At 41.9% G+C, this 139,025-nt stretch overlaps 2 protein-coding genes and 1 non-coding gene across 9 annotated transcripts; 2 read left to right on the forward strand and 1 right to left on the reverse strand.

Annotated features, from left to right (window-relative positions):
* Positions 1-25,137: 25,137 nt before the first annotated feature.
* Positions 25,138-40,381, reverse strand: LOC115653170 (activated RNA polymerase II transcriptional coactivator p15). 5 transcript variants are annotated; one of them, XR_004000868.1, is made up of 7 exons: positions 40,294-40,381; positions 37,192-37,264; positions 35,434-35,553; positions 34,257-34,365; positions 33,172-33,438; positions 31,910-32,020; positions 28,779-28,863 (listed from the first exon to the last, which is right to left on the reverse strand). XR_004000868.1 is itself a non-coding variant. In XM_030566022.1 (6 exons), the coding sequence occupies exons 3-6, from the start codon at positions 37,261-37,263 to the stop codon at positions 28,784-28,786; spliced, it is 381 nt and encodes a 126-aa protein (XP_030421882.1). In that variant the 5' UTR covers position 37,264; positions 40,053-40,194; positions 40,294-40,360; the 3' UTR covers positions 25,138-28,783. The 5 variants fall into 5 exon arrangements, 3 of the variants coding, with proteins under 3 accessions (XP_030421882.1, XP_030421881.1, XP_030421883.1); XM_030566022.1 differs by lacking the exons at positions 31,910-32,020; positions 33,172-33,438 and adding an exon at positions 40,053-40,194 and having other exon boundaries at positions 25,138-28,863; positions 40,294-40,360; XR_004000869.1 differs by lacking the exon at positions 31,910-32,020 and having other exon boundaries at positions 28,776-28,863.
* Positions 40,382-54,175: 13,794 nt separating this feature from the next.
* Positions 54,176-105,854, forward strand: ZFR (zinc finger RNA binding protein). 3 transcript variants are annotated; one of them, XM_030567539.1, is made up of 20 exons: positions 54,178-54,414; positions 54,589-54,673; positions 72,933-73,215; positions 74,491-74,635; positions 78,409-78,627; positions 79,993-80,240; positions 81,265-81,456; positions 82,652-82,952; positions 84,228-84,424; positions 84,978-85,097; positions 85,720-85,865; positions 86,946-87,108; positions 88,316-88,521; positions 88,774-88,924; positions 91,587-91,728; positions 96,759-96,856; positions 97,677-97,772; positions 102,304-102,415; positions 102,553-102,650; positions 103,362-105,854. In XM_030567539.1, the coding sequence occupies exons 1-20, from the start codon at positions 54,378-54,380 to the stop codon at positions 103,539-103,541; spliced, it is 3,219 nt and encodes a 1,072-aa protein (XP_030423399.1). In that variant the 5' UTR covers positions 54,178-54,377; the 3' UTR covers positions 103,542-105,854. The 3 variants fall into 3 exon arrangements, with proteins under 3 accessions (XP_030423401.1, XP_030423399.1, XP_030423400.1); XM_030567540.1 differs by having other exon boundaries at positions 82,652-82,940; XM_030567541.1 differs by lacking the exons at positions 96,759-96,856; positions 102,304-102,415; positions 102,553-102,650; positions 103,362-105,854 and having other exon boundaries at positions 54,176-54,414; positions 97,677-97,763.
* Positions 69,402-69,538, forward strand: LOC115654129. Its single transcript, XR_004001112.1, has one exon. It is a non-coding gene; the product is annotated as a small nucleolar RNA SNORA66 (small nucleolar RNA).
* Positions 105,855-139,025: the final 33,171 nt, after the last annotated feature.

Genomic DNA, 139,025 nt, shown 5'->3' on the forward strand with positions numbered 1-139,025 from the left:
GGCTCTGTCTGTATTTATCTTTTCCAAGACCTTGCTGATCAGTGGGATCGGGGGGAAGGCATAGAGAAGCTGGCCTGTCCAGGATAGGAAGAAGGAATCTGAGATAGCAACCCCTCCCAACCCCCCTGGAGCAGAACCACGGACACCGGCAGTTCTGCTGAGTAGTGAACAGGTCCACCTGTGGAGTTCCCCATTCTTGGAAAAGTCTGAGCACCACCTCTAGGTGTAGAGACCACTCACGCTGAGAGATCTCGGCTCAGGAAATCCATCCGCGAGTTCTGGGCACGCAGTAGGTGGTAGCCCTGTAGGCAAATGTCGTGGGCTGTTCAGAAGTCCCACAGCCTGAGAGCTTCCTAGCAGAGAAGCAGTCCCTGCCTTGCCTGTTGATGTAAAACATCAAGGTCATGTTATCCATGAGAACCCTGACCACCCTGCCTTCCAGATGAAAGCAGAAGGCCACCAGCCTGAGTTCCTTGACATTTCTATATAGGGCAAGGTCCTGCACGGACCACAGATATTGGGTCTGAATGTCCCCCACATGGACTCCCCACTCCAGGTCTGATGCATAGTACACCTGCTCCATCAACGGGGGCCTGCCCCTAAATGGGACCCCCCTGAGCATGTTTCTCAGGGAGGACCACGATTGTAGGGAGGCGATCACTGGCTTGGGCACAGTGAGGACCTTGTCCATCCTATCTCTGGCCTGCAAGAACTCCAAAACCAACCAGAGCTGGAGGGGCCTTATCCTGAGTCTGGCATGGTGAATCACATATGTGCACGCCAACATGTGACCCAGGAGCTGGAGACACGCTCTGGCTGTCATCACAGGGAACTTTGTGACTGTGTCATTGAGCCCTTTCAGGGTCTCGAATCTGTCCAGTGGGAGGGAGGCTATGGCTGATGTCATGTCCAGGACTGCCCCGATAAACTCTATGTGCTGTATCAGGATTAACATGGACTTGGTGTTGTTCACCAACAGGCCCAGGGTGGCGAACATGGACAGGAATAGCACCACGTGATCCTGCACCTGTGACCGGGAGCTGCCCTTCACCAGCCAGTTTTCCCAATAGAGGAAGATCCAAACCCCATGACAGCTGAGGTAGGCCACCACCACAGACAGGCATTTTGTGAATACCCTGGGAGCAGTGGACAGGGAGGCCCGTAAACTCATGGTTGCTCCTGCTCAACCATGAAATGGAGAAAGCGGCTGTGCCCCTCGAATATATGAATGCGGAAGTATGCATTCTGCAGATTGAGGGTGGCATACGAGACCCCGGGATCCAGGGAGGGGTTGATGGATGCCAGAGAGACCATGTGAAACTTGAGCTTTACCATGTACTGGTTCAGACCTCGAAGGTCTAGGATGGGCCTGAGTCCCCTTGGCTATTGGGATAAGAAAATAGCAGGAGCAGTATCCCCTGCGGTTGAACTCTGCTGGCACCACTTCCACTCCTCCTAGGCCAAGGAGCCACCCCACCTCCTGCTAGAGCAGGGCCTCATGAGAGGGGTCCCCCAGGAGCGACAGGGCCAGAGGGTGGTTGGGAGGGGTAGAGGTAAACTGGAGGGTGTAGCCCCGGGAGATGGTGCTGAGGACCCAACGGTCCGAAGTCAGTAGCAACCACTCTGGGAGAAAAGCACAAAACCAGTTGGAGAAGGGAAGCTTTATTACGGGTGGATACCTTGTTTGAACTGGTAGGTTGCCTCTGGGCAGCCCATCAAAACTGACATTTACCTGCCTGTTTACCCTTGGAGGACCCAGGATGGGAGGGCAGACCAGGACTGCCTCTGCAGGCATTATAGTCCTGTGACTTTTTATAAGGGGGCTCATATTTAGAGTGGGTGGCCTGAGTGGGAGCCTGCTGAGGCTTAAACTTGGTCCTGGCCAGAGCTGGGACATAGAGGCCAAATGTCTTAAGTGTAGTGCGGGAATCTTTCAGGCCATGCAATGTCACATCCATCTGTTCCGCAAACAGAGCCTTGCCATCGAATGGGAGGTCCTGCAAGGAGCTCTGCGCCTTACTGGACAGCTCAGACAGCAGGAGCCACGACACCCTCCCCATGGAGGCCCTGGACCTTGCAGCTGTATCTACAGAAGCCGACGCTGCCTGCAGAGTTGCCCTGGCAGCCGCTGTACCCTCCTCCACCAGAGCTTGTCCTTCTTGTCACACTCCTGGAGGGATTCCTCAAATGTGGGTAGCGAGCCCCACAAATTGAACTCATACGACCTACGAGAGCCTGATGGTTCGCCACCTTTAACTGGAAACTAGAGGACAAATAAACCTTCCTCCCAAATAAGTCCAGCCTTCTTGAGTCTTTATATTTCAGAGTAGGGGCTGGTTGGCCCTGCCTCTCCCTGTAGTTGAGCGACTCGACCACCAGGGAGTTGGGGGCTGGGTGGGTGTAGATATTCATGCCCCTGGACGGGTACAAAGTACTTCCATTCTGCCCTTTTAGAGATGCGGGGTAAGGAAGCTCAGGCTTACCACAAGGCATTTGAAATTTTTGCCACCCCTTTGTGAAGTGAAAGGGCCACCCTGCCCGGTATCGAGGCCGATAGGACATTGAAGAGGGAGTTCGAGGGTTCCTCCACCTCCTCGGCCTAAAGGCTGAGGCTTGATGCCATCCTTTTCAATAGTTCCTGGTGGGCTGTAGAGTCCTCATCAGGGGAGGATGAGAATGTGGGCATGGTACTCTGAGTACCCACTGGTACTGGAGGTCCCACACTTGGTTGCCTTCCAGGCGCAGAACCAAAGATGCACGCCCCACCAAAAGGGAGGCTGACTGTCTTTCCGAGGCTCCGGCCACCAAGCGAGCCCCCATAGGGGGCTGAATCGGGGGCCACAGGACCCACTGGTACCACGGTGCCGGGCAAGAAGCCCAGCGCCACTGCACCTGCTGTGGCACTGGCAGAGCAGGCTGTTCAGCCTGACTAGCCTGTCCCATCGACTGACAACTACGAAGGGAGGCTGGGCTGGTGTACAACCTGCCGCTGTCCCTGGACCAGAAGGAGCCGTAGCGTCAGGAACGGTGCTGACCACAAGACCGTGAACCTGACGTGGAGGGGAACGATACTGCTGGCAGCAGCTGCTCTGCGATTGGCTCTGGCGGGCGGATCTGTGACGGTGAGGTGTCAGCAATCAACACCCAGCACTGCGGGAACGGTGTTGTGGTAGGGTCTTGGAGCGAGACGATGAATAGAAACAGCATAGACACCCATAGCCTCTCGGAGATGAGGAACTCAGGTGCCATCCGTCTCGGTCTTGCTGGGGCCCACTCCCGTCGTGAGGTATACAGTCCTTCGAGGCGAAGGAGTGCCTGGAAGCCCTGTGAGTCGGAACCCAGCCAGACAACCTGGTGGGGGGGTCAATGGTGATCAGCATAGAGGATTGGGCAAAAAGAAACCTGATGAGGTTCAACAAGGACAAGTGCAGAGTCCTGCACTTAGGACGGAAGAATCCCATGCACTGCTACAGACTAGGGACCGAATGGCTAGGCAGCACTGCTGTAGAAAAGGACCTAGGGGTTACAGTGGATGAGAAGCTGGATATGAGTTGACAGTGTGCCCTTGTTGCCGAGAAGGCTAACGGCATTTTGGGTTGTATAAGTAGGGGCATTTCCAGCAGATCAAGGGAAGTGATCATTCCCCTCTATTAGACATTGGTGAGGCCTCATCTGGAGTACTGTGTCCAGTTTTGGGCCCCACACCACAAGAAGGATGTGGAAAAATTGGAAAGAGTCCAGCGGAGGGCAACAGAAATGATTAAGGGACTGGAGCACATGATTTATGAGGAGAGGCTGTGGGAACTGGGATTGTTTAGTCTGCAGAAGAGAAGAATGGGGTGGGATTTGATAGCTGCTTTCAACTACCTGAAAGAGGGTTCCAAAAAGGATGGATCTAGACTGTTCTCTGTGGTACTAGATGACAGAACAAGGAGTAATGGTCTCAAGTTGCAGTGGGGGAGGTTTAGGTTGGATATTAGTGAAAAAGTTTTTCCTAGGAGGGTGGTGAAGCACTGGAATGGGTTACCTAGGGAGATGGTGGAATCTCCTTCCTTAGAGGTTAAGTTCAGGCTTGACAAAGCCCTGGCTAGGATGATTTAGTTGGGGATTGGTCCTGCTTTGAGCAGAGAGTTGGACTAGATGACCTGCTGAGGTCTCTTCCAACCCTGATATTCTATGATTCTATAGACTACGCATGGGACAGTCGCTGAGCGGCGAACGGCATCGGGAACCTTCCCTCAATCATGAACAGTACCAATCAGGAGGTGACTGAGAAGATAAAAGAAGTGGCTTGCCTCTGGATCGGGGAGCCAACGGTGGTGGTGCCCCTTGTACCAGCAGAAACATAACTTCCCAGGCCATTTGCAGGGCCTCCAGCGTGGAGGGCAGCCGAACATCTGGGGAAGCCTGCGCTGAATGGGCTGGGCTACTCTGCTCAACCTGAGTTGGAAGCCTGGAGGATCTAGTATCTCCCATCTTGCTCCAGTGCCTCAGCGAAGACCTCTTCTTAGCCTTCTTGGTGTGCCCTGACGATGGGGAGCGGTGCCAAGTGGTAGAAGGCACCGAAGGGTCACCGCACACCAACACTGCTGTACCCAGTGCCAACTTGGGCATACCGGAGTTATGGTCAACACCAACTCCATCAGAATGGCTCGGAGCCTTATGTCCCTTTCCTTCTTGGTCTGAGCCTTGAAAGATGTGCAAATCTTGCAGCGATCGCCGAGATGGGTTTCCCCCAGACAGCATAAACAGTCCATGTGCAGGTTACTCAGTGGCATCAGCTGCCTGCGTCGCATGATTTAAAGCCAGAGGCACAGAGCATGCCCCAACCAGGGCACACTAGCCTAAATTAACACTAATCTAAACTACTCAACTACAGGTACTAACTATGAATGAACAAGAGTTCAAGAGGAAAGCTGCAGACAAACTGGAGCAGAGCAGTTCCAATGCACTTTCACTGGCGGTAAGAAGGAACTGAGAGTGGGGGGAGCGCACAGCACCCCTTATACCATGCCATAGAGGCGCCATTCCAGGGATTGCTAGGGCCAGTCCCCTATGGGTACTGCTGGGGAAAAAACTTCCTGCGCTGGTGCATGTGGCGAGCATGCACACCAATTGTGCAACACACATGAGCAATCACTCGAAGAACTAGATAAGTTCATGAGGGATAGGTCCATCAATGGCTATTAGCCAAGATGGTCAAGGGGAATGCAACTCTATGTTTGGGGTGACCCTAAAGCTCTGGCTACCAGAAGCCAGGAAGGGATCACTCCAGCTGCCTCATTCTGAGAAAACACACACACACACACACCATAATGTCTACTGTCAGAAACAGGATATTGGGCTAGATGGACCATTGGGCTGATGATGTAGAGCAGTTCTTATTCTACAGGTTGCCAATGTAGTGAGTGGAGACCTGTTCTGAATTGCTTGCTGAGAAGGTGCTCTGCTGCATTGTGTACTCTTGTACATTTTGTAGTTTTCTATGGCAGACAGTTTCATTCCCATATAGACTGTTGCTATAATCCAGCTGGGACATGTATTACCAAAGCCAAGTTATTGTACCAGAGTGGCACCCAAAGATTGGTACAAAGCATCACAACTTGAGCAAGGGGTTGGACTAGATGACCTCCTGAGGTCTCTTCCAACCCTGATTTTCTGTGGACTATGCATGGGACAGACCCTCTCTCTTCTTTTTCTGCCTGAGAACTAGAGCCCCATAAAGGATCTGCCAGTCAACAGTCTCTGAGCCACATCAAGTGTTCCCTGTCTGCTTGGGATGCATGGGAAGGCACTTTCTCAAACACGAGCTAGGAACATTTTTTGTAGCTGTATGAGGGTTTACACTGATGCATGACAGGAGAAGGATCCCACTAAACACCATGTAACTCCCCAAAGCTGCAGAGCCCAGAAGAATTACAAATCACCTGCAGGCTCTGCAGTGAAGGAGAGCACTTGATCTGGATAGGGTCATAAGTGCTGATATGAGACTATAAGAGAGTGACCCTAGTTACCTGAGAGGGGGCTGAACATGGGGAAATCAGCCCAAGTCCCCTCTTCCCCAGTCCTGCTGGCAGGTGGAAGGAAGTTTGGTGGTAAACTGTTCCCTCCCCTCCCTGCTGCTCAAGCTGGAAAGTCCAGCCCATGGGCTGCTAAACTTTCATGGGATGCACTCCTGGCAAAAGAGTATGATACCAATCACACAAGCTGAGAGATAGTTTAGTGCAGCGTTTTTCAAATTTCAGGTCACACTGCAGTACGTGGTTGCGGCATGTAAGGCACTGGGTCGCTCTGATCAGTGTCATTGACCAGGACACTAAAAATTCCATTAGCAGTGCTGCCCAGCTGAGTCAGGCTAGTGCCTACCTGTTCCGACACTGTGCTGGGCCCCAGAAGAAGCCAGCAGCCGCTCTGGCTTTTAAGCGGCAGGGCCATGGGCATCCACACGTGGCGGCCCTAGCACCAACTCCACACTCTCATTGGCTGGGAACTGGTCAATGAGAGCTGGGGCTAGCAGTGCCTGCAAAGCCACACACACCCCTCCACCTAGGAGTCGGACCTGCTGCTGCCCGCTTCAGGCTCAGCACAGTCCACAGTGCCAAGAGAGGCAGAAAGCCTACCTTAGCACCCCCACTGCACCACTGACTGGGAGCTACCCAACATAAGCCCTCACCCCATCCCCTTCCTGAGCTCTGAGCCACCCCTCCAATCCAGAGCCCCTTATCCACAGTCCCATCCCCCTGCCTACACCCTGAACCCCTCATTCCTGGCCCCAACATGCAGCCCTCATCCCCACACCCAAACCAAGCCCCTCCCCCCCCCCAAGTCCCTCATCCCCAGCTCTGTTGTGTCATGGGCATCTGCAATTTTCTCTAACTGGGACCCTAGGAAAAAAAGTTTGAAAGGCACTGGTCTGCTTAAGTCTACTCATGGACTTGAGATAGCTGGTTTCAAGTGTCTGCTCAGCCACAGGCTTCCTTTGTGGACCTTAGGCAAGTCATTTAAGTACTTTGTCTCTCAGTTCTACATCTGTAAAATGAGGATAATATTTCAGCCCTAGCCCACAGAGTGGTGTGAGGAGAAATACATTGAAGATTGTGACACAGTCACAGATACTATGGTAACAGGAGACACATCTGTAACTTTAATAGATAGATAGATACATGGTCTCCTTGGTTGGCTGGCACTGGGATGTGGGAGTTTTATAAAAACTTCTAAAGATTTATTTCTCTTACAATCTCCTTCAGGAAGGGACAGCACATACCTCCTCCTCTGCTTCACGCTGTGACAGACACACTACCAGCACCTAAAAAATAGTAAATGAACAAAAATCTGGATCTGTGGGGTTAAAACATTATCTTTCTCTCTGCCTGATATTTAATATGAGAACCCAAATAAAGTTTTAAGGATTAACTGACATGTTTTTGAGTTTGCCATTACTAATTAAAAGTAGCTAGTGCATATGCACAGTTTCCACTTTAAAGTATTCAGTGTCTCAAATTTTAAATTTCTTCCACCCTCCAAATTGGCCACATGAATTTTATATAAAATCCATTTTTGTTTTTCTTAATTGCTCCTGGGCTGAGACCAAGTTTCCAAGTTGAAGTAAAATTTTACAGCCAAGTTACAAATGCCTGAAAAACAAGAGTTTATAATGAGAATGCTGACACAACCTTAACTATAGCAATGTGAAAGGCGCTACTATAATGTAGTCAAACCATGTGGGAAAAAGTATTTTGTTCCAGTAATGGACAAGAGAATATGAAATTCCCAACTCAAAATAAAGGCTATTTGCTGGTATTTACTGGATTTTACCAAACAATTTTTCAAAACATGAAAGGGGGCTTGAGGGAATATAGAATTCAATCATTATTGAACAAACACCACTCTTCATCACATTTGAGACAAAGATTCACGATCCGTGATAGCCAACTTCTCTTCTTCCTTAAAGCCGAAGAGGAATCTTTCTGAAATGAGAAAACATTGACAGTGTGACAAAGTTCCTCCTCTACCTTAGTGGGTCCTGCGCTTATTGGCAGATTTGCTCACCTCACAGATTCACCCTGTAGGTCAGAAACAGCCCAGAGACCTTCCCCTCTGGTAGAAGCCACAGTCCAGATCAATTCCTCCTATGTTTGATCATGAGTTGGGAGGTTTAGGGGGAACCCGGGCCCACCCTCCACTCCGGGTTCCAGCCCAGGGCTCTGTGGACTGCAGCCTCCTGGTACAGTTGTGCAACAGTTATAACTCCCTGGGCTACTTCCCAATGGCCTCCTAACACTTTCTTTGTCTTCACCCCCAGACCTTCCTCCTGATGTCTGATAACGCTTGTACTTCTCAGTCCTCCAGCAGTATGCCTACTCGCTCTCAGCTTCTTGCATGCCTCTTGCTCCCAGTTCCTCACATGCACTTCCTCGCCCCTGGCTCCCTTTGGCCTGACTGCAGCGAGCCCTTTTATAGCACCAGAGGGGCCTTAGAGTCAGGAGCTTAACAGCCTCCCCTGACTCTTAGCAGGTTAATTGGAGTCAGGTGTTCTCATTAGCCTGGAGCAGCCCCTGCTCTGGTCACTCAGGGAACAGAAAACTGCTTATCCAGTGGCCAGTATATCTCCCTTCTACTACTCTGCTGTTTCCAAGTGGCGTGAGTCCATCACAACAGGTAAAATGAGTTCAACAAAAGGACCAATAAGTGGAGGCAAATGATAGAAGACCCACACAAAAAGTGATAAAACATTTTAATAGACAAACTAATCACTATACAGCATGGGAACAATAGCATACAAGAAAGAAAGACTATATAACCCTGAAGTTTACAGGGATTGTTTCATATACTCAATATGGACATCAAGAATGATCTCATATCAGCTATCACTTCATTCTTTATTAGTTGTAAGCACTGTGTGTTCGGCCCTGTAGGAGAAACAAAATAAAGATGGCCCCTGCCCCAGAAAATTTACAATCACAGGCCTTAATCCTGCAATCAGATTTGCACAGGCCAATCCTTATGCCAACTCAAAGTTCTTTTGTTGTTAATGGACCTCCCAATGGATGCAAAACTCTGCCAACATGCATCCAATTGCAAGATCTAGAAGTTCTAACCAAGGTGTGAGGCAATGGGAAGCCCGGTGAAAGGGTTAATTTTGAACATTTGTTTAAAAATCACTCCTTGCAGGCACTGTAGAAAAGTGAGCTTTTAGAAGAGACACATGAATGTGGAGAGATGATTTAGTGAATCAGGATAGGGAGGGCATTCCATGCCTAATGATGGCATGAAAAAATGGTAGAGAGGGGAGAGAGAGAAAATACAAAGAGGGCAGTAAGGATGGCATTACTGATGAGGCAGAAGTGAACGTGAAAAACAACAGGATCAGAGAATTCTCAAGAGGCATGAAGGTCGACTATAAGAAATGTGACATTTGACTGTTGGAATTATTTACAAATGAATACAAATATTACATCAAGCAAAACTTGTCAAAAGTCACATTACTGAAGACTACTTTGTTTCGGGCCATTTTAACAGGTGGCTGCTTAACTTGCATAGGAACTGAGATTTCACTGGACATTAGGAGAATTCACCATGGTTATCTTGGCTTCACTGCATATTTCTTTAACAAAAAAGTCCTTAATAATTATAATTTCAGTACTGAAGTGAGTCTCTGAAGACTTGTGTCTGGTACTATAACATGATGATTACCCACAAACACCACACTTATATTTTACCAAAGGTACTTTTAGCTTAGAAATGCAGTGACTCTCCCAATACCTCCACAGGCAAAATGTCAATTTCACATCAAACTATTCTTTCCAAGAACTATTGTACCAGTGCTCCTTGAGTTGAGAATATTTAGGATAATGCTGACATCTACTGGCTGACTGTTACTTACAGCTATGTAATCCCTAAAACTATAAAAATGGATATTTATCATCACTTACTATTCTGAATTTCTACTGTAATAATGCCTAGCAGCCCCATCTAAGACTGAGAACCCATTGTGCTAGATACTGTACAAATTTGGAGACTGTCTTCTCCAATAGCATTTACGATTAAGCAAGATAGATAAGGGAGAAAGGCAGTATTGTCACCCCCATTTTACAAATGGGGAACTGAAGCAGAGAGATCAAAACCTGGTCAAAAAAATCACACAGGAATTCCGTGGCAAAGTTGGAAATTGAATACAGGTCTCCTTTGTCCCAAGCCAGTGCCTTAAATCACAAGACTATCCTTCCTATCCAAACAAAAAGCACGCAAATATAACCACTTCCATTATAAAAAAATACCAAGAAGAAATTAAAATCAACAGTCCTGCTACCGAAGACAAGAAAACCTGTAATACACAGATAGACTTTTGTTAATCAGTTTGCGTCCACGGTACTTTTGACTTTTAGAAACCAAAACTACATCCCAGGTGTTTCCCGCAAGATGCATGTCTGTTTGCTATCTATGTTCTTTAATTGCCGTCTACTGTTGAGATTAGTTTAAGGACCGTAGTTCTCACACTTTCAGTGTGAGCAATGGACCTTCTGTTGGGAAACTGGTAAAAGCATAGGCTAGTCCAGGGTTTTCAAAAAAAATTCAGAGCCAGTAATCGCTTTCCATTGTAAGAAATGTTTTGTTCCCTCCTTCAATCCCTGTAAGCCTTACTCTCAGCAGGCAAAATGTTTTGTAACTGTAAAAGCTAAGCATGAAACTTCAAAAATTGAACTCCATTAAAAGATACAACCCAATCTTGTGGAAGAGCCTGTCATGGTGACAAAATATGTTCCACACAAGATTGAACAATCATAAGCCACTTGTGATCAACAGGCGATTACCATACTTGATTTCTACATGCCAAAAATCGTTGAGAAATCTGACTTAGCGATATGGGAATGGAGCTGTCACGGGTTCTGCTAATCAAGCAGAGTGGTGCTCCTTTCGAAGTGGCCAAGATCTGCTGAGTTCTAAAGGAAGTCAGTTGCATGGTCTCATCACGTAAGAGGTCTGTCAGTTCTGCTTGCAACAGCCTAATCAGTGCTGCCAAATCAACAGTATCCTGAATGACAGAGTTGGTAGTCCACCTTGTTCCCCTCTGTGCAGAAAACCGCCCTGCAGCTATATCCAAACATTCCTTACTCGGTGCTTTGAGTTCATGTTGGGCCCTGACCATCTCCTCAGTTCCCTCCATACAATCTGAAAACAAGAGAATGACAAAGTTTCCTCTTCACTGCAGGAAGACCAATACCAAGTATTCTGATGAAAGCTTCTATCCTGTTGTGCATGAACAAATTCCTTGCTGGAGAGGAAAGTGGTCCGCTTGATGCAAGTGATACACTTGATGTAGACTTAGTGTGCTACTCAAGATGAATTATGGAAGACACCTTCAGGAGGAGACTGCTGATCATTCAGGAAAACCTGTACTTTTGGTTCATAGAGCTGATGAGCACTTTATCCTAGAAAGCCACCTCATTTCAGTGCAAAAAGTTGCTGGTGATGAGAACTCATGTAATCAGAGCACAATGCAAAAAGTCATCTGAAGCAGCTCCCTACTTCCACAGCTTCATGAAAGACTTGTTTCAGATTTTTCAAGTGTGATCTTAGCAACAAGTGCTTGGTTGGTTTATGAAACAGTGAAGATATGAGGCATTATATGCAATATATTTGATTAGGCTGTCAACTAATTGCAATTAACTCATGCATTTAACAAAAAATTAATTGCAATTAAAAATTAATCAATTAAACAGAATACCAATTGAAATTTATAAAATATTTTGGATATTTTTCTACATTTTCATATATATTGTATTCTGTGTTGTAATTGAAATCAAAGTGTATACTGCAAATATGTGCACTGTAAAAATGGTAAACGAAAGTGTTTTTCAATTCACCTCATACAAGTACCATAAAGCAAATCTCTTTATTGCGAAAGTGCAACTTACAAACGTAGATTTTTCTTGCTTAACTGCTCTCAAAAACAAAACAATGCAAAAAACTTTAGCGCCTACAAGTCCACTCAGTCCTACTTCTTGTTTGGCCAACACTAAGCCCTGGTCTACATGGTGGTGGGAGGGGGGGAAGGGGAGGAGAGATATGGATCTAAGTTACGCAACTTCAGCTATGTGAACATAGCTGAAGCCGGCATACTTAGATCGCCTTACCATGGTGTCTTCACCGCGGTGAGTCGACTGTTGCCGCTCCCCTATCAACTCTGCCTGTGCCTCTTGTTGAGCTGGAGTACATGAGTCGACAGGAGAGCACTCGGGGGTCAATTTATCGCATCTAGACTAGACGCGATAAATAAATCCCCACTGGATCAATTGCTGCCTGCCAATCCAGCAGCTAATGAAGACATACCCTTAAATAAGTTTGTTTACATTTATGGGAGATGATGTTGCCCACTTATTTAAAAGGTCACCAGAAAGTGAGAACAGGCATTCGTGTGGGACTTTTGTAGACTGCACTGCATTTACGTGCCAAATATGCTAAAATATTCATATGCCCCTTCGTGCTTTGGCCACCATTCCAGGGAACATGCTTCCATGCTGACGACTCATTAAAAAAATGCATTACTTAAATTTGTGACTGAACCCTTTGGGGGAGAATTGTATACCCGACTTCAGCAAAGCTTTTCATACAGCCTCCCACAGTATTCTTGACAGCAAGTTAAAGTAGTACGGATTGGATGAATGGATAGAAAGCTGGCTAGATTGTCGGGCTTAACAGCTCGATGTCTAGTTGGCAGCCAGTATGAAGCGGAATGCCTCAGAGGTTGGTGCCTGATAGATATGCTGGAGGGTAGAGATAGGGTCCAGAGTGACCTAGACAAATTGGAGGATTGGGCCAAAAGAAATCTGATAAGTTTAACAAGGACAAGTGCAGAGTCCTGCACTTAGGTCGGAAGAATCCCATGCACTGCTAGACTGGAGACGGACTGGCTAAGCAGCAGTTCTGCAGAAAAAGGACCTGGGGATTACAGTGGACGAGAAGCTGGATATGAGTGTGTCCTTTTTGCCAAGAAGGACAACGGCATATTGGGCTGCAAATGTAGGAGCATTGCCAGCAGATTGAGGGAAGTGATTATTCCCCTCTGTTCAGCACTGGTGAGGCCACATCTGGAGTACTGCGTCCAGTTTTGGGCCCCCAGTACAGAAAGGATATAGACAAATTGGAGAGAGTGTCCAGTGGAGGGCAATGAAAATGATTAGGGAGCTCGGGCACATGACTTAGGAGGAGAAGCAGCTAAAGGAACTGGCCTTATTTAGTCACAGAAGAGAAAAGAGTAAGGGGGAATTTGATAGCAGCCTTCAACTACCTGAAGAGCGGTTCCAAAGAGGATGGAGGTAGGCTATTTTCAGTAGTGGTACATGAGTTATGAGGAGAAGCTGACGGAACTGGGCTTATTTAGTCTTAGAAGAAAAGAGTGAAGACAGATTTGATAGCAGCCTTCAATTACCTGAAGGAGGGTTCCAATGAGAATGGACCTTGGCTGTTCGCAGTGGTGGCAAATGAGAGAACAAGGAGTAATGGTCTCAAGTTGCAGTGTGGAAGGTCTAGGCTGGATATTAGTGAAAACTATTTTACTAGGAAATAGGTGAAGCACTGGAATGGGTTTCCTAGGGAGGTGGTGGAATCTCCATCCTAAGTGGGTTTTAAGGCCCGGCTTGCAAAGCCCTCGCCGGAATAGTTTATTTGGGGTTGGTCCTGCTTTGAGCAAGGGGTTGGACTAGATGACCTCCTGAGGTCTCTTCCAACCCTAATCTAGGTCTCCGACTCATTTGTACCTGCATTTGCCATATATTCCATGTTATAGCCATTTCAGATGATGACCCAGCATATTGTTCATTTTAAGAACACTTTCACTGCAGATGTGACAAAAATCACAAAGAAGGTACCAATGTGAGATTTCTAAAGATAGATAAAGCACTCAACCCAAGGTTTAAGAATCTGAAGTGCCTTCCAAAATCTGAGATGGATGAGGTGTGGAGCATGCTTTCAGAAGTCTTAAAAGAGCGACACTCTGATGTGGAAACTACAGAACCTGAATCACCAAGAAAGAAAATCAATCATCTGCTGGTAGCATCTGACTCAGATGATGAAAATGAACATGCGTTGGTCCACACTGCTTTGGATTGTTATTGAGTAGAACCCGTCAGCATGGACGCATATCCCCTGAAATGGTGGTTGAAGCATGAAGTGACATATGAATCTTTAGCACATCTGGTACATAAATGCCTGTTCTCACTTTCAGGTGATATTGTAAACAAGAAGCAGGCACCATTATCTCCTGCAAATGTAAACAAACGTGTTTGTCTCAGCAATTGGCTGAACAAGAAGTAGGACTGAGTAGATTGTAGGTTTTAAAATTTTACATTGTTTTATTTTTGAATTCAGGGTGTTTTTTAGATAATTCTACATTTGTAAGTTCAACTTTCATGTTAAAGAGACTGCACTACAGTACTTGTATTAGTATTTTTCAGTTCATCTATTTCTTTTGTAGGTTTTTTCCACAGTGCAAATACTTGTAATAAAAAATAAATATAAGTAAGCACTGTAAAAACTTTGTATTCTATGTTGTAATTGAAATAAATTTGAAAATGTAGAAAACATCCAAAAATATGAAAAAATTGTATTCTATTAACAGCACCATTAATCGTGATTATTCTTTTTTAACTGCTTGACAGCTCTATTTTGGATCTGTGTGATCAAATCATTTTTACCTATCACTGCCTTGGAATCATCCATGCAGATTGTACGCAATTGTTTTTAATGACTGTACAAATCCTTGCCTGCTTTTCAAAATTTCTTGAATAAGCGTTCTTCTATTGCGCATTCTGGCACAGTTTTACAACAGAGCATATTTTACAACAGACCCAAAGATATTTCACAAAATGTATATGTGCAGCACCAGAGAGACATCTGACTCATTAAAACAGAATTGCTACATGATCACTTTTCCTGAGATTTGAAAGCAATTGCTCTGTCATCCCCAGTCATGTCACTAACACAGCAGGACAGTGTTATCTGATGAAATTGCTGTGTCAGGTCCTGTAACTTTTGAAATCATGGGTCAAATCCTGAACCCATTCAAATCAACAGAAGTTTTGCCATTGACTTCAATCTGGATTTCAAAACAAGTCGCTATAAAGAGAAGGAAAAGGTTTTCTACAGTGGGAAATGCCTTACGCTGCTGTGATTTATAGAAATAGCATACAAAATCCCTAGAGGGCATCAATTTGGGTAATCAAGATATTGATTTGATGGATCAAGTTTTGCTAAGAATAATCCTCCAGATTGAACATCTGTCACAAGGATAGTTTCTAAATCTTGCAACTGCTTCAAAGGCTCCACTCTTGGCAACCAGCATCTCAGAAAACATTGTGGCTTCAAATTAGTTAATATAAGCCCATCCATCAAATATTTGCCTCCATAGTTCTAATTTTTTTTCCCTTTCTCAGCTGTCTGTGGAACAACTTGCCACCCTCCTTTTCATGACATATCTTTCTGAATATTGCCTTAGCCAAAGTAAGCTTCAGCAAAGACCTAACAAGATATACAATGTTGTCATGATACTTATAAGTACCTTCAGGCCCTATCAATTATAGCTGGCATATCCAGCATTCCAGTTCAGTGACTCAAAGTTGTCATGGCCTGTATGCATGGATACTTTCATTTTATGTCATCTATAATAAATGTTTGTAATGGGGGGGTTGTTTTTCTTTAATTTTATATATATAAAACACACAGTTTAGCGTCAAGTAAATCCAAGTGCACGGAGATTCTGGTTTAGTACTGCTTTAGTCGAGGACACTATTGGTTGCAGCACTACCTAGGTTTCTAGTTATACCACCATTACAGGGCTTACGTTGCAGATCCATTTTTTCTTATTTATAGTTATTTTTATGCAATATTTTTTACAAGACCTCTCCTCCATCCGCAAAATTGTGTCCAATTCTATTGGAAGTCACTACCTCCAGAGTAGGAAACTCGGATGTAGTCTAATCTGCAGAGAAATCATTTTAAATGGTTATTATCTGGGAAAACTGCCATCACATGCCAAAAATAACTCAAAAGTAATTAACTGATGTATCCAGAAAAACATTTAATCTTTCAAAAGTGTTCAGAGATTTCCTACTGAAGTTTTACCCACTTTGACTAAGCAGTCAAAATGTTTGATCCAAAATGAGCTTTTTCTGCCTTTCAATTCAGAAAAGGAATACATTTTTCACAAGCGAGAATACAATTTGAAATCTTGCTTTATTCAGCGTCAGACTATCCCAAAGCCAGCAAAATTCATAGGGCTGTTTCATCTTACATATGAATGTTTTATCACATGAAATAAGATTTGTTTTACTAAGTAATATTACCTTACATTACATAGTAACTTCAGCCCCAAATGCTGTACAAACCATTCATATATATATGCACACCTATAGGAAACGCTTTGCCAATCACTGAAATACAACCAGTACTAAGGTAGAATTAGGAAGCTGCCTAAGCAGCATATCCAACAGAAAACTGTACAAATACACAGTTGTTAATTGCATATGATGGGTCTTTATTTTCTTTAGGATAGGAAAATAGTGTACACAATTAAAAATTATGGATGTAATCTAAATTGTCCCTCAATTTGACTCCAAATAGACATAGTAACACCCCTTACCTTGTGAAAAATGCCCTACATTCACATTTAAAAGTGTCATGGAATCTTTAATTACAAATGGTCAGAACCTTGATTGTGTCTCTCACTTGAACAGCACCACCTCCAGTGACAGTTCCCCGATGACAACTGTGGGGCATTGATGCAACACTGACTCAAACAGAACACCAACTTCATGCCATGCAGCACAAGCTTTTGCCTAAAACCTTTCATTCACGTTGTTACCAAGCCTGACCCTGCTTCATTGATCAAAGTTGTCTGGCTGTGGTAGACACAAAAACTTCACCACAAATGACTGTCTAGTCTTACCTGCTCAGACAAGATCAGAGAGCTTCAGGAAATATCATCTCATGTAATACACCTTTTAACGAGATGACATTCAGTGCTCCAAACAGTACAAAAATAGTAATATAGCACATCAAAAGAAAAAAACTTTAAATGAATATTTATAGAAATCAACTAGCAGAAACACTTACAGTGTATCTAAAGATAAAATATAGCAACAATTTTCACCTATTAAAAAAGCTACTCAGATATTGTAATATAGTGCAAATTAAATTTGTAAAATGAACAGATTTTTCTGTCGTGTATGTTTAACAGGAAATAAACTAAAAATTTGTTCCAAATTAGAATTTTATCTAAGCATTATCAGAGTTTGGGTTCAAAATGTAAGAGTAGCAATATTTTTGGGAGACGTTTCACACACAGAAGCAAAAGTCATCTTATTTGCAGCTACATTTTTTAAAAAACAAAGGTTTACCAAACTATCCATTTGATGGGCTTCATGCAAGAACTACAAGGTTCAATAGCCTGTTACGCAGTTCCGACTATATTGATCATAATGGTCCCTTCTGGACTTAAAGACTAGGAACCTAACATTTCTTATGAAATAAGTGCATGAATCTAGGCTGCATATATTTCTGACTAGAGTCTATTGCCACTCTAATTGCACACTTAAGTACACTACATAAGTTTGGTATAAAATTTGCAAAATGCCATCTAGTGATCCCAGAAAAAAAACAAAACACTGTTACTCACCTTTGTAACTGTTGTTCTTCGAGATGTGTTGCTCATATCCATTCCAAATTAGGTGCGCGCGAGCCGCGTGCACGTTTGTCAGAAGATTTTTACCCTAGCAACATTTGGTGGGTCGGCTGAGTCGCCCCCTGGAGTGGCGCCGGATATATACCCCTGCTGACACAATGGCCCTTCAGTTCCTTCTCGCCGGCTACTCTGACAGAGGGGAAGAAGGGGGGGGGGGTTTGGAATGGATACGAGCAACACATCTCGAAGAACAACAGTTACAAAGGTGAGTAACTGTCTTTTCTTCTTTGAGTGCTTGCTCATATCGATTCCAATTAGGTGATTCCCAAGCCTTACCTAGGCGGTGGGGTCAGAGTGAGATGTTGCAGAATGCAAAACTGCTAAGCCAAAGGCTGCATCATCTCGAGCCAGAGCATAATGTGAGGGAAAAGTGTGGACCGAGGACCAGGTAGCTGTGCAACATATTTCCTGGATTGGTACATGAGCCAGGAAGGCAGCAGATGAAGCCTGAGCCCTGGTAGAACGTGCAGTGAGATGGCTCGAGGGAACGTGACCCAAGTCATAAGTGTGGATGCACGCCGTCACCCAAGAGGAGATCCTCTGGGAGGAGACAGGTAGGCCCTTCATTCGGTCTGCCACTGCAACGAAGAGTTGGGGTGATTTATGAAAGGGCTTGTCCGTTCAATATAAAATGCGAGCGCCCTATGGACATCTAGGGAGTGCAATTGTTGCTCCCGTCGTGATAAGTGCGGCTTCGGGAAGAAGACCGGAAGGAAGATGTCCTGATTGATATAGAAGGCCAATACCACTTTAGGGAGGAACGCTGGGTGTGGTCGCAATTGCACCTTGTCCTTGTGAAACACAGTATACGGTGAGTCCACCGTGAGCGCCCAAAGCTCGGAGACTCATCTGGCCGATGTAATGGCTACGAGGAAAACTGTCTTCCAGGACAGGTATAGCAGCGAGCAAGTTGCTAATGGCTCAAATGGGGGAGACATAAGTCTGGTTAAGACCAGGTTGAGGTCCCAGGTGGGGCAGGGCGGCGTACTTGTGGGTATAGGTGCTCCAAGCCCTTGAGGAACCTGGAAACTATAGGGTGTGAAAACACAGATCGGCCACTCTCTCCTGGGTGGAAGGTAGAAATGGCCGCCAAGTGTACCCTCAATGATGATACCACTAGGCCCTGCTGTTTGAGAGACCAGAGGTAGTCCAGGATGGTGGGGATCGAGACCTCGGTGGGAGTAACATTTTGCGTTTCACACCAGCAGGAGAAATGCTTCCACTTGGCCAGATACGTAGACCGAGTGGAAGGTTTCCTGCAATCCAGGAGTATTTGTTGTACTGAGGCAGAGCACTGTAACTCTGACTGGCTTAACCATGCAGCAGCCATGCCGTGAGGTGAAGGGACTGCAGGTCTGGGTGGTGAAGTCTGCCGTGGTCCTGAGTTATGAGGTCTGAGTGAAGAGGCATGTTAATTGGGCTGGCTAGACAGGTCGAGCAACATGGTGTACCAGTGCTGCCTGGGCCACGCTGGGGCGATCATGATCAAGCGAGCTCCGTCCCTGTGGAGCTTTAGCAGGACCCTGTGAACCAGCGGAAACGGTGGAAAGGCGTAAAGCAGTTGGATGCTTTCTTGATACCGTGGACAAGCTAAGATCGAGCCCAGGGAGAGACCTTTGAAGGAGCAGAACATCTGGCATTTCCTGTTCTCATGGGAAGTGAAGACGTCTATGTGGGTAAATCGCTACTTCCAGAAAACAGAATGAATAATGTCCGGACGGATTGACCACTCGTGAGAGCGGAAGGATCTGCTGAGTCGATCCTCCACAGTGTTCCGAACCCCTGGGAGAAAAGGACACTACCAGGTCTATCGAGTGGGCTATACAAAAGTCCCAGAGTTGAATGGCTTCCTGACAAAGGGAGGAGGACCTTGTCCCTCCCTGTCTGTTTATGTAATACATGGCCATTGTGTTGTCTGTGATCACTGAGACACAACGGCCTTGCAGATGCTGTTGAAACGCCTGGCACTCAAGGCGGAATGCTCTTACCTCTCGGACACTGACGTGCAAGGCCAGCTCCTGAGATGACCAAAGGCCTTGAGTGCGAAGATGTCCGAGGTGAATACCCCAGCCGAGAGAAGACGTGTCCGTCGTCAGGGCCATAGAAGGCTGGGGCGGATGGAACGGCATCCCTGCACACACCAGGGAGGATGTCAGCCACCAGTCGAGGGAGCCTAGGAGTCTTGGGGGAACCGTGAGGATCCTGTCTATATTGCGTCTCCCCGGGTGGTATACTGAGGAGAGCCAAGTTTGAAGGGGACGTAGGCGTAGCCTGGCGTGCTTGGTCACGAACGTGCAGGCAGCCATGTGACCCAGGAGGCCGAGACAAGTTTGAGCTGAAGTGGTTGGGAAATTTTGTAGGCCTTGTATAACAGATGTCATTGCGTGAAACCGCGGCGGCTGTGGTAAGCAGGCCCTGGCGAGATTGGAGTCCAGAATGGCCCCCAGTGAACTCTATTCTTTGTGTGGGAACCAGAGTAGATTTCTCTAGGTTGATCATCAGGCCTAGTTGGATGAATAGATCCTTGACAATGCCCACGTGCCGCGTTACTGGGTCTCGGAGGCCCCGTGAATGAGCCAATCGTCAAGATACGGGAAGACGTATATGCGTCGACGACGGAGGGAGGCGGCGACTACCGCCATACATTTTGTGAACACTCTTGGGGCTGTGGAGAGGCCAAATGGAAGGACCGTAAATTGGAAATGTTGACAGTTGACCACTAACCTGAGGTACTGTCTGTGTGGAGGATAAGTGGCAAATGTGAAAATACACGTCCTTCATATTGAGGGCAGCATATCAGTCTCCACGATCCAAGGATGGGATGATGGTCCCCAGGGATACCATGCGGAACTTCAACTTTATCAAGAACTTGTTGAGTCCCCGCAGGTCTAGAATTGGTCTGAGACCAATTGAGATCAGGAAATGAGGGGCAAGGGGTTCTACTCCCGCTAAGTCCTCCGGTACTTCCTCTCTAGCTCCCATGGCAAAGAGGGACCGTACCACCTGCAAGATGATTTGCTCGTGAGAGGGGTCCCTGGAGAGGGACGAGGATGGAGGGGGGAGGCGAAATAAACTGAAGGCGCTATCCAAATTCTACCGTGCGTAAGACCCAACGATCTGAAGTTAGTTGGGTCCACGCAGGGAGGAAAGAGGACAGGCAGTTGCAAAAGGGAGGGAAAGGATCCTGTTGAACAACTGGTACATCGCCCTCGGGCGCACCTTCAAAAGTTTGGTTTAGGTCCCGCGGGTGGTTTGGCGGGCCCGTGATTCTGATCCCCTTGGGGTCCGGACTGCCATCTACGATTGCCTTGGCCACACTTCCTGCTGAAGTCCTGCCGCTGTCTAGGCAGGGGGGTAAGGGCACTGAGGCTGGGACCGGAAGTGTCTGTGCTGAGTCTGCGGTGTGTACATCCTGAGCGAGCACATGATCACCCTATTGTCCTTCAGACTCTGCAGCCTAGGGTCAGTCTTTTCCGAAAATAGGCCCTGACCTTTGAAGGGCAAGTCCAGTATCGTATGCTGCAATTCAGGTGGAAGGCCTGACACCTGAAGCCATGATATTCGCATCATGGCAATTCCTGAAGCCAGAGTTCTGGCTGCAGAGTCGGCTGCGTATAACGAGGCCTGGAGAGTTGTTCTCGCCACCGTCTTTCCTTCCTCCAAAAGGGCTGCAAACTCTTGATGCGAGTCTTGGGGGACTAGCTCTGAATTTCTCAACCGCCGCCCAGGTGTTTAGTTATAGCAGCTAAGCAGGGCTTGTTGGTTTGCCACCCTGAGTTGGAGGCCCCCCCCACAGAGTACATTTTACATCCCAATAAATCCATGCGCCTAGCCCCCTTTGCTTTTGGGACAGGGGCTTGCTGGCCATGGCACTCCCTTTCATTAACGGATTGGACGACAAGGGAGCAGGGTGTACGTACAGGTACTCGTACCCCTTAGAGGGCACCATGTACTTCCTCTCAACTCCCCTAGCCGTGGGCGGGATAGGTCTTGGAGACTGCCAGATGGTATCAGCCTTCGCTTGGATTGTCCGAATAAACGGTAAGGCCACCCTTGTGGGAGTGTCAGCCGACAAAATATCTACCACTGGGTCCTCTATCTCCGGAACTTCCTCCACCTGGAGGTTCATATTCGGGGCCACCCGTCTCAGGAGGTCTTGATGTGACCTTAGGCCAATTGGAGGAAGGCCTGAGGAGTATGTCCCTGCCACCGCTTCATCTGGAGAATAGGAAGAGTAAAGTAAAGTAAAGGCCAGGGACAATCGGGTCCTCTGTTGTCTCGTGGACTTGAGCGACATCCAGCTCCGGTGGGACCTAAGAGTCTGGTGCCTGAATGGGAGCGTCCTCTGTACCCGCAGGAGGGGGGCGGCTAACAGTAGCCTCCGGCACCCAGTGCTCCGACGGTACGGAGCGTGATAGCACTGGAGGTCCACCTTGGGTTTGGTGATATGCCCAAGGCGTCCAGAAGGACCACTGATGAGGTCCTTGGTCTTGAGCCTGGGTCTCTTGGAAGACACGGCTGGGTACGTCTAAGTCACGGTCCTGTGCATAGGAAGCACTATCCGCATGGGATGACATAGATGCATGGCGAGACGGCCGAGGAGCTGAAAACCCCTGAGAATGGTCTCTATCCCTGGGTAGTCTGTACGCTGCACTGGAGAGCGGTACCGGGAACAAGACTGGGACCTGCGACCGGCACCTCGAAGCTTGACACCAGGAGCGGCTGCGAGAGGTGCGGTTCCGTGAGCGGTGCTGGGAGCGTGATCGGTATGAGAGTACCGGGCCGGCGAACGGGGCCCCGAATAGTGCCACGAGTGCAACCGGTAACAAGATAGAGAACAGTACCAGGACTGCGAGCAGCGTCGGGATCGTGATCGGTGCCTCTCAGCAGTGCCGACGGAGGATGGTCTCAGTAGGGCAGGCTTGCCTATGGACTGTATAACCCGCACCGGCGGTGCTGGGGGTTCAGGTAGCACAGACTCCGTCAGTGCAATCAGTTCCCTTGCCGTAGAGAATGTCTCCAGCGTGGAGGGAATAGTAACCTCAACCACAGCGCGTGCCGGGGAGCTGTCAGGCACCGGACTCGACAGTGCTGAAATTGTCGGTGGCAGGCGGTCCGACTTAGGCAGGTGCTCTGACTGCAACGTGGACACAGAAGCCGCAAGAGTCTTATGTTTTTTTGACCCACGGGGAGAGGGAGCGGTGCTGAGCAGACATCTGGGCCGGCGACGGTTGGTGCCGAAGGGCTTTAGCGGTACCAGGTGCGTTCCGGTGCCGAAGATGCGCTTCTCCCCCGTGCGGACTGTCCGGCGCTCAGTGCCGAGGGTGGAGGAGTAAGAGCTGCCTCCATCAGGAGCTGTTTGAAACGGAAGTCCCGCTCCTTTCTGGTCCGCAGCTTGAAGGCCTTGCAAATGCAGCACTTATCTGCGAGGTGAGATTCCCCGAGGCACTTAAGGCAGGAGTCGTGAGAATCTCCTGTAGGCATCGGCTTGTGACAGGCCGAGCACCATTTGAAATCTGCTGAACTGGGCATGGGTCTCGGCACCGGGTGAGGGGAAGGAGCTAATCCCCGCACCCCTCTTAACTATATACACTAACTACATTAAAGAAAATAAACTAACTGCAAGTATAGAAATTTGAACTATATACACAATAATGAGAAAACTACGAGTAGCTAGGGAGGTGGAGATCAGCTAAGTCGCACTCCACTGTTCCAACGAACGAGACAGGCGGTAAGAATGAACTGAAGGGCCGTTGGTTCAGCAAGGGTATATATTCAGCACCATAATGGCACCACTCCAGGGGGCAACCCACCAAGTGTTGCTAGGGTAATGGGGATGCGGAGAGACATTTAACTAGTGACTCAGCATTTGTCTTTTCAAATATAAGCATGGCAACCCTTCTAAGTGTACTGAATAAAACTTAAGCTTTCATATGAAAGCTTATAGAAGGGTACTGTGATAGCTAAACCGACCACATGTTCTTTGTTTACAAGTTTTTCCACAGTTTCCCAGTGCCCTAGGAACTTTTTCGGGACAAAGACAAGTCCTGAGTTTCCATTTAATCAAAATATTTGGGTGGGGAAGAGGGGGAGAGAACAGGGATTTGTGTAACAGCTACAAAATTCTTGTTCAAAGCATCTCACTATACAGAGGAAGAGCCACCAAGTCGTCTAAGTCTACAAAAGTCACCTAGAACAGTGCTACGACCCTCTGCTCACTCAACGAACAAGCATGGGTAGTTCTTACTTTTCTGTAGAAGACACTCCTTCCACAAAGGACAATTTACTGCAGAAAATATTTTCCATTGATTGAGAGAAACAGAGGTCCCCTGGTATGAGACCAAAGTACATCTCTGCCCTTTCAGTGCTGCTTGCATTGAAACAAGAGACACAGCAAGGATTGCTCTGCAAGAAAGCTAATTCAAGAAAGGACAACGCAACCAGAAAATCCATTCTCTACAGACCACTCCAGAAACCATGAGAAAAACAGGAGTCTTCTTTCTAAGGAGTCCTATACTGCACTAACTACTCCTGATCATAACAAAAGGTTAGAAGAGTGGGGATTGGGATTTTTTGGTGCTTTTTCAGGGGAGGAAGAGTCATGGGGAAAGAATAAGGTAATTAAAAAAGCAATCACCTCAAGAATAGACACTTAAGAAAAAAGTTTAGATTTTGTCAAACAAAATAATTCATAGGGAAGTTTTCTATTCACCAAGCATAAGTGGATTTTTCAAACCTGGAAGCAACACTCAAAGTACTTAAAGGCAGGGACCTGCATATCTTGTGATTCTGCATCCACATCTTGCTGCAAAATTGTATTTCACATTATAGTCTTATAAATTTGGTCGTGAGGAAAACCTTCCAAACATGAACCAAAGGTAAAAGAATGCAGCATTCTCTGCCTGAGACTGCAAATTAAACCAAAAGTTGTAAGAGATATCAACTGTTCCATTCATAATGGTTAAGGCTAAGACTGAGTCACAGATATTACTGGGTAAATATTCACAGGCCTTTTACCAAAAATACCCGACTAAATCTCTACTTCTGGGGCCCTGCTACTCTGGGTGGTCCCTGCTTTTTTTCTGGGGTGGGGGGGAGGAGGCGGGGTGTTTGCCTGCCCCAGGCCACCACTCTCTGGATGGCCTCTGAGTGCCCCAGGACCCCTGCTGCTGCTGGGGCAGACCCCAGGACCATTACCCAGGTGGTCGGACCAGCTGCACGGGCAGCCAGCCCCAGCTGCACCAGCCACTGTGGAAGTCACAGAATCCGTGACTTCCATGAGCGCCATGAGAGAATAGCCACCTCAATAATGGTGCAAATCAAAATCTAAAGATTTAAACTGTCATTAATTTCCTATCTTTTGAATCACATTCATTCATTTTCAGATCTTGAAACTGATATCATGCATATAATTTTTCATTTTTATTTGAACATTTACGATAATTACAATTGGATGGTTCATATTTCCAGTGGTATCTCCATGGTAGATACCACCAAAACATACATACATTCCGCACGGTTAACAAAATGCATTTTAGTTACTAGAATTACAACTATTGTTTTGTACATTTTTTTGCTTACAGATAACACAAAGTATTGTTGCTGGGGTATTTCTGTTAACAGTCAATATCAGATTACTACTACATCTGTTTAATTTCAATAGGAATAAAATGAATACCTGTACATAAGGATAATGTACATTATAAGGTATTCATTTAGCACTGAGACTATATTTTGGCAAAACTTTCAATGCACTTAGAGATCTTATGAATTAGAACAGATTTAATATTTAGCAGTTATGCACTATATAAATACTGATCAAACTTGTACAAACCTTTGTACATCTCTTCTTACTGGTTCATATTTAACTGTATGATATGAAGTCAATACTATGTAACATCTTTCTCTCTTGTGCACTTTAATTTCACAAGTACACTTATAAACCACCAATTTTTATTTAATTCGCAAGTCAAATTATCCAAATTTTAGATGTGACATACAATCCTTCCAAACATTTGTTTTTAAAACCAGAATGATACAGCATTGGGTAACAGTCATATGATGTAAATTGATGCAGTTTAAATACTTTTGTAATTCTTGATGCAGAATTCTTAAAATGGAACACTTATTCACCACTGTTAAATAAATACCTCCACATCAGCCATTCAGCACTCCAACTTTCTTCATGTTCTGAAGCATTCTATTTTGCAGACCATGTTGAGTTAAATCATGAAATTAACTGGCTGATGAGAGAACTACTACTTATTTTTGGAGGAGCATTTTATTGCTGTAGATGGGTTGGGGAATGGAAGGCTCTGAAGTAAAATATACAAAGCTTTATGAAAATATTTCATAAGGAAATATGGCTGGCAGGTTAAAAATTCTTTTGTAATGTAGTAAGTTTTAAGTAAAATGAATCTGTACCAAACTTTTAATGTAAAAGTAAAAAATGCCAACAAAACCAATGATTAAGTAAAATCAAGCAGCTTCAGTGAATTCAAATTATCCCTGCTAAAACTGTAATTTGTCTGTAAAAAGAGCCAATACTCCTTAGTTTAAAATAGCTGTTTCTATAAATCTGCCAGTATTGGTTTCCACAATAAAACTAACACCAACCATATTAAGCCTTCTCATTCATTCCCAACCCCCGAGAACTCAACTTCCGATCTCCCCTTAACCCACACCGTTACCTAATCCCCACAGTTACCATGAAAGAACGTCAAGGCCCAGTGCTGTGACAACCACTAATCCGTCTGAGAAATTACATTGCTCCCTCCGTTGTTACAATTATGTTCTTCAAAACAACCAGATGAAACAACTCAGGTAAGGCAGGTGAAGTCTGAAGTTACAAAGTTTCTGATTTAATGGTGAGATTTCTAGTTAGGTTTTGCATACTATAAAATCTATGATATAAATATTGCAAAAGCCTCTTCCAACGAGAGAATACGTTATGTTAACGAGAACAATAAAGGTCTGTAAGCAATTAATTATTTTCCTTCATTTCTCTGTGGAATTTTGGCAGCTACTTATTAACTATTCTTTCTGGTGCAGATATATTGCAAGCAACAGGAAATTATTCAAAAAGGACAGCGGAGCTAAAGATGAGATTGCTGCCCTCAGACATGCCTCGTCCTCCCCTTCACTCCATAAACAGCACTTTAAGAACTCAACGTTCCTCAAAGTAACAAGGACTAAATCACCTCTTTGATTAGTCGCACTTGAAATCATTCATTGCTGACTGGGTTAAGGGGAAAATGAGGAAAATATGATACTGCATATGTAAGTTAAACAGTATGTTTAATTAGATCCCTTTTTCCTCAGGCTTCAAGTATCATTTATCATGTAAATTCTTCAGGGAAGAGACAGTCAGTGTATGACACTTAACAAAACAAGGCCTCTGCACATCTGCAATATCAATAAATTCCTCATGCCTTAGACAGCAAACAATATTAAGATATTCTGAAATTAAATGAATAGCAAAAACCAGTTATCTAAACAAGTTGAAAAATACAATAGTTTAACATTAAATGGGAAAAATACAGTAGATTCAGTACTTGTACATTCAGTGATATAAAGTCCCAAAACTGCAATTTTCATGAAGTTACTATCTTCTTCCTTGGATTAAAGCAATTTGAAAATCAGATACACACACCCCGCCCCCCCCAACATACAATTCTTCAATATAGTGTTAATTTGCTCACTAACTGATCTCACACCTTATTTTTGTTAACTTTTAATATAGGAGTGCCCTTTATAAGCTCACACCCAACTGTAATAAGAATATTGAAAGGGAAAACATAAGCGTATCTTAAGTCATCTATCAAAATTCTCTTCAGTTATGTTGCATGTACACTACATTACCTCCTACTGAAAAGGAAGCATCACTCTGCTACAGATCAGGATGCAGATAGCCAAGTGAAGTTCACTAAAATCATGAGCTGCTGTATGCCAGCACCAAACATGCCCTTCCTAAAAGGCTAAACTGTGCACATGTAAGCCACACAAATGTGTGTCCTGATCAAGCAATATGGACAGAGCAGAACTGTTTTAGCCCACACTGAAACTTTGGCTAGGCTAGTTTTAATCCTGCTTGGTTCAATCTACACCAACTGTACTATAGCCTACTGGTAGTTTTAGCCACGCTTAAACAGGATTGTTGAGCATGACTAAAAGCTCTATCAAGGCAAGGTAAGGGTTCTTGCCCATTAGAATCAGATAGCATGTTCAAAAGACTATTTTAATCTAATGCAAAGCTTGAGAACAGTAGGTAAGTAAGGTTATTAGTTCATCTGTTTAAGCTGGGACCTTTAAAATAGGATCTTAGTAAGTCCTATTCTGAGGTAAAAATCTTACCATAATATATATGTATACCATACTAAAAATCTAGTGTCTAAGAATAAAGGCTAATTATCTTTTTTAAGTCAAATGATCTGCAGAAGAATGAAAAGAAAGAATGTGGCTTGTGTCCAAGTGTTGTGTGATAATCACATACGCTTGTTTAGTGTAATACTTCATGCAAGCAATGCCAAATACCTATGTACTTATCTACATCAGAATAATGTGGTGAATTTTCAAAGACAGTATTTAAGATTATCTACAAAAAATATTTTAATTATTCATTATTTGGACTGAGTTGAAATCACGAATATAAAAGTTACGAACATCTGCAATAAGGTCAAGGTTTTTTTAATGTCTCCTGATTAACAATTAGTATGAACAAGTTTTAATTGAACTGAAACCAAAATTAAAAGGAGGAGCCTAAAAACTGTTGGCGGGAAGGCCACAGCTATGCGTTATATAGTATTACTGGATTGATTATTACTTTACACTGTGTTGAAAGCAAATCATTCCTTTTTAATAAAGTATACACAAATAGCCTCACTTAGAATACACTTTTAATGCACATAAAAAAAGTATTCATCTTACAAATTGTTTTGCAATCCAAATATACAATAGCTTGGAAAACAAGTATTTTAGAAAACAAAAGCCAATGTGTAAAAAGACTGCTTAAAACAACTAAAACAGTAAGTTTCTGTATGGCTGTCTTTACAGTTTTCTTACTGCATCATCAATATCGGAAATCTGTTCCTTCAGCTGATTCCACTGTTCTGGATTTAAAGAAATACCTGAAATGCATTAAAAACAAATCCTTAGTGCAGCAAGATCAAGATTTTGTACAACTTTAACAATCTTATTATGTCATCAATATTTTCCTAACTAACAATGTTAGCTGTAGTGAGTGTTAAATGAATAATTACATTAACTAAAATATGACTATACACCGGAATATTTACATTTAACTTCAGGCTAAACAAGAAGTTAGTCTGTTTATGGATTCTGTTTGGATATGAGAAGATACAAACTGTAGTGCAGCATCTTTGTAGAAACCCATCCACAGGTGTTATGTGAATCACAAGAAGCTACAAATGGCAGGCTGCACTAAAACTCTGGATGAGCTGGAGATGCCCAGGCTTCTCTCTTTGGTGCGATAAAAGCCATTTGTGGATTGAGTTTGCACACACATGTTCTTAGATTCATAGATTCCATGGCCAGACAGGACTATAATGCTCAACTAGCCTGACCTGTTGTCCAACTTGACACAGTGAACTTTTGCAAAATTCCTAGAGCATAGATGTTTTCTAAAAAGATAATCTTGATTTCAAAATGGTCAGTGATGGAGAATCCACTATGACCATTGATAAACTGTTTCAATGGTTAATTACCTCTGCTGTTAAAAAATTTAAGACTTATTTCCAGTCTGATTTTGGCTAGCTTCAACTTCTAGCCATTGGATTGCGTTACACCCTTCTCGGCTAGACTAAGGAATGGGGAACAAGTATTTAATAATTGGCTCCTCAGAGTCACCCCTTAATCTTCTTTGTTAAAACTAAACTCTGTACATTAAAGCATGTAAACATTTTTGAAGCAGCACTGTGCTGCACCTCGTTCTTCGCTCCCACCACACAGAATAGTATGTATGACATCTATCTATATCTTCTCCTGCACCAATCTTACTCATGCCTCTACGCATGTTTCTTATACTTTTAACCCATTGTTTATTTAAGGATTTATTCAATTTTGTCTCCATTCATTCAAGGAGCAGTCTAGACGCACTCTGGGAAAACCTGTGACAGGACCCAAGGGAAACAGGATCAGGACTTTTTTGGTAACAAGTATTTTTTTTATTTGAGTATATTAAACATAAGTACTGCTGATGTCAGCCACCTGTGAACTTTAATCTAGAGAAAAAAAAACAAAAAACTTTTCCTACATTCTCCCATGTTTTGGACACCAGCTAGTCTGAACATGCTGTCACACAGTTTTATCAAGTTTTCAGAGAAGACAGGTTTGTTTAAGAAATCTTTAACACCTGACTGAAACTGACTATTTAATTTTGCACTGGAAAATATCAAACAGCATTAAGCCCTTTCAGTCAGAAAATAAACAATCTCAAAATTCTTACCATAGTAACTAACTTCATTTCTAGATGAACAGACCAACAAAATATCAAGATTCTAATCTAACGTAGGTTTTCAAAGTGTGCTGATTTCAGTCAAAGCAATACTGATTTTAAGATTAGATTTTAGTTTCGTTTCCAAAAGGAAGCATCAGTTTATAACAGAGAAAACTGTCATCTATTGATGTAATATTAGTGTTAGCTACATAGCCTAAATCACTTAATTTTTTTAGTTATGTCTACACTACATCCTATACTAGCAAAACTTATGCCACCCAGGGGTATGAATATTCCACCCCTGAGCAACGCAAGTTACACCAACATAAGCATTCATGTGGACAGCGCTATGTCGGCAGAAGAGCTTCTCCTGTCAACACAGCTTATGCCACTTCGGGAGGTGGGTTTTTTTATGGTGACAGGAAAGCTCCCTCCCTTTGGCAGAGCATCTTCATCGGAGGCATGGCAGCTGTATTGATACAGCTCCGTTGCTGCAGCACATATAGACATGGCCTTAGTAACATGCACGGCTTGTTCCAGCATCAACTTACTTTACCAAAACAAACTTCTTCAGAGAGTTTGTGATAGTCAAATTTTAGTGATGTAACATTTCTGATTTAGTCAACATTTGTTTAGTCATGCTGGATTTACAAAAGGGCTTATGGAGTTAGACACTTAATTTCCACAGAATTTAAATGGGATTTGCATGTTTAAGTCATTAGGCTCCACTGAAAATCCTAGCCTGAAACGACAGTACAAGTAAATTTTGTTGGGATTACACCAAAACCAACATGTTAGAATGTTACTGCTTGGGCTCTGCTTTCCCAATTGCTGAAGTAACAAAACTTCAATTGAAACCAAGTTCTAGTGTGATATGTACTAAATCAACAGTAGGTAATGGCAAAACAAGTTTCTTTTTTCAGTTTTAGTAAACTGTGACTAAATAAATGAGAGAAACTGCACTGAGACATTTTCTAGGATACAGTGTCTTCAATTGCCACCTGGATTAATTGTTCAAGATGGTTACCTACTTCCCTTACACACTATCAGTTTCTGAAATTAGAACAAACTAGTCAAGATTTAGATAATGTCATTTGTACACCTGCAGTAGCTTCAACCCTAGAAGAGAAGGGAGGAAAAAAAAACAAAAAAACCACTTATTTACTGAGCTCTACATCCGAGAGACTGGCCAGACATTTGCACCAGTCCACGGGTTTAACTTCACTGAGTTCAGCAGCAAACACATTTTTGGGTGGTTCTCTTCCAGCTCTGAAAATGTATTATAATGTACATGTCATAGCAGCATTAATTTCATGTTTACTTTTAACATCTGTACTGGTTCTTCAGATTGAGAATGCAGGAAAAAAGGTTGAATCAAGGAAGTGCTTTATATATCTACAATTTAATTTTGGATACCATTGACATTTTTCTTGATCCTTGTTAAAGCTTGAACCATCTCCAACTCTTCAGAAAAAGTTATAAGCAGCTAATTTTTCTTATATGAACCAAGCAATCTTCAACTATGAACTCAACACTGAGAACACCAATACTGACTACAAAGTAGTCCGTGGTTGTTTTGGATGATGAAAATGGATATTTCTTTGACTGTGCACCAAACAAGCATTCTAACAAGTTTAGTTGTACTGCTTCTGCCGGATGCATCAGATAGTGGTAATGATGAAGCTAACAACAATGCAGAAAGTGGTCATTCATCTCACCTGTATAATTCTAAAATTAACTGCCTGAAAAACTTCGTTGACACACAGATAAAGTTGCCCAGTTCTGCCTCGTGCCCTTCCAGAATGTGGAGAGTGGCTAAACTTAAATCTCTGAAAACCAGGAAATACAAAGTTAAGGTTGTGTTGCAGGGATGGTGTATACCTTAACTCTGTCCCTCTCCAGCTGGCAACAGACACTAGGGGTATGGCTACATTTGGAATTTCGGAGCGCTGCCCCGGCAGCGCTTTGAAGTGTGAGTGTAGTCAGAGCAGCAGCGCTGGGAGAGAGCTCTCCCAGCGCTGCATGTAAACCACATCCCTTACGGGTGTAGCGTGCAGCGCTGGGAGCCGCGCTCCCAGCGCTGCTGCCCTGATTACACTGACGCTTTACAGCACTGTATCTTGCAGCGCTCAGGGGTGTGTTTTTTCACACCCCAGTTGCAGCGCTGTAAAGTGTGAGTGTAGCCAAGGCCTAGGAAAAATGGTGCCATAAGACAACACGAGGAAGGACTATGAGAAAGTGCCATTGTTTGTGTTGTGTTCCAGATCTGAATTGCACCACCACTATAAAATATAAATTGGAATAGCCATTGCATTCCAAACTCCTATTTTCACCTCAACTAAAATTTTGGAATTAAAATTTCTCATGGCTAGACACTCCCAACCTAAGAGGGTTAACAGACATTGATAGTTTATCTGTACTCAGATAATTCAAAAGTTAGCTTTTAAAACTTCCAACTTTCAATTGATTTAGTTTGAATTGAGGATTAATAATTGGACATGAAGAAATTTAGTTCAAAAAACTGAAAAATTACATATGGTGTTTTGCTCACATTATGTTTATACCAGCAGTATAGTAGTTCAACCTGCTTGTGGTTAGTTTTTAATCCATTGCCTAAACTAGTTCATACAGAATGTCTGGGTCAAGTTCAAAACTCAGCAGTACAAGGCTGTCAAATCAATATGGACACCTGGACATCTCCATTATATTATGATGCCCCACTGCACTGCCACCTTTGATATTCTTTCATGGTCCAGTCCTATGCCCACTGTAGTCAATGGGAGCCTTTCCCTAAACATGAACAGGCACTGAATGGAGCGTTTAATGACAAACTAACCTTCAAACACTTAAAATTCTCATTCAGATGAAACTAAATTTCTCTGCTTCTTGTTATAACCCCCACAGGAAAATAACCCAGCAATATTTAACTTTGTTTTTAAATATTTTTCTAAAATGTAATAAAAACACTAACATTACTCACCAAGAGATCCAGAATATTCAGACTGACAGAGATACAGTATCTTCAATGTCATCCTTGGCATGGGTAGCACACTTTTCAAAATGTTGTTTCATTCCTGCTACCAAGCCCTGCATTGTCTTTGTTACGCTTATACAGCATGTGATCCTTTAATACTTCCAAATGATACAGGAATCTCTTCAAAAATATTCCCATATGGGACTTTTGCATCTTGGAGACACGGTAGGTTTCCCCAAAAAATGTTTAGTACTATAACTTACTGGTATAACACTGTAAAAATTAAACAAAATTTTTCTGCAAAATTTGTATTAAAGCAGTTGTGTTTCCACTTTAGTGTTCTCAACTGAACCCTGATCAGCTCCAAAACTAGTAATAGGTTATCATGCAGTTTATCTCCTCATGCAATGGTAACTTAAAACTATCTGGGGGGAAATAAGAAGTGCTAAGATATTAGAGAAAACACAACAGTTATTCAGTAGTCCAGGTTACAGAATTTAATACCTTTCCCAACTATAGTTTCTAAAGAGATAAAATCCAGACTTGTTTTGATGAATCCTATTTAGAGATATAGTGCCTAACTTCAATCCACTGCAACACAAACCTTTTTCATTTTAAATGTTCAAAATTTAAAGCATAACTTTCAGGCAGATAGTTGTAAATTCCGGTTTAAATTTGCTTTGTTTAAAAATGGTCTTTTTATTTTTAAGTTATGGGGTTTTATACCCTGTTCTCAAACTGTGGACCATATCCTCATTGCCAAGGAACCAAAATACTTTTAGGAGTAGGAGAAGAGAAGGAAAAGGACCAGAACTCCAGCATGTGCCTAGATTTCCCCCCTCCCGCCCCCCAATATTAATGCTTTCCCATTACGACATCTTCTAAGTAACTAAAATATTTTATTGAGTAAGTATCAAGGCACATTAAAATTTTGCATTAGAATCAAGAATGGCTTCATTATTTACCTGTGAACCATATGAATCAAGTACTTACAGAATTCTTCAAGTTAGATGATTTTCCACTTTCCTCAATAAAGCTAAGCTAAATATACTTTAATGCTATGCAACCAATGACACAAAATAGAAGTTCACCTTTTCTGCCAGGTTTCATTTCACCTTCTTGATCCATCCAGTATTCTCTAATATCAATTAGGACTTTCCCTTTAAAGTCACGAACACTGACATACCTCATTTTGCCAATCTGCCAACAAAAACAAATCAGAATTTAATACATTTTACACAGTACAAGATTATTCATGTTTCTAATCAGTAATACTTTGACATGAGGCACTGCATACTGCTACAGCTTATTTCAGATTTAAATAGAAATGATTGGATTAAGTATTTTCCTGAAAAAGTATATTAGGACTAATAAGTGGTGACAGCTTTAACAGATGAAGGACTTAACACATTAGGAGAATTCAGCATTATTTCCTGGAAAAATGGGTGTCCTCAAAAGAAAATTCATGTGTATCTAAAAGTTGAATTCCTAATAAATACTGACAACTTAAATTGCTGATTATTTCAGAAAAAAACTCCTGCTTCCTTGTGCAAAATTTGTTAATGAAACTAGAAAATGCTAAGAGAACAATCCATTCAAATTTGTTTTCAAGTTCTGAGACTAATGAAGATGATAGAAGAACCATCACCTCCTCCTGCTCTAAACTGGAGTTCATTTCAATGTTTCCAGAAACAAAAGAGATCTGCATAGGTTAAACAAACAAAAATCCTTGAAGTTCTGAATTTACTGGAAAAATCTGTGGTGGAGGCCACAAGCTCCAAACACACAGATTGTCTGATGCTTAGCTCAAGGCTAAATCCTCACAGAATTAGAGAATTGGATATCACAACCAAACTAAATCCTAGGTGGCACAAGAAAGCAGATTTCACATCTATATATGGCAAGCAACTGTCTGGTTTTCTCAGATTAACTGCACCTGACAGCACCATTGGAACTTTCAAAATGATACTATAAACCAAGACGAAATACTGGGAACAAGTGATACAATCAATGAAACAAAGTTAGAATTGAATGGCATAGCATGGATTATTTTACTCTGCCAAATCTCATCACTGTTTTTTCTGGGTATCTCACTTTCACTTTAACACTGTAACCATATTTAGCCAAAAGATTGAATGCTATGCTGTAGCTGGATAAAAAAACCAAAGCGTTTGTATTCTGTAATCTTTATGAAAACTTTAAACTGTAACATGCTTCCTCAGGAACCCTTCAACCAACAGCCTCTAGAAGTAGCATTATCAATATTACCTGGAACATATTCTCATCTCGGTTGCTGCTTTGCTTAGAGGAAGCTGCACCTTTAGAACTTTCACCAGTCTTTTGTTTCTTTACAGGCTTTTCTGGAGCTACTTGCTTTTTCCTCTTTGCCTTTAACCAAAAGTATAAAAAACAAACAAAAATACAAAGCACATCCCATTTTATTATAGGCTGCAAAGAACTATTAATACAGTAAATTTTGCATGGGATTTTCAAAAGTGCGCTAAGATATCCTAATTCTGCTCCTACTGAAGTCAATGGTAAAACTCTCATTGGACTTCAAGAGGAACAGATTTAGGAGAATAAAGCATTTTTGTAACCCAAAGAAGATCTAAATAAAATTGAGGTGGACATTAAATTTTTTTACACACACTCACCTTGCACTTTTTACATCTCCCCAATTCAAGGGAGACAGAAGGAGAGAAAGAATGTTCCTCTCTCTTTTATTCTGACTTTACCATTTTGTTACTAATTTACATACAGCACTCCAAGATCTTCATGCTTCCATACCTTATCTGCAGTGAACTACAGAATATACATAAAAAATAATACTGTTTTGTCCTATCCACAGAAAACTCAGCCAGCACTTCAAATGCAGAATGCTCACTACAATCATTGTAGCCCAGCATGTACAGGTCTCTCGCAACTTACGTGCATTTAACATGGGTGATTTCAGCTTTACACTGAAAGGCCTGGAGTCTGGGAGGGGGCATGGCCTCAAGTAGAAGAGGCGAAGCCTCAAGATTTAAAGATCCTAGCACACCAGCTGTGGCTGGGAGTCCCAGGGTCTTTAAATCACCCAGGGGGCTCCCAGCTGCAGAGGTGGCTGGTAACCCCTGGGGCAAACTAAAGGGCCCGAGGCTCCAGCCACGGTGAAGCTTCAGGCCCTTTAAATGCCAGCCCCAGCCCAGCTGCCAAAGCTGCAGGTAGGATTTAAAGGGCTCCTCCGGGCTCCCCACCACAGCGGGAAGCCTGGTGGAGCCCTTTAAATCCTGCCTGCAGCTTTGGCAGCTGGACGAGGGAGAGGGGGGAAGCCCTTTAAATCCCACCCACAGCTCCGGCCGCGGGACTGGGAGGCATTTAAAGGGCTCCACTGGGCTCTCCACCGCAGCGGGAAGCCTGGAAGAGCCCTTTAAATTCCACCCACAGCTCCGGCGGCTGGGCAGGGGGGGCATTTAAAGGGCTCCATCAGCCCTTTAAATGCCCTCCCCCTGCCTCCAGAGCTGCAAGCAGGATTTAAAGGGCTTGGGGTTTTGACTATACGTGGTTTTCGCTTTACGCAATAACCGCGGAACGGAACCCCCACCTAAGATGCCACAGACCTGTATATCAACTCTGTTTAGCTTCTCAAGCCCATCAAATCATGTTTCTCAACATCAGCTTTCACAGTTGTTTAGGAGGAAAAGAAATGTTAACAGAGCAAGGGAACTAAAATGGTTTAGTATTTTTGCTCTCACCACAGAGATCCATAGAACTCCAAGAACCTTGTGATTAGATGCCACAAGTGAAATAACAAATGATACAAAACCAATCAATCTTTAAAAAAAAGTTTCATTCCATTTTTAGAAGGATCTCACCTACCAACCACTGATCCCAGTTTTAACAAAAGGCTAGGTAACACAAATAGCATGGCGTACACATTCCATCAGAATTGAATTGCCTCCTAATTCAATCCAGAAGAAGTTTGTTTGGTGTTTTGTTTTTTTAATTACCAGACTAAAATGCAGTAAACAATTGTCCAATATTCACCTTTTTGTCAACTTCACTATCTGAATCACTGGCAGATGAGCTTGAAGATACAAGTTCTTTTGATTTAGGCATTCTGGAGAGAAGAATGATAGTGAAAATATCATACATGAAACATTGCCCTTTATGACTGGAATGCACTCCCCAAACCGCTTTGCTAAGCCTCTTCTCTCATCTTATTCAAATATCTCATATTTGAAGTCAACATGAAGCAGCAGGAAACTTCAATATATGTCTATCTGAGACATGTGTGATCTCATCATCATCTTAGTCCTCTAGCTTCTTTTCTTTTGATCCATTCCCTTCATTTGTGTACTGTCTCACTTATTTTGAAACTTCTTCAGGACAAGGACTCAGGGTAGGTGTATACTTAAACCGCTGCATAAGTAGCAGCTGCACCACTGTAGCACTTCAGTGAAAACACTACTACACTGAAGGGAGAGCTTCTCCTGTCAGTGTAGTTAATCCAATTCTGCAAGAGGCAGTAGCTACGACAATGGAAGAAGCCCTCCCATTGACATAGTGCTGTCTACACCAGAGATTAGGTCGGTATAACTACATTGCTCAGGGGTGTGGATTGTTCAGACCCTTGAGACACGTAGTTATACTGATGTATGTTTATAGTGTAGATCTGGCCTTTGTTTTTACTTAATTTGTGATACATTTAACACATTTTGGGGTACACAAAATAGTAATAAACAGCTCAGTCTAAGTTACTATGGATTTAATTTATTATCCAAACAAACTAATTAAACATTTCTACATACATTTCAATAGAAGTTTTCAATGAATGTCACAAAATATACAGGTATATTATCAGGCAATTGACTCCCTTCACTCTTATGTATTGTTATTGTCTATTTTGATTTCCAGGTGACAGAATGACAAGTACTGGTTAAGAGATATAAACCCATCACCATAAACTTTTCTACCTGTTTCAAGACATTAAAAGAAAATATGGTGTGTGGTTAAGCCACACTGAGGTGAGACTATCTAAAACTGTATTCTCAGTTCTGCCACATATTTCCTAGGTCAGGGGTTCTCAAACTGGGGGTTGGGACCCCTCAAGGGGTCATGAAGTTGTTACATGGGGGGTCATGAGCTGTCAGCCTGCACTCCAAACCCCGCTTTCCCTTCAGCATTTATAATGGTGTTAAATATATACAAAAGTATTTTTAATGTATAAGGGAGGGGGTCGCACTCAGAGGCTTGCTATGTGAAAGGGGTCACCAGTTCAAAAGTCTGAGAACCCCTGTCCTAGGTGATCTCAGCCAAACCAATATTTTCATTAGTTAGGCATGCATGGAAATCCATATCTTTTGAAGGCATACTGACAGATGTGTCTACTATGCAAACCTATCGATATAGTATATAAACATCTAGTATTACATGTAGAGAAAAGGCACAGGAAGGATTTTAATTGCTTTTAATACCTTTCCAGCTTTTGAAAGAACAAAGCAGAAAAGCAGGTTATAAAAAGGGAACAGTTTGTAAGGAAGGAACTATAGTAAGAGATTGGGGAGTATGTGGACTACTGGTTTATGTCAAGTAAGGGGGAGGATGACTATCAGGGCAATAACATAGTGCAAGGTAGTGTGTTAGGATGAAAGGCACAATAATATATGGCATGGGTAGCCAAACTGACTCATGAGCTGCATGTGGCTCTTTTACAGTTAAAAAGTGGGTCATGGAGCCCCCCCCACTCACCACCTACCAGACTTGGTGGGCAGCAAGGAGGCTCAGGACCTCTGTAGGGTAGGCTGGGGTAGGGGCTTCTATCCAATGGGGAGGTGGCCTCAGGGCATCAACCCCAGGGGGCAGGCCTGTCCTGGCTTTCGAACTTCTGAAGACTGTCTTCTGTGGCTCAGAAGGTCAATAAGTTTGGCCACCCCTGACATATGGAATGAATACATGTGGGGAAAAGAACAGTGTCAGGTGAAAAAGCAGCCACCATGAGGGGAAATGGAACACAGGAGAGGAAGAGGGAGAATAGGAAATTGGAATATGCTGGGGGTTACAAAAGGGATGAGAAAGGAAAAAAAAACGAACAGTCTGCCATGTTACAAGATTGTTAATGTGCTGAAGAGGGGCAGGAACCACTAGGTGGGTGGGGAACAAAATGAAATAAGGTAGGCCAGTGAGTCTGATACAGCCCGCAGGCAACAGTACAGAATTTTTAAAAAGAGGAAAAAATGAAAGAGAAGGGGGGGCAGCAAGAAGTGCATAAGGAAAAATGGGCACCAAAAATGAGAATAGGATGAGGGGATTGAGAACCAATGGGGAATAATATAGGGGAAATTAGGGAAAGACATCATGGAGGAACATGGCAATGGGGATCGAATGGGTCTCTCAGAGGCAAGGTTTTCTAGTATATAGGGTTGGGAAGACACTGCACCACGCAGAGGGATATGGGGCGTTCAGAAGAAAATGAGGTGGAGAGGAGTCACTGAAAGAGGAATGGAGGAAGATGAGACTGGACAGGTCACTGAGTAGAGAATGGGGGACAGCCTACAAACACAGGAGAGAAAGGGGGGGAGGCGGTTCCCAGCCGCCATTTTCTCCCTCGTTCAGACGCTCCCCTCCCCCTAATGAAGAGAGAATGGGGCAAAGCCGGGACGGGTTAAGAAAGGGAGACACGACACAGAATCACTAAGGGTCCACGGCGGGGGGGGGGGGGGGGCGACCGTCATGTCATGTCCTGGAGAATGGGAGTGGGTCGCGCAGTGGGGGATGGGGGTAGGCGGTTCCCCGCCGCCATTTTCTCCCTCATTCGGATGAGCTTTCTTTGCCCCCGAAACATGGCAGCATCTCCTGACGCAGCGCTCCCCCGCCCCCAAACGGTGAACGGGAGAAAGTCTTCCTACCCCACGGCACTGGGCAGAACAGGAGCGCGGCGGGAATCCCGCGGGCCGAGCCTTCCCCAGCGTTCGAGACGCGGCGGCTCATCCTCCCGCCTGGTCCGAGCGCAGAGCTGCCCGACCACTCCTCCCCTGGCTCCGACAGGCCCTGAGCGGGGAGGGAGACATAAGATGGCGGCGGGTGCCAGGCTCGCAGCCCCCCGGGGAGGGGGGAGAAGAGGGGGCGCGAGAGCGATGCGATACTCACGTCCCGCTGGCTCTGCGTGCTGCTCTCTTCTCCGAAGCACACCACCACTAAGAGAAACGGAAATGTCGCAACCGGCAAGACCCACCCGCCTGCCCGCGTCATTACGTCCCGCAGCGCGTCACTTAGGGTGCTCCAGAGGCGGTGGTGTTTAAAGAGGAAAGAAGCGTCTCTTTATTCTAAGCCACGAGGCGCGATCCCATGCTTCCCTCCGCGGCCTACAAGGGAACAAGCCCAGAAAACGGGCATCGTCCCCCTCTCCTCGCCCCTCACCCATGGGCTGGATAGGAAGCTGAGCCCTATTTACTCCCTTCGGCGGGAGGCGAAGATTAATAGCCCCTTTGTGCATGGCCTGTGTCTTGGTCTCCCCTGCACCCTAAATTGAAGGGAGACCAGACACGTCAAGAGCAGGGACTCTGGGGCCCGATCCACTCGCACAGCAGGTGGATCTCAGCCCCCATGGCAGCTGGAGGACTACTTACACCAGGCCACCCTACTGATAATCTCAGCACAGATGAGTTTCACAGCCTTCAGCAGTGGCCTTTCCAACCTGTACCACAACTATCACAGAGCAGTAGCTTGCAGCTGCATGGCTCTTGGGGCCTTATCATTTACTCTTGAGACTTTGTCCTTGTCTAAGAAGTCTCTAGGTTTTAGACTTGCAAATGGAACCTTCCAAAGGTGAACAGATGCAGTGCCATCCTGCAGTCAACATCTAAACATACAGTAGCTCTAAGCCCTCGTCCAGACTAACCCACGGCATCGGCAGGTTAAAATCGATTGCTCGGGGATCGATATATCGCGTCTAGTCTGGACGCGGTGCATCGATCCCCGAGCGCGCTTACATCGATTCCGGAACTCCATCAATCCGAACGGAGTTCCGGAATCGACACGGAGAGCCGCGGACATCGATGCAGCGCCGTCCAGACTGGTGAGTACCTCGATTTTAGAAATTCGACTTCAGCTACGTTATTCTCGTAGCTGAAGTTGCGTATCTAAAATAGATTTTAATTCCTAGTCTGGACGTGGCCTAAGAGATTGCCTCATTCATCCCAGTGGGTGTTAAATTGTCACTAGCATTCAGAATTAAGTGCTAGTTTAGTGATGAAATAGAGCTGTGCTGAGTTTCAGGGAAACATATAGTATCATCAGTTGCAGAGTTGTACCAACTGCCCTACAGAGAGAAGACAATGTTCGAAGGCTGTCACCTTCCACAAGCACTAAATTCACACTATTACTATTTCACACTATTTCTTTATGAAGCTTCGGCATCAGTCTTGGGTAGGGTGATCAGATAGCAAGTGTGAAAAAATTGGGATGGGAGTGAGGGGTAATAGGTGCCTATATAAGTAAAAGCCCCCCAAAATCAGGACTGTTCCTATAAAATCAGGAAATCTGGTCACCCTAGTCTTGGGTGGCAGGGTTCAGGCTTCAAACCCATGTGGCAGGGCTTTGGCTTTCTGCCATGGGCCCCAGCAAGTCTTATTGCTGGCCCTGCTTGGCAGCCCCCCAGCTGACCTCAGACCCCCGTTGAGAACCACTAACTTAGAATCTCATCTGTACAATAATACAGCATGCACATCATTATGGGAATGTCTACATTCAGACAGAAGCAAGGTACCCAGCCTAAGCAGACAGACTAATGCGAGCTCTGCTTAAACTAGTACACTGAAAACAGCAACATGGTGTGGTCATTGCAGTTCAGGTTCTCAAGGGTCAATCTCCTCAGAAGTGGTAACATCCGCACTACTGTTTTTAGCATGCTAGCTCATGCCAAGTTAGTGAGAGCAGGCTTACCCAGCTGGGCCTGGGACATTCATTTCCAGCTGCAGTGTAGACATACTCCCTGCTAATAGATGGTAACCATGCAAATGAGATGATGTAATGCTAGTACAGCAGTGACTTTGCTATGTATTTGTTAAATGTCAGAGAATGCTCAGTATGAAGAAAGCATTTTCCAGAAACCTGAAGAATCTCATTCTGAGTTCTTCCACTGACCTGCCTCCCAAGTTTTTAGTACATGTTGCACATAAGGGTCTTTGACACTGCTGGACAATCCACTTCATTTGGTGTCCCATGCCTGCCATACAAGATACTGTACCTGAAAGAGCTAGTTCTTTTCTCTTAACTCTCGTGAAGGAGTTTAATACATGCACCTTATCATTTGGTCATTTGTATTAGCTAGAAGGTTCTATATCTTCATTGATAGCTCGGGCCAGACTAAAGGTGTAGGCACTAGAGGCTCATGCCTAGAGCCCTAGAAGTCATGTTATTACATAAGAATCTGTTTTTATCTGTTTTTTTTTTAAGAGAAGTTTCTAGCCCTTCTAGTTGGAAAGAATAGGTTGAAAAGATGACCTGAGTGTACCCAATGCACTAATGTCTGAATACGTCTACAGAGTCTAGAGGCTAAGACGACAGCTCTAAGATGGATGTACTACCCCATTTATCTCAATCAGGTATTAACACCAAGACTCACTGCTTTGGAGTGCCATGCCAAGGCCAGCCCAGCAAAGAACGCTCAGTAGCAGGAGAGCAAGAATGCAGCACCCATCCAAGCAGATGCACTCTAGCTGCTGAGATAAACAAAGCTCCTAGCAGCTCTCCCAGTAGACAAAGGGCCCCAGTGTCCTTGCCTTTCTGTGAGAGGAGAAGGGGGCTACCATTTTCAAGTGGTGCTTTAAAGTGGCTAATTTCACAAAGTTGGAAACAATTGAGCTAAATCAGTTCAGAGGAAGAATTTTCTCAGAAAAATATGTATGATAATTGGGAATTGTTTAAGAACATTTTACTAGATGCTTAAAAAGACACAATCAAGGAAAAAGGCTGCATTGTTGTTTTTTTAAAAGCTGGTTTAGAAAGGAAGTGAAGGCAGATCTAGAAAATAAAATATATTAATAAATGCAAGAAGTGGGAAGTTGATAGTCATTATTTAAATCAGAAGCTAGGAATTCTAGAAAAATTAATAAGGGAAACAAAGAGATATGGTGAAATAAGAAACATCAGAGATGAGTATATCATCTACACTCTTCCCATTCTACCCTCTCAGAAGGATGTTAAACAGCAGCTACTAAAAGTAGTCACTCTTAAGTCAGGAGATCCAGATAGCCCTTTAACTTTCATCCAAGACTTTAGAAGGGCTGGCTAACTGGACCATTAATGTTTATTTTCAATAAGGTCTTGGAACACCAGGAAAATTCCAGAAGATTGGAAGAAAGCTATTGTTGCACCAGTATTTAAAAAAAAAAAAAAAAAAAAAAAAAAAAGTGTAAATGATGACCCAGATAATTATAAGCCTGTCAGTCTGACATGGATTGCAGGCAAGAAAATGGAATAGCTGATTCAGGACTCCGTTTATTTAATAATTAAAGGAGAGGGAATATAATTCTGTAAACCCATATTGATGGGCATTAAAGTAGAGCCTGTCAAACTAAGTTGATATATTTTTAGGAGATTCTAAGTTTAATTGATTAAGGTAATAGTCTTGATGTAATAACCTGAACTTCTGTAAGGCTTTTGACTTGGTACATGACATTTTGATTAAAAAATTAGAAAGATATAAAATTAACATGGAATGCATCAAATGAATTCAAAGTTGTAAACAGGGAATGGGTACCTGGAGTCCTGCAGGGTTGGCCCTATGCTATTTAGCATTTTTTAATTAATGACATGGAAGAAAGTATAAAATCATCTCTGATCAAGTTTACTAATGACACATAAAGTGGGGGGGGGGGAGTAAATAATGAAAAGGACAGGTAACTGATCTAGAGTGACCTGGACCACTTGGAAACCTGGGCTCAAGCAAACAGTATGCATTTGTTATGGCTAAATGTATATATCTAGGCACCAAGAATGTAGGCCATACTTACTGCTTCCCAGGGTGGTCCTGCATTGTGAGTCTGAAAAAGACTGAGGATTTTGGTGAATAATCATCTGAACATGAGCTTCCACTGCAATGCTGTGGCCAAAAGGGCAAGTGCAATCCTGAGTGCAGAAACAAAAGTATCCTGAGTAGGGCAAGGGGGAGAGAGACTGTTTTACCTCTGTATTTGGCAGTAGAGCAACCATTGCTGGAATACTGTTGTCCAGTTTTGGTGTCCTCACTTCAAGAAGATTGTTGGTACATTGGAGAGGGTTCAGAGAAGAGCCATGAGAATTATTAAAGGATTAGAAAATGTGTTTATAGTGACAGATTTAAGGTGCGTGATTTAGTTCTACAAAAAAGAAGGTTAAGGAGTGAGTTGATTACCTATAAATACCTATGAAGGGAACAAATATTGAACAGTGGTCTTGCGTAACCCTTCTGCCCCTCTGAGTTGGCAGCAACAAGGGCCGGGTTCAGTATCCAGAGGTTCCGTTTCAATAACTCAATGCAAAACCGGCTCGAGCCCCCAACCAGTGACCTGGAACAATTACATACCACCCCCCCCGGGCACCTCTAGGAGGCAATACTTCTCCACTCGCAAGCACGGAGTGTAGCAAAATCCTTTTAATAAAGGAGGGAAACAATGTGGCATCACATTGGAAAACCACCACAAACAGGATTATAACACAAACCATAAGCAAAAAACCCACCTCCAAATAAGTTTGGCAATGTCCTTTCCCCCCTTGGGTCTTAAGTCCAATCACCCCAAAGTCCAACAACCTGAAAGTCTCTGGTCACTGCCACCCCAGAGTTCAAAAGTTTATCTGCAGAGTTTTACCCACCCAGGCTGGGTGGAAATGGGAGGGAGCACACACAGGCTGTTAAGGGGCACCTTACGTGGGCCAGGGCCAACTGCTCCGTCTCTCCGTGGAGTTCTGCTGCAGCCTTCACCACGACCAGCTCCACTACACAGCTGTGCCGCTCCTCCAGCTGTCCCTGCAAACAGCTTCACTCCGCTCACTGTTCCATGGGCTACTCCAACATGCTGCAAACTGCCCCGCTCTGCCAGCCACTTAACGATAGATCTTCAGGCTCCCCCACTAGTTAACACAGCAGTCAGTGATCTCAGCTCAGTAAGCTTAGCTCTTTTGGTGATTTCAGCTTGTAGTAGGGGAGCCTTGGTGCTCGTGCACCATTGGCCCAATGTGAATTCAGCTCAGCAGCCTCTAGACAGACTCCTAATGGAATCAAAATTAGCTCTACTTTTCAACAGTGGAGAGAGGAGGATGTGCAATTGGTGTTCCAGGCCCTCAAAAGGGGCCCATATCATCAGGTACATACACCAATCCCCAACCTCTCTCCTTTCAATGGGTTTTGGCACCCATGTCCCTTGTCTAGCAAGTGTTACTTAATTGATATTGAGACATCTGTCATAAAGCAGTCTCATAGTTCCTCATTCAGATAATCAGGGTGACAACACTTTATTCCTCCTGCTCCAACAACAAAGAAATTGGGGATCCCAGAGCTGTCAAAATAACCATCCCAGGCTGCCATGGGCTATGCTAGGTGGGGTGGGTGTGCCAATGCAAATACCTAAAATTTCTTTCCACACTCCCCATAATTCACCGCCAGATGTCAGGGTAGAGCTCATCCTGACTCTGCTTACACTTGTAATGGGTTCCCCCCAGAATGCCACTTGGGTCAGAGGGCTCAGTGGTATCCCAGTTCCAACACTCTAGGCTCCCTCTCTCACTGAGCTGTTGTGACAAGTTGCAGACCCACTCCCAGTCCTAAACATCCACCAGCATTCATATAGGTAGCGACATACCTAGCTGCAGTTACCTGCAGGCTCTCTGACCAGCCCCTGCATGAACCAACAATAGAGAGGCTACAGCCAATGTAACCACCAGGTTCCCAGCCTATGGCCCAGAGCTGTACCATCCTGCCCTTCTCTAAATCACAACTACTATGAATTTATTATCCAGATGCCCCGCCCCCCGCAATGTGGAAAGAAATATGCAACAGTCTTTGTCCCTTGACCTATGATTTTCCACGCTCTTCATTCCAACTTGTTGGTCTAGATGAAAACATAAAACAAGTTTATTCATTACAAAAAGATAGATTTTAAGTGATAGCAAACAGATCAAAGCAGATTACCTAGTAAATAAACAAAAATGCAAACTAAGTCTAAGATACTAAACAAATAGGATATGAATTAACAAATTCTCACCTTGGCTGATGATACAAGCAAGCTGCAGGTTCTTAAGGGACAAGCTGCACTTGCTTTGCAGCTTGGAATCCCCCAGGTCTTTCATACAAAGGCTAGAAATCCTTTCAGCCTAGATCCAGCACTTCCCCCAATTTAGTCTTTTCTGGGAACACCTGAAGAACAATCTTCTTGTGTGGGGAGTGAAGAACCACTGACAATGTCACTCCCTGCCTTATATAGCTTTAGCATATGGTAGAAACCCTTTGCCCCAAATTCAGTTTGTGGAAAAACACTGACATCCCAAGATGGAGTCCAGAGTCATGTGGCCTGGTCACAGGCCCTTTCATACTTTGTCATAGAATCCATTACTTACAGGCTGTCTGGAGCATTCTCAGGAAGGCTCACCAGGCTTGTCCTAAGGCCTACTGTTTTCCCTAATGGATTATTAATCTGAATAAGCCCTTCCCCACCCACAATCTAGACTGAAAGCATCTTGCCTAGTGGGCATCACCCAGGTGTAACTACATTTGAAGTACAAATACAGTCAATATTCATAACTTCAGATACAAAAGTGATAAATGCATAAATAGGATAATCATATTCAGCAAATTATAACTTTCCCAATTACCTCTTACATGACCCATTTTGCATAAAATGCATTATAATGATGTTATAATCATAATATCACCATGAAGAATATGGGGTGCAGTGTCACAGTGCTCTTCAATCAAGCAGAGGTATAACGCAAAGTTGAAGCTAGCTAAATTCAGATGGGATATAGCTTTTTTTTTTTTTTTAAATCAGTGAGTAATTAACCATTGAACAATTTACCAAGCGTGGATTCCTCATCACTGAGAATTTTTACATGAAGAAGATTGGATGTTTTTCTAAAAGATATATGTCATATGAATTATTCTGGGAAGTCTTACACAAACAAGGCTAGGTGACTCAGAAGTTAAAATACCCAGGATCACTCTACACTAATTCTCCGACCATGGTTATTACTAGCACAGCTGCACTAGTGTTACACCAACAAGAGGAGATTTTTCATAATACACTCAGCATAGACAAGGTATAGGAGAGGAAGTGGGAATAGTCTCAATATTACTATCCAAATAAAGTTGTTTGTTGAGGAGAGATACAACTGATGAGATGTTAGGTCATCAGCCTCAGCAGTTTATTCTAAAGGACAAACATATACAATAATGTATTAGAAAGCAGGGTTACAAATGTCTCCACTCCCCAAAATTTCACAAACTTATCAGCTAGGTAGGCCAGCAAGATGTATTATCAACTACATGTCAAAGCAAGGATAATCTCAAAAGAGTCAGAGTAAATACCAACAAACCCCTAAGAGCGTTCTTGGGAAAAAATACTTACTTATAGGGATGAAAAGGAAACCGTTTCCTTAGGGAGACAAGCATTTTCTGTAGATAAACCCATTCTGTACTAAAAGCCAGCAATACATCAAAAGTCTTCTCCATTTTGTTTAACATGAACACAGTCAGTCATATTTCTTTGTTCATCCCTAATCCACCACATTCCATACAAATGGAAGTCACAAAATATGAGGTAATCCCGCTCTTCTACTCCTCCTGCCCCCTCCCAGAGCCTTTTAAAAACCTTTTTAATGTTCATAGAATAACTATAGTAGAAGGAACAAATAGAAAGACCACCATCCAGAAAAAAGTTAGTTCATTTTTACAGATAACCCATTCCATACTTATTCAACAGTTATTACACTGTTCTGTATCATGCAGGGAAAAGAAACCCCTGTTATTTGAAAGAATAAAAAAAATTAGTTCAATCATCACTAGAGCTAGTTAGATAGCCTCTGCTCAAATTTAACTCAAAACTTTTAGCATCAGTTGTATATGTATTATATATAAACACACAAACACACTGTAGTTGTAGAGAAAACAAAGTGAATCCATCCTAAGGCTCAGATACTAGAAGAAAAATGAAAATAGCCCAGCATTATTGTAAAACAAACATACACACAATTTTTGAGCCAGTCTCATGACTTTTAAGGGCCTAACTCATGATTTTTGAATGCTTAAAGTTAGTAATACTGTGCCAGTATACACTTGAAATTAGAGTCACACACAGCTGGTCAGGTTCTAACTTAGAATGGTGAAGTGGGGGGGGGGGGGAAAAGAGAAGCTCCAAATTAAGAGGAAGAGGAAAAATGAAGGTAATGTTTAGCATAGCCACAAATACATTCAGCAGGCATTTTTTGACTATTATAAATTACAATAAGGAAGACTCCATACATATAGAACAGACCTAGGTTTCAAGAGGTGAGAGTTTCTTTAGGAATATTAAAAACATTCTTAAATACAGAAGATGTTCTTTTTCAGGCCCTTATCTAATGAACAAACCCTCATCCTAGAATAAAAATACCTGCACAGTCCTTTATAATTTGCAAGTATTCCAACACTTAAAGGGCTAACAGCTTTTATTCCTTAGACCTAATACAAAAAACTTTTATGGACATTAAACACAATCAAAATAGAGAATAACAGACACATTCTAAGTTATTTTTATATTTTAAATCAAGGATTTGGGCTCTAAAAGAAATCAAAATAAATAAAGGAAACAAGGATTTTCCCTTATGGTTCTTAATTAGTTAATCCATCCCACCTGGCCTATTTTCCTAAAACGGCACCAAATCTGTTCTAATGTCCATAATTCCAATCAGCAGAGTAACCTTAGGAAGGAAATGTTTGGTTAAAATGAGAGATCTAATGTTAAACTTCCCTGTGATGAGGGGTTCCTTTGAATAGTGTTTTGCTACTTAAGCCTGTTTCAAAAGAAAGAAACAGATTCTGGCCATTTTAGGAAAAGAGTGAAGACTTACTCTCCCAAGGTAAACCCTTCTTTCACATGCTGACCCAGGTGGTTCAGTTCTACTTTCAGAACCCTTAAAATACCTTCCATATTGGGTGTATTCTCTGTCTAAACTCTCTTCCTCATGAATTTCCTTAAAAGGATGTAAATCCTTCTCCTAATTCAATAATTGCATGAAAACTTCATTTAATTTCACATACAAGTTTGGCTGGAAATAATATTGCAGTGCTAGCTCTTTGCTCTTCATTCAGAGAGAGAAATTTTAGCCAACATGCTTAGGTAGTTGGATGAGAATGAGGAAAAATATGATACTGTCACTTTTCTAATAAATCTGCTTTAGCCGTATAGCACTAATTAACTGCATGGTTCTTGACTCCTAAAGCTATAAATGGTACAATCAATATTTGACAAGGTATATTTTTATTATTATTTTGTCTATAGTACTTACCTTTTTCAGTAATTTTGAGCTTCAATACATTTTAATGGATGTGAAAAAAAACTTGTCAGTTACAAATGAATGCTCTAATTTTACTCTTCTACCCCACCACACCCCAAAATAGGTTCTAGACCTATACAATGTGTGATGAGAACAAACTGGGCTGAGGGGAGAAAGTGTGAAGGATACAGTTAGGCTATGCAGTTACTTGTGTGCCATGATTGGTTCTCTGTGTGTCGCACATGTATTATGAATTCTAATTAACTAGCTTTATAATTTTATTATGAATTCTATAAAACTCAAGATAATTGCATGATTTTTTTCTTTTTTCATGACTCTTGTTGCACTGAAACAACAGGGAGTCCAGTGGTGCTTTAGGGCATAAACTATCTAAAGAAGTGGGTTTTTTACCCACAAAAGCTTATGCCCAAATAAATCTGTTAGTCTTTAAGGTGCCACTGGATTCCCTGTTGTTTTTGTAGATACAGACTAACATAGCTACTCTCTGATACTTGTTGCACTGAGGCTTTGTAAATGCTTGTAACCTATTATCGTTGGTTTAATGAATGGTTTAATTCATTTTATTTACTTGCATCTTAGCCTGGAACATCCACCACCTAGGCCTGTTGCCAAGAGGTAACACATTTTCTTTAATCACCAGTCTCTGTGACAAGAGTGTTAGCACTGCTCATCTTAGGCTTTTCCTTCACTGCTTAAAAAGGAGTGTGTAGAGGAGCGGGGTTATTTTACAGAATGATAACTAACTCTCTGCAAAAGGTCACATTTTGGGGAAGTGAAGACAGGCTTAGTGTGGATGTCCTCCATCCCGTGTGTGAAAAACTGTAAATTCATCTTCTTTTGTAGAAAATAGTGCCCTGCCCTCTGGTGGCCAAACAGGGCCATTTAAATTTGAGGTTTTTAATAGCCTGCAGAATATCCTTTAAAGAAACCTTTTCCACTCTTGGTACAAAAACGTCCAGGTCTACTCAAGGCTGGCTCTGTCTATGATTGAGAACTTCCAAAGAGGCTAGTTTTGTGGGGAGAGAAGGGATGAAGGGAAACCTACATCATGCAATGCTGTGATACAATAGCAGATATTTGCATCCTGTATAGGCATCATGATACTCAAATTAAACAGTCAGAATGGATGGCAAAATGCTAAACTGCTTCTTTTTCTATTTCACCATGAAGTGGAGATTTGCTCCTGTTCCTCCTACTCCCAAAGTTGAGGAAACTAAGATTAAAGATTCACTTTCCATTTGTGTTCCTATCTGTTTTTAGGTGCATCTAAGTTTGGGTGAAGGAGGGAACCCACCTTTTGGGCTAAAATGTATCATGCTTATTATTTTCCTCCCAACAACATTTTTCCATCACTTGTTAAAATAGTTTGACTATTTTTGTGGTATCTCAACGGGTGAAGAGATGGGAGAGGAGTCTTTCCTTATTTAAGAAATATTTTCAGATACATGTTAACCTGTTTGAATAATTTTTTTCTTTGCCTACTCCCTTTCCCACCTATTTCTTCACTTTTTTCACCACTTTCCTTTTCTCCCGTTAAAGGATGCAGAAACAGCTGCACCTCAAACTGCCATGGGGAGAGTTTATCCAAAAGTAATGGTGCATCCGATTTGCTTCAGATTACAACTGCAATCATTACGATGTGGGATGTTTTTCTTCTAGGTATTATTTGTGCCTAATGCTGCAGTTCAGCCTGGGCACTAGACCCTGCAAGCTACTACTCACGTGAGTAGTGAAGTATAGTTCATGTAATGATTTCTGGTGACTGTATGAACTGTGAGCACTCTAATCAGTAGGAAATTGCTGAGGAATGTTTAGTAAAATAGTGCTGATATTTTGAGGAAAACGCTAGAGAATTTTCTAAAAGTAGTTCCTCGTCCCACCACCACAGGGATATTTTTAAAATACTCTTACAACAAGTTGTTATAGTTCCATATCTAAATGAAGTGATTATATACTGTCTCTTTAAAGCAAGATAAGCATGAAGAATCATTCAAAATTAAACTGTGTGGAAAAGCAACTTCTGTGTAGCTACATCAGGCAGCAAAGTGGAAAACCCAAGTCTACATCTGGAGTGAGTACAGCTTGATAGTGCTGAACTCTTAAATATTCTGCACTCAGTTTGTATAACAAACTCCTTGTGATCTACACAGAAGCTGCTTGTGCAGAATGAGTATAAAATATGAAATAGAAATCAGTACTGTAGATAAGACAAGAGAATGTTCCTCCCAGATTTTTAGCTCCAAAAGTCTGAGAAGAGACAAATGTTGCAAATGTATTTGTTGAATCTTGGAGACAAGGTGGAATCACAAGGTCTGCACATCTCCTGCAGATGACTTGTTTAGCAATGTCATTTAAAAACAAAACTCAATACTCAGAGGTCATTTGTCAGAGGAGGAAAAATTTCAAGGATGAAGTGAAAAAGAAAATCACAAACACTGTAAACCTGAAGTCCAGTTATGGAAAATTAAGTAAGTCAACAGTTTCTTAGGAGCCAAATTACTCTTTTTTTTTTTTTTTAAAGTGTCCTGACTCCAACTGAGGCTCTAATGACTTAATTGCCAGTTCTGTGCATTTTTCTGTGTAGATGTCAGCTTGTGTAGAACATCTTCCAGGATAAGATCTTTAGCTGACATGAAAGCAAAAGCAATTAAATGGCTCTAATTACTAGCTGCTTTCTTCACAGAGAGAGGATCCAAGGGAGCACTTTCACCCATGGCACACTGTTACAGGAGATTGGTAATTTTGGTAGTCTGAGATGTAAACTAAAACACCTATGTTCACCTTGTTCATTCTCTTACCAGTGCAGGCTTCTTTCCTTACTCTGCCTGAGTGGGAACAAAGATAACGAGGAGTACATATCTTTATTTCCTCTTGTGAAGCTACTCCATTGGCTTTTGAAGCTAGGTGGAGTGATTTGGTACTACTGCTATGCTAATAATTGTGGGGAAAGTTATGTGATTATTGCAGATGCATAATCAAAACCACAGATGCCTCTCTTTTGTTATGCCTATTTTATAAATATGTCCATATTGAAATAAAAGGTAAAAATTATCAATAAGAAGTCTGTTAATACATTTTGAGAGTCACTGTTTTTTTAATGATAATAGATACTCTCAAGCTGTGATAATTTAAAAAGGATATGACTTAAACACCTTTTTAAAAAAAACACTTTGAAACAGAGCAAAATCCTTCTTCAAGGAGTGAAATTCTTCTCAACGATTAATATAAAATTAAATTTAAAAAGAGTGCACCACGACAGGCCTTTGTTAGTTTATTGAAGCTGCTGCAGATATTGGTTTTAAGGTCAATATTGCCCACTGAAGGGGGGAAAAATCAACTTGTGTTTAGTCATTCCATTTCAAGGGATTTGCAACTATCAGTTCCCTAATTAAGGAGATTGCTTAAAGGTGGAACAGAATGGAACTCAATAGGTGAGAAGTAAATGCATCTAGTCTACCGAGTATAACTTTGACTATAGTTACAGAAATGGTGAACTTGGTCCCATATATTTGGAGATTCTTTTAGGGTTTTTTTGAGGAATCTTAGGATGATAGGTTTCCTAACAAAGGTGATCATGTTCACTGTCTCTAAACTGTTCATACTGGGTCAACACTAAAGGACTGTATTTTCAAGGAAACCCTCTATTCATCCATTTGTGTGAGTGGAATGGGTAGTTTGTAGACTTTGTGCCTCAGCTTTGCAAAGGGATCCACCTATGTGGACTCTTACTTTCATGCCATGTTGTGTTGGTAGATGCAGTAGGCCCCCCACATGGATATTATAAGGGATCTACCATTTAAGATTTTGCAGGATCAGGGCCTGATGGGCAGACCCCTGCATGTACCCAACAGGACTCCATTGATTTTAAAGGTGCTCTATGCAGCCATAAGAAACTCACTGCAGGATCAGGGTGTGACTATTTATTTGCACTGATCTCACACATGGAAATACAATCTGTTCAGAGGGAGGGACCTGCAAAAGCTGAGGGTGTGTACAGAAAGAAGATGGGTGAAAATCTAGTGACTGCCACTGACTGACTACCTGTATCATGCATCTGACAAAGTGGGTATTCATCCACGAAGGCTTATGCTCCAATACATCTGTTAATCTTTAAGGTGCCACAGGACTCTTTGTTGCTTTTTACCTGTACCTCGAGTCACATGCTACGCTTACTATGTTTTAATATTGTATATCATGTGCACTTGTACAAAGATAATTGTAATGGTACTACTGGTACATACAATGACGTATACAATACTGTCGGTGCAAAACAAATGAACGTGTTTCGCCCAGAAGAAAGGGCGGAAAGTGCACTTGCAGGATTATAGGCAATACGTCAATGGCTTCTTTACCTCTTCAGGCTCTGGAATAGTGGCGGCAGGGGAAAAACTACATTTCCCATCCCTCCGCTGCCCATCCCGCGCATGCACATTCTCATTGCGGCACCTTTCCCCAACGCCAGCGAGCCAGCTGCGACATCGCGCGCGATGGCAGGATGAACGGGGACTACATCTCCCATCAGCCCCGAGTGCTCATCCGGCGCCTGCGCAGCACTCAGGCCTGCTCGCACAACACTCCGTCGTTGTTGAGGCCGTAGGTGGGTGGGGGGAAGGGAGAGTGAGAGAGCGAGTGAGTGCGGCGGTGAGGAGGGAGGGGGTGAGAGTTGAGAGTTCAGCGGCCGCCGCCACTGCTGCTAGCCCGGACTCATGATTCCCATATGCCCGGTAGTTTCCTTCACCTATGGTGAGTACACCACTCGGGCGGGGGCGGGGGCGCGGGCGGGGGACAGCGGCTGCGGGCCGCGCGCGGGGGCTGCCTGAGGCGTCGTGTCTGATCTCGCTCGCTCTCTCTTTCTTCTCCCTCCCCGCCGGGCCTCCCGCCATGGCCCCGACCGTCGCCGCTGCCTCGCCGCCGCAGTGCCCAGCCGGCTGGGGGAAGATGCCAAAATGGCCACCGGCAACTACTTTGGATTCACCCATAGCGGGGCTGCTGCCCAGTATAGGTAACCGAGCGCCCCGCCCTTCGCCTCCCTCTGCCGGCTCGGGTGGGTCCGTGCTTGGCCCCTGGCGCCCGACCCCCGCGTGCGTGCGCCCAGCCGGGGCCCCTTGCCAATCTCGCACCCCATGTGGGGCCTCTCCCCGCGCCCCATGTGCCTGGGATTCCTCCGCCGCGTGCGGCAGGGCCGGGGCCTCCCCGATCCGGTGGTGGGCGGAGCGGAGCTGGGCTCCGTGCGGAGGAGAGGCAGCAGCTCTCTAGGCCATTAAATTAAAATGGCCACTTAGTCTGCGACGCCAGGGAAACTGAGCTGCCTCCTCCTTTCTCACCCTCCCCGATAGAGGGGATTTTATTTCCCCTTCCCTCCTTCCCACACATGGTGGGAGAGTCTTTGTTACGCTGCAGAATCCACGCTTCCCCCTCCGGTGGTGGGAGGTGGGTGAATGAAGGAGAGTTTAAAGCACCAGGAACATGCGGTGAAGGAGGGTTAGTTTTCCACAGAGATACGCTCCGAAACAAAATCCTTCTTTGTAGAAGGGGTAGAGAAGAAAGGCCCTTAAAATCTATTCCCACTGAAAGTCTCTACTCAAATATGTGAGACTTGAAGTTCCTGTAGTGGAGTTTAGAGTATAACTGTACGTATCGCTTACAGATAAGGCGGAGAAAACACTTCAATAAAACATTAACATGTCCATAGTTATAATGATGTGGACTGATCTTTTAGCTAAGACTTCTTTGTCAGCACTGTCTGCTGATAGTGGCAGAATTTGGTAACCTGATCTGACGGGTTGGGGTTGTTGTTTGTATTACAGTAGCATCCTTTGGACCTAATCAGGGGACAAAACCAATTTTTACTAAGATCTGTGCAGGCCTTCTCTTTAGGAGTCTGTTTTTTATTCACCTATGTCTTGTTGCTAACTAATAGCTGAGGGGGGGGTTGCGATTATCTGATGCTAATATAATTGTGTTCGTATAGATTAGCTGTATGCATAATATAACTATTTGCCTAACTGATGATTTGGGGAAGGTTTACTTTTAAAAGAAACCTTGAGATCATTCAAAATCTGTGGTGTCTATTTACCAAAATTTATCACATGCAGAGACACTTAAAATAACTCAAAATAGAATAATGGATATTGGAAATTAGAGATGATTGCTTCCATTCTCCCCTGGAAGTACAGAATTAAAACATAAAATGTGAGATATCAGCTCTTAATGCAAAGAACCTCCCTCACTAAATGAGTAAGACTTGATAGGTCTGCCAGTTATGTATGCACAGTAAGCATACATGGCATTTAACAATTACAGTCATATTTGTAAATGACTTCCTGAGAGAACTGCAAAAATCCTTCACCACCCTGAAGAAAAAGTGTAAACGCTTCTCTTAATTCTGAATAACCAACACTGTTCTAACACACAACAAAATTGTTTTTTTAAAATGAATCCAAACTTGCAGTTCTACAGTTTTGAACTGTAAACTAACATAAAATAATTAATAATCTTTTCATATTGGTTGCTGGGAACTTAGAGTTGACAAGATGAGAGCTTGAAAGAGTGAGGTTTGGAATTTCCCAATGAAGCATACAGTAAAACTTCTTCATTGCAAAAGGATGAGACTTAAAAATTGATTCTGTAATTAATTCTAAATAGAATCATAGGAATTAGTGATAGAACAGTCCTGTTTGATTGTGTTCCCCTCGCAAATGCAAGATATTGTTTCACAGATATATTAGTGCAGGAATCTCCTTCCACTAAATTAATTAGATTTCACAAATATGGATGTGAAATGAGATAAAGTAAGCAGTATTCAACATACCCTTTGTATACAAGACAGATTAAGACAAAAAGACTTTAAATGTTTTGTTGGAAAAACACAGCCAAAACCAAAAATCCATCACAAAAGGAAGAGATTCCAAACAAACTTACCTAAAAATGAATCTCTTCCAAGGGACTTTACTTCCCAAGTGAATAAGACTCAGCAGGTCCATAGTAGTTTGTTTATAGAACTGTACATGTCACTCTGCAATATTTGAGAAAGACAAGGTGGCGAAGGGCAATTCAGCAGAAGTACTAACATGCTCTTTACACTAAAATAAAAAATAACCCTACATGGGCTGATTACCCTCATTCAAAATGTTCCAATTTATCTTAAGTATATCTCTGAAACACACAAAGAATAAAAATAAAGCTTGCGTCAGTGGAGTATAAGACTTCAAAAACTAGGGTTACAGAAATTACAGAAATAACAAATATAAGTAGATTTATTCATCTGTTGCTGGGAAGGTACAGGATTTAATACCTGGGCAGAGGACATAGCAGCAGGTCTTAAATAAAGATGGACAAAATCATGAATTGTTGAAGACTAACTCACATATTTGAAATGTAAGACTTCAGCTGATTGCACCTGTAGCAGTTATGACTAAATGCTTTGTTACCTGCTTTGCATCAATACTAGTCTATTTGGACATTTAAAAAGTGGCCCATCCCATATTAATGTAATGTAATGCATTAATGAGCTAATTCTTGTAATAAGTACCAAAATGCCCATCCCACTAATAAATATACATCAAACACATAATTACATAATCTTTCATGCAGACATAAGTCAGACCTTTCCAACTCTTTAAAAATAATCACTCAAAACTCTGACCAGTTGGGACAACATTAAGGCTAGATCCTGGAAAAAGATCCCGCATGGGCTATTCTTTATGATTGTGTTTAGTCCCATTGACTACACTGGACATGGATGAAGTTACAAGGGTCTCTTTACATGAATCTGAGCCTTAATTATATTTTCAAATATCTCAAAATACAAATTAAAACTTAAAATCTCTCACTGAAAACATCCAAAGCAAAATAATTTTTCATCCCGAGAGAGACTAAATAGTTCTACATTTGTCAAGTGCTGGGGAGTATCTTTCCCTTTAATTCAGAACAGATTTTTAAAATGAGACCAAGTACCAACACTGATTAAATATACAGGTTTTTTCAACAGAAAAATGATGGATATATTACATAAGAACTACTGTGTCAAAGTATAAATAAACTAGGTAATTCCTCAGTTTATTAAAATTGATGACAAAAAGTTAGAGGAAGATGAAAATGTAACTGTAATAGAAATTGTTTGTGTGCTATCAGTATTGCTGTGAACCTAGTTTATTGCCTAATCTAGTTTCATTTCATAACTAAATATTAACATTCTTTGTATGACAGGTGAATCAAAAGTTTTTTAAAAAATCTGAAATTAATACATACTTATTTTTAAAAAATACAAATTACCTTGTACATACAAAGAAGTCTTTTTAGGAGTGAGGGCCTGAGTTCAGGTAGTTCAAGATTACTGTGTTGTGCAGCTGTTCATAACATCACTTACACATAAAACTATGGAACACAGTGTACTTCCCTGAACTGATTAGGTGATTAAAAAAGCATAGAAGTCCCTTACGTTGATAAGTAGGAGATGAAGTAAGATTTTGAACATATAATACGTAACCAGCTGCAAGTGTACATTTGTAAACTGAAGGCAGACAAGGAAACGGGCAAAGTGCCCACATTTCTCTCTCACAAATAATGGAGAAGAAGTGTTTTTATTTCCTTCACTCTTATACCACTACTTATAATTTCCTACTGCCCATTAGTCATTTCTATATAGCTTTCATTCAAAACCATTTATGCAAACTTTATAGTTGTAACATTACAGTTTACACTGGAAAAACATTACATTATTGACATGACCAATTAAGGTAACTGCTATAGATACTCCATTAGCTTTATAGTTTGTACATTCTGTTAATGGTACTGTCACACACAAATTCAGTTTACAGACTTTGATTTGCAATGTAAAACTCTTTCAACATTTAAAGAAATATTAACAAAACTATGATGGGATATGTTGGGAGTTCATAAGTACATATGGTACCTTATGAAGCAATCCTTCCCATTTGTGGCCCTGAGCTCCCTGATGCACTATTTGCCCAGGTTCTTATATCGGCACCTATCACCATTGTATCTGAGTGTGTTGAGGATAAATGACAATAGCATAATCACTTCCCTGCTGACAAGAGGCAATGTTAGATTCTTGTTTTAATTACTGTTGACTGTAGAAGTGTGTCTCTGTTGGTATGTGAGAGAGGGTACTATTGAGGGAAAGCTTAGGCAAAGAAGTGGGGTTTTCCTTTGGCTCCAAATATGATGAAGTTAGCGATATTCCTTATTTCATGTGGCATTAAGTTCCAAAGTCTTGGTCTGGCTTCTGTGAACATCTTGCATCTTTCACTGTTGGTTGACAGTTTCACTGTTTCAGTAAAAGAGGTCATAGCTACAGAGAGAGAGGCAATTTTTCAAACTAGAACTAGTTCAATGACCGTGAACAGGACTATATTCCCTCAGTGCAGAGAGTAGTGAACTGGTAAGATGATCTTTCTTAGAGCTTTCTCATTTTTAGATAAAAAAAATAATTGTTGTGATCTGTGCTGGGCTTAACAACTGTAGCCAGAATTGGGTGAGATCTTCTGGTGAGCCACAGACGAAAGAGAGCTCTTTTAACACTGTGACTATTTCAGTGTTCAAGTGCAGAGCAGAATCTGCAAGACCCGAAGGCTATAGAATAATTGAACAATCTGACATCAAATGCCTTGGATGGATTGGGTTGTTGTATTGGAGAAGTCTCCTTCATATTTTCCTCTTCTTGCTAGCATTACCTCTGTCTTGTCTGGGTTCAGTTTCTGCCACAAGACATTGAGAAAGCTGTGAAGTGCTGCACTTAGGGCTCTAACGTACAGCCCTAAATGGGCCAGCTAGCTCAGGTTGAAAGTACCAATAAATGTCAGAGGTTTTTGTGGGTGAACAAAAGTGGCAGGCGGGAGGGGATTGTTAGGGGCACCACTTGAGTAAGAACTCAGGTTAGTTCTGTAGTGAAGAAATGCCCTTAGACTTTGACTTCACTGCTTTAAAGAAAAATAGTGTGGTTTTTTTTATGGTGGAATAAGTAATGCACATTGGCTGTCCTTCGTAAAATCTTTATGGAGACAAGGCACCTGTAGTTATTTACTGCAAGGTAAACTGGGAGAAGGCTTGACATGGGCAGAGGAAGTATAGTGTTCATCTTCTCTAGCTACCTTGTGATTAAAAATTACAGGTGCCTTGTCTCTACTGGGATTTTGCTTAAGGTTAGCTACCTTGCATGAATTACTGTGGGGTTAATTAAAAATGAATAAGTAAAAATTTCTCAACTTTTTGTCAATGAAGACATAAAGGAGATGAAGGGGTTTTTGGGGGGCTCATTGTCATCCACTCTCCAGTCTACATCACCCTGGCATACAGACCCACACACACCGTTATACCTCACTGGAATCTTCTTGTGCACTTCAACTGTTAAAGTTTTGCATGGGTGCATGTATCAATGCACAGATATCTTTAAGTGCTAGAGATCTGAGAACTTGTCAGATTTCTGTTGGAGTCTGGACAATGAGCTAGAGGGAGGGAGTCTCATGACAGAACGTGCCTGCTTAGCAAAGTTTAGATTTTTAGCTGAGCAAGCAACTTCAGTGCAAGAGTTCTTCTCTCTTACTCTGTACTTTTCTGGGGCAAGAACATCTATGTATAATAGTAATGGCAGTAAGGTAGTTTAGTGCATCAAGTTTTCAGTGCATAAATCTATGTGTAGTCCATTATAGTGTCTTGGCTGATGATGTTCCAGTTAATAATGATCATTACAAATAACTTTTATTTATATGTAGCTTTGTTCTAAACCATACTGCTTGCAAGCATCTATGTGCATGTGATTTTGTGGGTTTATAGTCTGTATCTTTAGAAATTACACATTGGTATCTTGTTTGCATTTTGTCAAACTCGGCTTGAAAAATCATGACTCACTACTTGCAGGTTTGAAAAATACGGTTATTTCTGAGGGTTGGACACACACTTTTTTTCTTTAGAATAAATTTGTTTCCTTAGAAGCAGCTTACTAAAGTTAGAGTTTAGAGGTGGCAAGGTCAGAATAAGGCTTAACATGGACTTCTGTACGCAGCTTAACTTCTGAGTTGGCAGCAGCAATCCCCAATGTGGTCCATGTTTAAAACTTTACCTGCTACACCTCTACCTCGATATAACGCTGTCCTTGGGAGCCAAAAAAATCTTAACCGTGTTATAGGTGAAACTGTGTTATGTTGAACTTTCTTTGATCCACTGGAGTGCGCAGCCCTGTCCCCCCCGGGGCACTGCTTTACTACGTTATATCCAAATTCGTGTTATATCAGGTGGCGTTATATTGAGGTAGCAGTGTATTTAAATGCAACAAATTCTAGGGTGAAACAACTTTATGGTGCCCAGAAAAAAAACGACACCATACTTTGGGACGGGAAATATAGAATGTCTTATCAAATTGACTGGAATTTTTCATGTTGATGGAGCCTCTTGCACTGTACAGTAAGCCTACATTTTTCAGTATCAGTGCCATACAGGAAGTATCTTCAGAGTTGATGTTTTTATTATGCTCATATAAATTCTTAATTTAAAAAAAATTGTAAAATAAAATGTGATGCATCTACTAGGCAGAGTACCACAGCCATTGTTTTTCCTTTCTCCTGGGCAGTTATGGTATGGTATCAAATACCACTACTGGCAAAAGATTCTTTCATAAAATCAGTGACTGTATAGGAAGGAGATATCATCACTGAGTTCTCCGTGTACAGCTGCGGTCAAAAAGGAAATCTATCAGGATGCATAAAGAATGGGATGGAGAAAATATGCTAAAATCAGTGGTTTGCCTTCATCTGGCATACAACATGCATTAATGGTCATTTCATCTTAAAAAGAATTACAGAATTAAATGTGATTCAGAAAAGGGCAACAAGAATAATAGCATGGAGAAGCTCATAAAAATTGAGATGCTTAGATGTGAAAGGTGATCACTAAGAAGGGACATGATAAAATTATGCAAAATAATAAATGGTAAAGAAGATACAGTGAGAGCTTCTATTTTTCCTCTCTCATACTGCAAGAACGAGGTATTCAATTAAAAGGTGGGAAAACTGATGAAAGGAAACACCTTTTCATTCAATTCCTAATTAGACTGTGGAACTCATTGCTATAGAATGTCATTGAGACCAAAAATATAGCAAAATTCAAAGGAGGATCGGGCATTTATATGAATGATAAAAATATCTGAAGTAGTTATAACAACATTTTGGAAGAGAGAAACACTTCATATGTTGGGGATTAGAATGATATTTTCATGAGGGGACAGGTTATTCCACATCTACGTAGGTAGTTCTTGGACATTCCTCCAAGGCATCTGGGATTAGTGTGGCAGACAGGGTACTGGACTAGTTGGATGGTGGGTTTGATCCAGTATGACACTTCCTATATTTCTTGAGGCCTACCCTTGGAAATACAGCTGAACTTGGTCATCCACAGCTGAACTTGGTCATCCACAGAGTAGAATAAAGTCTCTCTCATTTTTTCCCAAAATGTAGTACCTTCTCAAATGTTGGGGGTGTTTTTATAGCATAGAAAACAATCACTTCTGCTATAATCCTTATAAAAAGATGCATCGACATTAACGTTTGATAGTCATTTATTAATAACTCATTTAGTGACTGTTTCCAAGAGGAATTTCGTCTTTCTCCTGGCAGGAGAGCACCTTTATGAGACTTATTTTGGAAGTCCTGTTGTCTGAAGGAGTTTGGGTAGAGTCAAAATTTGCTTAGTTCCAACCTTAATTATAAAGCAAAATAATATTTCCATAAGACTAAAATTGTAAAAATAATTCAGTCGTTCGATTGCCTTTAGTTTGATAAGAGCTCTTTCAGCACTCAGATTTGTAGACAAATGGAGTGACAGCAACACTAAAGTTTATTGCATGCAAGCACACATTAGATTAACTCTTAGCACATTGTATTTCAGGGGTAGGCAACCTATGGCACTCGTGCCGAAGATGGCACTCACACTGCCTGGGTCCTGGCCACCGGTCCGGGGGACTCTGCATTTCAATTTAATTTTAAATAAAGCTTCTTAAACATTTTGAAAACCTTATGTACATTACATACAACAGTAGTTTAGTTATATATTATAGACTTATGGAAAGAGACCTTCTAAAAACGTTAAAATGTATTACCGGCACGTGAAACCTTAAATTAGAGTGAATAAATGAAGACTTGGCACACCACTTCTGAAAGGTTGTTGACCCCTGTTGTATCCTCTCACAGAAATAGTATATAGACCATATTCTCTCTGAAAAGTGAGCTGCTTTTCCAGAAATTGCTGCAGATTTAAATAAGTTTACTAATGTATATTCTGCCCAGTTAGTTCATAGATGCCTTAAATGTAGGCATCAAAGACTCCTCAGAGCTTGCTTCCCAAAAAGTTGTTTTCTGACCAATCAGATCAGAGACTTTGCAAGACAATAAATGTTGCATTAACATTGTCATTAACAATAGTTAATAAACCACAGTACTTTCTAACCCTAAAAGACCTGCTTTTGTGCTGCAGGAAGTCCACATTTTGCTTTCAGGTAAAACCAATATCAGGGAAGATAGGCCCCATTTTGTTGACTGATCTATTGATAATATGTTAATCAGAAACCCCAATTTACCATTCTGTGGTTTGGCAGGGTCCTGCCTCATGATCAAAGCCAGAAGTATTGGAGTCACTATGAGGGTTCTGATATCAACAGCAGAGACACTGTCAGTTAGGAAAGGTCTCTTGACTTTATAACATTTGTATTAGGGCTTTTATTAGCGATTAAAAAAATTAATTGCGATTAATTGGACTGTTAATAATAGAATACCATGTATTTAAATATTTTGGAGTGTTTTCTACATTTTCAAATAGATCAATTTCAATTACAGCACAGAATACAAAGTGTGCAGTGCTCACTTTATATTTATTTTTATTACAAATATTTGCACTGTAAAAAATAAAAGAAATAGTATTTTTCAATTCACCTAATATAGGTAATGTAGTGCAATCTCTTTATCGTGAAAGTTGAACTTAACGAATGTAGAATTATGTAAAAAGCAAACCTGCATTCAGACGCAAAACAATGTAAAACTTTAGAGCCTGCAACTTCACTCAGTCCTACTTCTTGTTCAGCCTATTGCTCAGGCAAACATGTTTGTTTACATTTGCAGGAGATAATGCTGCTTGCTTCTTGTTTACAATATCACCTGAAAGTGAGAACAGGTGTTTACATGGCATTGTTGTAGCTGGCATCACAAGATATTTACTTGCCAAATGCGCTAAAGATTCAAATGTCCCTTGATGCCTCAACCACCATTCCAGAGGACGTGTATCCATGCTGATGACGGGTTCTGCTTGATAACAATCCAAAGCAGTGCAGACCAATGCATGTTCATTTTCATCATCTGAAATAGGATCACTGAGTCAGATGTCACCATCAGAAGGTTGATTTTATTTTTTGATGGTTCGGATTCTGTAGTTTCGGCATCAGAGTGCTGATCTTTTAAGACTTCTGAAAGCATGCACCACACCTCATCCCTCTCAGATTTTGGAAGGCACTTCAGATTCTTAAATCTTGGATCGAGTGCTATAGCTATCTTTAGAAATTTCACATTGGTATCTTCTTTGCATTTTGTCAAATCTGCAGTGAAAGTATTCTTAAAATGAACAACATGTGCTGGTTCATCATCTGAGACTGCTATAACATATACATGGCAGAATGCGGGCAAAACAGCAGGAAACATACAATTCTCCCCCAAGGAGTTCAGTCACAAATTTAATTAACACATTTTTTTTTTTTACACGCATCATCAGCATGGAAACATGTCCTCTTAAGGATGGCCAAAGCATGAAGAGATGTATGAATCTTCAGCATATATTGCATGTAAATATCTTGCAACGCCAGCTACAACATTGCCATACGAATGCCTGTTCTCCCTTTCTGGTGGTGTAAAGAAGAAGTGGGTAGCATTATCTCCCGTAAATGTAAACAAACTAGTTTGTTTTAGCGGTTGGCTGAACAAGAAATAGGACTGAGTGGATTTGTAGGCTCTAAACTTTTACATTGTTTTTATTTTTGAGTGCAGTTATGTAACAAAAACCCCTACTTTTGTAAGTTGCACTTTCATGGTAAACAGATTGCACAGCAGCACTACAGATATAAAGTGAGCACTGTACACTTTGTAGTCTGTGTTGTTGTTTAAATTGATATATTTGAAAATGTAGAAAAACATCCAAAATATTTAATAAATTTCAATTGATATTCTATTGTTTAACAGTGTGATTAACCACAATTAATTTTTTTGTGTTTAATCATGTGAGTTAACTGCGATTAATCGACAGCCCTAATTTTTATTAACACAGTTAGCAAAATCACAGATGCTCCAACCCAGCGAAGTGGTCAGAGATCATAGCAATATAGGACTAGGAGGGACCTCAGTAGGTCATTTAATCCAGTCCCCTTCATTGAGGCAGGATTAAGTATTATCTGTTCCATCCCTGACAGATGTTTAAGAACAGATTGGACAAACTCCTCCAGTGACAAAGATTCCATGGCCTTTGTAGGCAATTAGTTCCAGTGCTTAACTACTTTACAGTTAGGAAGCTTTTCCTACTGTCTAACCTAAATCTCCCTTGCTGCAATTTAAGCCCATTACTACTTTTCCTGTCCACAGTGGATAAGGAGAACAATTTAACACCTTCCTCTTTATAAAAACCTCTTACATACTTGAAAACTGTTATGCCCCACTCGGTCTTCTCTTCTCCAGACTAAACATACCCAGTTTTTTTTAAATCTTTTCTCATGGGTCGTGTTTTTGAGACTTCTGATCCTTTTTGTTGCTTTTCTTTAGACTTTCTCCAGTTTGTCCACATCTTTTCCAAAGTGGAGTGGCCAGAGTTGGACACGGTTCTGCAGTAGAGGCCTAATCAGTCCTGAGTAGAGAAGAATAATTACTATTTGTGTCTTGCTTACAACACTCCTGCTAATACATCTCAGAGAATGTTTGCTTTTTTTTCAATATTATTACACTATTGACTCTCAGGTTTGCGATCTACTATAACCCCCAGATTCTTTTCTGCAGTACTCCTTCCTGGGCAGTCATTCCCGTTTGTGCAACTGATTATTCCTTTCCAAATGAAGTACTTTGTATTTGTTCTTGTTGACGTTCATCCTGTTTATTTCAGACCCATTTCTCCAGTTTGTCAAGATCATTTTGAATTCTAATCCTGTCCTCCAAAGTGCTAGTAAACCCTCCCAGCTTGGTTTTGTCTGCAAAATTTATAAGCTTACTCTTTATGCTGTTATCCAACTCATTTATGAAGATATTGAATAGAACTGGATCCAGGACCGATCTCTCTGGGACCCCACTCAATATGCCCTTCCAGTTTGATTGTGAACCATTGATAACTACTTGGAGTGTGCTTTTCCATTCAGTTGTAGGTTCCTCTAGGTTATATTTCTGTAGTTTATTTATGAGACAGTCATGTGTGACCATATCAAGAGCTTTACTAAAATTGAGAGAGATCATATCTACTGCTTCCCCCCTATCCACAAGGCTTGTTACCCTGTCAGTGAAGGATATTAGGTTGGTTTGACATGATTTGTTCTTGACAAATCCATGTTGACTGCTGCTTGTCACCTTATTATCTTCTTGGTGCTTACAAATTGATCATTTGCTCCTTTATCTTTCTGGGTACTCTAGTCTACAATTCCCTGGGTTTCCTTATCCTTTTTATAGATAGGTAGTATATTTGCCTTATTCATCCTCTGGGATCTCTCCTGTCCTCCATGAGTTCTCGGGAGATAATTGCTAATGGCTCAGATCTCTTCAGCCAGTTCTTTATGTATTTTAGAATATAGTCCATCAGGCCCTGCTGACTTGAAGACATGTAACTTCTCTAAATAATTCTTAACTTAGGCTATGTCTACACTATGGACCTTGCAGCTGCACTGCTATATGCTCCTGCTGGCATAATTAAACCACTCCCAAGGAGTGGTGGTAGCTGTGTCAGCAGGAGACTATCACCCGCCAACGTAGCACTGCCCATACTGACACTAATTGTAGAGGTTTTTAGAGGCTGGTAGTGTTATTCCATCTGCATTGTGTATGCTCTATCCCCACTCAGATTCTTTGTGCTGACTGTGGAGCCCTGCTGATCAACTCCTCCCCCTCCCTCCCAGCGCCTCCTGTGCACCAGGGAACAGCAGGGATGAGGCAGAAAGAGGTGGGGAAGAGTGGGTTGGGAAGAGGTGGGTGGGACTTTGGGGGAAGGGATGGAATGGGGGCAGGACCTGGGGCTGTGCAAGGGAACTTTGGGGGTGGGGGGGTTCAGAAATTTTTTAAAATCAAAATGGGGGTCCTTGGATTGCTAAAGTTTGAGAACCGCTGCTATATACGACTTTTTCTATTTATGTTCCTCCTAGGAGTCACTGTGGCACTAGAACTGAGAGTGAGGAGATTGTATCTCTCCTGTGCTTTCAGTGCTCCAGGTGTGATTGTGCAGGCAGTGTGAAGGACATTGAGGAAGCTGAGGATAATAGAGGTGGACAGGCACGGGCTAGCAGCATAGGCTGAAGGGTTAGGAATTGGCTGGGTTGGACTTAAGCAAACTAAGGGGTGCAGGCTGAGTAGGACAATGGAAGTAGAGGGAGATGGGGACAGGCTCTGTGGGGGAGACTTGGAGAGAAGCAGAGAGGCTAGATATAGTCATACTAGGGGAACCTGGAGGCTGGAGGAGATGGGTCAGAAAGGTCTGTAATGGCTGGAATAAGTTTCCCTCCTAAACTTGAACTAGAACCCAGAATTACAGTGTGCATGTCATCCTCTCTCTCTCTAGTGGCTGGTCCAAGGCAGAGTATAACAGCCTACTTACTACTGTTACCAAATACCTTGTTAACTCAAGTAGTAGAGGTCTGTGCTGTGGGTCTAAAGATTGCAACCTTGCTGATTACCTACACGGGGGCCAATCTGGTTCCACATGGTGCTGTTTTTTAATTAGTATTTGTTTTTAAATGGGAAATAAGTCTGATTTGTATGTAAAAAAGTGCTCACTGAAAATAAGGATTTTTTCATTCTTGTTTGACCATCTGTCTACTTTTTCTCCTGAGTACTGTGTTTCTGAAAAAAAAGTCTCCCTTTTGAGAGTCCCTGATATCCTGCCCTTAAGAAAATTGTCTAAAACACATAGGTGACTTTCTGGAGGAACATTATAATCTGTCAAATGCAAACACTGCTTGCAGAGCCTTTGGAGGCAAGTTTTGCAATATCTCATGTACATAAGGAAGGAGATGTCCCCAGGTTTGGTCTCTGCCTATATGACCACTGGGGATAGGAGCAAGGCACAGGAATGGCTAAAGAACATCTAAAGCAGCGTTTTTCAAAGTTTGGGTCACGGCATTGAAGGCACTGGGTCTCTCTGGTCAGCATCGCCGACCGGGACCTTAAAAGTCCCGTCAGCAGTGCTGGCTAGCTAAGGCAGGCTAGTGCCTACCTGTTCCGACACCGCTCTGCATTCCGGAAGTGATCAGCAGTGGGTCCGGCTTCTAGGCATGGGGGCCACGGGGCCCTGCATGGTGCCCCCACCCCGAGCACTGGCTCCAAAATCCCATCGGCCACTTTGCGGCCAATGGGAGCTGAGGGTAGGGGAGCAGTGCCTGCGGGCAAGAGCTGTGTGCCTAGAAGCTGGACCTGCTGCTGGCCTCTGGAGGCGGTCCGCGGTGCCAGGAGAGGTGGGAAACCTGCCTCTGTACTCCAGCTGCACCACTAAGTGGGAGCTGCCGGAGATAAGTCTGCCCCCTGAGCCCTGCAAATCCCGGAACCCCTTCTTGCACCCCAGAGCCCTGACCCCCTCCTGCATCTGAATCCCCAGCCCCGAATGCCCCCCCAAACACCGGAGCCCCTCATCCCCAGCTCCCTTGAGTTCCGGGCACGAACAGTTTTCTTAAATTGGATCCCCAGAAAAAAGGTTGGAAAACTACTGATCTAAAGTACCCTCAGATAGTGAGATCCTTTTAAAATTAAATGAGAGAATGTATCCATTTATCTAGTATCCTTTGGAAAGACAAATTGTTATGGATCAGGACTCTAGGGTTTAAGCAGACCAAGAGAGCAGAGGGTAGATAATCCAGAAGTAATCAAATGATTTGCGAGGTGGAAATTAAAAGATAGGAATGAGTGGGTTGAAAAGAAGTTGGACTCAAAATTGCAGTGTAACTGAAATTCTCCTTTGATAATTGCTTCTGTAGATTCCTCTGATTGGATGAAAATCAAAGCCATTTGAGGTTCTGCAGAACTACCCATTTGCTTTGCCTTGTGCCTTTTTTTCACTTTCTCAGAACTTTAAGATGTCCATCTGTATTTCACATGCAGGAAAGTGTGGGTAATCATATCAGTGATGAGTGAGCCATGCCAGGATGTGTGGCATTAGGTTATTGGTGGTTTTGTGGGGAGGTCGATTACAATATACCCACAGTGTGCACTATACCTTGTTAATGCACATCTTGTGGGTCATAGCCATATGAACAACAAAATAACCTATGACAGGGAGGGAGTTCTGAAAGGTAGAATCAGTGAAGTGTGACACTTGTTAGATAGGGGCCAGTTGTGATAAAGTAAAAGAATCATAGAGGGATTTTTGTGAGTACTAAGCCAGACTTGAAGATTACAGGGAAGTGTGGCGAGTTCTTCAGAATGCTAAAACTGTAATGATTGACAGGCAATTTTTAGAATCTTACTGAGAAGCTGTCACTTCATCCAGAATACTTTCCTATATTCTTGCAAACTCGATCACTAGCTCTGCATGATGTTGCAGAAGCAAGGGGAACAGGTTTGCTAAAGTAAGCATGGTAATAGAACCTTAGTAGCCTTAGAAATCACATGACTAGGGCTGTTAATTCTTTACCATTACAAGACAACTATTTTTGCCAAACACTAAATATTTTTCAGATTAGGATCCACCTTGCTAAACTCTCACTATTGACTGGGAAATTGGTTCCTAGTTACAAATGAGATTTAAAAAAAATCAAGGATACCATTTTGGAAAAAACCTTATTTTCATAGGTATGACGCTAATTTGTATGTGAGCAGTGGTATTGTAATATAACTTAAACAATAATGAAGCTTTACTACAAGAGTTGCCCGTTCTCAACATTTTTGAGCATTTCATGATCTAGCTTATTTTTAGTAGCTGCTTCTGATCTCATGAACAACTTCTCTCAAATTCAGGAAATCTCTCTTATTTCCACTTGCACAATTCTGTATTGCTAAACAGGCAGCTGTTTGTAGCCTGATCTAATGACTCTGGGTAGCAGTTCTCACCTTTTACCACCAGAAGCTACCGCTCCCAGACTAATCTGCTCCTGCTCCGCAAGAGGCATAGAGCTTAGTTCGATGTAGTTAGGTCAACATAGTGTCAGGGTAGGTGCTGTGTTGCTTACATTTAGACTGTTCCAGTTGACAGCCTGGAGCCATGATAGGGCTCGGGCTGTCAGTGCCCCACATTGTTAGTTAAATCAGTGCAAGTGCTCCTGGTGAGGACACACCCTGCCAACAGAAGGAGTTAGCATGGACTTGCAAAACCAATGTAATTACTGTGGTTGCTGTACGTCAACGTAACTTAAATTGAGTTCATTTTGTAGCGTAGACTTGTCTGAGAAGCAGCAGGAACCATTTTCAAGTAGTGGTAGCAACATCTCCAACTTGTTTCTTGCCCCCATGACTCTGAACATTGCAGTGAGGGAGACTTGAAGGAAAATGTGAGCTTGATCATGCTTCCATTTAAGTCAGTGGCACATCCCTGCATTGATTTACATGGAACAGGATTGGGCTCTTTAGTGATTAAATTAGATTTTAGAGTAGTAGGGAGTGCCAACCAGCCTAGACTGTCTTTCAGAAATATAAACTTGCTGGAGTTACTGAAGGGAGTGTAGCATCTGATTTTCAGTGAAAATTATAATTTTTTTGAGCATCAAGTTTAAACTTCTACGACACAAAAAAAGATCTTCATCCAATTATTTAATTCTTCCTTTGTGTCCTGTGCAACTACTGGCATCAAAATACTATCTCAGTGTTTTTAGTTTCAGGACTGTTTTACATTTGGCAAAATGAGAAATATATTAAATATGATAAATTGGAGCTTACTTCTTCCATAATTTCTTGATTTCTTCTTAGAAATCTAGTGCTATATTCAGCAAGAACAAAGCCAGGTGGTTTCAAAGGATTTTTGTGATATTCCACCCTTTATTATATTATCATATCACTTTTTCTCCTATAAATTTTGTGTGTGTGGGTATTATTCACTGTGCTAAAAAGATTCATTCTGTTCTTTCCAAATGCTCACTTTTCTTGTGCCTAAATACTGTAGGAGGTTATCCTGGTAGAGACCTATCCCACATAGTTAACTCTGCACTTCCCTGTTCAGAATCCCCTTCGCTTAAAAGATAACATTTTTTATTTTTTTACCTTAGTTTAATTTGATTTGTGTGATTTTGAACTAATTAATCATACAGTTGGATGTTCATTGCAAACTAAAGATGTGTACTACTGTTTTTATAAAAGGATAACTAAAGGGCATTTCATTAAAATTAAAGTTCTTAATACAGCTTGACGTTTCTGAATAATCATAACAAGCAATGTTTTAAACATTCTGCTTGACTTTTTTAAATATAACTGCTGTATTTACTTGGACTTGCCAAAATTGGCAGTATATTTCACTACATCTTTCCACAGGTATTGGAATGCCATTTTGATATGTAGACTAAATGCAGTTTTGACATTAAAATGACAGAATCATACAGCATTTTTCTCCTGATAAATTTTGACCAAGCATAAATACTGACAACTTATAGAAGCAGTAAGCATACCCATAGACAAGAGGAAATATGATTTTTGGCAGTTAGTGCCAGATTGACTATTGGAAACTTTAGCTAGGTGTTATCTCTCTGGCATCTAAGCAAACCCAAAATTGCAAATCATCATCTCGGCCACTGACTCAGTGTGCTGTTGTAGCCAAAGCATTTAATGTCTCTGTTTTGATTTCCCAGTTTATAAAATAGAGATAATAGTATTCTCATGTAGGTGGTGTGAGTAATTAATAGTGTTACTGGATGAAAGTGCAGGAAACAAATCATGCTGGTACATGGGCTGTTTATGTCAAATAAAAGTTCCTAACTTTTGTTTTGTAACCCCCATTTCTTTTCTGGGTTGTAATAAGTACTGACTTCTTGGCAATAATTATTTTACTAATTTATTTATATTTTTAAATTAACCTACCTAAAGTCTTAGGCATTTTGTGTAATGCACTGTACATATATTACAAATCAAAATAGAGCAATAGCAGTTATTAGATTCTACCCTTCAAATAATCACTGCAACTTCTGAGACCATCCTTCTCTCACTGGACTGTTAATATCTGCCTCTTGTTAGTTAATACTTACTGGTACACTGCTTCATGCATGCACCTGCTGCAAAGGTTGGGGAAACAGATGAGTCTTACAGCATTCTCTGCACACTCATTTCTATAGTACACTTCATTTGGCTGCTAGACTTTTTGTTAGTACATCTTTTCTGAGTTTTTTCTAGATACAGTGGCCTATCTATCTAATCTCAACATTTGGAGGGGTACTCCCTCATCAGACATTAGTTTCATAAGTTTCTCCCTATTGAGTTTAGGGATTTTTGCACTGACTTTTAATTAAAACATTTTAAAAGTCACTCTCCTTCCATTCAGCTGTTCAGTCACCAGACCTACATGGGGTGGTGTATTTTTTAGTGAAGTAATTAGTCTTACAACTCCAGTAGCATAAAAAGAATCCTATACTTTGCCCCGGAAAATGCCATGCAAGATGGAAGAGTTCAATAATAGCTTTCACAGAAGAAGTCGTTCTTTTTTCAGTGCAGGAGGTTGTCAAATATGCTACCCAAAGAACGATTGCAGTACTTCCATATCATGCAAAATCTGGTGATTTGAGATCTCGTTACTGTTTCAAATGAAGAGATTGTCTGCCAGTGCCAAAAGGTTTACCTTTATCAGATGGGTCCCCATTTTGTTTAATGTTTCAGCCATAAGCACTTCAATGTGTAATGATACTTAAATAATGAGTGCCATAAAAAAGCCTATAAATAAAATAAATGAGTGCTTCATGTTAACCTGTAGACCTCTGTGGGATTATTCAAAGCTTAGTTTTAAGACTGTTCTGGTATTTTGAAATTGAATGAAATATTTGGGTATCAGTCTAACATGTTTAGCTGTTGAACTAATGGACTTGTTACGCGATGGGTAATACTTACTGTCCTTTCCCAATATAGCCAGCAGCCAGCTTCGGGTGTAGCCTATTCCCATCCAACTACAGTTGCTAGCTACACTGTCCATCAGGCTCCAGTAGCTGCACACACGGTTACTGCTGCGTATGCCCCAGCAGCAGCTACAGTTGCTGTAGCCAGGCCTGCACCAGTAGCTGTTGCAGCTGCTGCCACAGCTGCTGCCTATGGAGGTTATCCTACGGCACACACGGCGACAGATTACGGTTATACCCAAAGACAACAGGAAGCCCCACCACCACCTCCTCCGGTCACTACACAAAACTACCAGGTAAGTGCCACTTTGAATCCATCTTGGGTTGGTAATGATCAAAATTTATCTGATGGATGTTTGGTGATCTGTGTGAAATGAGTTTGATAATCTGTCTAGTTCTCACTGGGCAAATGTCCAAATCATTAAAAACTACCATCAAGTTTAGCAAGCTTGTTGGTATCTTCTACAAAGGCCAAAAATTGTGGAGGTGGCATGTCCTCTTCTCCAAGTCAGGGTTGAGGCGTATAACCAAGGGACTATGAGGAAAGTTACACCAAGAATGGCAGTACCACATCTGCTTTGTAGAGAGAGAGAGGATTTCCACGTTATAAAATTATCTATTAGGGGTGCCTTCTAGTTTTAAAATACTTACTTTGCTTTGATGAAAAGCACTTTAGAAGACCTAGGTCATATTAATGATTGTTTAATTTTTCCCTCTAACCAGAAGTGGCTACTAAAAAAAAACAAACCTATAGAGTCCTGAAAAACAAGCAAGCTCTTTCCAATGGTCTGAAGCAACAACTAGCTAACACATCCTAATAATTACAGGAGCAGTGCATATACCTGCTATTAGATGTTGATGCACAGACAGAGAAAAAAGGAGTCTTAAACAAAGAGAGAGAAAAAATACAAGGTTGCCAAAATTGCTAGGGAATGAGATGTTACTTTTTAAGCTTCTTATCAAGTGCTGTAAATCCAAGTAGAAAATTCTCTGAACTGCAGAATAGTTGATGAAATATAAAACAGAACGCTTACAAAAGGTACAGTTAATTTATATGTAAATAGGAAAAATGCTAAATCAAATTTGTAATGCCTCGAAAGTGGTGTTGGGCTTTTCTTAAACTTGGATTTTGTCAAAATACACATTTTGAGCAGGCTTGTGAGTTTTCTTACATTTATATCAGAGCAGAAATTCTATATAATTTTAATAGTGGAACAGTCTGACAGCAGAATCTTTCTGTTCCTTAATGGAAAAATAACTAAGGGAAAAAATATGAAAATACTTGTAAATGCAAGAGTTGAATTGCTGTTATTTATTAGGTCTGTTAATGTTCATCAAAACTGTTCAGCAATTGCTGTTCTTAGTCTTTTTTTCTTAATCTCAAATTAAGATTAAAGATTTTAAAATATAAAAGGCTTATTTAACTCTAGAATCATATACATCTTTAAATGAAGTGTTTGACTTAATTCAGTAGACTCTCTCTCCCTTTGGCTGCCTTTGATTATCCCAGGCCCCAGACATATTTAAGCAGAAACTCAGGTCCTTTCTTTCTGTTTTGCATGCTTTTTAAGGACTCCTACTCGTATGTTAGATCCACTGCCCCAGCTGTGGCTTATGACAGCAAGCAGTACTATCAACAACCAACAGCAGCAGCGGCTGCAGTGGCGGCTGCTGCCCAGCCTCAGCCTTCTGTAGCCGAATCATATTACCAGACAGGTGGGTGGTGTGCATGAAATTCCTTTTTGGTCAGTGCAAAACAGTGTGCTGCTTTTTTTTTTAAAAAAAATGTTTCTTTGGATACCTCAGACAAATTGCTTTTTATTCTTAGCTTTATAAGGTAACCCGTATAAATATAAATGTATGGACAAAAATCATGCTGTTAGCCAACACTTAAGAAGAAGACATTGCCGCAACTAGCTTTCTTGTCTAAAAATATACACCTTTTTCTATGTAAATTGAATTTAACAATACTTAAGTATGTTTTAGAATATGCTGTACCTGCCAAGTTCAAATACACTTTGGCTGGCCAGTGCAGACAGGAAGAGACCTGGACAAGAAAAGGATTTTTGAACACAGTTTTGTTATATTAAATAGTATAAGTCAGTATTAACCCATTTTTTCTATCACAAAGTTTAAATCCTGTTTAAAAAGTTTTAAATCTTTATATTGTTGGTGTGAATGGGAAATTAAAGGCAAGCTTTAGCTGTAGGGTAGGAGAAGGTTTGCTTAAAGAAAGCAGTAGGGTGAACAAGTTGCTTAAGAACATGGCACAAGTCTGTGGGGAGAGAGACCAGTTACTGTGTGTGTGGTTTTTAAAAAATGCCATTTGTACAGTATATTGCTGCAGTTTAAAAATAATGGTATTAGGAGGGGATTTATACTCTAGTAACAAAGAGGTGGCACAGTTTGAGACCTAAATTCAGCGTTCATACTTAATGCCTCTCACTCTCCAGCAAGGGAGACAATCTTCTCTGCTCAAGTGAGGAATACACACGCGAACTTTTACGTGTCATTAACTCTAGGGCCCAACCAGTTTCACAGCGGTGAAAAATATATCACGGACAGTGAAAGAAGACCTTCCCTGTAAAACTTGATCTCCCTGAAATCTGCTAGTTCAGCAGGCCTGGGGAGAGACAGGACTTGTCCTTCCCCAGTACAGTGGTTATGCGGGGAGATCAGACCTTCGTCGCAGGCAATGCAGAAGTGAGGGTGGAATACTCTTATTTCTGCGCTGCAGCAGCCCCAGAGCCAGGCTCCGGGTTTCTGCCCTGCGGCTCCTGCTGGCATTCAGGGGGCTACTGCCCCCTTCGGCTCCTGCCTAGGTTTGGGGTGCCCAGGCTCCAGGGTTTTGCTTCTCCCCCCTCCCCCCCGCAGCTTCTACAGGGGCTGGGAGTGCCTGGGCTCCAGCCAGGGCTTTGGTCTGCCACCCCTTGCGGCTCCTGCCCGGGCTCAGGGCTGCCCAGGATCCAGGCTTTCTCCACCACCCCTTTTCTCTGAAGGCAGCACAGAAGCGAGTATGGCAATCCTGTGACCACCTTATAACAGCTTTGGGATCCCCCTGCCCCACAGTCCCCTTTTGGGTCAGGATCTCCATGGTTACAACACAGAAATTTCAGATGTAAACATCTGAAATTGTGAAGCTGACCAATTAAAAAACCCTCTAGTTCTGAAATTGACCAAAATAGAGTGTGAATTTGGTAGAGCATTAACTATATCTCTCTAGTTTACTGGAACTCTGAAAGGAGTCAGTTCAGTCTTCATGTCCAGAAAATAGTTGTAACCTGAGATCTACATACAAAAGAAAAACGTTCAGATTTAACTCTGAATGTTTGTTGCCATGCCATTCCAAGGCTTTCAAGATTCTGCGAGGCTCCCATGACCTGGGCAGGCCTATATGCAGTCAGTGGAAAGTAGTACAACTGGGAAATTCCAGATCGCTGCTGTATGGGTTATAGAAACCTAAGTACAGCAATAAGAAGCCAAAAAGAGAATTGGACACAAGTAGAAATTAGTCTTCTGTGAGACTTGTTGGACCATCTGTAGATTACTTTGCTAAATTGTTAGTACCATATTAGAGAAGGGTTTCTGAGAAGGTTGAGAAGGATCAAAAGAAGCAAGGGGGATTTTTTTCCATGCCATTCTGGAAAAATTGGTATTCTCTGGTTTCAGAATTCTAAAGTTAATAGTAAAGATAGATGCAGATATGCAGTCTAAGCAAGAAACAAATTCTAGGACTTGACACTAAATACTCCTACAGCTATGGGAACAGCAGGCTAGAAATGAGTGAATTATAAAAATTTAGGTCCGGGAGGGACCACAAGAGGCCGTCTAGTCTATCCCCCTGTGCTGAGGCAGGTTTAAGTATATCTAGACTATCCCTGACAGATGTTTGTCTAACCTGTTTTTAAAACCTCCAATGACTGGGATTCCACAGCCTCCCTAGGGAACCTGTTCCAGTGAGTTAGAAAGTTTTTTCCTAATTACTTTGAAGGTAACCTTTTTGCCCTGAAGTGAGTGAAACCGGTGGCATTTTCTACCAAGTACATCAGTAGAGGATCAACTAGAACAGCTGTGTTACTAGAGGACAAGAGAGAGATTTTACAGGAAATAATATTCTAGGATATTTATGTGTAGCTAGTTTGGACTTGAAGGGTTTTTTGTGGCCTGAGCCTGTAGTAGTGTTCTTTGTGTGAAAACACCATGTTCCTGGCATAGTATCCTTTTTTTAAAGAAAGTATTAATATGTTTGCAAATCCTTGCCATACAAATATCAGAAACAAAACAATAATATAGTCTTTTGTTTAAAGAGACATGCATGAATATAGTCATCAGCTCTCTCTCTGTTCATCAGGGAGTTAGCCATATTAAAGAGCGAGCATTGTTAACACCTATGACGTTATTTCTAGTGATTTTATAAAATTGAGTGAAATCTCTGATTGTTTTTTTTTATATATATATAATTAATGGACCAGGCATGTCTATCAAATGTTAATAGTTGGGAAAAAGGACACCTGCAACACTTAAAACAAAAGGAAGTATTTCTTCACACAGCGCGCAGTCAGCCTGTGGAACTCCTTGCCAGAGGATGTTGTGAAGGCCAAGACCATAACAGGGTTCAAAAAAAGAACTAGATAAATTCATGGAGGAAAGGTCCATCAATGGCAGTTAGCTGGGATGGGCAGGAATGGTATCCCTAGCTTCTGTTTGACAGAAGCTGGGAATGGGAGACAAGGACTGGATCACTTGATGATTACTTGTTCTGTCCAATCACTCTGGGGCACCTGGCACTGGCCACTGTCAAAAGACAGGGTACTGGACTGGATGGACCTTTGGTCTGACCCACTAGGGCCATTCTTATGCGTACTGAATAAAAGGTAACCCAGTATCTAAGTATCTGTTTGTTTGTCCTCTGTCTATTTTGCTGGGTATATAATTGGTATGTTAATTTTTCCATATCAGCATCCTTCTATGTTTTTTCAAACCATTCTTCTATGGTAGAGCTTCTTCTCTTCCTCCTCCTCTGCCCCCCCGGCCCCCGTGAGAGGTTATAAATTGCTGAGCAGCTACTAGCAAATGAGAGATTAGGCATAATATACTTGTGTTGCTTGGTTTTTCATTTTCAGCATATGCAAAAAGTATTTTGAATACTACAAATAATACCAGCATCTGTGTAATATGCTTTGAATTTTTGTCAGTTAATGAGCTTCAAACTAAAAGTGATCATCATAGCTCATGCTACTCTTCATAGTACTGAAAAACCCTTAAGAAAAATACCTGGCTGTATTTAGAGAAGAAAAGTGAAATGAGTTATGCAGATGCACTTTGGTTTGTATTCATTTTATTACATGGTCATCCTCTCTGGCATATGTGTTTATAACACAAAAATCCTCATTTGTTATATGCTTAGTTACTTGTATATAATTGAATGTAATTATTTTAATCTCAAAGTTTTAAATCTTCGTACAACTTTACTCTTCTATCTTAATTAGCTCCAAAAGCAGGATATAGCCAAGGAGCAACTCAGTATACTCAAGCCCAGCAAACTCGACAAGTGACAGCCATAAAACCAGCCACCCCTAGTCCAGCTACAACTACTTTCTCCATATATCCAGTATCCTCCACTGTGCAGCCAGTAGCAGCTGCAGCAACTGTCGTTCCATCCTATACTCAGAGTGCTACATACAGTACAACAGCAGTTACTTACTCTGGTAAGAATTTTGCATGTTATATTACTATGAGGTTTGTGAGTCATGTTATGGAAAAATATTTTATAGGCTCAAAAATTTGGTAATTAAGTTTGTTTTTAGTTATGTCATAAAGCACCAAGAAATACTCAGCCAGTTAGATCATTATATTGGCAGAATATTTGGACATATTTTTGGACGAGAACAATAGTTGTATGTGATCCTATTTTGTTGTACACAATCAAAGAGATTGCAGCACTGCTTGGATAGTTTTTGGTGGTGGTCAAGTATGGGAAGGGAGCAGAGACCGTGGATTGGAAAAAAAAACAGATAATTGTCCAAAGAAAATAAAATTTTGGGAGGCAACGTATCACTGACAATTGTAAAGAGTAGACTGGGAAATCCAGAGTATAATTTAGATTTTCGATTACTTGATTCTCATGTGGGAGGAGGGGATGGTATAAGAGCTTTGCTCCAAACGTAAGAGATTCAAGGCTTGATTAAAAGTGGAAGGAATCCTGTTTTGCTTTATAACCAGATGATAATCAACTGGAAAATTGCAGCTGCTTGGATCCTTTGATATCCTGTTTTAAATGGGACATTTAAAATGTTCTGTTAAACAGAAAAAGTCTAATCAGTGGATTAGAGTAGTTGAATCACTGCATGTGGAGAGTTTATGGGAAGACTGGCTCAAATGTATGAAAACACAGTTTTCTTGATTTATTCAACTGTGGTACTAGAAATTAAGGAGTGAATAGATAAGGCAAGTTACAGAGAACCAAGCAGACCAACAGTTTGTTTGCACCAAAGTGCCTCTGAGGATGCTGGACGGTTAAATACCAAAGAGAAGAGGCTCCTAAGCACTGTTGTAGTTTTGGTTTTTGTTTCATACCCATGTGTGTCCTTTTCTTTGCGTTTTGAATCTTGCACCATAAATTGTTGCTTATTAATAAACCTGAGTGAAGAAATATTCATTTCTAGTGGCTTTTATCTCATCTTTGCTGTGCCACACCCAGCCCTCCCAGATGTACCAGGAGTATTGACACATTCTTGAATGGCAACTTTGATACTGCTGCCAGCATTGTGGACCCCAGTTTATTTAAAATTGTATAGCTACAGAGATCCATCTGAGAGAATACATACCCCCTGACATAGGTGGGAAATGGTATTTAAATTGTATATCATAAAAAGTCAAGTAAAATTCTGATTAAGTGATAAGATCACTTGACCCACCCATTGCATCTCAGGACCTTGTCAAAATGTTTAGATCACAAAATGTACCTTTCTGGAAAAGAATTAAATGTCATCCAGCATGCCTGGAACTAGCTTGTGTGTAACTGTGATATACAATGTATTATAATGTAACATTATCATATTTTGATCTTTGAGGTACCTCTTATTCTGGCTATGAAGCCGCAGTATATTCAGCAGCATCGTCCTATTACCAGCAGCAGCAGCAGCAACAGAAACAGGCGGCAGCAGCAGCGGCTGCTGCTGCTGCAACAGCTGCCTGGACAGGGACCACCTTTACTAAAAAGGCACCATTCCAAAATAAGCAACTGAAGCCAAAACAACCTCCCAAACCACCACAGATCCACTATTGTGATGTTTGTAAAATCAGCTGTGCTGGACCACAGGTACATGTATTACATGGCATTCCACTATACCTCTTAGTCATCAATTCATATAGCGAAAAACAGGCATTATTTAACAACAGTTTTGTGGATTGAGGAAATTACTTAAATAACTTTGCTCTAGAAGCAGTTTGAAAATATGTACCACTATGAAAAGGAAATACTGATGTTTGTGCTCTATGTGAACAGCTGACTTCTATTTCCTACCTTAAAAGTTCACATTTTCCATTTGAAGCACTGTTCTACTCAGTAGCAAACTTCCTGGGGAAAACTCCCTTCTCAGACCATTGAGAATTTAAGCTTTTATGAAATTTCTCCTTGAAAAATATTCTACTTTGTAGTATTCTGTTTCTCCTTCTAGCACCCCAGTCTAGTTTTGAAATGGCTGAATGTAGTACTGTCTCGTCAGGGCGTTCAGATTAAGACAGCAAAGAACATGAGTTTTTTTACCCACTTGATTAGAATAGTTATTGTTCTGCATGTCATGTTTAAAAAAACTGTCATTGTTTTCTACTACTTCTCCCACTTGGACTGCCCCTTCCCATGCAAGGACACTTTCAATCTTAAACCTTTTACTTTGCGCCCGGATGTATTTAAGTAGTCTCTCCTTCTGAATTATTGAGTTCTTTGGGGTGCTCTAAATCACTCAGGACTTGGGTACAGCCTACTGGATAAGATCACTTGATTGTTAATATCTGTCACTTGGCATTGACAATACTTGATAATTTGGGAAGTAGGAAGGTGAAAAAAGTCCTTACTGCTTTTTGCCAACTATGGAGTTATGTATATCATGAAAAGAAAATTATTTCCTGGTCCCTGCCAGCAGTTGGCTTATGCCTCAAAGCACGTGAACAATACAGTGGCAGTGCTTTGTATAGGAAATACGTTTCCTAGCAAAATTAAGTATTTATTATTATTTCTAGCTTATAACCTATTGTATATTTTATAGCATCATATGGTTGACATAATTAATGTAGTAAAAATAATGTATTGAGGATGTATGTTTTTTCACTACATTTTTAAATAGACTTATAAAGAACATTTGGAAGGCCAGAAACACAAAAAGAAAGAAGCGGCATTAAAAGCATCTCAGAACACTAGTAATAGCAGTACTTCTGCTCGTGGAACTCAGAATCAGTTGCGCTGTGAGCTCTGTGATGTGTCTTGTACAGGAGCAGATGCATATGCTGCCCATATTCGTGGAGCGAAACATCAGAAGGTAGGAATGGAGGTTGTTCGTAACTCTGAACAAACCATTATGATGGTTCTTTCAAAAATTTACAACTGAACATTGATTTAACACAGCTTTGAAACTTTACAATGCAGAAGAAAAATTCAGCTTTTAACCATCTTAATTTAAATGAAACAAGCACAGAAACAGTCAACTTTTTAAAAACTTTTCCTCTATTTTTTTAGCTTACGTTTTCTAGTTTACATTTAACACAGTATTTTACTGCATTTGCGTTTTATTTTTTTGGCTTTGCTGTTCACTGATTGCATACTTCCTGTTCCAAATGACGTGTGTGGTTGACTAGTCTATTCATAACTCTCTGGTGTTTGTAACTCTGAAGTTCTACTGTAACTGTCAAACTTTAAAGATTAATCCACTGTTTTTATCCCCTTTTCTACCCTCACTTCCCATATTGTACCTTTTATTGTTGAGCACTAAATTATTCTTTTTCTGGAGTCTGTCAATATTTCTTTTAAATCCTATCTGTCAGAGAACTGAAATGTAATTGTATTTTAAAGGTATGCTGCAAAGGACTGTGTATGATATATAAAGGAAAACTGAATACTTGTTTTCCTGCTTGTTTTTTACTGTATGTAATATCAGGATTGTCATTTGCTGAAAGATCTGTTGTTACTCATGTCAGTCTCTGTGTTGTGGAATCTCACACTTTAAGTGATGGGGCAGAGTTATTGAATCTTTAATAAAGACTTCTGTTCTCCAAAGTGTTCATCAGTCATCGTAGTTAAAGTAGTTTTTAGTAAGCTCCCCACCAAGGGGCATGTAAGGCGGGAGAGAGCACATGAAATCTTAAACAATTTGACTAAAAATCCCTCCACCATCTCGGTTTCTTGGCTTTTTTTTTTTGTTTGTTTGTTTTGTTTTGTTTTTTTTACTCTTGACTCTGTCATGTTTTCACTAGTTGTCCAGTCATTGTGGAGTTTTTCTAAGATAAAGCCAATATTTCTAATGTAAAAAGCAAGCAGAGAAAAGTTTACAGAGGACTGAAACTTTTATTTAGAGATCATTAAAGAAACAAAAAATTGGCACAAGTTGATTCCCCCCCCCCGTACAGATCAAGTTTCTAAGGATATTAGCTTTGTTTTTTTAAAATGTAAACCAAGTGGTTCATGTTTTTTAATGAGGAGCCTATTAATTTAATTTATTTATTTATATTTGGTTCTAGGTGGTTAAGTTGCACACAAAACTTGGGAAGCCCATTCCTTCAACTGAACCAAACGTTGTTACCCAGTCTACTTCCTCAACAGCTGCATCTGCTTCCAAACAGACTGCCTCTGCCTCAAATATTGCAACTAGCAGCAGCACTGTGAACTCCTCCGTTACATCTTCTGCAGTGAAAATTCTTACTCCCACAGCAAGCACACCAATTAACTCAGCATCCAACAGCAAAGTGTCCGTAGTCGCTGCTAATATACCTGTAAAGAAAATATCTACACCGAAAATAAACTTTGTTGGCAAGTACAGAAGTCAGTCTTCATTTTGAAATCTAACCTATTATAAGGATTTAAAATTTATATGTATCTAGTCTCTACAGTCTCAATGCTGCAAACACTTCTGCATATGCATAACTTTATGCACGTGAGTTATCCATGTTAACTTTGTCCACATAGAGTAATCCCCTTGAAGTCAAGTGTATAAGTGTTGGCAGCATTGAGAGCTTTGTGTTTTATTTGATATAAATGTGCAGTTCTGGTATGCTTTCCGTTTTTTTGATCATGTTAGCAAAAAATGTATCTTACAAAAGTAGTTCTACAGTGGGTTACTTCTGAAAGCAAGAAGATTGCTCATCTGAATACCTTTTAATATGGAGATATACCTATCTCATAGAACTGGAAGGGACCTTGAAAGGTCATTGAGTCCAGTCTCCTGCCTTCACAGCAGGACCAAGTACCATCCCTTTTTGCCCCAGATCCCTAAATGGCCCCCTCAAGGATTGAGTTCACAACCCTGAGTTTAGCAGGCCAATGCTCAAATCACTGAGCTATCCCTCCCCTTCCCTTTCTTTGCTTGCAAGTATCAGAGGGATAGCCATTGTAGTCTGTATCCACAAAAACAACGGTTTCTCCTCATTGTTTCTTTGGTTGCTCCCTTTCAGTCTTGCCTCCTGCTTGCAGAACACTGAGCTGGATTTAATATAAGTCTAAATCGCATAAGCCTACTCGGGGTATGGCTACACTTAGAGCTGCACAGCGCTGCGACGGGAATGCTCCCACGGCAGCGCTTTGAAGTGCGAGTGTGGTTGCGGCGCCAGCTCTGGAAGAGAGCTCTCCCAGCGCTGCACGTACTCCACCTCCCTGAGGGGATTAGCTCCCAGCGCTGAGGCACTGTTCACACTGGCGCTTTACAACGCTATAACTTGCTGCGCTCAGGAGTGTGTTTTTTCACACCCCTGAGCAAGAAAGTTGCAGCACTGTAAAGCACCAGTGTAGCCAAGCCCTCTGTCTTTACTGCAAAAATGGAGAACTTTGGTCAACAGTTTTAAACGTTTGGGTACCATTAAATTATTTAAGAAAAATAAACAACCCACCCTAAATGTTGATTATAGCTGAACTTTTACAATGTTATCTGTTTAATTGTATGTGTTTGATGTTTAAATTTGTTAAAAATAATTGAAAAAATGGAGGTACTCTGGCCAAAATCTTGCCATTTGCAAATGAAATCTCTTTAATCTGTACATAATCTGTAAGCATATAATCATTCTACCAAAATTAACAATTCATTTTAAGCTTCTTTGATTTTAGGTGGTAATAAGCTACAGACAACAGGAAGTAAACAGGAAGATATGAAAGCAGTAGAAAATGTTAAGAGTACTTCTTTGGTTGCTATTGTACAGACCCAGGAAGTAAAACCAGATACAGCATCAGAACCAGTGACTCCAACAACTCTTGCTGCTTTGCAGAGTGATGTTCAGCCGGTGGGCCATGACTATGTGGAGGAGGTATTAATCTGAAAACTTTCTTAGTATATTTGTTTGATTAAATAAAATGTGTTAATCAGAATTAAAAAGCAAGATCCTGATCCTGAAAAGGCTTCACTGTGCTTAAATTCACACTTTGTGAGCAGAACCTTTAAAGTCAGTGGAACTGTTTACCATGCATTCTGGTAAGCATGTGTATATAAGTTTTGTAGGATCCAGGATTTAAGTTGAATATACTAAAAAAGGTTTTCCACTATTTTTTAAAGTATTTGTTTGAATCTAAGGAGTAAATAAACCAACTATATTTTTAAGACGATAAGCACTTCTGGGCATGAATTATGTGTTCCTCTTCGTACAGTACCTAACGCAATAGGGATCTGAGCATGATTGACAATTCTTATCTTGACAATACCTTTTTTTAAAGTGCATACTAAAATATATATGTGTAAGTATGTTAACATGTTTTGAATAGATACAATTAAGATTCTTGTAAAATTAGGTTAATTTGTAGAAAAGGTAAATTATGGTTTTTTTAATATCCAAAAAACTAATACAACATTATTTTATTTCCGAGGTACGGAATGATGAAGGGAAGGTGATCCGCTTTCACTGCAAACTTTGTGAGTGCAGCTTTAATGATCCTAATGCCAAGGAGATGCATCTAAAAGGAAGGCGGCACAGGCTTCAATATAAAGTTAGTTGATATACTGCTGACAGTATTTAAAGTTTACAAGACCTTAATTGTAGTAACTTGTTACTTAGATTGCAGATTAGTCGTTACCATGCCCAAATGGCATATAAAAGGGTAGAAAAATATTATATTCATCTTTCTTGGTGTGTATTTTAAGATGATATATGGTGGCTTAAGGAAGTGATATGTATGGGGTTGTTTTTTTAATGAAAATGTTAAACAACACTGTATTTGAGTGATTGGAAACACTAAAATGTAGTATGTAGTATTTAAAGCTACGGTAGGTACTTGCATGTTTTTTACTATGAATTAGCAATAGTACAGGATTAGCATTGGGCTACATTTTACAGAACACGTTTGTTTAAATTTACTTACTTGGGGTGATAGAAAGTTTCACTCTTCCTATTTGTGGAAGTATTTTCTTAATTTTCTATTAATTCTGGGCATTGCTCAATTATTCCAGTCTTGAAAACATGATTTATTAAAATTGCATGTTTTAACCAAAACTGTGTTCTAAAGTACTAATGTTTGACATGATAGAAGTATACTATAAAGAGTAAATTTTCTAAAGCCAGGGTGAAATGAAAAGTAAAACCAACATTTCATTCTGTCTCTGAAACATTAGAAAAAAGTAAATCCAGATTTGCAAGTAGAAGTAAAGCCCAGTATCCGAGCAAGAAAAATTCAAGAAGAGAAGATGAGAAAGCAAATGCAGAAAGAAGAATATTGGAGAAGACGAGAAGAAGAGGAGCGTTGGAGGATGGAAATGAGGTAATGTGCCTAATATTATAAGGATCAGATGAGTTGAACAAAAGCTGCAGTGAAGAGGGTTCCATCCTAGGTTCCCTATAAGCTGCATGGCTGCATAGCAGACTATTTAGGGCTGCGCAGGTCCCCTGGCCCAGCCCAGCCCCTCAGGAGCTGTCAGGGAGCGGAGCCCCAGCCTGCCCCAGGCCCTTGCCCCAACCCTCTTCCCCGCCCCCATCCAAAGCCCTGATTCCCCCCACAACCCAACCCTCTGAGTCCCCTTCTGCACTCTGAACCCCTTGACCCCACCCCACCCCACCACATGAATTTTGTTATGTGCACTTGCTGGAGCTGCTGTGGCTGGGGACAGGTGCTCCTCCCCTGACCCTGCTGGAGCTGCTGTGGCTGGGGACAGGTGCCCCTCCCCTGACCCTGCTGGAGCTGCCGCAGCTGGGGACAGGCATCCCTCACCCAGCCCAACTCTGCTGGAGCTGTCACAGTGGGGAGAGGCGCTGCTTCCTCCCAGCCCAGGTGCTGCTTGGAGGAGAGAGGACTCCACCCTGGGGCAGCCTGCACCTCAAACCTCTCATCCCTGGCTCCACCCCAGAGCCCCTGCCCCAGCCCTGAGTCCCTTCCCACACTCTGAAACTCTTTGCCCCACCAAGTCACATGAATTTTGTTATATGCACCAAGATAGAGGTAATGTGTCACACATCACTTCCATATTGGTGCACATTGCAAAATTCATTCTGCACATGGGTGAGAAAAATTAGAGGGAGCACTGGTTCCATCCTATTTAATTACCTCCTGATGAATGTTCACGTTGAAGATTCTAAACCCTTTTGTCTTCAATCGGGACATTGTACAACTCTGAGCATTTTTTTTTTATTTGATCCATCTGAGGAATATGGGTCTGTTTAAAATTGTTTGTATTTAAGAGTAGGCATTGCTTCGAGTGCGACTCTCCCTTTTTACTTAACCTTTGGAGCTCCCAAGGTCATGACTACTAAAGATGAGCTAATGAATAGTATCAAATTATTTTTTAGAAGAATTGAAAACTGCTCTTTGCTATGTAAAAAATATGCTTTGATTCATACAATTCAGACGCTATGAGGAGGACATGTACTGGAGGAGGATGGAGGAAGAGCAGCATCACTGGGATGACCGTCGCCGAATACCTGATGGAGGATATCCTCATGGTCCTCCAGGACCTCTAGGCTTGCTAGGCGTCAGACCAGGAATGCCTCCTCAGCCCCAGGGACCAGCTGTAAGTTTCTTAAATTGGAAAATTTAAAAGTTAAAGTCTCTTAAATCAGGCATAGTTCTTGAGTATATTTGATCTTAGCCATCTGTATTACTACATTAATACTGTTTCAAGGTTATTCTCTAATAAAGTGCTTGGAAATGTGAAAAAAAAAAAACACAGTGGGACTCTGTACAGGTGTAAGGATCTGTCTTAGAGTCCTGCTGGATTAAGTGTCAATATAAGGTACATGTTGAAAAGTCTCACGTGCAAGTCTACCTGCATAAATTTACCATGAGTTAATATTCATATGCAATATTATTTTCAAGAAACATAAATAAATACTTAAATATCTATTTCCCAATTAACAGTAAGACAACAAAAATTACATTATTTAGGAGAAAGAAGAAAAGTTAAGTTAGATTTTGATAATCAATGTATTTCCTTATATGCAGAGTTGACAGAATTCGATTTTTATAATTCTGAAGGATAATATCAATTTTTATTTTTAAACATTTTTTAATTATCAATTTAAATTTTAATTGTTGCAGGAAATTACGGGGCTAGAGTCAAACAATAATAATTTAATAAGAGTAGGCATTGAAATTCAAAAACTTAAAGCTTTTTAGCGGTTAAACCACAAATTGTCACATGTCCAGATATATAAAGTCAATATCCTTAAAACTCTACGAAGTTCTCAAGCAGACTTTTTCTTTCTTTGCCTAGCTGCAGATTTAGAATGGATGGAGCTATTTTTTTCATCATTGGGGGTGTGTTGGGGTGGGGGAGTGTTTTCAGCATTTATCTACATTTACCAATAAAAATCTGATTCTTCCAACCTTTCTTATATTTGGTTATACAGACGCTTCCCAGATTATGCAAACCCGCATTTATGGAAAAAGTTCCGTAAGCGGAGTGTGTATGTGTGTGTGGACGTAATTGTCGGATATACGTCCCTGACTTATGCAAAATTCAACTTCCGGAAGGTGTTCCAGAATGGAACACTTGCGTAAGTCGGGGAGCATCTGCATGCATGTTTACTTGAGTAGTCTTAAAGTTACTGTGTCCTTAACTTTTAGTTTTTGTTACTTTTAAATTGTCAGGTTTTATATATGATTATGATGCTGTTACTTAGCACTCTCAGTGGTTTTTGTTTTTAATTAAATTTTCTTACTAGAACTTGTATTTTAAAAATTCAGGTAAAGTTACCATAACATTTTTCTCAATGTAGCCTCTGCGTCGTCCAGACTCATCTGATGACCGTTATGTAATGACCAAACATGCAGCCATTTATCCAACTGAGGAGGAACTTCAGGCAGTCCAAAAAATAGTTTCCATCACTGAGCGTGCTCTGAAACTTGTGTCTGACAACATGACTGACAATGAAAAAACAAAGGGCAAAGAGGGAGATGATAAGAAAGATGGCAGTAAAGACAGGTATGTCTGTCTTCAAGTTTTAAAAAATTTTGTGCTGAGGTGGAGAGAGTCATCCCATGTTTCTCCCCCTACATCATCGTTAGTACTACCTCAGATTCTGTTCTCTCTAGGTTCTGACGGCATGCATCACAATGGTATCTGAGTGTGTGGAGTACTGTTTTTTACTTTATCCTTTTTTATCTTCAAAGTTGTTTATGAATGATTAATATGATTTGAAGCACCTCTTGTAACTATAACTTCACTTACCCACAGAGCTTTGAAAGGAGTTTTACGGGTTGGAGTTTTGGCTAAAGGCTTACTTCTCCGTGGAGACCGAAATGTCAACCTTGTTTTGCTGTGTGCTGAGAAGCCTTCAAAGGCATTACTCAGTCGTATTGCAGAAAGTCTTCCCAAACAACTTGCAGTAAGTTGGATTTGGATTTTTGAGAAGATGCCATAAAGAACGTTTTCTGGAGTCAAATAATTTGTAGGGCTGACTATTCCCCAGTTTTATAGCAATGAACATTAAAAAGTTGTGTAGCATTTTCCCAGTATTTGTGTCTGAATTGTGCCCATGAAAAGTCTGTCTAACCCATTGTATGGGTAAGCAAGAAGCGGGATCCATTTCACAAGAGTTTAGAAATGTTTGTTCTGCTCCTCACAAGTAGTGCTAGTTCCTAAATGTAGTAATCTCTCCGTCCCTTTATATGTGGAGACAAAGGTTGGTGTAAGGCCACGTCCAGACTAGGTATTAAAATCGATTTTAGATACGCAACTTCAGCTACGGGAATAACGTAGCTGAAGTCGAATTTCTAAAATCGAGGTACTCACCAGTCTGGACGGCGCTGCATCGATGTCCGCGGCTCTCCGTGTCGATTCCGGAACTCCGTTCGGATTGATGGAGTTCCGGAATCGATGTAAGCGCGCTCGGGGATCGATACATCGCGTCCAGACTAGACGCGATATATCGATCCCCGAGCTATCGATTTTAACCCGCCGATGCTGCGGGTTAGTCTGGACGAGGGCTTAGAATCCCCTTTTGCCCAAACCATCAGTGTCAAAGACAGAAGTAATATACATACATGGTAACAGTTGTAGGTTGGTTTACTTGAATGGGGATTATAAAGTTATCAGTTACTATGCACTCCTCACTTGTTACAGATTTTTATATTGAAGTTACAGAACAAGATCTGTATGTGAAAATGATATACAGTTCCAGAATTATCTCATATACTCATTCATTAGCCCGTTCATTAGTAAGCGACCCCCCAAGATGGTTAGGTAAATAGCAAAAATTGTATGACCCTTTCATAAGCTGATCCTATATTTCAGCGGTTGGCAAACCTTGGCTCCTGGCCTGTTAGGGTGAGCCGCTAGCAGGCCTGGACATTTTGTTTACCTGGAGCATTCACAGGCACGGAGCCCCTCAGCTCCCAATGGCCACGGTTTGCCATTCCCAACCAATGGGAGCTGCAGGAAGGGCTCCATGCCTGCAGATGCTCCAGGTGGACGTAAGAACGGCCATACCGGGTCAGACCAAAGGTCCGTCTAGCCCAGTATCTGTCTACTGACAGTGGCCAATGCCAGGTGCCCCAGAGAGAGTGAACCTAACAGGCAATGATCAAATGATCTCTCTCCTGCCATCCGTCTCCATCCTCTGACAAACAGAGGCTAAGGACACCATTCCTTACCCATCCTGGCTAATAGCGATGTATGGACTTAACCACCATGAATTTATCCAATTCTCTTTTAAATGCTGTTATAGGCCTAGCCTTCACAACCTCCTCAGGAGAGGAGTTCCACAAGTTGACTGTGCGTAGCGTGAAGAAGAACTTCCTTTTATTTGTTTTAAACCTGCTACCTGTTTTCATTTGATGACCCCTAGTTCTTGTATTATGGGAATAAGTAAATAACTTTTCCTTACCCACTTTCTCCACATCACTCATGATTTTATATACCTCCTATCATATCCCCCCTTAGTCTCCCTTTTCCAAGCTGAAGAGTCCTAGCCTCATTAATCTTTTAAAACAAAACGACAGGGTATTAGATATTCAACTCAATGATTCCATAGAGTTTAAAATCATCAAATTTTGATGTAGACCCGATTATAAGCCTACCGCTGCTCTTTGATGTGTCATTTTTTTACCAAAAATATTCAGTTTATGAATGAATATATAGGGTAAATTACTAAAGCTTAACATGTCTTGTGCATCTTTTTCCAATACCTTTTTAAAAAAAAAAAAGACACCTACCTCATTACTCACTCTAAGAGTGCACACACATACATAGCACTGAATGTGAAGTAAAAGGTCTACCATAAATCCCCAAATAATGAAAAATTCATACTTAAGATCATAACTCTATCTCTCACCTACTCCAAAAGCCTACATATGTTATGGAATCATAGGTTTGCAATGTTGTCCTCTGTTCTGATGTCACTTGGCAGAGGATAATATTACAAGATAATGTCCTGTCACAACGGATGAATTGCGAAAATTAGCTTTCACTGAATTTTTTGTTTGCTTTTGTTGCTTTAAGCAAAATATGCAAACCTTGGGCCTGGTCTTCGAGACCAGCCATTTGCCTGTGCAGCTTGTGAAGGAGGGGAGACAGCATTAACAGGTTTTCCTTGGGTCATTAGGAGCCAATAATTCTGATAATAAGGAATGACGTAGAATAGCCTCATCGCCACTCTTTAAGTTACTGTGTGGGCTGTATTGTTTCTCCAAACCCAGGGAATCCTCCATTGATTAGTTAAACCAGGTTTAAGGCTGTTTTTTAACTTAAAAACTGCTGAGAATCTGATCTCTTAATTTAATATATTTTGTGCATGAATTTCCTCAGTGTGGCATCTTTTAAAAATGCTTCTGGGGCAACTGCTACATGTTTTTAGTTACAGTCGCTGATAAACTGCATGGCAGTCCATTTTTTTTAAACTGCATGATTAAAATCATGTAATTATGTATTGAGCATAATATTACACTGTAGTTCTGTGACCCTCTGAGAATGAATGTGTCCCCCACCCACCTCTGTTTTTTGGTAAGTGCTAAACATGCAATTTTTGCCAATTCTTTTTCATTATTTAGGTAATAAGTCCTGAGAAGTATGACATAAAGTGTGCAGTACCAGAAGCAGCGATAATTTTGAATTCATGTGTGGAACCCAAAATGCAAGTTACTATCACGTTGACATCACCAATCATTCGGGAGGAGAACATGAGGGATGGAGGTTGGAAAGTTGTTAAAGATGTTACCTCGATATTACCAGTTTTTGTACATTTTATGTAGTCTGTTTAAGATGACATTAAGTCCTGGAAGGCAACATGCTGGCATAATATACATATTTGATTTAAACCCTACATATTCAACAACCAGTCTTGCTAGAAAACATTAAAATTCAAGTCTTATATGATGCATTTATTTAGTTCAAAAAATTAATCTTCTTCCCCCTAACTTAATGTCCAGCCTCAGCTTTTTGGAAAAGTTACTAAATTGTCTCTCTCTTCTCCTCCCTCTCCTTACAAAATTCAGTTATTTGGAAAACTAAATGTTTTACAGCAGGTGATTACAAGCCTTCCCTAAGAGATTTTGCAGCATATTAGAAAACTAAATCTTTATATCTTTACATTCTGGTTTTGAAACTGGATCTGTCTTGCCACCACTTACATCTTTAACATAGCATTGCTGCGTGTAACATACACACGTTATGTTGATGTTCATAGTGCTTGTAGCTTTGTCTGGAAGAAGATGTGAATTTTTCCAGCTGTCTGAGGTTGGTCTTTGGACTGGAGTGCTTTTGTTAAATATACAGGCTCCTGGTATTAAGATCCAAGTATTTTATCCAAATAGCATACACAGAGTAGTACAATAAGAAGAAATGGTTTGGTCACTGAGTTAAAGTAGATGTTGGTTGACGCTCTTAAAACAGATTTATATTTGTGAATGTGCAATCCCACTGGTGCCAGCAGTGTTGCTTTAGGGTCTGTTCTATAACATTTTCAAAGCTCCAAAAGCTTTTTAGCCAACAAGCATGATTAATGTCTGCAGTAGGTTGGTTCTATTGTTCTATGGGTCAGATAAAATTAACTTTGTTTCCTTTCATCCTGTGTTTTCGTAGTCAGAGATCATAACAAACCAGGGTCTGTTGTTGAATATGAACCTACAAGCAGGCAATTTGTCTGTATTAACACTTTTTCATGATGCAGGTTGGGGGGGGGGGAGAAGTGTATGTATGTATGTATATGTGTGCATGTGTATATACATATATAGTTATTTAATTAAAATCATAGAATTTTTTATTTAATCTCAGCAGTTTTATCTATCTTTTAAAATATTTGAGGCTTCTCGTTATGTTAGATACTTTTGAAATTAGAGAATTATAATAAAGCTTTGTTGCCAAAGCTGCTTCCTGCTCCAGAAAACAAAGCTGGAATGTGTGTTCTCTGGATTGAATGACTTTTATTTTTGATCTTTAGTAGTGTGCTGTACACAATTATTGAACTGTGTGTATATCTCCACCTATACATGCTTTGTACAAATACTATTACATCAAGCCCAGTCATTTTCGTCTCGTTTTTGGCAATTGAAATTATGCCGGAAATGTGATACTTGGTTCACCTGGACTGAACCATGCAAAGCATTTCACCTTGTTAACAATTGGTGTGTTTATATTTAAAAAAAAAAAAAAAAAAAGCAGTCGCCGTGATAGGTTTGATGATAGATGCTATGAAATTAGATTAATTTTAACCATTATCTTTATTCCTTAATGTACTGTGGAAAACTACAGTTAGTTACACTGCAGTTCTAAACTACAGTAAAATTGGTTTGTGGCCATTAGAATTTTATACTATAATAAATGTTAAAAAAATATATATATATATATCACAGGTGTTTTTAAATTCTGTGATACTTTATGCCCCAAAGGAAACAAAACTATATTTTTGTCTGACCCAGACTTGAGCTAGAATTGTCATTCTGAGTTTGAGTCAACTGCCGAATTGATGGTGTTGCCTTTAGAGAAGCAACATCAAATAAGAGGTAAATAGATTTCACTTCAAGACACTGAGCAGTGTAAAATGGATGTGCGGAAAAGTTCACATGTGAAACTAGAAGAAAATGCAGAATATTAAACTGCAGATTATTGCAGTAAACCAGGTCTTCTTATGAATATTGCTGCTTATTTGCTGCAGAATAACAGTGTGTGTTTTTTCTCTTACTGCAGCTCCTAATGCTCTGTGTCTTAAAATGGTTTAAAGTCTTTTGCTGGCTTTGTGGGAGCTAGTTTAGGTGATAACGAAGGCTTTGCCGGAAGAAACAGTTTGATTAAAGAGGAGACTGTGACTTGTATGTGAAGTAAAATAATATTTAGTGTGTAATAATAATCCCATCAAATGTCAAAAGGATAAAAAATAACATAAATTATTTTAAAAAGAAAACTGTTAACTGCACGGCAATTGTGCCATACATTATTGTGCATTTGACAGTTATCCAGCATTTCTCTGAATTGACTTTGAATCTGATAAGTTCAAAATGCTCTAACCCTGGCTGTAGAATCTTTCTCTCAGCAAACAAAGTATATTATGTGTGTGTGTGGTTTTTTGTTTTTTGTTTTTAACCCTTAGTTTATCAGTCCCGGTCCAAAGCCTTCTAGCAGAGGGAGTTGAATCCTGTCAGGGGTTGCTGCCAAGACATCGGAAGGATTTTTGACCAAGGTTCTCTAAAGCTCAGTGTCACACCTGCCATACTGCACAAAGGATAGGCGTTGGTTGCATAGTCCTAGCATTTACTGTTACTTTGTGTTTTTTTCTTTTTGTCTTTTGTCTCTCTCCTAGAATTAAGCAGTGTTCACACTAGTTTTGAAATAGTTGACTGGGTAACACATATTTCACATAGTGGAATTTACTGAAATTGATATACCTGTTAACTTTTAATGAGGAAATAGTGTGGACACAGCATGTCTTCTAACCAAAGATTAACCCCTTATTTTTAGGCTATTTATAGAATACAGTTACATAGGGTAAGAATTTGTGCTTGTTTTTGTAAATTAACATAGCTTTTGTTTTAGGTTAACAGGGTGGCAGGCTAGGAGTCTAATTACTATAGTCTTTAAGGGGTTAATCCACTTGAATCGTAAAACAGGTGCAAAAATCCACAATGACATTTTACAAGAGTTTCTTGAATATATTTTCAGCCAAAATTTATTCTCAGTTGCAATAGGTGCCTTGGCATCTTCTGACTTTCACAATAGCTTTAAGTTTCAAAGGTTATTCATGTAGTCTCCATTATTAACGGCACATGGCGTATTTCAGATCCATGTTTCCAGCATAAAGTAAGATTGTCTACTGTGCATTAAAATGTAAATATTTCATAATAGAATTATTTTCCAAAGTGTTTCAGTGCTAGAAACTGAGTCATTGCAGTTTCAAGTTATATAATGTTTTATGCTGAAAGATTGCACAGTGTCACCTATTTGCACATTCGTGTTATAAGAATGTAGATAATTGATACACACAGGCCACTTGACCCCCAATTTTGTGTTAATTTCTCAACTTCCCCTTGGTTTCTTAAAATGGGTTTTTCTCTAAATGAATTCATTGTCTTTAATACTCATGTTATGCTCCTTTCTTAGAGTGCCTTACTTGACAACTTTTTTCTGTAGGTTTGCTATTCTTGACTTAAATAATTTTACTTTTAATGTCTTCACTAACTCTTCGAACCTTTCCTCAGTGTGAATGGCTCCTCATTTCATCTTATCAAATACAATCTCACAAATATACACAAAACTGAGTATCTAAATTTTCCCCAACAAAAATTCTTAATGTGGAATCATTGTGGCTTCTTATATTTCACCTGGTACAGAGCAAAGTACATTTTCCAGTGAAAAGGAGACCAAATCCAAACAGTATTCTAGATGAAATTTTTAATAATTATATTGGAGAGTAAAAGTATCCATTTTGATTTATATGCTTTTTAACTGTGGGTGCATTTTAATAGCCTGTTCACTTTTTTCCTTTATTTATATGTTGGCAGCTGCCTTACAGTTGTCCCTTAAATCTTTTTCAAGTCAGTATGCTTCATGAGTGTTACAGTGAATATCGCTTTTTTTGTTTGGTGCTCTAACTTGCTCATGTCGCATTTTCCAACACCAGACTATTTTTAGTATATTGCCACTCTTCTGAATGAGCCAAATGGAGTGTTGTTTAATTAGTCATCCTCTGCCATATCACCATATTTTCTTACTCATCGTGAAGGCCATTTTGATATATAATAAGCTAAGGATGTTACAAAACTAATCCTTGCTTTACAGCATTGGTACACTGTTAGCTAGTTATAAGCTACCTTTTGTAATCACTCGGTGTTGCCTGTTTTGTTGGGACAACCAATTTGAAAAGCTTATTCTATCTTTTGGTCACTTATTAGGTAGTCATGTTCAACATGACTTGGTCAAAACCTCATTTCTTGAACACTTAAATGTACAAGATCTATTTTTTTATGTTTCAAACATTCTGATACAGCTTCTACTACTCTTCTTTCTTCTTTCTCCTGCTTAGACTTAACCAAGATATGCCTTTGTCAGCTGTTCGTTAATATTTCTTAGATGAAATTGGATGTTGTGCACATGCAAACCGTGGAGATGAAGAAGCTATAGAAATTAGAGAAATTATAGTAGAAAGCAATTAAACTGATTGGAATTCTAGAGAGTATTTCACATTCTTTCAGTCATATTAAACCAAAATAATTTGCACTATAATTTAAATTTTAATGTTATCACCAAATTCTGTGTTCTTCCAGAGCTGCTTTGTTATACTTGCCCCTTCTTATTAGGAGTAGGTCCAGAGTAACATGAGACCATTTAAGGTCAGCAAACTCAGTTCGTTGTAAATTCTACTCCATTAAAGTGGATTTTTGTGTTCCTTCTGTCTGTGTTCTCTGTGCTGGTGCACTGTGTCCAACCATCCTTCCTTCAATATTTAATTTTAGGGGAAATATATTTTTACAGAGTTAGTTTGTATGAATAACTGCAGACTACTGCATTATCTGCAGTTCATTAAAATTAGATTGAGGGCTAAATTGTATTATGCTCTTGATCTTTATACTGGGTTATATTCTAATCACAATTAAAGGGATTTTATTGATATATTGGATGGGATTAAAACTCTAAATGGCACGTGTGACATTGAAGCTACTTTAAGGAAGTGTCTTGCTCACCTGGTCAAACACCCATTCCTCACTGCATTTTGCCAATTCAATCCATTTTAGATGTAACCTCGGGTATGGTGAAAGACCCACCGGACGTCTTGGACAGGCAAAAATGCCTTGACGCTCTGGCTGCTCTACGCCACGCTAAGTGGTTCCAGGTTCGGAACATCATTTTACTTTCTTCTTGTAGCCTTATGAGAGATTAGTTCAGTTGCAATATAAATGTTTAACTGTGAAAACACTCAAGGTTGCCCATGGTAATAATACTTTAAATTAAATGAACAGAAAAATGTTATCATAGAAAGCTCAGTATGGAAAAACTGCTTTATGCAGTTATTGCTGATCTGACATAAACTCTTTTTCTGATCGTTGAGAAGGCGATGTTGAAAGCTTGATTCGCTTTGGGTGATCATATGCTGTGTGTATTTGTAATATATTCCATAAGGCTGCAGAGTAACTTTGCTTTAAATAATGGAATATGTGTTTAAAGCTTTGTGTTTAGATTTAAGACTTTTTTTTTTCCTATTTCTTGAAGTGCATTAAGTGTAGGGAATGAAAGGTGAGAAATAACTGTTTGGTTTAGTGACTGCACTCTGGCAAAGGCACAACACAGAAACCAAACAGATTCCCTTGACCTTTCAGTCTCTGTACATACTTTTTAGATCTTTATTCTTTTTATTTCTAATATAGAAAGATATTATATGTATTGTTACAGATGAATATAGGTCAAACTGTACAGGGGATCAAGAAATATTACTCTTGTATAACCTGTGCACTTTGACTTCTACCACCTTAAGTTTACTAACCCTGGCACAAAATACTGCTGTAAATGGCAGCTCATGAACACAGTTTTAGAGGTGTCTTGTTTCTATTCTATATCTGAGCTTCCATTGAACAGTGGTGTTTTAGCTTTTCAACCTGTGGCCTGTTTTCTGTAGGTGCTGGGATTAATTAACTTGATTTTGTATTGCTCTCAAGGCTAGAGCTAATGGTCTGCAGTCCTGTGTGATTATCATACGTATTCTTCGTGACCTCTGTCAGAGAGTTCCAACTTGGTCTGACTTCCCAAGCTGGGTGAGTAATCCTCTTTTGCATGCACTTTAAGGCAGCAGCATGTTACTACAAGTTCAGTGTCAGAAAATGACGGTGCAACTTTTTTTTTTTTTAAATAAAGCCATATATCAAGAATCAGTTTTTTGGTTTGTTTTTTTCCTTCAGCAGACAATTACTTTTAAAACTTTGAAAAGAACCCACTTCTGGTATCCTGTGATTTTTTTGAAGTTAGATCTTTACCAAATAATTTATTTTCTCCTACAGAACAAAAATACCACCAAAGAATTCAGTACTTTTTTTCTCTTCTTCTAAGAGTTTGTATAGAAGTTAGGAATGATTATTTTTCATCTCAGTTTACTCTGAATTGCTTGGCCTTTCCTGAGACTTGTTTGAAATGGTGTGTCAAATGTATCTGGATAACCATTGCAGAGCAAACTTTGTGTAAAAGTTACTTGTTAAAGACCCCTTCTGTTACCACTCTCCTTAATATCTGTTGCTGCTGCCAGATATGGTACCAGAGTACTGATATATGATGATCCATCTTTGACAGGGAGAGTGTTGGAAGTTATCCAAACCACTTCATTGTTAGTTTCTGTTTGGACAAGAAGTGAGTTCTAAGGTAGGAGGAGGGCTATAAAAGAATTTACCAAGACACTTCTGCTTAACTGAAAATAGTGTATAAGAGTTAAATGTTATCATTAAGGCGTATTTGGCTTTAAAATCATATTTGAGCAGACTAAACATAGCACCAGATTCTGTGCTGCATCTCTTGAAAGAGCCAGCACACAAAGCATAGCTCAAGGGGAGAGAGGGCAAAGATGCCCTCCGTAAACCACCAGTATTCCAGACTGCTGAGAGGCTGATACAGTCCCCAGTAGAAGTTGAGAGCCTTGGAGGCTGCTCTGACTTCTTCCTCGGACTGCCCTCTGGGTTGAAGTGTCGTCATAGTGATGGGTACTATGACTGTGGCCCAGAAACATACCTCTTACTTTGGAACTTGTGTTGGCTCTATTCTCCTGCTGCATGTGTGTGAGATATGGGAGCAGGCATAGAATCAGCTTCATAGTTTCTTTAGTCCTCAACATAAAGTAACAAATTTCTGCAGAAAGAAAAGTTATTTAGAGTTTCATTATTTATGGTTCGAACTCCCTCTTCTAGGAAAATAAAAGTGAGGCTTTCACTATTTAAAATGTGGTGGGGAGCTAGAGGGAGGAGGTTTACTACTACGCTCTTCATTAATACACACTTCCCGGTGGCCCCGAGAAATTTAGATATAACTTCTCTTTCTACAGAAGAAGTTATATAATGCATTACATACAGGAAAAAAATACTACATCAAAACATTTTAGGTTGCAAAACATCAAACACTCAAAAATTAGGTTTCAGAGTGGTAGCCATGTTAGTCTGTATCAGCAAAAAGAATGAGGAGTACTTGTGGCACTGTAGACTACCAAATGTATGTGGGCATAAGCTTTTGTGGGCTAAAACCCACTTCATCAGATGCAGGCACTGGAAAATACAGTAGGACACACACACTCTCTCTCTCTCTCTCTCTCTCTCTCTCTCTCTCTCTTATTGCTATACCAACTCTAACAAGACATCAATTAAGGTGAGCTGTTGTCAGCAGGAGAAAAAAACACTTTTGTACTGATAATCAGGATGGCCCATTTCAAACAGTTGACAAGAAGGCATGAGTAACAGTAGGGGGAAATAGTTTTTACTTTGTAATGACCCATCCACTCCCAGTCTTTGTTCAAGCCTAATTTCATGGTGTCCAGTTTGCAAATTAATTCAGTTCTGCAGTTCCTCATTGGAATCTTTTTTTGAAGTTTTTTTTGTTGAAGAATTGCGACTTTTAGGTCTGTAATTTGAGTGACCAGGGAGGTTGAAGTGTTCTCCAACTGGTTTTTGAATGTTATAATTATTGACCTCTGATTTGTGTCCACTTATTCTGGGCTAGTGTGTAAGCAAGGACTGGCCTATATCCCAAGATCTGTGAGAGCGAGGGATTGCTTACAGACAGCCCCCCAACCTGAAGCAAATACTCACCAGCAACTGCACACTAGCCCAGAATAAATGGACACAAATCAGAGAGAGTGGATGGGTCATTACACAAAGTAAAAACTATTTCCCCATGCTAATTTCCCCCTACTGTTACTCACACCTTCTTGTCAACTGTTTGAAATGGGCCATCCTGATTATCACTACAAAAGTTTTTTTCCCTCCTGCTGATTAGTCTCGTTAGAATTGGTATGGCCACACCCATTTTTTCATGGGGGGAGTGTGTGTGTCTTCCTACTGTATTTTCCAGCGCATGCATCCGATGAGGTGGGTTTTAGCCCACGGAAGCTTATACCCAAATAAGTTTGTTAGTCTCTAAGGTGCCACAAGTACTCCTCATTCTTTTTTCAATAATTAGGAAATGCCAGAATTTAGGTTACTTATGTATTGCAAATTCTACGCCATTGCATTATGATGCGTTATTTATTGAATGATCCTACACTGTTCGTTTTTTTCCCTTGTTATCTCTACCTGATTTGGTTCATAGGATGGACAGTGCTCAGAGAATGAGGCAGCTGTTTGATATTTTGTACTCCCCATTCAGTTAGTGGCCCTCCCTCCCTTATTTACCAGATACCATCCAAAGCCTCCAATGAATTCAGAATTATTTATTTCCTCATGGTCTTTTCTAGGACACTCACCACCTTAGTATGTGAGTGCCTCACAAACATTAATGAATTTTTCTATATTGCAAGATGGGAGGCATCCATTTTACAGATAGGGAAACTGAGACACACAGATTTGCCTGAGGCCATATAGTGAATCAGTGGCAAACCTAGGATTTGAACACACATTCCTGATTCCCAACCCTGTCCTCATTCTTTCAGACCATACTGTCTTATTGCTAGAGCTGCTGAATATTCACAGCTCACATTGACTTCTGTTGTAGCTGTGAGTGCTCTGCGTATCATGCCCCAGGTATCTTAAGTTGAACAGAGCAGGAATGAGGAATACTCAATTAGCAGCAAAACGTTGGTTTAAGTAATTTGTTCAGCATTATATTGAAAGACTGTGGCAGAAGCTGGGATAGAATTGAATTCTCCTGTATGTCATTCACCAGCCTTAACCATAAGATCATCTTTCTCTTCTTACAGTACCCTGCCTTGGTTTCTACACATTATCCAACTGCTAGACCAAATGAAGCAGGGATCTTACAGACTAATTCATTACTTGACTGTGATTCATGCATAGCAAGCAGGGAATCTTGTGCACTGAATGAAGCCATGATTCTCTGGAAAACAGGCTTTAACTACCTGATCACATACTATCAGAATGAATGTAAACAAAGCTGCAGAATTACGGATGCACAGACAACCCAAATGCCTTAAATTCTAATGCTCAACTCTGTAAAATAACAGAGGGGCAGCTGTGTTAGTCTGGATCTGTAAAAAGCAACAGAGTCCTGTGGCACCTTATAGACTAACAGACATATTGGAGCATGAGCTTTCGTGGGTGAATACAAAGGGGAATATTTGCCCATGAAAGCTTATGCTCCAATACGTCTGCTAGTCTAGAAGGTGCCACAGGACTCTCTTTAGTAAAATAATCATTTTTAATGGGTTTCTTTTTATGGGTGGGGGTTTTTTTTGGGGGGGGAGAGGGGGTTTTCCTAGTCTTTTAAAAGAAAAAGATAAATTATTTTATGTGCAGCTGTATCATCCCCACTATCCTGCATCACCTGGTGTAGGGTTTGAATGCTAAACCTTCAGTTGTTCCACACAGCTTGAACCACAGGACTATTTGAGTTTAGGAAATTATTCCTCAAGATAACAGAAGTTGATCAAGGGAAGTCTGGCCCAGTGCGCACACGCTTGTTCTCCATTTCTCTTCTCTCGCCCTCCTATCTTAATACAGGAAAGGGAGGGGGAACCAGGCCCAGATTGTGCTCTCTCCACCCTCATCCCATTGCCTACCCAATCTCCCTGAAGAGTGTGTCCACTCCTGAGATTCCCAGTGCAGTCTGTATTACTGTTGCTGCTGTGGCAGCGATGTGGGCCAGACTTGGATTAGAATGTTTGTATTCAGGGGACTGTTTTGGCATGCTGCTAACAGATGTGACAGAAGGGAAATTGTGATTTATTTATTTATTTATTTTTTCATTTATATCTCAGCTAAGCCTGAACAAAATTGCATGGGTCAAAGAAAAGGTACTTTTCTAATCCTAGGATGTTCTCCCTGCTGAATTTCAAAGGCCAACTGCAAACAATGGAGGTGTTAGAGCATCTCAAAAAAGGTCATAAGAATCTTTTAATGGGAAGTGTTAGACAACCTAAATATAGGGTTATTACTCTTAGGCTAATTTTGTATCAATATTCAGATGTCTAAAAATCTGGTAGTCTAACTTTTCCTTACATTTCAGCTGGACACAATATTCTTTGTGTAATATCTTATTAAGCTGTGTAAACCAGAAGGTCTGAGTTGAATTGTGACGGTTTCTTTTTTTAAAGCAGCCTAGTAAAAAAAGTCTTTTTTTTTCTATTCTTGATTTTAGGCTATGGAGTTACTAGTAGAGAAAGCGATCAGCAGTGCTTCTGGACCACAAAGCCCTGGGGATGCATTGAGGAGAGTGTTTGAGTGTATATCTTCAGGAATAATCCTTAAAGGCAGGTTGCGCTTGTTTGATACAAATTTTAGATTTTGCCAAGGGCATTTATAAGCTCAGCTAAAATGTATATTATAGTTACTACATATAATCGGTATATGTGGACTCTAGTAATGGTAACTAGCCGTATTGTTGTAGGTGGTCCTGGCCTTTTGGATCCTTGTGAAAAAGATCCTTATGATACACTTGCTTTAATGACAGACCAGCAACGAGAGGATATTACTTCGAGTGCACAGGTAATGAACATAGCCAAGTGTGGTAGTGGTGGTATGCTGAAATATTGAAGACCTTTCTCCTTCAATAGTAAAACTTGGGGGAGGGGGAAGGGGAGATTGAGTAATGTAACAAAAGTTTGAGTAAATGCACAGATATATGCTCAGTTTAAGGGCTGAGTACTCAGGTGTTCTCACATAATGCTCAGTGCACCTATTAGAAACAGGCAGTAAACATGCCTTGCTGTTCCCTAATCCTGAGGGCACTTGCACTGGGGATCAAAATAGCTCCTAAATAAGGATAGCCTTTATGATGGCTTTATGCCCGACAAGGATTCCCTTGTGTGGGAAGTATTCCAACTGTACGTTTGGTGCAGTTGTAAGTCAGCTTTATGGCACAAAGGGTACTTTGTCATAAACTAAGATGTGGATTTAAGATTAGCTGTTGCTACTGCCAAGATTAGGAAAAAGATTACTGCAGTTTCAGCCTTTTGTACTTGCATGGATGTTCACGCTTGTCTGTCTCTTGTCAGTCTAAATGACTGTATCTGTTTAAACTTAAAACTATATTGGATTGAAAAGGATTACTGTAGATACATTTGCATAAACTTTGATTTATTTTTTAAAATGTGGTTTATGAAAAATGTTAACTGCCTCCACTGTCATATTTAGGTTTAACATTTGTTTCTGATAAAAGGTTTTTGTTTTTTCTCCCCCTCCCCCCTCTGTTACCAGTTTGCACTGAGACTCCTTGCATTCCGTCAAATACACAAAGTTCTAGGAATGGATCCATTGCCACAGATGAACCAACGTTTCAACATTCATAACAATCGTAAAAGGAGAAGAGACAGTGATGGGGTCGATGGGTTTGAAGCAGAGGGGAAAAAAGACAAAAAGGATTATGATAACTTTTAAAAATGTCTGATGTCAGTGTTAAGACAGAAAGTGATAATAGGAGTCCATTTGTTGCCTGACTTTCTTTTATTCATAATAATGTCTGTTTTAAAACATCCAAAAAACAGATGGAAGATCAATTTTGCAGAAAGAGAACTTACTTCTTCTGTGAAGTTCTAAACTTTAATGGATGTGCAGTATCAGACAAATTATGGATGTAAAGATACCACAAATGGAAATTGTGCTCTGATTTAAAAAAATTATTAGCTTATTTTTTTCCCCGTTGTGTTTTTTTTAGACATAGGTTACTAACTGTAGTAACTTTCCTATTTTTTTGTCCTTTTTATTAACTAGTCACTAGTGCATTGTCTTAAATCCTGACTGTATTTAATGCAGCATTTGTGCTTCAGTAGCTATGAGTATTTTGATATTTTATTTAGAAGTTTTGTTTGCCTTATACTAGTTGTATAAGTTACTGTGTTATAGATGGTATATAGTTTCCCTCCCACTTAATATTTTACAGCAGAACTTTTGTTTGTAAAGTGAGACTGCAGGATTTTGGTTTTTTTCCTAAATGTGAAGGGTTACAACACACAATTATCCTGCCGTTTGAGTGCTCAGAATTAAATGTTTCTGCCAATCTTGTGGCATTTTGTCTCTTTAGTGTGATATAATGGTGTAATTAAGACAGATTTGTGTTAATCTAATCAAGTTTGCTGTTAGTTGTGCATTAGCAGTATAAAAGCTAATATATACAGTATGGTCTTACAACAGTTTTAAAACAGCTACATAATTGATCAAAAATGCATGACATTTTTGTTTTAATAGAAGGGCTTTTAAAACTATCATTTTAGGTTTAATGCATAGGTCTTTGTATGACTGACTTTGTGACATAGCAGGGCCAAAATAAATAACTTTCTGAATTTTTTTTTTCTTAAGATGCTAGTAAAAGAGGGCATTTTCCCATTGGGACAAAGTTGGCAGTTGTTTTCGAACAGCTTTGTCAATGTGATAATAATGCCATTTCATTAACCCTTAAAATAGATGTTTGCCATATCAGTGCCTGTGAGGTAACTCCTAGTAGCTATTCCTGTATAGCTATTTTTCTGTGATTTTTTCAGTAACTTGAAAACTAAAACTAAAGTGGATAAAGTATTGCTGACAAAGTGAAGGTTATCAAAGAGAAAAACCCAGAAAATTATTTGGTGTGGCCATAGTGTATGCTTATGTCTTCTTCAAAAAGCTAAATATTATAGCAATGGTATAAGTAAAATTACATCATACTGTTGATGTATGCTCCAGTACACAGATGTGATTTGTTGTCACAGCACTACAGTGGGATACGTAACAGTGAAATACGCAAATAAAAGCTAAAGTTTATGAAATGACTTTAACATTCATTATACACTGGAAACTGAAGTTCTGCTCTTTGTTTGCTGTGCACTATGCTTAGCTGAAGACCTGAAAAAATACATGGGTTTAATATTGACTATGATAACATTCCTTTAACTATTTTACAAATGACTGTAGGAAAATGTCAGATATTGCAAAGAACACTGGTTTTCTTGATTGAAAATTCCTTCAAAGCCTTTTGTTCCAATTCATCAGGTCGAACTTATCTTTGACCTTTTAAGTGATTAATAATTTTGCTTGTCCTTCAAAATATACTGGAGAAATTCCAAAAACATTTTAACACAATGGACCTGTGGAATGTAAATACAATATTAATATAGGAGCGGGATCTTGTGTAAGTTTAAATATACAATATCCTGTGAGCATCAAACACTGCAACTTAAAAAAATTAATACAAAGATATTAATGGTCAGCAAACAAAATAATGGAAAGCTTTCCTAATACAGAAAAAGATTCCTTAAAAATAGTTTCATATGGGAAATAGAGTAACTAGCATGTGCTCAAAAATTATTTTTAACAAAAGAGGATTGCCCTTGCACTAATTTCCTTTGTGCTACTTTGGCACTCCGTTCAGCAGTATGTAGTTGCCCAAGATCCTCTACCTTTAAAAAGGAAGAAGTTTTGCTGCCATGGTGTTCAATCAGTCATTGCCATTTATTATTTTGGAAGTTGCTTCATGTCTTATATTTCAGTTGCTGTTCATTTGGCCATTTTAACTCTCTGTGAAAGTTTCCTACCCAAATGAGAGATGCTGTCAGTTTAGTCATGTGACCCTGTTCTTTAGGATGAAAAGGTCAAAGATAAGTTTTGGATTTCCTGCATTTTTGTTTCACTAACTTATACCTCTTAAACAGTTTCTGGATGTTTGAAATATTGTATACTTGAAGTGATTCCCCATTAAACATGAAACTGTGACCTTGATTTTTGTAGTAAAGAGTAGATTTGCAGTTTTGTTTTTCCTATCCATTATCTATGGATTATTTTAACTTGACAAAAATTACTGGCTTGTGCAGAATTAAGAGAAGGAAAAAATCAGACAATTTGAGGTTTTTATTTTTAACAAGCTTGTAGAAGCTTTTGCATTAAACTGTTTAATCTACTAAATCCTTTTTTATATGCATGCATTTACAAAAAACACCTAAAACTGGTTTGCAAACTTACAAATAATACCTAAACTCAGCATTTGACTATTCAGTGGAATAATCATTGTTAAACTGAATAATATTGATAATATATTGCATAACTACTTAGTAATATTTACCTTCTTTGAGTAGTGTCCCTATAGGTGCTCCATTTCAGGGGTGCATGCACCCTTCCACCATTGATTATTCTGATGTATTGCAGCATTCCTGGGTTTTAAGAGGTATGTTTCTGGCTGGAGCCAGTCTCAATAAGTGATGGGCATCCTTGGTGCTCCTTTGTTTGGGAGATAATCACAGCCCTAGTAAGTGCAAAATTTGCTCATCTTTCAAGGCCAGATCTCAGAAGACCAGAAAGGTCAAATTTAAACTTTTAATGGTGGAGCAAGCATTAAGATCAGCTTCTGACCCATGTACACAGAGCTTCCAGTACCACTAGTGCTTCATCTATCTCAAGACAACACTCACTGAGCATCTCTGGAGATTCAAGTATGCAAGTGTCATCCTCAACCTCTGGGAATGTCTCACCAAAAGCCTTGGGAGAGGGAGCTTCTGTAACAGTACCTTCAGGTTCGAGAGCTGTATTATCGAAGCCTTTGACCACCAATAAAAAGAGCACCTGTTCCACTATGAAATGTTGATCTCCATCTGCAAGAAGGTCCTGGAGACCTCAGGTCTCAAAGGGTCCCTGAGGCTTTGAATGGCTTTGCTACCATGAAGGTTTCTAAAGCATATTCTAAGAGCAATACCTTGCAACAGGATTCAGTACTGAGGACCTCTTCAGCTATAGATAACCGAACCTAGGCTAATAGCTGTGTTCTCAGACTCAGTTATCCTTTCGGTACCTGTACCACCATCATGTATTGCAGGAGTACCAGTGGCATTTGACCCTGATCTTTCTCATATCAGGGTTGTCTGTACCATCAATACCGAAACTGGCCTCCAAAGGAAATCATCAAATTTCCACCAATATACCATCGGTATTGCAGGAGTTTAATACTCTTAAAGACCTCCTGGTCTCCACTGAGCCAAAATCTGTTACTTACTGGTACCACTCATCATGTGGTACTGCAGTCTGCTAGGTCATCAGCTCCACATTTGTCATTGAGCAGTCTTTCTGACTTCAACCATACTGGGCAAATAGTTAACACCTCCCCTGGAATATGTTGAGGAGAGCCCCTCTGACTCACAAATTTTAGTATAGGGTTCTTCTGTATATTCTAGAAGGCATAATTAACCTACATGTACTGATACTGTGGAGGATACCAGACCTCAGCTTCCACCCCCTTGGTATGATCAGCAGAGGCTGCTCCTACTATGCACTAGTGGCCTTGTTGGGATCCTTGGCCCATTTACTGATAACAATTTAGGTCGGCATCGACAGAGGCATCCTTCTAACCAGAGAAGGAGACTTTTGAGGTGCAGGAGGAAAGGGCTGATAGAGAGGTGATACTAATATTTCATCACCAGATGAAGCTGTCATGCGTTAACCTCCTTCCATGGCAGATCAGCTTAGGATGTTTCAAGAGCTGATGAAACGTATTGCCTATGTGCTTCAAATTCCATTACAGGAAGTCCAGGATTCCCACCATAAGCTCCTGGACATTTTACACACCTCGGCCTCTATACAGGTAGCCATCCCCGCCAATGAAGCTTTGCAGGAGCCTGCTATAAACCATCTGACAGACTCCAACTTACAAGCATGCAGATAAAAAGTACTAGGTCCCAGCAGGGATTCCAAGTTCTTATTTTTTTACCCTATACTGAACTCTTTGGTAATAGAAGCTGTCAATGAATGTGGTAGACAACACAATTTTAAGTCTATCCCTTACTCCAAAGACCACAAGAAACTTGACCTCTTTTGATCATAAGTTCTACTCAGCCCCACTACAGTTTTGAATGAAGAATCACCAGGTACTTATGTCAAAATATTATTTAAACTACAAGAAATTTAATTCTTGTAATGAACACCTTCAGAGAAGCATGGGAGCAATTCAGGGCTATCTTACAGGAAGGTCAGCTTTTGGCAAAAACAATGTTACAGATCTCTTTAAATACTAATGGTACTGCAGCACAATGCACATCACCATAATTGTGATGCCACAAGCATCTTGGCTGCAGCTTTCTGATTTCCCTGGGGAGTTGCAAAGTACTGTTGAAGACCTTCCTTTTGACGACGATGAACTGTTTGTTCAGTCTACCAGTGTCTCACTTCCCATTCTCTAAAGACTTGAGGACCATGCTCAGATACCTCAGGATCTATATACCTCTGAACATAAGATGATTTAGCAGGTCTCAGACTGCACAGAGGTTTTGTCCAGCCCATTTTCTATTTTCTGTAGGCCGCCCGAGCCACCGACCAACAAAGAGCTGCCAGCTTCTGTGTCAGCTACTTTTTCCTCAGTCATCAGTGTCTTCCAAGCACCAGTGTTGATGGCTTGGTCAGAGTCTCAACTATCCAGTCGACCAGGACTTACTGCTAGACTGTCCTACCTGCCATTCCTCTTTTGGATACCATCTGTCTGAATTTCAAGCTGCATGGGAGAGCATAACATTGGCCAAATGCGTGTTGGAAGCCATAACATCTAGTCGTTCTTCGAGTTCTTGCTCATGTCTGTTCCACATTAGATGTGTGCACATTGCTGCTGGAGATTCTTCCCTCAGTGGTATGTTGGGTCGGCTCTACCACCCTCTGGTTCTGCATGCTTATGCGCCAGTATAAGGGGCACAGCCAGCTCCGCACCCTCTCAATTCCTTCTTACCACCCATGACAGTTGCTGGAACATCTCCCCTTGCTTTGGCAAGGTATTTTTCAGTGGTTTTCTTCTCTGTATCTTAGTTTTAGTCTAAGTATAGCTGTGGTATAAATATTGTAAATAGTATTAGTCCCCTACTTCATTACAGAGGGGGCCAGGCATTCCCTAGCCTTCAAACCTTGTGCCTTTGGAGCGACCCACACCCCAGTTGTCTGAAGTATCTGGGGCAGAGTCACATCAGAGGGCGCTGTCAGATTTGTTGGGACTTTAAGCCTTATAGGAAGAAAGAGAGAGAGGCTAGACAGAGGGCTATCCTAACGGAAGCCGCTCTTAGACCAACATCGGATCCAAGCCACTTGGATTCAGCACCAGATACTTGCATCAGTTCAAAGCTCCCAGGGCCCTGTGCGTTTCCCTGCACTGTTCTCTATCTTTGGTGCCTGAAGAAATATAAAAAGCAACGCTTTGCACTCTACAATGCCAAAGAAAGGCAATCAAGGGGAAGGCAGGGGAGTGTGACCTGCATTGGGCCACTCCCAAGCCCCCTCTTTCCCTCCCCCTCCGGTCCCTTGGCAGCACCATTGACTTCATGCAGAGAGTAGTTGAGTCCTTTGCGGGACCCTCTACCGATGCCAGGATGTCATTGCTGCGCCAGCGGAAATCATGATGCCTTCTATCCTGGAGGCCTTTGCAGTGTCCAGAGACTTAACGCTCCCAGTACCACCGACTCTGATTGGACAACTGCTGGCTCCGGTGTGCCTGAGCAGGAGAGAGCATGGTGCTCTGAACTCCTTCCCGGCACTGGGTCCTCGGTATCTTCCAGGGGCAAGCCAACCCTACTTTCTTCTGCAAGGTCATCTGTGGCACCAGTCCCCATACTCTTGACATCAAACGGCAGAAGTGAAGAGTACCGCTCCTATGTGGTCATCATGGGAGGACTCTTTGTCAGAGTCTGAGGTGGAGCCCTACACTCATCCCAAGGACCACCATCAGTATCCATCCTACATACCACCAGACCCCTGTGCAGGTCCCCTCTGCCAGTACCTGGCCCAGTGGTCAGTGGCCTATGCAGTGGCTGATCTGGAACCCATGAGGGGTTCCCCAGGTACTGGGTCTGTCATCTCACCAATCATACTTGGTTACTTCTAAGAGATGGGCCCCCACACTACTTTGCTCGGCACCGGAACCTGATTCTGATACCAAACCCAGTACCAATACACAGGCCTTGGGCCCCACGGTGAGAATTGAGACTGAAGAAGAGGAGGAGGCTCATCCTCCAGTACAGGCCTCTTCCTTTTCCCATATGGTGCTGTCTCGGGACCAAGTGACTTGGTGCTGGAAGATGACTTTAGAGCCCATCAGGAGCTTCTAAACAGGATTGTGATTAACCTGGGTCTAGAGGTTGAGGAGCTCCAGGAATCATCCCACAGCCTCACGGTCATTCTGGCTGCAGCAGCTCCATCTATGGTGGGCTCTGCCCATTAACGAAGCTATAATGGGGTCCAGTCAGTGCCCTGTGGCAGACTCCATCTTCTCTCCTTCCCACTTGGAAAAGGGCTGAAAAGTAATACTGTGTACCAGCCAAAGGGTACAAGTACATGTACTTGCACCCTCCTGGGTCCCTACTTCTAGTGGCAGCCCATGAGAGGGATAGATAGGACCAAACAAAACAATGCAAAGAAACTGAATCTGTTTGGGAGAAAAAAATTATTCGACGGGTGGACTACAGCTGCATATCTCAAACCAGCAATCCTTTCTGGGGAGATATATTTAAAACTTGTGGGACTCCCTGTTGACATTTCAAGACTCAGTTTTCCTGCTGGGGTCGCATAGGTACTCCAGAGGACCCAAGCAAGCCTTTTGAAGGTGCACCCAAGGGCGCTATACCACTTCCTGTTCTGGATCCTGAGATACACATCCCCATTGGTTTTGGACCAACTTTCCCACTTCAGCTCATCATGGTTTCTCATTACGTTGGACTGCTGGGTACCAAATACAGTGCAGGTTTTGGCCTTCAGTTTTCATCCCTCCCCCTCCCATGCACCCCTTATCCACATCCATCTTCAGAGACTGTTCTCATGAGCAACTCCTAAGTCAGGAGATACAAACTCTCCTATGGGTGGGGGCTGTGGAAGAGGTGCCTCAAAGCTTGAGAGCGAAGGGGTTTTAGTCCCTCTGTTGCCTAATCTCAAAGGCCAAGGGGAGGAGGGGTCTTTGCCCCATCATGGACCTGCACCGCCTCAACAGTTATCTCAAGAAATAAGTTTCACAGTTTTCTTGGCCTCCATCATTCCCTCCCTGGATCCACAGGATTGGTACGCCACTTTTGACTTGAAGGACGCTTATTTTCACATTTCAGTCTTTCAAGGCCACAGAAGATTCCTCAAGTTTATAGTAAACCAGACCCATTACTAAGTCACTGTCCTCCCATTTTGGCCTATCTGCAGCCCCCTGGCTCTTTACAAAATGCATGGCAGTGGTAGTGGTCTTCCTCCAGAAGGCGAGGAGTCCAAGTCTACCCATACCTCGACAACTGGCTGATAAGGGTCACTCAGACACTCAAGTAAAGAAACAGCGTCACCCTGTCCAAACTACCTTCAGAGCTCTGGGCCTGTTGATAAACAAAAGTAGACTCTTGTTCCAGTACAGAGAATAGTTTATCACTGAGGTACTAGACTTGACCCACATCAGAATCTGCTTTCCAGAGGCTCGATTCCAGACAATGTTGGACCTGATATCCAGGGTCATGGTCCACCCAGTCACAACAGCCTGGGTTTGCCTTAATCCCCTGAGATACATGGCCTCATGCATTTATGTGGTACTTCATGCAAGACTGCACCTCAGGCCCCTGCAGATGTGATTAGCTTCAGTGCGCTCACTGAACAGACACCACTTGAATTCAGCGCTTATGGTTCCAGCCTCAATCCTTGCAACTCTTGGTGGTTGGAAGGACCTTCCTATCAGCAATGGCAGGCATTCCCTTTGTTCCTCCCAAGCAGTCAGTGTTCCTTGTGTCGGACGCTTCAGACTTAGGCTGGGAAATCCACCTTGATTACTTCAGAACACAGGACCTGCAGTCCCCAGAAGAGCTCTCCCTCCACATAAACATCGGGGAGCTCAAAAGTGGTCCACTTAGTTTGTCAAGTGTTTCTCCCCCAGATTACACACAAAGTAGTGTGAGTACTGATGGACAACACCACGGCCATGTGTTGCATCAAAAATCAGGGAGGCCATCCATCTGAGATTTCTGCATGAAGAACTCTATCCACCTCAAGGCTTTCCATCTTCCAGGAACTCAGAACACTCTGGCAGATAACCTCAACAGATCTTTCTCCTCTGACGATAAATGGTCTCTTCACCCAGATGTCACCAATTTAATTTTCCAAAGATTGCTGGGGGAGGGTTCTCTCTCTTTTTGCCACCAATCATAACAGGAAATGGCATCAGTTTTGCTCGCTGCACAGGAACAGCCCAGGCTCCCTTTCGCTTGCCTGCTTTTATGGACAAAGCTCCTATTCTGTGCATTTCCTTCAGTACCTCTGGTTTACAAGGCCCTTCTGAAAATCTAGCGGGACAATGTGAGAGGTATATCCTCAGTGTGGCTACACCAGCACTGGTTTGGCACCCTGCTAGACCTATCAGTAGCACTCCCACCACCATTCCCACTCTGCTTGGTCCTGACCTCACAGGACCACAGTCATTTTCTCCACCTGAACCTCGTCTTTTACCTAACTGCATGGAAACTCCATGACTGAACCGGAAGAGCAAACCTATTTTGGGAACAAGTCCACCAGATTTTGCTGGGAAGTAGGAAGCCATCTACAAGGGCTACTTACCTTGCAAAATGGAAGCATTTCTCGATATGGTCTCTCCAAGTCAGTCTTCCCTTCAATCTGTTCTGGATTACCTGCTCCACCTAAAACAGCAAGGCTTGTTCATTGCTTCTATCAAGGTGCACCTAACAGCAATTTCGACCTTCCACCCACCTGTGGGCAGGAGGTCAGTTTTCTCTCATGACCTGACAGTCCACTTTCTTAAAGGGTTAGGGAGGCTTTACCCTCAGGTTCCGCAAACCAATTCCCCTGTGGGATTTAAACCTTGTCCTATTGAAACTCACAGGCCCTCCCTTTGAGCTGCTAGCATTGTGCCCTGTGCTGTTTCTCTCCTGGCCCTTATATGTCAGAACCACCATACAATGTGTTCAGCAAGGCTCAGCCACACCCTCATCTGGCCTTCCTGTCAAAGGTGGTCTTGCTGTTCCATACCAGCCAAGCCATCTTCCTGATAGTTTTCTTTCCGAAGCCAAACAAGAATTTGGAAGAGCAGCGGCTTCACTGTTTGGATGTTAAGTGCGCCCTCACCTTCTGCATCAGAAAACTTAACCGTTGCGTAGATCCATGCACCTCTTTATGGCAATAGCAGTGAGGATGAAAGGCCTCCTGGTTTCAGCCTAGAGAATCTCATCCTGGATAACCACCTGCATTTGGGCATCCTACGAAGAGGTGAACATTCCACCTCCGGCCATCTTGACTACTCATTTCACAAGAGCCCAGGCTTCTTTGGCAATGTTTCTTGCCCAGGTCCCGCTCCAATCTGCAGGGCTGCAACCTGGTCATAAGTACATACTTCTCTCGCTATGCCATCACCCAACAGACTTGAGATGATGTGGTCTGCAACACAGCTCTCCCAAACCTGACATGTCCATGAACTCCGAACTCATCTCCTTGGGTACGGCTTGTGAGTCACCTATCGTGGAATGGCCATGATCAAGCACTTGAAGGAAAAAACGGTTACTAATATTTCTGTAACATGTTCTTTGAGAAGCATTGCTCATGTTCATTTCACATGCCACCTTCTATCCCTCTGGTGGGAGTTAGACGGCAACAAGGAACTGAGTGTGTGGAGCCAGTAGTGCCCCTTGTATGGGCGCATAAGCACATGGCACCAGAGACACTAGAGCTGGCACAACTGATACTAATGAGGGGGAAATCTCAGGCAATAATGCACACGGCATAGGCACACTTAATGTGGAATGGACATGAGCAACACATCTCTAAGAGCAACAGTTAAAGGTTAGTAACTGTTTTTTTACACCTTCAGGGGCCTATGTCATGATCAATTCCTGATATGAGATTTTACTCTATTCTACATTTAGGTGCAGCACAGGATAAAGGGATTTTACTCCCAAGTACTTTCTGGTTCCCAGAAAGGGTGGAGGCCAACACTAGTCCTCAGACATCTGAACAAATATGCGAAATAACAGAACTTCAAGATGGTGACCCTTGCAGCCATAATTCCCTCTCTAGACTCCAGAGATTGCTTTGCAACTCTTGTCCTTCGTCTCATATGTTCATGTGGCAGTTCACCCTTCTCATAAAACATTTCTTTGATTCGTGTTCAATCATGAACCACTACCAATAGCAGCAGGTACTCACCTTCAGCCTATCCTTGGCCCCAAGGGTATTTTCAAAGATTATGGCAGTCATACCTGAGCAAGTCTCAAGACTTAGTATTCAGTCTGTGATCTGTTTCATCACTGATATCCAAGGTGCCAGTTGTGGTTTACAGTGATGTGATGTGGACACGTATGCATTAGGAATTTAACTGAAACAGTGAAATAATTGGACTGCATATCTCTGAATGGAATTAGTGTAATTCAGAACAAAAAATGTAAATTTCACTTAAGCACATGAGACTATATTCTATTGAACACATTTATATCCCCCCCGCACCCTACCCCCAAAAAACCCTAAACATTAAACTCTGGAAATCACACGCTATGGTTACATAAACAATTCAACTTTAACACAGTTTGTGCACTTACTCCATTAAACATTTCTAAATTTTGCGCTGAATTCAAGCACCCTTAACTCTGCCTCTGTAACAAAATACTCTAATTACGATGTCTGCACCCTTGCCTATGCTTGCAGCAATGCGTAGGATATATGTAGCTGCACCCTCCCATAAAAGACAGACTGTTACTATGCTCGGTGCAGTGTATAGCTATACACAGCAGTGAAAGGCTCTGGCAATGGGGAGGTAGCAGAGAGAGTCTCTGGGGAGCTGCTGGAGCCTCTTCCTGCTAGTCTTTCACTGCAGCAGGGAAAGGTTCTAGCAGCAAGAAGGCAGCAGGACACTATACTGCTAAATACTAAAATAGTATAGATGACATGGGAGGCACTGCTTGGGTGTATAAAGAGATGTAGGGTGTATATACCCTATGATTCAGGTGTGTTAGGCACTCTACGCACCTAGGAAAGGTCTCACTCTACACTGCTATTTATACCTGAGTGTGCAGAATATGTACTCCATGTGCTCCCATAAGAGTAGACCTATCCTAAATGAACCAACTCGTATCTTTTTTTCCTCAGAATTGTGTATTATACAAATTTTAATACTTGAATTAATCATCCAAAACTTGTAAAAAGTTTGACCTTCCACACAAGCCATGTGCAAGCTCCACAAACAAAAATCTTTAACAATTCAAGACCACCTGTGTAAGCATCTCTAAATTGTAATCTCTTACTAAGCAAAATAATTGCATGTATCCCTACTGTATCCCAATCACTAGAAACAAAGGTGTACTTGACAAACAGATCAAACTCTTATATCAGATTGTGTAAATAGTCATTATATAAGAAAACAAGAACTGTTAATGTTATAACAAACTATCAAGCTTGATCCTATAGAAAAAATACATTGGGTGCATTCAAAAAGCTCACTCCAGTTTCAGAAGTGTGTTACAGGGTTCAGAAAGTGTTTCCTATACTTAAAATGGAGAATACCATTGTATCCAATAATAACTACAGCGGGAATCAGCTTTTTAAATGTTCCTGCTCTAGTTGCCATATTTGTTCAGAAGTATTAAAATTTGGTGAGTGGCCACTGAGAGAGTGTGTGTGTGTGTGAGAGAGAATGAATGAGAAGTGGGGCCAGATCCTCAGTTGATGTAAATCAATTTCAAAGCAGCTAGAGTGATTTCCATCAGCTGGTGACCTGGCTGTGTTTATGATCAATGTTAATTTTGGCCTGTTATTTCCATAGATTAATGTTAAGAATTTCCCCCAAATGTGTGATATGCTTCCCTTGAATTTGTCTTAGCAATCTGAACTATAGCTATGACTATTTTAACCATCTCTGTTCCCAGCCCAGTTTTCCAGACTCATATCCAGCCTTGATTCCTTTGGCTATATATAGTAAATATTGCCTGTTTTTTTCCTTTGATGTAGTCTTGTCTTGTCTTGTCAGCCTTCTCGGCACCTGCTTTTGACCTCAGCTAGTGCTGGCTCCAACTAGCCCTTTTCTGACTATGTCTACACTGCATAGTAAACCTGGGTCTGTGGCACCCATGCCTGTAGCCTGTTTTTTCAAGCCTACGCTTGCACATCCACACTGCATTTCAAAGCCAGGCCTTGCAACTATGCTGACATGTCCATGCTGCACTACACAGACCTGAGTCAGACCTCCTGCGTGGGGGTGTTTCCCTGGGTTCCTAATGCTGTTGCCCTCTGTAGTCACTCTAGGGCTTGGTTCATAGGATACTGGAGGGGACTTAACTAGCTCCAGGACTTAATGAGAATTGGTTAGAGCCCAGCCATATTTTGGGGTCCAAACACTCCCAGCAGCTGAAGTTGTCAACATGGATCCCAGTCTGCAAGCAGAACTTCTCCAGCTCATACTTTCACTTCTGTTTTAGGAATCAAGTAGAGCATCTGTGTCATGCTGGTGGACATTTCAGCATCAGGCTAGAACTTGCAAAAGGCACCTTTTGGAGGAGGGTACTGACATGGCAGCCATACCCACACCTGATGCTGCTCATGCCTTGTCATGAGTGCCCATCCCTAGATATAGATCAGTTCTTCTGGAGCAAACCATAAGCACAAAGTGGTGGGATCACATCTTCATGTGGACATGCAGGGGTGTCAGAATTTTCACATGAAGCAGCAGATGTTTCTAGAAGTTAGCGATCAGCTTGCCCTGGCCCTCTAGTACAAGGACACAAGCCGATCATGAAGCAGGTCCCAATAGCCATCTGGAAGCTGGCTATACCTGGCTCCTACATCCGTGTAGCTCACCACTTTGGCATTGGCAAGTCAACTGGTGGGGGGAGGAGGGTTTCGGTGGAGTTTTGTGAAGCGATGTCACATTCTAGGGTGCAATCCAGATCAGTGGGGGGTTGTCACTCCCTGATGGGTGCCTCAACATCCTCTGCTGCTGTAGCTCTCGACTGGATGCTTCCAGACGCATATAGGCATGCGCTGAATGTCTGTGTTTAATCCTTGGTTCAATGCTCAGACCCTAGCAGCCTGCCTGCAACACACTAGTCATAAACAGATAGTTAAGGGTTAATGCCTCTTTTACCTGTAAAGAGTTAAGAAATTCACCTAGCCTAGCTGACACCTGACCAGAGGAACCAATGGGGGAACAAGATGTTTCAAAAGGAAGGAAGGTTTTTTTCCTTTGTTAGTTTTCAATTTCAGCCGGAGTAAAAAAGATCAAGGAACCAGCCTCTTATCAGAGTAGTAAGTTTTAGAAAGGAATAAATAGGTTTATGTATATTTCTTTGTAACCTGTCTTGTGCAATTAGAGGTAGAATAAAATTGGGTATTTGGGTATTTTCATTGGTGTACTAAGTTTTTGCCATGGGGAACATCCTCTGTGTTTTGAATCTGTTGTCTGTGAGAGTAGCTGGTATGCTAATCTCTCCCAGACCGTTTTCTTTTATCTTTCTTTTCTTTAATTAAAAGCCTTTTTTCTTAATACCTGAGTGATTGTTTTAAGATCCAAGGGGTTTGGATCTGTGTTCACCAGGAAATTGGTGAAGTTTCTCAAGGCTACCCAAGGAAGGGAGTGCTTGTGAATGGTGGCAGCCAGACCAGATCTAAGATGGTAATTGAGCTTAGAGCTTCTTATGCAGGTCCCCCACATCTGTACCCTAAAGTTCAGGGTGAGGAAGGAACCTTGACATGGTGAGCAGCGGTGAGAGATTTCTTAGGAACCAAAATCTAGATTTTTTTTTCCTTCTTTGAGATGCTGGGGAAGCAGTGAAGGAGAGAGACCCTGAAGGCAAACAGATAAGAGATTCTAACAGAGGGCTTTTTGTTAGAAGGGAAGCTCTAGCTGTGATCACTGGAGGGTTATTAACATATTGCCAAGGCAAGTCACAAAAACTGGTTTTACTTGTTTTTTTCCCTAAAAAGTCTCATTACAGTAACCAAAGATCCCAAACTGTTTCCCCCTCCCGTCTCAGATAGCTAAGGTAGACCGGAGGGAACTGTCAGGCAAAGAAAAAAAAAAAACAGCAGCTAGAATTAGCCGAACTCCAGGCTGAGGAGAGCCAAAAGGAACATGACACAGAGATGGCCAGGGTTGAGGCTGCCCACAAAAGAGCTATGAAGAGGGAAAAAGAAGAAAAAAACCAAAGAGGCTGACCACCATAGGGCTTTGGAGATCCAGAGGGAGGCCCAGAAGGATGCACAGGAGTTAACAAGGGCTAAGCAAGATGTACCAGCCAACCCTAACAACCCTTCTCCAGGTACTGCTTCCCATCCCAGAAAATTCCCCACCTCCAAGGCAGGTGATGATACTGAGGCCTACTTAGAAAATTTCAAAAGGGCCTGCCTTGGGTACAGCATCTCTGCAGACCAGTACATGATAGAGCTGACACCACAGCTCAGTGGACCCTTAGCAGAGGTGGTGGCTGAAATGCATAAGGAACGCATGAACGATTATAAACTTTTTTAAACCAAGGCCAGAATCAGAAGGGGGCTAACACCTGAGCATGCCTGTCAGTGGTTCGGAGCCCTAAGGGGAAACCAGATGTGTCATTTACTTGACACGCCTAGCACATTGGAAAGAATTGGGATGCCTGGATATCAGGAGCAAGTGCTGAATCTCTGGAAGCTCTGTCCTTTCTAATGCAAATAGAGCAGTTCTTAGAGGGTGTTCCTGAGGAAATAGAAAGGAATATCCTAGATGGGAAGCCCAAAACGTAACCGAGGTAGGGGAGACTGGAGCCAAATGGGTGGAAGTGGCAGAAAAGAAAAAAACTACTAGGGGAGCGAATATCAGAGGGGGCAAACCCAAGGAAAGCCCCTAACACCTTATTGTCCCACCTCACCAGTCTCCAGCAACCCACCTCAGCCAAGTGAGCAGTTAGCTGGGCCATGTTTTAAATGTAATGAATTGGGACATATAAAGGCCCACTGCCCCAAGAACCCCAACCAATTACAGTTCATTACACCACAATCACACCAAGGATCCCCAGGCCCAGATGCCTCTCAAATACCCTCGGAGTGAAGGGAAACCTTGAGAGTGAGCGGAAAGAAGGTTATTGCATGGAGGGACACTGGGGCACAAGTGTCTGCTATCCACCAATCCTTAGTGGATCCCCAATTCATCAATCCAAAGACCCAAATGACAATTCAACTATTCATGCCAAAAATTTTAAACTTGCCTACAGTTGAGTTGCCTGTCCAGTACAAGGGCTGGTCAGGAATGTGGACTTTTGCAGTCTATGACAATTATCCCATCCCCATGCTACTAGGGGAAGATTTGGCCAACCATGTGAAGCTAACCAAAAGGGTGGGAATGGTCACACGCAGCCAGGCCAAGCAAGCTTCCACACCCATCCCTGTTCCTGAGCCGTCCACCAGGGCCCCATCTGTGTTACCAGAGACCTAGACAGAGGTGGTGGAATCGGATCTTCTACCCATGACTGCTACAGCATAGCGAATCCAGAACCGGAACTGGCAAAGCAACCAGCACCAGAACCATTGCCAGCACTGACTCCAGCACTTGCAAACCCATCTACAACTCCAACACCAGAGGGCACCAGCAGGCCTGAACTGGCAGAAGCAGCAGACATACCCAAGAGGCTCAGCCAAAGCCTGAAACATAGTACACCAGTGGAGAGCTGTTCACAATCAACGAAAAGAACCCCATCACCTACATCACTTCCAGAGGGACCAAACCCAAGTCCACAGTCTAAGGAGGAACTGATGTCTTCAGCATCAGGGGAAAAGTTCCAGGCTGAGCAGGAAACGGATGACAGCCTTCAGAAAGCTTGGGTGGCGGCACGAAGCACCCAACCGCCTCTCAGCTCTTCTAACCGAGCCTGGTTTGTTGTCGAACAAGGAGTTATATACAAGGAGACTCTTTCTGGTGGACACCAGGAAGACTGGCATCCTCAAAGACAGTTGGCAGTTCCAACTAAGTACCAGTTAAAGCTCTTGAGCTTATCCCATGATCATCCCAGTGGCCATTCCGGGGTGAACAGAACCAAGGACAGGTTGGGGAAGTCTTTCCACTGGGAGGGAATGAGCAAGGATGTTGCTAATTATGTCCGGTCTTGTGAGGTGTGCCAACGAGTGGGAAAGCTCCAGGACCAGGTCAAAGCCCCTCTCCAGCCACTCCCCATAATTGAGGTCCCATTTCAGTGAGTAGCTGTGGATATTCTGGGTCCTTTTCCAAAAAAGACCCCCAGAGGAAAGCAGTACATACTGACTCTCCTGGACTTTGCTACCTGATGGCCGGAAGCAGTAGCTCTAAGCAACACTAGGGCTAAAACTGTGTGCCAGGCCTTTACAGACATTTTTGCTAGGGGAGGTTCGCCCTCCGACATCCTTTCAGATTCAGGAACTAATTTCCTGGCAGGGACCATGAAAGATCTGGGAAGCTCATGGGATGAATCACTTGGTTGCCACTTCTTACCACCATCAAACCAATGGCCTGGTGGAGAGATTTAATGGAACTTTGGGGGCCATGATACGTAAATTCGTAAATGAACAGTCCAATGATTGGGACCTAGTATTGCAGCAGTTGCTTTTTGCCTACAGGGCTGTACCACATCCCAGTTTCGGGTTTTCACCATTTGAACTTGTGTATGGCCACGAGGTTAAGGGGCCATTACAGTTGGTGAAGCAGCAATGGGAGGGGTTTACGCCTTTTCCAGGAACTAACATTCTAGACTTTGTAAGCAACCTACAAAGCACCCTCCAACACTCTTTAGCCCTTGCTAAAGAAAACCTAAAGGATGCTTAGGAAGAGCAAAAGGCCTGGTATGACAAACATACCAGAGAACATTCTTTCAAGGTAGGAGACCAGGTTATGGTCTTGAAGGCGCAACAGGCTCATAAGATGGAAGCGTCATGGGAATGGCCATTCACGGTCCAAGAGCGCCTGGGAGCTGTTAACTATCTCATAGCATTTCCCACCTTCTCCCTAAAGCCTAAAGTGTACCATGTTAATTCTCTAAAGCCCTTTTATTCCAGAGATTTAAAGGTCTGTCAGTTTAAAGCCCAGGGAGAAGATGACGCTGAGTGGCCTGAAGATGTCTACTACGAAGGGAAAAGTGACAGTGGCGTGGAAGAGGTGACCCTCTCCACAGCCTTGGAACGTCTGCAGCGGCAACAGATCAAGGAGCTGTGCACTAGCTTTGCCCCATTGTTCTCAGCCACCCCAGGACGGACTGAACGGGCATACCACTCCATTGACACAGGTAATGCTCACCCAATTAGAACCCCACCCTACTGGGTGTCTCCTCATGCCCAAGCTGCTATAGAATGGGAGATCCAAAACATGCTACAGATGGGTATAATCTGCTCCTCTAACAGTGCATGGGCATCTCCAGTAGTTCTGGTACCCAAACCAGATGGGGAAATACACTTTTGCGTGGACTACCGTAAGCTAAATGCTGTAAATCGTCCCGGCAACTATCCAATGCCACGCACCAATGAGCTACTGGAGAAATTGGGATGTGCCCAGTTCATCTCTACTTTAGACTTAACCAAGGGGTACTGGCAAGTACCGCTGGACGAACCCGCCAAAGAAAGGTCAGCCTTCATCACCCATGCAGGGGTGTATGAATTTAATGTGCTTCCTTTTGGGCTGCGAAATGCACCCGCCACCTTCCAAAGACTTGTAGATGGTCTCCTAGCAGGATTGGGAGAATCTGCAGTTGCCTACCTCGATGATGTGGCCATTTTTTCTGATTCATGGGCAGAACACTTGGAGCACCTGGAAGAAGTCTTCGAGCGCATCAGGCAGGCTGGACTAAATGTTAAGGCTAAAAAGTGTCAAATAGGCCAAAACAGAGTGACTTACCTTGGACACCAGGTGGGTCAAGGAACAATAAATCCCCTATAGACTAAGGTGGATGCTATCCAAAATTGGCCTGTCCCAACGTCAAAGAAACAGGTCCAATCCTTCTTAGGCTTGGCCGGATATTACAGGCGATTTGTACCACACTACAGCCAAATTGCTGCCCCACTAACGGACCTGACCAGAAGATGTGGAGAAATTGGAGAGGGTCCAGAGAAGAGCAACAAGAATGATTAAAGGTCTTGAGAACATGACTTATGAAGGAAGGCTGAAAGAATTGGGTTTATTTAGTTTGGAAAAGAGAAGACTGAGAGGGGACATGATAGCAGTTTTCAGGTATCTAAAAGGGTGTCATCAGGAGGAGGGAGAAAACTTGTTCACCTTAGCCTCTAATGATAGAACAAAAAGCAATGGGCTTAAACTGCAGCAAGGGAGATTTAGGTTGGACATTAGAAAAAAGTTCATAACTGTCAGGGTAGTTAAACACTGCAATAAATTGCCTAGGGAGATTGTGGAATCTCCGTCTTTGGAGATATTTAAGAGTAGGTTAGATAAATGTCTATCAGGGATGGTCTGGACAGTATTTGGTCCTGCCATGAGGGCAGAGGGCTGGACTCGATGACCTCTCGAGGTCCCTTCCAGTCCTAGAGTCTATGAATTTATGAACCTCTCTGGTCAGGATTTCCTGCAATGTCCAAAGTGCTCGTGTCCTTTGTCAGCTTAGGTGAAAGATCAGCTGGGTGGGGTTCTTTGCCACTCTTTTCATAGTCCATACATACTAATGGGATGCACTGGCAAGGTATCTGATGCCAGAGATTGGCACTTTATCTTCATGGACAAGCTGGGACATTATTCCCAATGAATGATATTGTTATAAATGTAGTTACTATCTCCACTGTAATTCTAGAAGCCCCTGCTTACCCCGTTGTGCCGCAACTTAAGAAACTGAATGCTGATTTCAGAGGCCCTGACAAAAGATGGTTCAGCTGTATGCTCAGTAGCTGTAGGGTGATGATGGAATGTGCATTTGGCAGATTGAAATCCTATTGGTGCTGTCTTCAGAATCATTTGGATGTCGGTGTCGTCTGCATTATTGTGGCTTGCAGTGTTTTGGAGAACCCTTTTGCTATGAATGACTCAAGACATTGCTGAGCTGTTACACACAGCTAGAAAATACACCTGTCATTACTGGGTCAGGAGCCACATACACAACAGAAATAAGGGATGCTCTGTGCACCCACATGGGTGTGTTGCACAGTCCCAAGCATGAGGGAATACAATGGTATTTGTAATTGTGCTGTTTCTGGGTGTGAGGCAGCTCTGGGACATTTATGTATTATGAACTTCGTAAATACATTTAATGTACCTCTAGACACAGGGTACTGATCACTATGCTTACATGCATAGAGATTTTTTTATGCAGTTCATAGAAATTGGCCATGTGCTTTGACCCACAGCTTATGGATTACTTTGATGACATTCACTGAATTAATGTATGAAGTTTATTGTGATGAAGTTCAACTTCATTACGTAAAATAAAACTAAGGAAGCCCTAGGTGCAAATTCAACACTTAAATGTATTTAAATACGAAATGGCAATGTAAAAACCACAGTGGTGGACCAGCTACCATCCAAACATATGACACAATAATCAAACAGCACAAAACCAGTGAACAGTGCATGTTAGCAAATGAAATGGACAGTTGTTGCTAGGTGTCCCCCATTCCTGTTCTCTCTGGTCTTTCTAGGGTGATCTGCACATGGGAGTTGCAACTGGACTGGAGTCAAGGGTTGCACAAGGCACATTTGACCATTCCATGTGTTAGTGTTTATTGCCTGTTACATGGTCCAGCCACCCCCTGAATTGTCCAAACTGCACAGTCTGTAGGATGTGATCATGTGGAGGGAACTCAGCTGTGAGGCTGGAGCAGGAATTGAAGACAGCAGTGGAGCTGGCACTGGAGCCTGCAGGCTGGTGGCCGTGAGTGCAAGCAACCACTCAAACAGCTACTTCTGCTGCACTCTGTCTTCCTCCCTGTACCCGTAGTCATGCTCCAAAAACTGTGCTGCCAGTTTATCCTCATGCTGTGCAGCCTCTCTCACTCTCATTACTTTTCTTGAATCTTTATCTTTCTGGTGCACAATCTGCTGATTGACTTTATCAAGAATCTCATCTCAGACTCTCTTTTCCTTGACTGTTGTTGAAGGTCCTCCAGGCAGAACTGGAAGGGCTTTGAAAGGAAAATGAAAGAGCAGATTGTCTGACCATGATACAAAATTACATTTTCTACTCTTTCAAAGGGGCTGCTTCCATTCAAGGTCCAAAGATGACACTTTCTATCAGTGGGCTTTATTTTATTCACACAAAAAACACTGGCCAGCACAGACATCCTTTGGAGTGGCACTGAAAGCTCTTGTTGCCCTGTGACAGATTTCTGTTACCAATCTCCCTGAGGTGTCAGATGATCAGGCTGAGGCCACATGATCTTTTGGGGAAGAGATGATGAAACACACCAAAGGTCTAAGTTTTAAAGCCTTATTAATAAAATAACAGTGGAGAGTGATGGGCGCTCCCCACATCAGTCAGAGGAAGGAAGAAAGCATTAGTGCCTCAAGCCCTAACCCGCTTTCATACTTCCATATGTTCTGCCTGAGGCTGGCCAAGCCTGGGGTAATGTAAGAAGAAGAGGGGGAAGGGTGGACAGGAGTTCTGTCCTGGGCCCAGGTCATCCGAGGTCTGCAGTAATCTCCAACTTGCTTTGACTCTTGGGAGGGTTTTTGTTCAGGGCCCTTTGTTCCTGGTGCTCTTTGTACCAGTCCAAACTGGCTTTCTATGGCCTTCTCAGCTTTCCCCAAAACACACCAGCTCCAGGGATGCATAGCTCTGCTTCCCTCTCCCACCCCCATCATCTTGCTTGTGTTTTTCATCTCTGCAACCCTGTTTCTGTGTACTTTTTCTTTTTTCATGGCTGTTGGTGGCTGAGTGAGAGAGAAATACTGCTGCCGATTTCCATGACCTTGTACTAGGGCCAGCATAGCGTCTTATGATCAGACTGAGCTAGCTAGCTGCAGGGTTGAGTTAACCTGTTCTCTGCTCTCTTCCTTCTTCCCCCTCTGGCTCCTCGTGGCCTGCAAAGGAATCTCCCATTCCACACTCACTCGCACCTTTGACCCTTCCCAAAATGCCCTGTGATGCTTGCAACAGCGTTAGCAATATATAATGCTGATCTGCCTTCCCAGGGGACCCCCCTGAGGGAGGGAGTCCTTGGGCCTGTGACAGTCCTCCCCCTTGACCCCGAATCAATATTTTGTTATGAGGAGGTCACCATTTCGGTTTTCACACTGTCATAAACAGATGGTTAAGGGTTAATGTCTCTTTTATCTGTAAAGGGTTAAGAAGCTCAGTGAACCTGGCTGACACCTGACCAGAGGACCAATCGGGGGACAAGATATTTTCAAATCTTGGTGGAGGAAAGTCTTTGTTTGTGCTGTTTGTTTTGTTCATTGTTCGCTCTTGGGGCTAAGAGGAACCAGACATATACCCAGGTTTTCTCCAATCTTTCTGAATCAGTCTCTCATGTTTCAAAATAGTAAGTATAGCCAGGAAAGGAGGATTAGTCTTATGTTTGTTTTCTCAACTTGTAAATGTGTATTTTGCAGGAAGGATTTTTACCTCTGTTTGCTGTAACTTTGAATCTCAGGCTGATGGGAGGGTGGGAAAGCCCCTCTAGTCTATATGAATCTGAATACCCTGTAAGCATTTACCATCCTGATTTTACAGAGATAATTTTTACCTTTTCTTTCTTTAATTAAAAGTTTTCTTTTTTAAGAACCTGATTGATTTTTTCCTTTTTTTAAGACCCAAGGGGATTGGGTCTGAACTCACCAGGGATTGGTGGGGGAAAAGGAGGGGGGGAAAGGTTAATTCCTCTTTGTTTTAAGATCCAAGGAGTTTGGATCAGTGTAGCCTCTCAGGGTAACCCAGGGAGGGGAAAGGAGGGGGGATGATTTATTTCTCCTTGTTTTAAGACCCAAGGGGTTTGGGTCTTGGGTTCCCCAGGGAAGGTTTTTGGGGGGACAGAAAGTGTGCCAAACACTATATTTTGGCTGGGGGCAGCGTTATCAGATCTAAGCTAGGAATTAAGCATAGAAGGGTCCATGCAGGTCCCCACTTTTTGGACGCTAAAGTTCAAAGTGGGGGAAAAACCTTGACACACCCTCCCTCTGACACGGTGGCTAGGGTTACTACTATTGGCCTTTTACATACACAGAAATATAGCATGCCTATGATACAGAGTTGTTGGGTTACATATTGTTGGAGCTGGGAGCACACCAAATCCAATGTCGGTTGTTGGCCTCAGTTATAGTTTTAATCAGTCCCTGCAAGGTATTTTGCATGTGAAGAGCCAATTTGGCAGTCTGTTTGAGGGCAGCGGTGGCCACTGTCAGGTGGGTGAGGTCTGCACTTATGACTAGTCCCATGGCCATTTTCAATCATTTCAACCGCTTGTTTTTCATGGCCCCCTGCACAAGGAGCCCACTATGGTCTGCCTTTTCTGGGAGGGGGGAGGGGGGGACAAGGACACTGTATGCCTGAGGAGAGCGAGTTGGAGGGTGCCTCCCTCCCCTGGTAGAATTGAGACGTTGATTCTGGTTCTTGGAAATCGAGCTGGAAATGTTGGGATGGGAGGGCTGGGAAACACAGGAGTTGTAGCAGGTGATGGGCAGACTTTCCAGACCTGCATCTGGCAACCTGGACTTCAGGAGCATCCACAATGCAAAATGTCTGGGCTTGGACCTGCATGATAGCAGGGATTTGGGTTCAGCCTTGTACCATGCTGGAGCCATGATCCTGAGCTTTCTGGCCCAAATCAGACTGATTTGTGTGTGGACAGTAGTGGGGCTTGGGCTTAAACCTTAGTCTGACCCTGTGTTGACTATGCAGTATAGACATACCCTCTCTGGCTCCTTCTGTGCTTCCTGCCCCCAAGCCCGTTCTCCTGCCTCTACTACAGGTGCAGGGCAGCACCCCTTCACTGGACTGTGGTAGATCTGCAAGCTGCCAAAGATACTTACACATGAAAGTTCAGAGCTTTATTCTCCCTGCTTGCCAACTTCTCCAAATTAACCCTGGGCTTCAGTTCTTTCTGTGATGCACCAAGGTCTGTCTCCAGAGTCTTGCTACTTCTGGACTGCAGCTAAACACTTAATACTTAAATAACTTTAATTGCTTAATAACTGACATTTTAATAGGGTGATTAAAATGTGAATCATTAAGTGGCTGGTGAAGAGCCGATTTATTCTGATAAACATCACTTTTGTCTGAAAACCAAAGTTCTAACAACCTATACCAGTTCTGAAGGACCGGTACCATGCCCTGAGATCTCTCTGACAGTTTAGGAAGGCAGCAGTAAAAAAATACATTTGAATAAACATGGTAACTTCTTTTTATAAGTTTACTTGGCTGTCTCATATTCTTTTGTCTTTTCTGTGGCTGGAGTTGAACTGGCGTAACAAAGTGCAGTATCATACAAGGAGGAGGAAAATGCATAAAGATTGCTTATCACTAACAATAGATATTGGATGGAGCTGTTTATTTTCTTGTTCTTTATTCTGTGTGGGGGGGTTGTTGTATGTAAAGCACTTTTTTTTGTGGTAGAAATAATTTCACAGAGACAGGACTACATGCAAAATGTCAAACTCATCACCAAACAACATTTAGGCTGCTGGGTAGGCTAGTTGTATAATACAAGGAGGTTTATAATATTTGTTTTCTTCTGTAGCAGGCTAAAGGATTTCAGGGTAACCTAGACACTTGGGAAAACTAAGCATCAATTACCAGCTCTAATTATTCTGTGTCCAAAGATCAAATTCCATGGTGGATATAGCGTGGTTTGCGTGATGATGCTTTGCTTTGTCTGAATAAAGCAATTCTTGTGATCTATTAACTGCTATATTGTTCAAGGAAATCATGTCATTCAGCTTCTGTTTCATGTTGATGAATAAACTATTTGCTAAGTGTCAAACACCTCATAATCTCATTGGCTGGTATAGAGTTCATTAGGGGGATAATATCATCGGGGGCAGGTTCTGGGGTACCAAATGTGCCCACAGAAGGTCAAAAGACACAATAAAAGTTGTGTTATTGGAGGTAGCAGCAATGGAGCCCTCGTGCTTGGATACTCTGAGCAACATAGTTTTGCCGACATAAGTAGTAATGTAGACATGACCTAAATGTCAATCACTCACTTTACTATGTGCTAATAGCACCTGTTGGGGAAAAGGTGAACTAATTGAAAGTGGAATATTTTGATTGGCTAGAATCTTCTAAAACAAACATCATATGTACATATATCACTATTTGTATACCAGGCTATCGATGTACATGATGATTTACAAAGCACATTAAACAAGGCCAAAGATAAATAGTTTACAATCTAAAATGACTACAACAATTAACTCAGAAGGGAGGAGGAGGATTCACAGTCATTAAACTCCCAACACAAAGAGAAAAGATGCACAATGATTAAACATCTCCTTTAAGAAAAAAGTATCACAGCTCTTAACCACACACCCCAACATCTCTTCTGCCCATAACAAGGCAAGCAAGCCACATTAACTGACCATATAAATGAACCTCACTTGGCCCTTTCGACAAAAATTCCCTTCATAACACCCACCACCACCATCATGCTCGTGTAGGCACACATCTCTCAAGCCAAACCTTGCAGATATTATGAAAAGGTCTATGCTAATGGAATGGGGGTTACATCACATCTCTGTAGAAGCCCCTCCTTTCCTGCACTGCCTTCTGCTCTTACTTATGAGTCCATTGTTTTCGGCAAGGAGGAGAGGTCACCAGACTCCTCTCCCTCCATATGATCTCAGAGTCTGTAAGGGTCCTGGGAGGGACTCGGCGGGATGCATGAAAACATGTTGATTGGCTGGAATCTTTTGGAACAGCAGCAGTTAGAAATTGAACTGAATACCTACTGCTTGATTGTGAAATATCTTATATTTCAATCTAGAGAGCATTCCAGAAGTAGTGAAACATTAAAAGCAGTGACATAAGGCATTAAGCAGAGTCGGGGAAAGTCAAAACCATTTGTGTGAAAATGTTTCAGTAGACATGAACATGGCTATGTGGAAGTTCTGTTCTTCTGCCATTGTGACACACTGAATTTTTGTGATATGTGTCCAACTGTTGTCAAAGATAGGTTGTCGAACAGCAAGAAAGGGAAAGCTGGTCTGTATCAAAATGTGTTTTCTTCTGTGCATTCTCCTTTTTAGTCTTTGGCAGGATCAGCACAAAGCACAGACTCTTTTGATTAAGGCAGTGATATGGGTGATGAAGAAATGGAGTTAGCTTCACTTTCATTAGCTTCTAATAAGAATTTTGCTAGTCCATCTGCATCAGCATTGAAAATGACTACTCCTGGAATAACTACTTCAGCCGTTCATTAAATTGGTATTAAAAAGATTTTTGGATAGAATATCCCATGACCAGAAAAACAAATTTGACAGTACATTTGCCAGAGGTATTTATGCCAGCTATATATACCATCTTGTATATTGAAAATCCTTATATGCTAGAATTTTTTTTCTCTAGTTACATCCAGTTTACAAAGTACCAAGTAGGAAATGGCTTGCAGGATGTCTAAGTAGATGATGTGAAAATGAGTGTAGATGTTCTTACTGTGCAAACGCTTCACATGTCTCTAGTGTCTGATGGATGGAGCAATAGGCGTGCAAAGAGTGCCATCAACTTTATGGTAACAACTCCATAACCAGTATTTTACTCATTCCAGTGCAAAACTGAGCATCACCACACAACCCAATGTATTGGTAACTAGTCTAAAAATACAATAAATGAATCGGGTCTATGGAAGATTAGTTTGATTGTGACCAACAATGCAGCCAGTACAAAAGCTGCTTGGGCTTTGTTGATAAATGAGCATCCATACTTTGTGTTATGGATGAGCTGCCCATACCATGTGGCTTTTCATTGGTGATGTTGGAAATCTGACAGCTTTCTCATCACGTCAAATGGAAAGCATTGTCCAGTTTTTCAAAAAAAGCACCAGTCACCATTTTTCAGAGTCATTTAGTACAGCACTCAATTTCATTCATGCTGAGTAAGCCTTGTCATACTTGATGGACATCTATTAAATGTTTCAAAGATCTTCACATATGCAAGAAGGCTCTTCAGTCAGCTGTTGTTGAAGAAGGGGTGGGTGGGTTGCCGCTGCATAATCCACACTGACATTTTTTAGTACAATGTCTTTTGGATGCAAAACTCATTTTCATTGCTTGAACCCGTAGCTCAGTCAAAAATGTTAGTTCTACATTGTCTGAGGCCAGGAATGAGTCCCTGAATACTAAGCATGTTTGGTTTCCCGGACCTGAAGAGAGCTCTATGTAAGCTCGTCTTTTTCACCAACAGAAGTTGGGTCAATGGAAAGATATAACCTCACCCACCGTGTCTCTAATATCCTGGGACCCACATAGCTACAAAAACACTGTGCACAAGAAGTGTATTTGTGAGAACACTGAACATGTAACCCTTCTGCCAGGTGGAGCCAGCAACAACAAGAGCCAGGTTCAGTATTTAGGGGTTCCTTTTCAACAATACAACAAAGAACCGGCTTGAGCCGCCACCCAGTGACATGGGACAATTACACACCACCTTCTGTGCACCTCCAAGAAGCAATATTTCCCCTCTCACAAGCACAGAGTCTGAGTGTAGCAAACACTTTTAATAAAAGGAGGGAAGTAACTCAGCATTAATTCGGGAAAACACTGCAACTATGGTTTATAAAGACATAGCACGAGCAAAAGACGCACCCCTACGTGTCCTTTTCCCCTCAGGTTCTTGAGTCTAGCAACCCAAAAGTCCATTTGATGTGCCCATCCTTTCACTGTACCCCACTCATAGTTACTGTCCTTGGCCAGGGCAACCACAGAGTTCACCTCATAACCTGTGTGGAGGGGGTGGTAAGGAGGCACCTTACACGCTCCACTGCTTGGGCACTCGCTCATTGCCCCAACGGCCAATTGCCGTGCCTCTGCAGGGCTCTGCCCTGGCCCTCTCCATCAGCCACCCTGCTGGCCACATCTCTCCACCAGCTGTCCGGCTGGCCACTCACCAAGATGTCTTCAGCCGCTCCCCCCCCCCACACACATAACACAGCTCTCAGTAATTTCAGCTGTTAGTGGGGGAGCCTCACTGCTGGTGCACACTGTGTGGTCTCTTGCAATAGAGACACTGTCTGAAGGTAGGTCTAATACATAGACCTAGGTATCAGTGATTTCAGCTCTGCAGCATGTAACAAGTCTCTCAGCTGAATCTAAATTAGCTCTTTTATTATACCAGGGAGAGAGGAAGGGTCACATGGTGTCTAGGGCCCTTAAACAGGGCCCACACCAGCAGGTACAAGTACCTGCCACCCCCCTCTCTGAATTCATTGGGCTTTGGAACCCATGTCCCCTGCCTAGCGAATGCCATTCAGTTTAGGGTGAGTCCCTCCATTGGAGAATGCCAGGTACAGTTCTTAGAGTGATTGCTCATGTGCATTCCACAATAGGTGTGCATGCTCACAACATGCACCAGTGCTGGAAGTTTTTTCCCTAGCAGCACCCATATAAGGGGCGCTGCACGCTCCCCCAACCCTCAGTTCCCTCTTGCCGCCAGTGAACTGCTTCGGAAATGCTCTGCTCCAGCTCTCTGTTATAGCTTTCCCTGTTTGGACTTTGTTTAGTTCGTAGTTAGTTAGTACCTGTAGTTTAAAAAAATAGTATAGTTAGAATAGATAGAAAGACTCAGTAATGCTCACCTGATTCTGAATGGGGTAAGGGGGGGCAAAGCCAAGGGGAGTAAAGGACATGATAAAAGGAAGAGATGTTTGCCATGCTCTTCCTTTCTCTTCCACCTACATTTACAGACACCAGATCAAGTGACTGAAGTGCTGATCAAAGGGGGAGCCTGACTGAAGAGCAACCAGCCAGACAGTGGTGAGAAGCATCTAAGTTTGTAAGGACACCAAAAGTCTTAAGATCAACTTAGAATGTGTTTTGCTTTTATTTAATTTGACCAAATCTGACTTGTTATGTTTTGACTTATAATCACTTAATATCTAGCTTTATAGTTAATAAATCTGTTTGTTTATTCGAGCTGAAGCAGTGTGTTTGGTTTGAAATGTGTCAGAGACTCCTCTTGGGATAACACGCCTTGTACATATCAATTTCTTTGTTAAACTGATGAACTCATATAAGCTTGCAGCATCCAGTGGGCTTAACTGGACACTGCAAGACAGAGGTTCCTAGGGTTGTGTCTGGGACCAGAGATATTGGCTAGTGTCATTCGGTTGCAAGTAGCTGGGAGCAGCTTACATGCTAGAGGTTGTGCATGAACAGCCCAGGAGTGGGGGTTCTCAGAGTAGATCAGGGTAAGGCTGGCTCCCAGAGTCAAGGATTGGCATGACCTAGCAGATCACCGGTCCAGACAACACAAGAGGGGAACGTCACACCTATGTTTTCATAGTTGTTCTTTGAGATGTGTTACTCATGTCTATTCCATTACCTGCCCTCCTGCCCCTCTGTCGGAGTTGCCAGCAAGAAGGAACTGAGAGGGCATAGGGCTGGCAGCAGCTGATAGACTGATGCTTAGTATACTGATATATTGTACATAGACGTGGCACTCCAGGGGGCACTACTGCCGACCCTACAAATACTGCTAAGGCAAAAATCTCCAACAACCATGCACGTGGGCACGCACGCACCTAGAATGGAATGGACATAAGCAACACATCTCGAAGAACAACAGTTACAAAAAGGTAGGTAATCGTAATTACATGGGTAGTCCTGTTAGCCCTTTTTAAATATTAGCATAACATTAGCTTTCTTTCAGTCCTTTGGAACTTCCTCAGTGCTCCAAGAATTATAGAAAATCATCGCTAGCTGTCCAGACAGCTCCTTAGCCATCTCTTTTAAAACTCTTTGATGCAAGTTATATGGATCTGCTGATTTAAAAATCTCTAGGTTTAGTAACATCCTTCTAATAGTTGGAATGGAAAGTATTAAATCATCATATGACTCCATCATCTGGCTTTTTCCCCCAAATAAACAAAAATATTTATTGAACACTTCTGTCTTTTCTGTGTTATTGATAATTCTACTATTTCCATCTAGTAATGGACTCATAGCATTATTAAGATTCCTTTGTTCCACATATAAAAAAAATTTATTGCCTTTACTCTGCTGGCTATAGATTTCTCCTTGTGCCCTTTGGTGATTTCCCTTATCAATTTTCTACAATTCCTAGCTTCTGATTTATATTCATTTCTACCTATTTCACCTTTTTCCCATTTATTTACATATCTATCTTTCTATTTTCACTTCCCCTCTAAGCTGTTTTCACTTCTTCTCTAAGCCATTTTATAAACCAGTGTGACTTTCTCTCTCACTTGTGGGATAGTGGATTTTTTGGCATCTAGTAAAATGTTATTAAATAGTGCTCAATTATCATTCACAGTTTTATGTTAAAATTCTTTCTCCCAAATGACTTGGTTCATAATTGTTTTCAGCTTTGTGATCAAGTCATGATCACTTGTACCTAAGCTACCATTAAGTTTTAGTTCTGTGATCGATTTTTTCTTTATCTGTCAAGAAAAGCTTATATAAAATCTACCCCACGAACACACACCAAGTTTGATGCAACATTTCTTGAATCCATTAATTGTCATCTATAATAATTAGAAAGTCCAATGATATATTAGTAGTCCACAGGAGTCTTGCGGCATGTGTCACTCAGATTGAACTCCCACATGATAATGCAGCTCTTTTCCTACTCATTATAGAAAGGTGCTGAAGAAGCTGATCGTCCTGCTCTCTAGTGTGATGTGGTGGTCTGTAGCAGACACCTGTGATGTTACAGCCTATATGATTTTATAAAACTATGCTAATGAGTGAATATAATGTAACTGGAATATGCTTCATGCAAAAGGTCTCTTGTACGGTATCATTACAAAGCTTATAATCTTCTGAGTGTGATCTTCCTAACTGTATAAATGTAACACTCTTGTATCTGAAACTAGAAATATGAAATATAACTCTGAGGGCCTATTGTAATTATGCAAAGTGTAGGCCATTAATGGTGGTTTGGAATCTTGATGACTGCCATTAACCAGGGCAATTGACTGGATGGCTCTGTTTGCAGGCAGGGCTTCCTGTGAGTCAGGCTGGGAGGAATGAAGGCTTAAAGTCTTGCAGTGACATCTGATCATGTCACCTGAACTGGAATCCATTTTTAACCTGGTGTCTTTCCATTAAGAAGAAAGGGGTGGGTATCCAGGGAGGGACAAAAGGATTCCCGCCTTATGCAAAAGATATAGAAAGGGATGGAACAGAACAAAGCGAGGAGAGGTGCCATCATGAAGAGTCCCCTAGCTACCACCTGAGATGGAACAAGAGCTGTACCAGGGGAAAGAATTGTGTCCAGGCCTGGAATGTGTCCAGTCTGAGGAAAAAACTTACTGAAGCATCTCTGTATTCAGTTTGATTAGGCATAGATTTGCTCATTTTATTTTATTTTACTTGGTGACTTACTTTGTTCTCTCTGTTATTACTTAAAACCACTTAAATCCTACTGTTTGTATTTAATAAAATCACTTTTTACTTATTAATTAACTCAGAGTATGTATTAATACCTGGGGGAGCAAATAACTGTGCATATCTCTCTATCAGTGTTATAGAGGGTGAATAATTTATGAGTTTACCCTTTGTAATCTTTATGTAATCTGGTGTAAAACAGATTTATTTGGATTTAGACCCCATTGGGAGTTGGGCATCTGGGTGTTAAAGACAAGCAGATTTCTGTTAGCTGCTTTCAAGTAAACCTGCAGTTTTGGGGCAAGTAATTTGGACCCTGGGTCTTCGTTGGAGCAGATGGGAGTGTCTGGCTCAGCAAGACAGGGTGCTGGAGTCCTGAGCTGGCAGGGAAAACAGGAGCAGAGGTAGCCTTGGCACATCAGCTGGCAGCTCCCAGGGGGGTTTCTGTAATCACAACACCATCTACCCCATCTTGTGCTTTATGTATCCATGTCCTAAATAGATAAGAATTCAAGATCATCTGTTTCCAAGGTGTCAGTGATTTGGAAACAGGTAATGCCATTGTTGAGAGAGAGTGCCAAAACCCTCTCCTTTTTTTTTTTGCGCACTCAATCCTTCCTAAATAGGTTATAAGCAGTGATTTTAACATTCCAGTCGTGCAGATCTTCCCACCAGGGTTCAGCAATACCAACTGGGTAGACTTATGCTCAGAAATGAGCAATTCCAATTCCTCTTCTTTATTACCCAGGCTCCTAGCACTGGTACATAGACAATTAAAGAATTTCTTCTCTTTAAATCCTTTTGTGTCTTGATTAATTTTGCTCTCATCACCTCAATTTTATGCTAAATAAGTACTTATTTGTTCCCTCTTTTCACCCTTTCTTTTTGTTGCTAGTCTAGCCACCCTGTCTCCAAGAAGATTGGTTCCCCTTCTACTGAGATAGAGGCCATCCAAATTATGGCGTCTCCTCTCCCCATTGAAGGTGGAACAATGTTCCACATAATGAAAACACACTCTACTTACACTACTTACCTAGCCAGTGATTCACTTTCAGAATCTTCTGCCTTCTGTCTTCCTTTGCTCATGACAGAAGAATGAGCTCCAAGATCACTTGGATGTCGTCCTTCTGCACTCTGAGTTTCCTGAAGTCATCTACAATCAGTGAGGTATCCTGCAAAGCAATGTTATTAGTGCCGACATGCACCATTACCAGTGGATCCTGAACTTCAGAAGCCTGTCCAATCTTAGTGACACATCTTGTGTCTTGGCTCTGAGAAGGCAGCACACCATCCTGTTGTCTGCCTGTCCATTGCAGAATGTTCTTTCCATTTTTCTTAGTATAGAAGTCCCAAAAAGGATAGTCTTGGAGGACTGGAGATCTCTTTATGAGCACAGTTGATTTTCTCCTGGGTTGAGCTGAGCAGCCCCACACAGATGGGTCCCAAAGTCCTCTTTGTTCTATTAAATCAGCTGTTTCAGTGCTGAGGACCTGGTAACTGTTGGAAATTTCTAGGTGTGTGGAATTACCAGAGAGAAGAGGACCAGGAGGAGTCTCAGCCTGCCCACCCTTGTGTGCCTCCAACTGTACAGAGTGCTGTCTTGTCCTCTTACCACTGGTGGTTAGAACTGCCAAGCCTCCTCTCTGATTTCCTGTGTTTCCTTGGCAGACAGTTCCTTTCTTCCTTAAATCTGAGGTGGTAATGGTTCCCAACTCTGGTTGGTCCAAGAACTCCTCAGCCTCTCTGTGATGCCCCATAGTGTCTGTACTTGCCCTTCCAAACCAAGAATCTTCTTTTAGCACAGCCATTAATTTACACATCAGACCCAGGAAGAAAAAAAAATCCCACATCCATTGCAGATCGCAACCACTGTTCCATCACTGGCCATCATAGTACTGAGCATAGAACTGTACCTGGCAAGCAAGGCTCTCACATTCCTCTTTGAAATTCCACTGTTTGCCTGCTCAGAAGTTTGCCTTGCAAATGACAAATACCAAGACCTGCTGTCCAGCACTATCTCCTTACAAACAGGGAAAGATTAACTACTCAGAGACTTCAAACATCTGGCATGTGAAAGACCCAAGAATCTTAGTCACAAGGCCTACGCCAAAACACATAGATCTTTCTCACCTGTCCGAGTTAGGGGCCTATATCCCAGCTATACAACCCTCACAGAAAACAAACAAGAGATAGACCTTAACATATGGATATGAAAACTGGAAATCCACTGAGGGTATAGACAGATGGCTAACTGTCTTTGAAAGCAGCTGCCTCAGGAAAATTCTAGGCATTAAATAGAATTAATTTATAAATGGGGGATACACACTTCATAGCTTCTGCAGGTTTTGGCTTGCAATACCAGGGGCTTCATGCATCCTTTCAATGCCCCCACAAGCTCCTTGTGTACCACTCTCCCATTTCCATCTTCAGGGACTTCCTGCATTCTCCCCACTGGCAGGGGTTCTGTGACCCCTCTCGTTTCCCCCTTCTTTCCTCCATACCAGCAACTCTGGTTGCCACCCCTTTCCCTGTGTCAGGGGCTCTGTGTCTCCTCCTTTCCCACTTCTCAGAATCCTCCAATCTCCCGCACACACACACACACACACACACACACACACACACACACACACACACACACACACATAGGGTTCTGTGTGCCCCCATTCACCCCACCATATCAGGGTTCCTCAGCGATCCTGACTAGCGTTTCTGTGTATCCACCAACCCCTTTCTCCCATACCAGGGTCCTCCAGTTGTTGCATACCAGAGGTTCTGTGTGCTTCTGTAAGGAAGTGCAGTCACCTCATGTGAGTGCTCCCAGTCGAATGTCTGCATGCCTCTAATTTTTTCTCTGCTCACAGTGCCCCCCCATCTGCCACTGTGCATTTCAGGCAGGTCTTTGGTGACTCAGTCCTCCAGCCAAGTCACACTCTGTTCCTGTGCAAAACAAACAAACCTCTTTTGGGTTACACAGTCCAAAATGTCCCCAATGTCCTGCAGCCCTTTCTGGGCTCAGTCTTCTACAACAATCCATCAGGGCCAGCCACCATATCCTTGGTTGGTGTGTCCTTTTCTGCAGCCCCCCCTGGGTTCGGTCTTTAACCAATCCAACAGGACCCTTGCTTGGTTCGGCTAGGTTCCTACTCTGGAATTGAGCAGCGCCGCGAGGGCTTCTTCCTTGGGGACTCGAGTCCTCAATGACCCCAGCCTTCCTGTTGAGCCACCCCTCCTGGACTCATTTTGCTGACCACAGCTTCCCGCTAAGTCAGTCCCAGTCCAGCCCACTTCCCTGGGGTACCACAGTTCTAATTCCCTGACTTAGGGTGTAGCCGCTTCGCCCCCAGTGGCTGGTAAGGGGGAGACCGAGTCCCACCCAGTGCTCCCGATCCCAGCCCAGGGACCCTTTAACTATAGCAGTCTCCTGCTGCATCCCTTTACTAATTGCTGCTCTATGTTTCTTTGGGCCATTTCCCCATAGTCTGTCTTAATTGAATCCCAGCAGCCAGTCAGAAGCTCTTTCTTCACTCCCCTGATCCCTACCAGTAACTGATCTGTCCAGCCCTTTTAGCCCCTGCTGTCAGCCAGAAACACCTCTTACTTCCCCAATTCCTGCCAGCAGACTGAACTCCTTCTATCCCTGACACTTCTTTTATATGAGCCTGCTGCACCCTGACTTCCTGCATCCCACGCCGCTTCTCTAGGCAGCTTGGAGAACCCTCTCCGCTGCCCTTTTCTGGGACAGCAAGTAAGAGGGTTAGGAGGCCTCCAACAGGGGGCCTCAGGGCTTAGTCCAGCCTGTCATAACTCCTCTCCTCCACAGCAGATCTCCCATTCCCTCCAGGGGCTTTGCTCTCCTTCATTCCCCACAACCCCACATCAGAGTCACCATTCTCTGCATCATGCCAGGGACTCTATGTGTCTCTCCTCTGACCCCTTTGTATCTTCCTTTCCCCTAGATTGGAAGGAAGAAACAGGCAGATGGTGCCCTCTCTTTCCTGACTGGAGCAGGCTCTGAGGAGGCAGAACCTTAGGAAGGAAGGAATGAAGTCTTCTGTCTCCTCTCCCTTATCTGACTCATGACTTTCAGCACAGAAAGCAATTACTTCTCTTCTGTCATTCAGGGCATTAACATGTTAAACTCTGTTGGGAGGATGAGCAGAGTTATTGTTATGCTGCAAGGTGTTAAGGAGATGAGTGTGATCAACAGATGACTGTGAGTCCGTGTGTCCCCCATGTTTCTATTTAGGGTATTCCAGTTGTCCCCAAAACTTCTGTTCACTGAAGCTTAGAACATTCCCTGAAATGTTGGAATTGATCAGATGCAGAGTTCAAAGGTTACTATGGAACATATATACATACAGAGAAACACCATTGAGTTGACAAGCCTTGCAAGTTCGGCCAACAAATTTTGAGATTGTCAGAGTTAACCTCTCTCCAAAGTTATCTAGAAAAGAAGAAAATATCTGGGATATGTTAAGAGTGAAGCCAGA

Source organism: Gopherus evgoodei, chromosome 6 (genome assembly GCF_007399415.2).
Source record: "Gopherus evgoodei ecotype Sinaloan lineage chromosome 6, rGopEvg1_v1.p, whole genome shotgun sequence".
NCBI classification, from domain to species: Eukaryota; Metazoa; Chordata; order Testudines; family Testudinidae; genus Gopherus; species Gopherus evgoodei.

Coding starts and splice junctions, on each gene's coding strand:
- LOC115653170 (XM_030566021.1), bottom strand. CDS start 37,263: ATGCCTAAATCAAAAGAACTTGTATCTTCAAGCTCATCTGCCAGTGAT. Junction 35,554..37,191: donor ATAGTGAAGTTGACAAAAAG/GTGAATATTGGA, acceptor TTTTGGTTAAAG/GCAAAGAGGAAAAAGCAAGT. Junction 34,366..35,433: donor GAGATGAGAATATGTTCCAG/GTAATATTGATA, acceptor TTTTGTTGGCAG/ATTGGCAAAATGAGGTATGT.
- ZFR (XM_030567539.1), top strand. CDS start 54,378: ATGATTCCCATATGCCCGGTAGTTTCCTTCACCTATG. Junction 54,674..72,932: donor GGGGCTGCTGCCCAGTATAG/GTAACCGAGCGC, acceptor TTCCCAATATAG/CCAGCAGCCAGCTTCGGGTG. Junction 87,109..88,315: donor CTCAGCCCCAGGGACCAGCT/GTAAGTTTCTTA, acceptor TTCTCAATGTAG/CCTCTGCGTCGTCCAGACTC.